Here is a 144,179-nt window from a genome sequence, read left to right on the forward strand (position 1 = left end):
CATGGAACAGGAAGGCTCACAACACCTAATTAATCCACTTGAATCAACCAAGAAGGTGCTGGGAGGAGTAGAGGAAGGAGAGGGAAGACCACATTACCCGATTCCCAAGTGCAAACATTCACAGGTTCTCTTTGCCAGTCAGCCTCACCTGTTCATGTGTGACCATGAGGACCAGAGCCGAGGTCTGAACAAGAGCATCCCCCACTGCAGGGACCCAGGCTCTGGACACACACTGGCCATAGCAATGTGTGCCTGGCCGCAGTGGAGCTGCCAGGCAGCTGCCCCACAGCCACAGGTGTTGCATGTTTCCTGGGCAGAGGACGCCTGGGGCCACAATGGGCACCATCAGTGGGTGGTGAGTGAAGACTTCCAGATGCTGCATGTTCGGTGCCTCTTGTGTATTGGGCACATCATAAACATTTAGTGCCCAGCAGTCTCATGTGCATGAAGTATCTCTTGGCTCTCTGTCTCTTCCTGCCCATATGTAACATGCATGTGCTCTATAACTACCTTTCTATCTGAATATATCTGAACAGATCCTGCCTGTGTTGGATAAACCACAAGCACACTCATATTCTCCAATGTAATTGAATGTTCTCTAAGCCAAGTCACATATCAGAGTCACACAGCACTAGAGTTAGAGGCGAGGATAATTTTGCTCTTTCTGACACCCCAGCACAATGTTCCTTCCATGGGCTCTTATGAGAGGAGGGAACTCAGAAGAGCAGTCCTGGGGTAGAGGGAGGTTCACCTTGAAAGATGACTTCAAAGAAAAGAACAAGTGATCCCATCGCAGGCTGGGCAAGGGACTTGAAGAGAAACTTCTCTGAAGAAGACAGGCACACGGCTTACAGACATATGAAAAAATGCTCATCATCCTTAATCATCAGAGAAATGCAAATCAAAACTACTTTGAGATATCATCTAACTCCAGTAAGATTGGCACATATCACAAAATCCCAAGACCAGAGATGTTGGCGTGGATGTGGAGAAAAGGGAACACTTCTACACTGCTGGTGGGAATGCAAATTAATACATTCCTTTTGGAAAGATGTTTGGAGAACACTTAGACATCTAAAAATAGATCTGCCATTCAATCCTATAATTTCTCTACTAGGTATATAAGACCAAAACTCACATTATAACAAAGATATTTGTACCAGAATGTTTATTGCAGCCCAATTCATAATTGCTAAGTCATGGAAAAAGCCCAAGTGCCCATCGATCCACGAATGGATTAATAAATTGTGGTATATGTACACCATGGAATATTATGCAGCCTTAAAGAAAGATGGAGACTTTACCTCTTTCACATTTACATGGATGGAGCTGGAACATATTCTTCTTAGTAAAGTATCTCAAGAATGGAAGAAAAAGTATCCAATGTACTCAGCCCAATTATGAAACTAATTTATGACTTTCATATGAAAGCCATAACTCAGTTATAACCTAAGAATATGGGGAAGGAGGAGAGGAAGGGGAGGGATGGGGAGGATGGGTGGAGGGAGGGTGACTGGTGGGATTACACCTATGGTGCATCTTACAAGGGTACATGTGAAACTTAGTAAATGTAGAATATAAATGTCTTAACACAATAACTAAGAAAATGCCAGGAAGGCTATGTTAACCAGTGTGATGAAAATATGTCAGATGGTCTATAAAACCAGTGTATGGTGCCCCAGGATCGCATTAATGTACACAGCTATGATTTAATAAAAAAGTGAAATTAAAAAAAAAGAAAGATGACTTCAATTTCCTCTGGAGAAGGTGTCAGGAAAGGAATGTGGGGCTGAGAGGACAGTGTGGGCCAAGGAAGGAAGGAAATTATAGTACTGGGAGAGACTGCTATGGGGGCACAAGGCAAGACCTCCAGCCCTGGGTGCTCACCTGAAGACCTGGGATTACCTTGTGCCAGGAATTACATGCCAGCTGCAGCAGCATGACCCCCCATAAGGCAGCTGCTGAGGAAAGCTGTGGCTTTGTAGACAGGACTGCAGGAAACAGGCAATGGATGAATCTGGAAATTCTGCAGACAGTGACTGTGGAGGATGCAAGTTCTTCCACAAAGCAGGCTGGGAAGGAGACTGCAGATATACAATAATGAGGATGAAGGGACACTGACCCAAGGATAGATTTGTGGAGCATATGGATCTAAGCAGAGTTCCTCAAACTTTTTAAACAGGGCCAGTTCACTGTCCCTCAGACTGTTGGAGGGCTGGACTATAGTTTTAAAAAAAAAAAACTATGGACAAATTCCTATGCACATTGCACATATCTTATTTTGAAGTAAAAAAACAAAATGGGAACAAATACAATCACACCACCTCATGTGGCCCGTGGGCCGTAGTTTGAGGACCCCTGAAAGGAATGGAGGCCAAAAGGTCTTCTTCCTGAAATCTAGCAGACTTTAGAAACTCTGAAATGCATGCAGAAGAAAAGGAGTCACTACCTCAAGACAGACCAGGTTCTTATCAGCAGTGAAGCCACAGTGAAGCTGCACTGCAGAGCTTTGCTCCCTCCTGCCTGTATCTGCGGTGGGGTTGATGTAATGGGTGAATGAATATGATACCAGTGATACCATGAATATGATTCCAAGCATTGTTAGAAAAAAATTTGGCAACTGGCTCAGGTATCTTTAATTTATAGATAGAGACCTTGACTTTCTTTGGAATCAACATGGCCAAGAACAAAGCAAAATGTTGGCAATAAAAACATGTTCAGTTTTCTGAATGCAGACTATTTTAAATGCTCCAAATTTTTCCTCAAGGATTGACATAATTTCAAATAACTTTTATAATAGCAAAAATGATAATTAAAACTTAAATTATAAATACTATATTTTTTTAGGCAAAGGAAAGAGAATTTTATTAATTTGCCTGCAAATGAGGAGGTTGGCAGACTCCCATCTTCAAGTACCAACGTTCTGCTTCTAAGCATAAATACAGAGCTTTTAAAGGATTCTGATTAATCCCATCTCTGGCTAATATTGTTTTATTTATGAAAACAAAATTAGCTTGAAATATTTTATTAATAGAATTTTAATTTTTGTCACATTTCCCAGCAAAATAAATGCATTTTTCTTCATTTCTATTCTGTCAGAAGAAAACTCTTGACTGACTTGGTCAAAATCATAAATTCTCTCCTGTGGGGTCTGTCTCCCAGCCACTTCAGCAGGGTCCACTTTCCCTTCTCTGGCTCTCAGCAAGTTTGGAAGCAGGGACTTAGAGTTTGTTGACAAATGTGTTTTTCTTCAGTACATTTTGTGAGGGTTTATAATCTTTTGTTGCAATTGATTTGTCTCATGTAAATTAATGAATTATGGTTAAATAATAGCCATCTTTTTAATATTCTGAACTTTACAGGAAATGGTAATTTTCCTTCCCAAAAAGTAGGAAGAATAGTGAGACTACGCTTTTTCTTATCCCGAGAAGTGCATAGTATCTTTGTAATGCCAGGGCAAGGCAAATCTCAGCCAATATGAAATGACAAAATTACCCATTTGAAATTCTTAATTATACCCATTTTGTATTTTCTTCACACTTCTCCAAAGAGGCTTAATAGGAATTGCTTTAGTCCAGGTTCTCCAGAGAAACAGAAGAGAAAGGGAGAGATTTTGAGGATCGGCTTGCGAGATTATGGAAGACGGCAAGTCTCAGGTCTATAGGGCAGGCCAGCTAACCAGGGACCCAGGGAAGAGTTGGTGGACCCAGCTCAGTCTCTAGCCATTGGCAGAATTCCCTCTTTTTTCTGAAGGTCTCCAATTAATTAGATGAGGCTCACCCACACTATGGAGAGTAATCTGCTTTACTCAAACTATGATGAGTAAATAATATAATTTAAATAATTATATTAAATAATAATATAATTTAAACGTTAATTACATCTCTGCCCCTGCCAAGCACAGGCCAGGAAGATGAGGGCACCTCTCTGTCACAGCCCCCACCAGCCTCTCCAATGACACAGGAGCATTCCACACTGCCCTCTTGTCCTTCTGGAAGGCAGGATGGACACTGCTGCTGGACACAGGCTCCTGATCCGCTCTTTCAGGATAGTCTGTGCATTAGCTTTACACAGGGTGCCAGGCAGAATGCGAAGCTGAGCAGTGACTCAGAGAAAGAACACTTCTGCTAAGTTTAGTGCTGCAGGGAGGACAGATAATTATCGCACAGACAGCGCAATCAATTTTCTGTGTGCGAAGTTTACAAACAAAATCCCTCTCTTTGTGAAGGCAGATTAGCATTGGAAACACCTTCTACATCACAGTCATTATAAATGGTTTGTCTCTGCAATCTATCTCTCTATTTAAAACAGCGTAATTGTTCCTTGTCTCAGAAATCTGAGAGGGATGTTGTCTTCAGGTAACTAGCCTGGGCTCCAGCTTGTGCCAGGAGAGGGAAAGTCACGATGAAAGAGCTGATTTCAGGGACCAACCGACAGGCAGCAATGGTGAGTGGAGCAACTGAGGGGCCTCCTCAGCGGCTTCAGGTCCTAGAGCTGCAGGCCCCTTTGTCAGAGGATTCAACTCCCTGAGGCTCTGCGAACCTCTCTACCATGTCCATGAAACCCCCTCAGCCTCTGTCTTGGGAACTCCGAATTCCCACCCTGACATGTTAATGAAATGAGCCAAGGATGGCAAAAATCAGTGAACAAACTGGCCTATGTTAGCTAAAGTAAGAAGGGGAAAGCTAATGCGATGGACTTCAAGCTGCGAGTCCTATAAAGCACATTAAAGAGAAAATACTGCCCTGCCAGGCTCTATTCCTCCCCCCCTCAGTACCCAGAGACAGAGAAACTGGGTGGGCACCTCAACTTTTACTTCCTTTATGGATCCGGGGTGAGTTTTGGAAGCAGGAGCTGTGGAGAAGCCAGTGAGAGGAGAGCTGCCTGCCTCAGATAGAAGTGGGCTGCCCTGGTGGGGAAAGATCGCTAGGGCCGGTCAGGCCACAGCAGGCCCTCAGCGGGGAGGCAGAGCCTGGGGATTCTGCAGGACTCTCCACAATTTCCCAAGGCCCAAGGTGCAGAAAAATGTCTCAGCCTCTAAGAGGAGAAAGTCCAGAAGTCTCCAGGCTAACCTAGAGCTGACAGACGCCTCAGGGCCTGAGAAATGCACACGCCGTCTGGAAGAGTTAGGGGGCCCTCTAGAAATAAAACCAGTCAAGGATCAGATCACCACTGCTTCACTCACACAGAAAAACAAGATATGAGCTTGAATTTCATAAAACAGAATCTAGCTTAAAGCTGCAAAGACAGATAGTGTCTGATAGCCTTAAGGAAGCAATGTGAGAACCAGCATTGTCCACAAAGATACCCTGGGCACTGGACTACTGAGCCATGCCCGCCCTTGGCCCGTGGGTAGGAGGTTCGGCATCAGATTCTATTCTCCTTCCCCAACCTACTTGCTACTGTTTATTACCGAGACCTCACATAGCTGCTCCCTGCAGCCTGCTCAGAGACAGTGTAGCACCTTTGCTCCATCTTGCTAGATATAAAACCCATCTCCAGGCTGGGCGCAGTGGCTCATGCCTGTAATCCTAGCACTCCAGGAGGCTGAGGTGGGTGGATTGCTGAAGCTCAGGAGTTCAAGCCCAGCTGCCTGAGCAAGAGTGAGACCTTGTCTCTAAAAAAAAAATTTCCAGGCATTTAGTGGATGCCTATAGTTCCCAGTTACTCAGGAGGCTGAGGCAAGAAGATCGTGTAAGCCCAAGAGTTTGAGGTTGCTGTGAGCTATGATGCCACATCGCTCTACCGAGGGTAACAAAGTGAGATTCTGCCTCCAAAATAAAAATAAATAAATAAATAAATAAATCCCCCTGCAGGGGCAGAGGGGAGAGGCTACCGTGTCACCCCCTCTTTGGGAGTGATCTGTTGGGTGTTCCTAGTCTGCCAAAAACTAGGATAAGGCAGAGGCCCTGTACCTTTCTGTCTGAATGTCTAAAGGCTTCGTGACCTCCTGCCCTCCTCACCCATGACCCATGACCCTGTCTACACTCTATCCTCATCTTAGGGCATAGAACATGCTCTTTTCACTATTGTCCCCCACATCCACACAGAGCAGATGACAGCTACTAAGGCAGAGGGAAAACTTCTGATTTTTGATGTCCCATAGGGGTTCTTTTTTTTTTTTTTTTGTAGAGACAGAGTCTCACTTTATGGCCCTCGGCAGAGTGCCGTGGCCTCACACAGCTCACAGCAACCTCCAACTCCTGGGCTTAAGCGATTCTCCTGCCTCAGCCTCCCGAGTAGCTGGGACTACAGGCGCCCACCACAACGCCCGGCTATTTTTTGGTTGCAGTTTGGCCGGGGCCGGGTTTGAACCCGCCACCCTCGGTATATGGGGCCGGCGCCCTACCGGCTGAGCCACAGGCGCCGCCCGATTCTTTTTTTTTTTTTTTTTTTTTTTGTAGAGACAGAGTCTCACTGTACCGCCCTCGGGTAGAGTGCCGTGGCGTCACACGGCTCACAGCAACCTCTAACTCTTGGGCTTACGCGATTCTCTTGCCTCAGCCTCCCAAGCAGCTGGGACTACAGGCGCCCGCCACAACGCCCGGCTATTTTTTTTTTTTTTGTTGCAGTTTGGCCGGGGCTGAGTTTGAACCCGCCACCCTCTGCATATGGGGCCGGCCCTCTACTCACTGAGCCACAGGAGCCGCCCCCCCATAGGGGTTCTTGCACACAAAATGTGCAGACACAAACTAATTGATGAGTAAAAACAGATGAAGGGTGGGATGTAACAGTGACCCAGACCTAACAAGTGAGTGAGGGTGCTGCTGGGTTAACTCTGCAGCCCACATGCAAGGTGGACATGGCAGATTTCTTCTCAGAAGCCCTGATTTTCTTTATTTTATTATTATTTTTTGAGAGAGTCTTAATATGTTGTCCTCAGTAGAGTGCTGTGTTGTCACAGCTCACAGCAACCTCCAATTCTTGTGCTTAAGCGATTCTCTTGCCTCAGCCTCCCGAGTAGCTGGGACTTCAGGCGCCCACCACAACGCCCGGCTATTTTTTTATTGCAGTTGTCCTTGTTTCTTGGCTGGCCTGGGCTGGGTTCGAACCCTTCGCCCTCGGTGTACGTGGCTGGTGCCGTAACTACTGTGCTACGGGCGCCGAGCTAGCCCTGCTTTTCTTGTCTCTGACACTAAGCCCACTGTATCCATGCTAGTATTTTGAAGAATGCTAATAATTGTTCTATTTAAAATTTTAAAAGAAATTGTAATCAGGAAAGCTCGGGAAACCCTGGGTAAAGAGGATTCATTACTGCTAAATGTTTCTGAGTCTTTCACATACAAATGTGCATGAATCTCCAAGGTGGAGTAGAGTAGAATGGCCGCCCCGTTCATTTGTCAGTTGAACTCTTGTTTGTGGAGCAGCCAGTGTTCTATGCAGTGCCCTCTGGGAAGGTAAAGTCCCGGGGTCCCTCCACAGCACACCCCCAAAGGCAGGCACAAGCACATCTCATCTTTATTCTGTGTTTCCAGCACCTGGGACAGGTCTGAGCCCTGCTTATTACCTGCGAGGTAGGAATGGGAGAAATGAATTCAGTTACACAAAGAGTTGGGTTCGGCACCTCCACGGACTCAGGCAAGGACTGGTAGAGAGGAGTAACTGGGGGATATTTCCTGGTCTTGAGACCTGGGCAGTAAAGAGCAGCCAGCTTGAGAGTCTGGGGGGGCCGGGGTGTCATTTGTCTCTCAAATTTGTCTGCACTGGGTGTTCCCGGGAGGTGTGTCCTGTGCATCCCAAACCAGGGCATGAAGGAATGGGCCATGAAGCTGACCAGCCCCCCCCTTGAGAAAGTCAGTGGAGACCTAAGGTTCGGAGGCTGTTTGTTGAGAATGTTGTCAGGGCAGAAGTGGTGGGATTTCCCCATAGGCATCACTTGAAGGTGTTCCTATCTGTATGAAGGCCTTCCCTAAAGAACCCTTAAGATGGAGCCAGACACCAGGAAGGGCAACCCAGGGTGGCAGGGCTGGCGTAGAGGGGTTGTCCCCAAACTGAAAGGACTATGATGGGGGATGCTCTTGGGAGATGTGGTCCGTCAGCCCCCTCACTTAGCTTGTCTGGATGGGGCCAGCTGCCTCCCAAGCACCAGCTTTGGGAGCCTCCACAGGGCCAGACTGTGGAGGGAAGATGCCTAGCAGAGCCCCCAGGCAGTAGTTGTCATCTGCTCTGTGTGGATGTGGGGGACAATAGTGTAAAGTAACCCACAGACCTGGGTTACTGTGGCTGAGACAAGTGCAGACTATTCATTAAACCCATGGACCTTCTGACAGGGTGCTATTCTGGGGGAAGTGAGGGACTTCCCTGAGCGTCCAGTGAGGAGAATGAGCCTTGTTGGGGTGAAATGCATAGTCATCTGTGCTGAGGTCTGCTGCTGTCAGCCCACACCCCTGGACAAGTTAAGCGCTGTCAGAGGGAAGGAGAATGCAAAGCGCACACTGAGTGCACTGGGATCCCTCAACCCTCACAGCCTGAGGCAGGCTTTGTTATTCCAGAGCTGTCCAGCAGGGGTCCCCTGACTGCTGAGGCACTGCCCTCGGCACTGCACTAAAAGCCACCCACTGTGGTCAGAGAGCTGCCCACAGGCCATCCTTAGCACCTAGGAGGGCCACCAGTGGTCCTGTGGCAGTTTCCCTGATATGGTAGGTCTCAAACTCCCTTGAAAGTTCCATGGCAAGAAGCTCTGGGCCTTTGCACAGACCATACTCTGGAGTGTTCAGACCGTCTGCCCAGCACGTACTCCTGAGGAGTCCAGACCCCTCACTAAATACCTGTGCTTTGCTGTATGGCTTGTGACCTCCTAGCATCTGTGACTCAGCCCAGCACTGCCTCTTCTAGGAAGCTCTCTTTACCTTCTCTGGTAGCATTCCCCTGTCTTCCCAGGGCAGAGATTGGGCCAGAGATCACAAGCCTCAGCAGGCGGGGTCTAAGCCTGCAGTAGGCCAGCTCCTGTGTCTAGGGCACCACCACTCACTCACTCCTCACGTACTCACTCTTTTATTCTTTTGACCTGTGTTAACTGAGAGCTCCCACATGCCAGGCCCTGGTTGAAGCGCTGGATAGGTAGAAGCAAACGATGCCAGTGCCAGTGGTGCTTAGCCTTAGCACGTATTAGCAACGTTCTAAGTCTAGGAGACTTCTCATCAGGGCACTCATGAGCATGCAGCTGAGCTCCTGCCATCCCACAGCAGCCCCACGGGTAGGCACGACACTTGAGGGTGACTTGCCTAAGGTCATTTGCTAATCAGTACCCGAAGAGCTGGGGTTTCTGTCCTCATGGTGCTCACATTCTACAGGGAAAATAAACAGAGCATGAGAAATAAAAAATGGAAATGAAGAAAATCAACTAGAACGGCAGGACATTCTGGGACTCCAAGAAGTTGCAGGTAGGAAGGTCTTGGTGGTGATAGGCCAACCAGGTGCACAGTCACGGAAACCCATGCTCCAGTCCTTTGGGACATGCAGCAGTGCCCGGGTCAGAGGGCGCCGGGCTGCATAGGTCGAAGGGGTCAGCTGTCAGCCCCACGGACGTGAGGAGCAGGGTAGGGAGTACCCTGCAAGAGGCAACGACTAAGAGCAGGAGGGGCCCACGCGTGGCCAGTGTCTCTGTCTGGACCACCCTCTGCTGCGTTTCCTTGACCACACCAAGTCCATGAGCCTTTCTGGTCAGAGCCATGTCCAGAAACCCCACAGGGCGCTAAACCCTTCACTCTGCTGTTCTAATTTAACAAACTGACCACAGGAGGGAGAAGTTTCATGGAGGGACACAGATGGCAGGAAGCCAGCCCCATGGAGAGAAGTTGTGTGAGAGAGGAAGTGGTCCCTGGCCGGTCCCTAGGACAGGTTCTGAGGTGAACAGGGAAGGTGCTCGGAGCAGGCCAGTGTGTACAAAGATGGCTGAAGGGTGTGGTCTGAAAGGGGAAAGCTTTGGATCTTGGTAATCTTCCCCTAGACCTCCATAGTTAAGGTTGACACGTGTTTTTCCTTTTGGCTGATACATCCCACCTATATTTCTTTCTTTCTTTTCCCTCTCTTTTCCTTTTTAGAGACAGAGTCTTACTCTGTCACCTGGGTAGAGTGTTGTGGTGTCATCATACCTCACAGCAACCTCAAACTCCTGAACTCAAGCAATCCTCTTGCCTTGGCTTCCCAGAGTGCTAGGATTATGGGCGTGCATGGCTGCACCAGGCCCCACCCGTATTTCTGATTTGAAAATATCTGACCCCTTCTGTGGCTGGAGTAGCAATTCTTATCACTGTCATCCAGAAAAAAATCAGATCTGATTTGTTTCCCCAGATGTTGTTACTGGGTCTCTTTGCCATAAAATCTGCACATATGGGGCTTGTGGCTACTTCAGTAGCAAGGCCCAGGGGCTGGAGTTTACTGTTTGCTGTGGTATCCATGTCCCAGGTCCTCACTAGAGACTAGTCTCCTGAGAGGTGGACAAGACCCAGCCTGGCCTCCGGGGCAAAGTAGGGCAGGAAGAAGAGAAGTCTCAGAAAATGACTTTCTATCCTAAGTGACCACACACTGCTTGTTGGCAGTGTATCAACACCTGTCTGAGTCTACAAAGGAGGGCTTCTGGTGGAAGACAGCATCCCAGCTATGCGTAAGGGACAATTATTATTACAAAAGTGGCCCTAAGGGATCGGGAGTAGGTCAGGGACAAAGGTGAGGGACCTGGGCGCTCCCGATCCCAGAATCTCTGTGACTGTGTGCAAGGCTGTGGGGGAACCTGGTGGATCTTCCTTCCAGCATGCAGGGCCTGCAGACCTAAGTGGTCTTTATAAACCATGAGTATGGTGGGAGGGAGGAGACTCTGGTCGCCTGGGGGCGACTGCCACACAGAAAAGCTATCATAGAGGCACCAAAACAAGCCTCCACCTCCACAGGCCTCAGTGTCTTCCTGAGTATGAGGGTTGGTGGTCCTGTAGCCTGCTAAAATCTGATGGAATGTTACATGCCCAGAGTAGGCTATTCATTTGCAGAATAAATAAAAAGAAATATGCTTTGTGCATATTTTATACAGAAGACAATAGCAATAATGCTTCAATTAGTGTGTTGGAGACGCCAGGTTGATTGTAAATGAAATCGAGCTTGTATCCAAGCTCTACACCATAATTGCACTAAGTCTTCTGAATAGAAATTACTTTATCAAAGTTGTGATTTAGAGAAAAGAAGTTGCTAATGTTTTCTGGAATGGAGATGGTCGCTTTATCACCTCTTCATAGACTTTGTTGCAAACATATGCCAGGTGACTGCCAAATCATAACACAGCATGACTCACTTCCCTGGTGAGGAGGAGTGTGGTTCTAAAGTTGCCTTCCCTGGTCCTGACAGGGTCACTTCTCTTTGAACAGGGTGACTGGGTCCAGATTGCTGACCCTGAGGGCTCCAGCAGCAGTGTGCCAGGCTGCACATGCAGTGGTGACAGCAGGTTCCTACCTCGGGGACTCAAGGGGCCCTGCCCCTCTGGAAGGACTCACGGCAGCTTTCCTTTTGCTCTGTCCAGAGCTGCTTTCTGGACAGTGTCATTGAAGGACCTATTGTTGGGCCAAAGCTGGCGAATCACCCACTGTCTTTCCGACCCCTTATCCATTTCCACGAAACACAAGAGATGGGAAGGGCTCTTTGTACAGATGGGGGAAACTGAGGTCCTGAGAGGGGAGGGGCCATACTGAGGCCCTCAGAGAGTTAAGTGGAAGGAGGACCAGAGCCTGGGTCTCTGGTCTCTGGTGCTCTCTGACCCTGCTTTAGGGGGCATAAGTTGGGGCCATCTTAACTCAGCACAGTCCGACCCTGTGGATGTATAGCCTGAGTGCAGGGCCTGTGAGGCAGAGGAGGTGATCCTGGATCCCTAGTCCCCTCTGGGCCAGTGTCCCCCAGCCCTGTGTGTAGGGCCAGTGGTGACTGCTGTCTCATGGCGCTTGGCATGCCCTCCTCAGTGAGCTGTCAGCTGTACGCCAGCTTCTCATGCTCACTGCCACAGCCCCGAGGAAGGGGGGATCCCTGTTGCTGTGAGTCCACCTTATTCCCTGCCAGAAATGACCCTGGGTCAGAGGGCGAGTCCAGGGATGCCTGGATGGGAACAGCTCCATGCAGACAGGCCATGGGAGTGGGTTCACTGCACAGGCCACTGCTCAGGCAACAATGTGGCTCCAGACTCCAAATACAGATTCCTATGGGAAGGCGCTTCCTGTAGGGGAAGATGGTGAGTCAAGCATGCCAGTGTGAGTGACTTTGGATAAGTGTGGGTGACTGTGGGGGTGTGTGTGATGCGAGTGTGTGAGTTTGTGAGTATGTGCAATTGTGAATCTGTGAGTCTGAGAGACTCTGGGGGTGTGTGAGAGTGTGTGCAAGTCTATGGGTGTATGTGTGACTGTGTGGGTGGGAGGGTGTATGTGTATAAGTGTGGGAGTTTGTGAGTGTGTGTACGTGTGAATGTGCGTGACTTAGTGTGAGTGTATGAGTCTATGAGTGTGTGTACGACTCTGTGACTGTGTGTATTGTGGGTAGGTGAGAGTGCGTATGCAGGATGTGTGAGTCTGAGTGTATGTGAGTGTGTGTTAGTGTGAATCTGTGTGTGAGTGGGAGTCTGTGTGAGTCTAAGTGTGAATGTGTGGCTAAGTGAGTGTGTATGTGCAAGTGTGAGTGTGACTGTGCAAGTGCGTGTCTGTGTGAGTCTGTGAGTGTCAGTCTGAGCATGTATAGCTATGAGCGTGGGGTGTGTGTGTGTTTATGTATAAGCAGAGTGTGTGTGAGCACGCGAGGCTGTGTGTGAGTCTGTGAGTGTATGTCTGAGGTGTGTGTGTATGAGAGAGTTGTGTGTGTCAAGTGGGGGGCCTTAGTGACCATGCAGGGGACCCCGGCAGCGTAGCATCTTCTGGGCTTTTCAGACATTTGGCTGTGGTGAGAATCCGGATCCGACTGTGAGAAGTACTGGAAATCATTGTGTAGATCCTAAGACACGTCCTAGTTGTCTTGACTAATTTTGAGAAGGGAAGCACAATGTTGGAGCTTGGTCAGATCAGCTGGCAGGGAAACCCTGCTGTCTAGTCTGCCTGGGTCCCTCTGTCCCCGATCAAGGTCTCCCTTGACACTTGTGCCCTACAAAGCCGCGCACAGCCTTCATCAGAGTCCACCCCTCCCTCTTCCCTTCTTTCTTCTCCCTCTTCTTTTTCTCTCCCTTCCTCCCTTCCTTCTTGCATTGACTTAAAAAAAAAATGACACAGGCTTACTATACAGAATTCTAACAAGAGAACATAAAAAGAATAGTAACCCTTCCAATTTTCCACACTACATTACATAAACCTCCTCTTGCCATCTCCTGTGCTTAGTCAGTGATGGAAGACTAGAAAGTTGGCAGATGACCATGAATTGGTAGCAGTGATACTCTGTTTTGCTATTTGGTTAGTTAGCTGTTTAGGTAGACAAATACATTTGTCTAGGAATACAGTACTATGATAGAGCTAATTTTTTTTTTTTTATTGAGACAGAGTCTCACTTTATTGCCCTTGGTAGAGTGCCAAGGTTGAGCTCACAGCAACCTCAAACTCTTGGGCTCAAACAATTCTCTTGCCTCAGCCTCCCAAATAGCTGGGACTGCAGGCGTTCGCCACAATGCCCAGCTATTTTTTGTTTGTTTGTTCGTTTTAGCAGGCTGGGGCTGGGTTCAAACCCACCAGCCCCGGCATCCCTGGAGCATGTGGCTGGCACCCTGTCCACTGAGCTATGGGCACTGCCCAGAGCTATTTTTTTTGTTAAGCATAAATTTTATTTCACTTGGACCTAGCAGAAGAAAAAGAAAGTGGAGTGTTCTTTTGCACTAGATATTGCTCTTGGGGTCTGAGACACCCTGCCTTCTGCCTGCCATGTGACTTTGCTCCTGCCCTGGCAGCAAACAGCATGTGCCTTCTCCTCTGTGGAGCCAGTGGCCAGGACAGGCTGGGGGAAGAGGGTCCCTGGGGGTTGGGTGCCAGGACTATGAATGCTCTTTCCATCTGGAGACCCAGCTGTTACGTTTCAAGGATGTTTCTACAGCTCCATCTTTGGGAAAACCTCTCTGTTTCATTTGCTGGTTCTCTACACACAGTTGTTTTTATACAGGTTGGCTTTGTTCTGCTGCATGTGAGCCTTTGCATGGGGACAACCATCTGCACCCACAGACACACACACACACAGGCCTGTACACACCCCAGACTAATGGTGATTTAATGAACTGGTGTCAATTTGGACCATGTTTTTGTCATTTACAGAAGCAATTCTCAGGAATGCATAGGGTGAAATGCAATTACTTTCATATTTCCTTCGATTTGTCATTTCTGGCAATTTTCTGAAAGACCATTTAAAGGCAGCAGCATGAGCAGAGGAGTTTCCTATCCGCTCTTTACCCTGCAGTGATTGGGAGGCATTTTGTAACCGTGCTCTTGTTCTACCATCAGCACCATCCCTAGCAAGTTCATGTATGATGTCCTGTTAAATCAGGTGGGACAAACATGCCCCAGAGATCACACACTTTCCAGCTTGGAAAAGGCATGAAGACAGACACGAGCTCGGGTGTCTCCAGGGGGAGGGTGTCAGGTCTAGGCTGTGCAGAGGAGCCTGCGGTCCAGCAGTCTCAGAGCATTTGAATTTGTCCAGAGAAGTCCTCTTTGCTGGCACACACCAAGGAGAGGCTTTGGAGGCGATGATGCCCCTGCCCTGCCCTCTCATTGCCCCATATTCCTTCTGAGGTATAGGAGGCATTGGCATCTGCCTTGGTCTGCTTGTAAAACACAGACTTCTGGTGGCACCCGTAGCTCAGTGGTTAGGGCACCGGCCACACACACCCAGGCTGGCAGGTTTGAACTCAGCCTGGGCCAGCTAAACGGCAATGATAACTGCAACCAAAAAATAGCCGGGCGTTGTGGTGGGCGCCTATAGTCCTAGCTACTTGGGAGGCTGAGGCAAGAGAATCACTTAAGCCCAAGTTCGAGAGTTTGAGGTTGCTGCAAGCTGTGATGCCATGACACTCTACCAAGGGCGACATAATGAGATAAAAAAAAAAACAAAACCAAAGAAACAAAAAACACAGACTTCCGTCCACCCTGGGAGAGTGACCTGTTAACCCCTTAATCCACTGGTTCTCAACCTTCCTAACACTGCAGCCCTTTAATACAGTTCCTGTGGGGTGCGACCCACAGGTTGAGAACCGTTGCCCTAATCAGTTCCTCAGGAAGGAGTTTCTCAGGTCTTCCTCTTCTTTTGTGAAGAAGGAATCTCATCTACTCCCTCAATAACAGAGAAAACAAAGATGAAGTGTCTTAGGCATCAAGGAAAAGTGGTCATTTGTGGCTGGTTCTGGCCCTTCAGGGATGGGGGCAAGAGGCAGCCAAATCACGGCAAGGACCATGACTGGGCGACCACGGGCTTCAGCTCCAGGTACTGGATGGACATCTCCACTCTGATCTTGGCAATTGGGGAAATTCTGAGAAGGGTTACAATTAAAATGCAAATAGAATAAGCTATAGTACTGTTCCGTGATTAAAGGCAAGTGGGCTGCTTAACACCCATTAACTCATTGAAGTCAAAGGTAATCAAGACCAAATTGAATCTCTATCCAATTAATGTAAATACCTTCATGTTTAAAAATCCATATAGAAAAAAAGAATAGAAATATATTGTTTTTCTTAAGAGAATGTATGTAAGTGGTATAAAACCGCTTTTAGTCATTAATGTGTGAGACGCACACTCGGCCTTGCCATGGGATGCAAGGTCTCCTTGGAGCTGCTGAGGGCTGGTGCCTGTGTCCCAGGCCACTTTCCAAAGGGAAGCTTCCCTCATTCCTTGCCCCTTTGCTTCCTTTTTGGTCCCACAGGGAAAACAAATCTGTGCTGCCAGGGTAGGCATAGGCTTCCCCAGGGGAGGTCCTGCAGGAGGACCACAGAGGCATTGGGGGCAGCTGTGCCCTGTTCTGGGGTCTCAGTCTGGCCAGAGGGTGCTTGGCTTGTCCCTCTGAGCCCTTTCCTGTAAGTACACAGTACTTCAGTGGAAAGTTCAATGAAATGCTCAGCAGAAGCCAAGTCCGGCTTGTTCGCACTGGGTTTCCAAGGTCTTCTTTATTCCTACCCTTTCCTTTCCCTGGATATTTCCTTCTCTTTTCTAACTGGAAAAAAAAAAAAAAAAAAAAAAAAAGAAAGAAAGAAAGCAAGCAAGCAAAAGAAAGAAGCAAACCTCTTCATGTTTGGAAGATTCTCAGGTTTTCAGGAAAAAGTGAGAATTTGAGCTTTAAGCATTGCCACCCCTGCAGTGGGTTGCACAGCCCCTGTCAGAGATGAGCTTTTTCTAGAGAAGTTAGGGGCATCCGGCGTCACCCTTGGGCTATTTCATGAGCTGACTCACAGGCAGAGGGTGACATGGAAGTCTGCTCATCATTGGTTCCCTGAGCCCTTAAGCAGCAGGTAAAAGGGAAAAAGTGCTGTGGGGTCCACGTTGGGGCTGTCCTCAGGTGGGAAGTCCCCACGTATACACAGCCCTCCCTGGGGCACCGAGCGATTCAGACTTCCTCGTCCCTGTGAGGTTGCTCCGCCAGGACTTTCCTGCCCAACTCACCCTCTCTCTATCCAAGACTCACACTGTGCCTTGCCTTGTGTCCCATCAGCCTGCTGTCTTCTGCCCCCAGCCTCAGCTGAGCCCCACCCGCCCCGCCCCGTCCTATCTGAAGACCTGCAGCACTGCCGCCCCCTGTGCCCAGGCTCCCCTCCACACGTCCTCCTGCTGGCCCTCCCCACTGCGAGACCTTGGAGGGCAGCCTGGATCTGTCTTCTTCTCATGTTTTTGGCATGAGTGCTGTGCAGGAGCTGGAGACTGAGTGCTGATCCTGGCCCCAGGGCTGACCTGCAGGGGCAGGGAGGACAGCCTGAAGTCTGGGCCCCAGAGCGAAGCCTGCTCCAGGGAGGGCTAGCTCTATGCAGCCAACAGAAAGTGCCCTGCCCCCTTCTCAGCTCAGCCTGCGAAGAGATCATCCGGAGCTGCAGTCTCAGGCTTCGGCCAGCATCGGGCTTCAGAAAGCCCTGCCCCCAACCCCTGTGCCCAGGGCAGCCTGGCCTGCTCTCCCACTGGCACTCTCCTCACGGACCGGTATCATGACCCTGCACTCTCACAGTGTTCACTTGTTCTCTGGTGTATTGTCTGCCTCTCCTGTATGAGGGTGAGCTCTTGAGGACAAGGGTTGTCTGTCTTCAGATGTTGTCCCCAGTGCCAAGAAGAGTGTCTGGCAGGGAGCAGGTGCTCAGCAAGTGGCCGATGCATGAGTGAACAAATGAGTCAGAGGCTGAGGGCAGCACCTATGTGGAGGCTTCCTGCCTGCTGCTTCTGGGTGTCACCAGCTCCGCGGCCAGTTGTCCCCTCTACTGAATTGGTGTCACCCAGCCAAGGTGTCCCTTTCCCTGTATGGCTGTCACCTAGCTCTGTGGCCAGGCATTCCCCTCTCTGTATTAGTGTCATCCAGTGTCCCCTCCCTTGTACTAATGTCACCCAGCCCCATGGCCAAGGTGTCCCTCCTCTGAAGGATGTGGAAACTCCTTTGAACACCCTGTGTTCGGTCACAGGATAAAGGACCCTGGCAGGACCTCAGAAGGGGTCATTTCTCAGCTGCCTCATTTCTCCTTGCAGACTGAGGATCCACCCCTGGGAGAAGGGCTTGGCTATGTGTGTGCAAAGCAACGGAGGACGTGTGAACAGACTGGAGAGTGCACTGCTGGGACAGTCTTCAACACCTCTGGCCCCCAGCGCTCTGAGTGCTGCCCCCAGGGCTGGACTGGACGCTGTGGGCCCCGTGACTGCCCTCCCCGGGCTCACAGCAGCAGCTGGATCTCACATACTGACTCAGTTCCTGGCTCCTCCTGGCATCATCTCTGAAATGATCAGTGCCAACGATTCATGACTACAGCTCTGTTTGGTGTAATCCCAAATAAATACATACGAGATTATTCTCCTCATTTTAACATGAGAGAACAAGCTCAGACAGGTAGAGTTACGTGCCCAAGACCACACAGCGAGCACAGGCAGGGTTGGTGGTTTTGCCCTGACAGTCTGACTCCAGAGCTGGGCCTTCAGGCATGCACACCCCATGCAGCACAGTAGCAACAAGGGACTCTCGTGTGCGGTGTGGGGATGGTGGTGAGCCCTGCCTGATGCAGAGGCCACTGGAGAGAGGCCCAAGGAGACTAGAAGCTGTGGTATCTCCAAGGAAGACCAGTGCTACACGCTCCATCCCTGTGCCTCCTGGCTGTCTCAGCCCTGAAGACAAGGCTCAGGAAGGGGAAGGCTGTGACCAAAAGCAGCAGCATGAGAGCCTGCCTGGCCCGGGGCAGAGGTGCAGGTTGATTGACCCTGCACCTCCACACACACCCAAAGGCAGGAGTGGTCTTGGAGGCCTCCACCCCAGCAACAGAGGGCTATGTGCCTCCCCACGCACCCATGCTTTCTGCTGGGACCCGAGGGGCTGGGCAGGCAGAGGAGGCTCTTACAGCCCTGGCTGGCTTTTCCTGGCGTTTCCCCAGTGCTGGGTATGCCCAAGCATCTCTGCTTGGAGGTAAGAAGGGAGCGCTGTGTTGCCACAGTCAGAGGCCTCTTTGCCAATGTCTCTCAAGACCTCTCGGCTCACCTTGGAGCGGGATAGTTTGTGTATACACGACCAGGCAGAGGCCAGATGACTGTGGATTTGAGAGCTGCCTCTAGGGAGGAATAAACCTCCAATGATTTCCCAATCATTTCTGAGCCAAGATGAGAATCCAAATGCTCATTTCATGTAACGAGTTTTCAGTTTAGTTTCTTATTAAATATAACTATGCATTACAGGCAGCCCCATTCCTCCTCAAAAGCTGAGAGCGTGCTGCAAGTACCAGTTTGTCTCTGGGTGGTCAAAGGGGTTTAGCAGAATTATTTCAGAAATGGAAGGAAAGTTTTCCCCATACCATCCCACAGGAAGCTTGGTTGAAGCCCAAATGCACTTCGTGGATATTTCACAGCCTCACAGCAGAAAGACGGGCTGGGAGCTGCAGCTTAGTCTGGGGTCTCTGCAGATAATTAAGAGGGCTCTCACGTTCATTTCCCCCCTGTCCACTTGCTTTGCAAGGATGGGCAGAGTATAGCAGCAACATGCATGAAAATAAGTTACGCACTGTGGCCAAGCCCTCCTCAGCTGGTGGGGGGGTGGGGTCCAGGGCCAGAGAATTTCATGCATCAACAGGAGACCTGAGGATGGACACTGAGCTAGGGTCCAGGGCAGCTATTTTGATGTCAGCTCTGCAAATTGCTTCTGCCCGGGCCAACTGTGAGCAATGTGCCTTTGGAGCATCTTTGCATTTGGGGGAGCCAGACATGAGCTGATCTGGATAGAGGCCAGCCTTTCTGTCTAGAGCAGTGATTTTCAACCAGTGTGCATGACACTGGTGTGCCACGAGAGGATCTTAGGTATCCTGTGAACATTTTGAAAGATCATTAATTAAATTATTTTTGAAAGAAGTTCAAACCACTGTTAAGTCTATTCTCTTTTTTTTTGATCCGCATAATTTAAGTGTGCTGTGAAAGTTTAACTACAGGTTCAAGTATGCCATGCGATTAAAAAAGTTGAAAAACACTGGTATAGAGCCTAGCCTGTGTACAAACAGATGCTTACCTACAAAGAGCCCACCTAGATCCACATCGAACAGTCTTCAAATGCAGCAGCTGTCCCCACATGGGTCACTACCTAGATGCAAGGTGTGATTTTGGAAGATGGTGTTACACTTAGAGATTTCAATCTCTGGCCAAGGGAATCCTACACATGGCCCTCTTCTCTGAGCTCCTGCAGTCTGTCCCTTGCCCATTTCCTTCCTGGGCTGTCCCTTGCTCATTTCTTCAGTTGCTTTATGAGCCCAGGGCTTCGGTACCTGTAAGGCATCTCCTGTGCCCTCCAGGCTTCCAGGGTGACAGGGCCTTGTGTTTTAAGGCTGTAAGATAAGATGACAAACACATAAACAACTGCCCTGAACGGAGAGCTTATTACTTACAGTTCCCGAGAGGAAGAGGCCTGCCATATCACGGAGCGCCACCTGGAGAAGCACTGGGTCTGTTAGAAGGCAGGAGTGAGGAGAAAGAAAGCATCTGAAAAACCTTTTCGTGTGGCTCTCGGAAGGAGCAGGTGAGGTGGGCAAGCAGCTGAGCAGACCTGGGGTGGGAAGTCTGAATTTTTTGGAGGATCTTTGGTTCTGGGGGTGCTCTCTGGCTGTCTGGATCCTAGTTCTGGGTGATTTAGGACAGGGGAAATGCTGGTCCTGCAGTGTGAGAGCCCAGGCAGGAGGCAGCGGCAGGTGGGGCTTGCGTTGGTCATTTTGCACATGAGAGGCAGACTCACTGGGAGGGGCTCGCTGTTCTTGGGAATTGGCTGGCCCTGGAAGGGGCAGTCTCTTCTTGGCTGTCGAAGCCCCAGTGTGTCAAAGCATTGTACAATATAGGAAAATTTAAAAAGCATGATTAATATAGCTTTGTGGAAGCTGTCGAGGCCTCTTACTGGTCCAGGCCTTCTGCTTCGAGCTGTGCCTACAGCCTCCCTTTGGGACTTGTGTCCATGTCCCCCCTAGGTGACCATGGGGCCACAGGGGATGCTTCTTTTGTCCCCAGAAGACATCATTTGCCATGTGATTCCTGAGAGGTGGAAGTCATGTTGTGGGTGGGGGCAGCTCTCTTCCCAGGCTCCTTCCACCGGGAGCCCTCAGGCTCAGAGGCTGTATCCCACCATCCTCCACCTCCTTACCTCCTCCTTTTCTCATTATTTAAATGAGAGTATTATGCAAATGCAATGCAAGAATCAAGTTCAACAAATCGTCTGTTCTCATCCACACAGGTGCAGCTAATTTATGGAGGTCAGACTCAATCTAGGTTCCTTCAGGCAATGCTAAGTGTTTTGGAATCCTAGCCAAAGGAATAGAGCAACTTTAAGATTTTTACAGCAGGTTCCTTTGATGACTCTAAGCTCCCCCAGGCCTGGGGAAGACCCAGACCCATTTGCTAAGGCTGCCAAGGAGTAGAAGCCACCAGAGCTCTCTTTGCTTCACAGGAGAGAATAGGGACCCATCCTGAGTCTTGGAGGGAGAATGGGCTGAACCAGGCCCTGACCTGTACCCAGGACCCTGTAGGAAGGGGACATCTGAGCAGGGATGGGGTCAGGAGGAGACACAGCAGAGAAGATGTTGATAATGGCCCTCAGAGAGGAAATTAGGGTCTATTACTTCATTTGGAATGGCCTGAGCTTGTGGGAGCAGGGAGCAGGGAAACATAATTTGAGCATGTTGCAATTAAGTTTTCATATTGAGACTGAAGCACAAAGTGGAACTGGGAAGCTAGCCACACCGTGGGAAGAGAAGGCTCCCTTCTTTGCGGATTTGCTTTGCTCAGCATGAGAGTCTGGTCAGGCCGCCAGCTCAGGGACCAGGGGTTGGTCCAACACAGCAGCCTATGGAGGGGTGAGCAAAAGATGTGGGCACCCCTCTGTCTCCACTGACCTCAAAGGCGTAATGTCCCAAGCAAGGAAACTTTTTAAGGAGGTTGTTGGCTTTAGGTTGGTTTGAATGGAACCATTAGTGAGTCACAACCCTGGGCCCTGCTGTTTGTCTGATGGGCTCGCTACATCCTCCTCAGCCACTTGGTGACTGGTGCTATTGCTCCTGCTCAGCCAGTGTCTAAACTGAGTCACAAGCCTCACTCTGGGGGTCGTCAGCACAGTCTGCACCTGGGGCTCGAAGGCCAAGTCACAGAGCAGGGTTCACAGGGCGTCCTCAGGAGAGATCATGAAGGTCAGTTCTCTCTCCTCACTGTGGGATGTCCCTCCACTCTCCTGACAGCACCTCTGTGTCCCACATCAGACCACTCATGTGACCCCTCATCCAGGGTCTGACCCACTGTCACGACTCTGACTCTATGTAAGAGAGTCTGGTTAGCACCAAATAAGTGACTGTGGCCTTGTGGGCTCAGAAAACTCCCTCATGGCTCCCCTGCTCCCTGGGGTGGGGAGGTTCCTCCTGTGGGTTGGCGCCACCTGCCTCCCACTCCCTCCCCATCAGTGCTGTGCCTCCCACTCCAGGCCCCAGGCCCTGACCCACGTCCACAGCAGGGGCCTCCTCACATGCCCAGCAGTGCCTGCCCTCTGTTGACCTGTATGACACTGGCCTGGGGCACAGGGGCTGTGTTTTGCTGCCATTTCTGAACATGGGGAGCCTAACATGATTGCTCCTCCTATTCTAGGTAGGCGAGCTCCTGTATATTTTAATGCCATTTTTTCAAGCTCTAATTATGGAATGGGGCTTTCAAAATGAAAAGGGCTTGGTGCTGGGGTGTAATTCTCTGAGCAGTCTGGGCCTAAGAACAACCTTACAATTACAGGCTTTTCTGACTCGGGGGTGCAGACCCTGAGTCCCTTCCACTGGTCTTATAAGGGAGGGGTCTGTGTCTCAGTGATGGAGGGCTGTGTTCATGGATAAAGGAGGCTCCTCTATGCAAAGGCTGGCCCAGCAGAGGCCACAGGGCCTGGGATCCGGCCAGCTCCACACGGCCTCATGCAGAGACATGCCAATCTTGGAGACTATCCCTCTCTGGGGTCAGAGGTGGGACCAGTGGGGATGCTATGGCCAGGAATAAAGCCTCTCAAAATTCTTTTGGGTAACTCCCCACCCAGGCCTGACGTTCTGCCTGTGGTCCCCTGAGAAGGCTCTGCTTGTACACCCTCAGGGCCGGGCATGGTTCCACATCTCCTTCCTGCCCAAGTCCCTCTGCTACCCTCACACAGCCTGACCACTCACTACAGCGTGGGGACCCAAGTGGCCTCTTCCCTGAGTGCAGGAGGGGGACTCCTCAGGGGAGGACCTGGTCCTTCTCATGGCTGTGCTGGGCCTGGGATCACCTCTTCTCCCCCTTCCTTTCTGAGCTCTCACTCAGAAGGCAGGGACCTTTCCCACTGTCCAGGTCTTCCTCCCAGCAACCTTAGAGGGTATCTCTGGAACCTCAGGAGCAGGTTGGGCCACTGCAGTCTCTGGACAGGCCCAGGCCTCCTCCTCAGAGCTCTCTTGTCATCTGCCCCCTCCCCACAGGATGTTCCCTCCTCCGTCCCCTCTGGGCCCCACAGCCTATTTCAGGATGCAGCACAAAGTAGATGCTCCTGAAATGAGCAGGTGAATAGGAGACGCTCCTGCCACACCTGTGAGGAACATGGAGCCACCCCCTTGTGACATGAAACATAAACTGGCAGTGATAATATCGTACCACTGGGGTCTTTGGGGAGGGAGCTCAGAGTGCTGAATTGTCCCAAACATGCATTAGTGAAGAAAGAATTTCTGGGACCTACTTCTCTTGGCCTAGATAAGCAGAGTACATGGTGTTTGGGGCTGTGTGCCAGGCCCACCTGCAGTCAGCCTGGGAGAAGGGGAAGGGCCCTGTCTCGCATGGACAGTGATTCATACACACTGGCTATTTCTGGAATGTCGGCAGAAACAAATTTGTTCTTTATGTAGTGTGGAGAGACATCTTCACTGCTTGACAGAGCAACTGTAGGTATTGGCAAGTGAGTGGCCAAGGACATGGGGTCAGGGCACAGCAGGTGCCCAGGCTCAGGCCACGCTGACCATGTGAGTGAGCCCTAGGAGACCCTGGCTCAGTGGCGAGGAGCCCCCCTGCAGGTAGGAACCCCACATGTACGGTGACTGTGTGTTCAGCTCTCTACTCTCAGGCCTCAGGGACGCTGCATCATATGACTCCTACTCGGGCCCTGCTTTCCACGACTGGGTCAGATGGTCACTGTTGTTAGGTACCCTGAAGGGGAGGGTCTGACCCAGGGGCACAGCCTTCCTGGCCTGTCCCATGTGACCCAGCTGTGCCCATCAGAGCCTCAGGGCCAGCAACATGGACTGGGGGGCTGTGATTTTGGCAGAGAGTGCCTCCGGGCACTCTCCGTGTGTGAATGGCCTTTGTCCATGTGAACAGAAGGGGATCGTGCCATGGAATGGTGGGGATCTGGGCTGCTTGGGGCCAGGTCAGTCCTCAGAGCCAGGCCCTGCCGGAGCCGGCAACCCAGTGTCAGCTGTCAGCATACTCTTCACTCTCCTGTCCCTTCCGTGATGTTTGGTAGGGGCCATGGGCTGGGTGGGGAATGAGAACACAGACCTTGCTGACCTGCACGTGGACGCCTCACACCAGGCATCCTGCTCACAGCCGTGGCAGGAGGGCAGAGTCTGGCCAGGGTGTGGGCATTTCAGGAGGGCTGGAGAAGACCTCGCCCTGGGGGCCGTCCACTCCTCCCAGCTGCTGTGGTCCCCCTGCTGGGCCAAGTACCCCCCACTCAGCTTGTGTACTGTCAGTGTCATAATCTCAGAGAGTCTATGTCGCAGAAAACAATCTACAGCAGAAGAAAGGGAAACAGGAAAAGGTGTAGCAGAGGCACCCGCAGGTGGTGGCCTGAGGGCTGTGTGAACCAGGCACCCGGGAGGTTCCAGATCCACCAGATGAGGCTTAGGTTTGCTCTCCTAGCACTTTCTCCCTTCCTCTGCTGCCCTGCACCTGCCGGGGCGAGGAGGGCGCTGATGTGCTGAGATGGGGCTTTCTCTCTGTCACAGTTTCTGAGAAGAACTACTTACCAGGTTTTGGCAAGTAAACAATATGTTTTACGGCATTAAATCGTATTTTTAGGATTCCAGAAAGCTATCAGCCCTGTGTATTTAGGGCAATGCTCAGGCCCCACCACAAAGAAATAAACCCCCAACTGGCCACAAGGTGGCAGGGTTGGTTCTTCTTTTCACCTCCAGAGGCAGCAACATCTCTCTGGCTGGTTAAAGCAGCCAGGTGCAGGGGAGGGGGGTGCTGTCCCAGGGAGATGATTGGGACAGGAGGAGAGATGAAGAGTGTATTTGTCCGGGGGTGGGGGGGTTGTCACCACTGGGACCCAACCCACTGATCACCGCTGGGGTTCCAGTGATAAGATTCACGAGCAGCAAGCCGGTGCTTGTCTGTTCACATGTATCTGTGTGTGCGTGTTCTGTGTGCATGTGAGGGCTGAGCCAGCCCCAAGCCTGCAGTTTTCTTTTTAACTTACCTTCAGAGGTGAGTGCTGAGATCTCTGAAAGGGCAGATCTGGGGCCCAGGCACCTCTGGGTGCAGAGCCCAAGCCAGCAGAAAGAATAACCAGGATGATCTCCCTATGTTAAGGCTGTTTGATTAGCAACCTTAATTCTATCTGCTGCCCTCATCCCTCTGTGCTGTGTAAAATGACACATCCACTGGTTTTGAGGAACAGGATGTGGATGTTCTGGGGACATATCACTTCCCTACTGGGCCTTTCAACAACGTCCATTCCACAGCCACCGGCTGAGCCCTTGCTATGTGTGAGATGCTCTGTGGGGAACTAGGCCACACACATCCCTGCCCTTACTGATCTCACTTTGGGATAATTCCCAAATAGAGGAGCAGTTACACTGGGGAAGGGCCAGGTGCCACAAGCAAGGATGGTCTAGACTGGAGGGAGGGCAGAGCCTTCCCTGGGGAGGTGAGATCTGCACGACCTCTGGAGGAGGAGCAGGAGGTGGGAGCTATGAGGCAGGCATGGTGGGCTGAGGGAATGGAGCCATCCTGAATCCCACTTCTTTGCACCGCATCTGGTCTCTCTGCCAAACCTCCATCCCAAAATGCCTCCCCTCTGCTCTACTCAGGTTCTGCTCTTCATTCAAACTTGGGGATGAGGATGGCATAGGGGTTTTGCTTGTAGTTGTACCTTCTGATGTGCAGGAAGATGGCAGAGGTGTGAGTTTCCTGTCCTGTCTGTTTCATGTCTGGCTGATGTGAGACTGGAGTTCTATTGTAGGGGCCGAGTCCTTCTGATCACCCAGGACAACCAGTAGCAGCAGCTGGTAGCAGCCCCCAGCACACGAGGCCCGGGTCTTCCTGGAGTCAGGTTTCTTGGGAAGACAGCCCAAAGCCCATGGTAATTCCATCTAAGGCTAAATACCAGCACAAGACCCATAGTCAATAATTTCTGGAAGTGAAGGTTGGAAAGAACTTTGAAGAGATTGTTCAAGAGAGGTAAATGGTGGGCAATCCCAGAGGACTCAGCCTGTGCCTCCCACCCTCCCACAGGGGAGGCACAACTCCCATCCTCTCCTCCATCTGCCATCATGCTGCTCCCTTATAGGTGCCACCCCCTCAGTCTCGTGTGCATTTGTCTACGTCACTGGTGCAGCCCCGATTCTGTCCCATGGTTACTGCTGTGTTCTTGTTCCAGCTCCCCCTTTCTTGAGAATTGCTGTCTTGAATTTTCATGGATTATGCATTTAATTTCATGATAATGAATTGATTTTTAAAATAGATATTGATTTTTAAAATAGATATTAATTTTTAAATTGTGCAAGTCTGCTGTAAACTTTAGTATGTCGTGTTCTGTCACTGAAAATTGGCTTTACCTCTTTGAGACAAGAGACACTTAGGGCAATCAATTAAATTTCTTGTCACTAAGATGTATTTGGTTATTTCATTTTAGCTTTGGTTGGGCAGCTGTTTTGCTCTGTATTTTATTGTTTTGTGGCTGGAGAACATTGCATGTGTGATTTCCATTTTGAAACTTCCTCCCTCCCTCCTTCCTTCCCTCCCTCCTCCCTTACTGTCCTCCATCCTTCTCTCTTTCCTTCCCCCTTCCTTCCTCCTTTTTTCTTCCTTTCCCCCATCTTCCCTCCCTTTCTTCCTTTTTGTCCCTTCCTCCCTTCCTCCTCCCTCCCTTCATTCCTTCTTTCCTTCCCCCTCCCTCCTTTCCTTCCTTCTTCCTTTTTTCCTTCCTTCCTTCCTGTCCTCCCTTCCTCCCCCTCCCTCTCTCCTTTCTTCCCTTCCTTTTTGGCCAGGAAGTTACACACCTGTTCCTAGCCAAGGACCTGTGCACAGTCTTATCTAAGTCACCATTTTCTGCTCTTCACACAGGTGGGCCCCACTCACTCTTCAATTCTCAGTTCAAAGCTGATCCCAAAGAAGCCTTCCCTGACTCTCCTCTGCATCTGGCCCTTCTCCCAGATCCTGTAAATCTAGTGTCTCAGGGCCCGGCTTCACCTCTCAGGGTGCTGCAGCCTGAGACAATCTGCTGGTGGCTGCCCCAGGGGGTCATCTCTCCTGTCAGGCTGGGGGTCACAGATCTGGGGTTCACAGATCTGCTCTTCACTCTGTCACCTCCTGATTTCTGCAGTGCTCTGCAAATATGGATTTACCTACAAACAAATGAATGAAAAATGAAAAAAGAAGCCAATTGGACCAAGTAGAAAGAAATGAACTTAGATTCAAGGTGAAAACATGGAGCCTCAGTGAAATGGGGTGACATTTATGTTGCAGCTGCTTGGGACATGCCCTGTGACAGCAGCTCGGAGAAGGCCAGCTCCATGCAGGTGGCAATAACAGGGAAATGTACAGCCTCATTAGAGATCATCCCTTGACCAAGAGACGTCTGTTTGACCCAAAAGATTAGCGAAGATCTATTTCTTTTCTTTTCTTTTTTTTTTTTTTAGCTTTCATAGCATTTTCTTAGTTATTTTGCTAAGACCTTTACATTCCACATTTACTAGGATTCACATATACCCTTGTAAGATGCACCTATTTCTAATGAGAGCCTATGACCCTGGTCTGAAACTCAGGAGCCCTGGTCCTCTTCTGACCCTAACCAGCCAAGGACAGGGATAGATCCCTTCCCTTCTCTAAGTCTCAGGGGCGAGGCATGAACGCTGAGGGCTTTTTCCAGCTCTAGTTGTCGGTCTGGTTGGTGGTGGGCTGTAAGCATGGAGGAGTCACAGGTGGGATCATCACTTCCTCCTCTGGCCTCTGGACAAGTGTGCAATGGTGACTTCCTCTCTACATAGTAAGAGGAAGTTTGGTAGGCAGGCCCCTCCCAGCCTCACCCCTGTGCACCTGCTCATTTTCACTTTGATAATCAGAAGTAGTGATATTGGGCCAGAGCAAGGCTCTTTCATGAAGCTATTCTAGCAAAATTAGAAAAAACTAAAAAAAAACACACAGTAGCTCTTTAGCTCAATAATTAGCTCCTAATGCTTAGAAGCAACATTAGCTCTCTACTCCAGAGCTAATAATGTTCAACCAAAGGTCAACAGGTTGGTGCAACGCTGGTGGCAGGAAAGCCATCAGTGGGTCAGGGTTCCAAATGGACGTGACCTCAGCCTTCTGTGCAAGAGCATAGCTCACCTCTCCTATGCCATGACTGTGACCATGTCCCCACAGAGAGCACAGCAGCCTTCTGGGAGGAGTATGAGCGCAGGAGCTCACTGGGGCCACCTCTCCTGAACCCATGGGTGGGCTGTCACATTGGGGGGATTTGGAGGTGGGACTATGGAGACACCACCATGAGATCCCCCACAAGGCAGAAGCACAGCAGCCACATAAGGGAATCTCTGCTAGGAATAAGGTTGTGGCTGCAGGTTTACCTGTAGGAAGTAGCTTCCCTGGGACACAAGGCTTTGGCTCCTGCAAGCATCTATCAGCTCACTGAGGACCTGTGTCAAGAGCTGGGCTCCTTTTGGACAAGCCCAGTGTACCGCTGACCTGTTTGTGGCTTTATTGCCACCAACATCATACAAACCAATTCATCAACATGTGGTTTCACATTATCAGCTCACAAGTGGAGAGCTGATATTGTTTTTAAGCTATTAATAGCTCATTATTGAGTTAATGAACTATTGTGCATATTTTCTAGTTTTTCTTAGTTTATCATTGACTAGAATGAAAAACTTTGCGTTGCCTCAGTATCGCAATTAATTATTAGTAGAAAAATGGCACTCCCTCCATCATTCTCCAGAATAACTCCTCTTATGCCTTTGGCACTGTTTTTGAAGAAATCATTATGTATCATTCATGTTGTTAAGACTGTGCAAATGCTGTTGCCCCTGAGTACCCTATAATTACATTCTTTTCAAAATAGATATTTTGTTTTCCACAGCTTTAAAAAGTGTCTTGATTTTCATTTGCTTCAACCAGGTATGGGGAACCTGTGACCTTAAGCCACTCATGGCCTTCTAGGTCCTTAAGCATGGCCTTTTGACTGAATCTGAATTTTATGGAACAAATATTTTTATTTTTATTAATACATTTTTATTTATCTTTTCTATTTTTATTTAATTTTTAAAATAAATGTATTTAAAACACCAAAGAATAAAATAATTTTTTTTTTTTGTATGAAAGGTTTTTATTGGCAAGCGAGGGATGCTGCAGAGCAGCACCATGAAGGGGAGGAAAGAGAGAGGGGGGGAGAGAGGAGATACCCAGAGAGAGAGAGAGAGAGAAGAGAAGAGAGAGGGGAGAGAGGAGGGGAGAGAGAATAAAATCATTTTCAACAGAATAATCTTCCCATGATGACCAGCACAATTAGAAAATCAAAGGGGGTGGTGCCTGTGGCTCAGTGAGTAGGGCGCTGGCCCCATATAACGAGGGTGGTGGGTTCGAACCCAGCCCCGGCCAAACTGCAACCAAAATAGCCGGGCATTGTGTGGGCGCCTGTAGTCCCAGCTACTCAGGAGGCTGAGGCAAGAGAATCGCTTAAGCCCAAGAGCTGGAGGTTGCTGTGAGCTGTGATGCCTCTACGGAGGGCGACAAAGTGAAACTCTGTCTCAAAAAAAAAAAAAAAAAGGAAAAAAGAAAATCAAAGGAAAGGACTAAACTGGAGCTGCTAAGCTCATGATTTAGTTCTAACTTCTCCCGCCTGACTGACACCGCTACTGCACAGGGCTGGTTGGCCAGAGTTTATGGGGGTGGAGTGTGCCAGTCTGTTACTAGTTTTTGACAGTGGTGTACTATGTTTCTGTTTGAGGTGGAATTTGCGAATAGTTACACAGCTTGAAAGTATTTTTTTTTTTTCTTTTTTTGAGACAGAGTCTCACTCTGTTGCCCTGGGTAGAGTGCCGTGGCGTCACAGTTCAAAACAAACTCAAACTTGGGCATAAGCGATTCTCTTGCCTCAGCCTCCTGAGTAGCTGGGACTACAGGCGCCCACACAATGCCTGGCTATGTTTTGGTTGCAGTTGTCATTGTTGTTTAGCAGGCCTGAGTCAGACTTGAACCCACCACCTTTGGTATATGTGGCCGGCGCTCTACTCACTGAGCTATGGGTGCTGAGCCAGCTTGAAAGTATTTTTTAATTCTATCTGCTTAAAAGCCCATGATGTCAAAGAAGACCAAGAGAATGCTGAAGGAAGAAAACAGACTTTTGACTGAAGACTGAGAATTGTAATATTATCTTGTATCTGCTAAAGATGATCTGCTTGCTTTGTGATACTGCAATATCAACATTAAAGAAATTCCACGCTCCTCAGTATTATAACAATCATAAGGACCACAAATATTTTATATTAGACAAGAAGTGCAAATGGTTGTATTGTAGAAATTAAAAGATGAAAAGCAAAAGCACAGACAATTCATTCAAGCAATAATGTTAGGTCTGGCAGAGGGTAAACAGGGGGCAGGGAAGTGACTAAGGGTGGACAGAGGGAACAAATTGCAGCTAGGAACCAAATTATCATCTAATCAGCATAGCATGTGTGGGGCTTTTGTGAAGGATTTTGGGGAAGACACATTGTAGAAAGCAAAACTGTTATATAAGCACTGTATTATGTAACCTACTATGTAATCTGTTATTTGACCCCAACCTGTCAATCATCCCCAAAGTCAGGAAACAACAACCAATCTCGCTGGGAGAAAGGCAGGACAAACTAGTGAGCATATAAAAAGCAGCGTGTGTGTGTGTGTGTGTGTGTTCTCAGACTTTTGGGTCTTTCTCCACTCCCGGAGACTGACCTCTTCTCTCTCTGGGACGTATTTTCACTTTGTGCACCTTTGTGTAGCTTTCTTTTTCACTTTCACTTCACATAGCTTCTTTCTTTTTCCCGTAATAAACTATTTGGGTGGGATTGCTCTGGATCTGTGATCACTCCAGCATGAGCTGGACTCAGCACCAGTACTCATTCTTGATACTGGGAACCAGGGGACCAGGGAACATCCAGACAGACCTAACAATAAGACCTGGGAATAATGCCACTGAAGCAACTTATAAAGTAGCTTCTATACCCAGGAAAAAGGGGGAACCATTCAGTGATGCAGAAATTGTGAAAGAGTATATTGTCGAAGTTGTAGGATGTTTAGGCCTCAATAACGTTTCAAAATAGAAACTGCCTCTTTCAAGGAGAGGCAGTTTAACTAATCAGCAGCATGAATCAGTCTTCAACTTAACAGAACTTCATGCAATACTTCAAAAGAAAAATACATCTTATTCAGATGCTTTGGATGAATCAGTTGATGCTACTGAGTCAGTGCAGCTTTAATACTTCATTCAGGTCATAACAGAAGATTTTCTTTGCTACAAAGGGTCACTTTCTTTGGGCACTCCTGCAAACAATGCAGGGAGTAGAGATCTTCAACAATTTTCAAGATAAATATCATCAAGTTGGACTGAATTTGGCAAATTTAGTGAGTGTTTGTACAGAGGGTGCACCTTCTATGACAGGAAAACATGAAAGATTTATTGCACAGATAAAAAAGTATTAACAAATCCAGATGCTCTTATTTCTTTTCATTGTATCTTGCATCAACAAGATCTCTATGCTACAGCTACTATTTTAAGTGACATTTTGCAACAAGTTATAAGAATTGTTTACTATATTTGTGCAAATGCAACTGGGCATGGCCAGTTTTATAACATGCTAAAGTTGAACAATGGATTTGCCATGTCATTCTAAAGCATGTTGCAGGGACAGGCATTAGCCAAATTTTTTTTGTTGTTGTTGTTGCGGTTTGGCTGGGGCTGGGTTTGAACCCACCACCCTCGGTATATGGGTCCGGCGCCCTACTCACTGAGCCATCTTTGCAAGAACAGACACTTAAATTTTATGAAGAGCAGAATCAGCAATGGCAATTATTGAAAGGAGATTTCCTTGGGGATGTAGCATTTCTGTGTGATATCACGTCAAATTAAAATGACTTGAATATTTCTTTGCAAGGCAAAACTAAGTCTATATATGATATGTGGTAAAAAAAAGAAAATCCAAGCATTTTGAAAAAGCTATCTTTTTTCAAAAGGAAATTTCAGTCAGGCATGGTGGCTCATACCTGTAATCCTAGCACTCTGGGAGGCTGAGGTGGGTGCATGGCTTGAAGTCAGGAGTTTAAGACCAGCCTGAGCAAGAGCAAGACCCTGTCTCTAAAAACAGCTGGGCACTGTGGTGGGCACCTATAGTCCCAGCTACTTGGGAGGCTGAGGCAAGAGGATCACTTAAGCCCAAGAGTTTGAGGTTGCTGTGAGCCATGACTCCACAGCATTCTACCGAGAGTGACAAAGTGAGACTCTGTCTCAAAAAAAAGGAAATTGCAAATGAACCTTTTTCCCAGTTTGCAAAGGTCATTGATGAGCAGAAATCAAAGAACATACATTGTTACAGGCCTATTAATTGGAGAATGTAGTGAAAGTTTCACTGACATTGAGACTCATGACTTCACTCTCAAATTAGCATTTCAGCCTCTTCTAATTCACATCACCAAGACACCTAAAGAAATATAGATTGATTGAACTCTCAATAGATGACATTTTAAAGTCATCCCTTTGGTGTTAAGAAAGATCCAATTGAAATATGGAAAAATGCAATAGAATACTCAGACCTTTGCCAAGATGCCTGAAAAATAAGTTTTTGCTTTTCAACCACTTATTGTTGCCAATCTACATTCTTTTTTTAGTAAATTATAAATGCATAGATCATGTATACATTAATGCATTTATGGGGTACAATGTGCTGCTTTCATATAGAATTAGGAGTGTTTACATCACACTGGTTAATATATACCTCATCTTGTTTACTTAATTATTGTGTTAAGACATTTATACTCTATACTTAATAGATCTGTCATGTACCCTTGCATTATGCATCGTAAGTGTGATCCATATTCTCCTACCTACCCCAAATCAAGGTGCCCTTAAGGCCACAAATGACTGATACCCATTTGAAAGATCACCTGAAACTGTGGACCTCCATGCTGCAAACAAATATTCAAATGCTTTCCCAAGAAAGCAGACACAGCAAAGTCATTAAAAGGTTAAATGGTAAATTTAAACAGGTGGTTAAATTTAAAACTTAACCTTTTACTAACATAATTTTTTTCATGTTTTGAAATTATTTAGTACATAGTTAGATTTTTACAAAATAATGTACATTTTTAAGTATTTTCACTGAATTTTGTTGAATGTGGCCTTCCAATATGGAAAGGTTCCCCATCCCTGGCTTAAATCTTTACTAATTCTTCCCATATCTCTCTTCACAGACTATCATTGTTCCCTGCTGGAAGCACAGATCCTGGGTGCCTCTTTCTGCTGCAGTCAGAACTTAATCACTCCAGCAATGTCCTTTGCTAGATCTGTCTCGTGTGTCTCTTTTTTTCTCTCTCTTTCTTGCTTTCCTTTTTTGTTGACTCCTCTGTTTAACAGAGGACACTCTCAAATGACTTCCTGCAGAAGAGTTCATGGACATGGTTAATTGCTTAATTCTGATATGTTTTCTGAAAGCACTTTACAAGTAATTATAATCCTGGAGTGTTGTGTCTCCAAGGAGGTAAACAGAAAAGTTGGAAAGGACCCTGACAAGAACTCTTGAATACAGATTTCTGTATACAGGATCATATCACTGGGCCTGGCTAAGAATTCTAAGGAAGAGACTGACTGGCTTATAAAACTACTAACCCAAGCAGAGCAAAAATTAATTGAATACCAAGGAAATGCTTTCCAAGATTCTTTTTTTTTTTTTTTTTTGTAGAGACAGAGTCTCACTGTACTGCCCTCAGGTAGAGTGCTGTGGCGTCACATGGCTCACAGCAACCTCTAACTCTTGGGCTTACGCGATTCTCTTGCCTCAGCCTCCCGAGCAGCTGGGACTACAGGCACCCGCCACAACGCCCGGCTATTTTTTTTTTGTTGTTGTTGTTGCAGTTTGGCTGGGGCTGGGTTTGAACCCACCACCCTCGGCATATGGGGCTGGCGCCCTACTCACTGAGCCACAGGCGCTGCCCCTTTCCAAGATTCTTATACTAAATCAGCCAGTACTTAACTGAAATAGTTTAGATATGTAATTTGTGCAAACTCCATGCTCAAGTCAAATTATCTGTGATAACCCGTTTAATAAACAGTGCTATGCACCTGCTTTGGAGAAGCAAAGTTGGCATTTAAGAGGCTGTAAATCTAGGGCGGCGCCTGTGGCTCAGTCAGTAAGGCGCTGGCCCCATATACCGAGGGTGGCTGGTTCAAACCCGGCCCCGGCTGAACTGCAAATCAAAAACTAGCTGGGCGTTGTGGCGGGCGCCTGTAGTCCCAGCTACTCGGGAGGCTGAGGCAAGAGAATCGCTGAAGCCCAGGAGTTGGAGGTTGCTGTGAGCCGTGTGACACCACGGCACTCTACCGAGGGCGATAAAGTGAGACTCTGTCTCTACAAAAAAAAAAAAAAAAAAAAAAAAAAGAGGCTGTAAATCTAATGTGAAGCATGGAGCATGGGCTCAAGGAGAACCTGGATGACCACCAGGTCCTTCCTGAGTCTTAAAACTTCTATTATTAAAAGCTCTGCACTCTGTGATTATCATGGAGGAGATAAAATGATCCAAATAAAAAATATATATGTTTTGGTGGTGACTGTTCTAGATTGCTGAAATGGTTTATGACCAATATTTGGATTTGTCAAACCCAAAATCCTGGGAAGGACCAAGACTTTAGGTACATTTCTGCTACCTCATGGGCCATTTGAACATTTACATAGTGCAGAAGGATTCTGTTCAATTGCCATTTTCAATGCATGCTTCCGCATGGTAGAAAAGGTTTCCAACACAGGAAAGCCAATGCTATAATTGTACCTAAAAGGGAAATGGGTTTCCCTCATGGGAATTTCTGGAGAAATCTCCAAGGATAGAGGTACTGGTTTCACCAGTCAAGTTGTAAAATAATTAGATAGGGTATTACAGATGCAATAGCATTGGTCAAAAGTAGATTCATGACAATCAGACCTACTTTCGGTGGAAAATATAAATTTACCCCTTCTGAAATAGTCACTGGAAAGTCTGTGCTAATAATAAAACCTCATATATTTCCCACACCTGAGCTCTGATAAGACTGAAGTCTGCTAGGCTTTAATGCATTAGGCCAAAGTGTATTTCATCAGGTAAGGGAAGATTTTTATGATCCACAGACTGAGGATAATCAAATTCTTCATCATCTAGAACCCACAGATTGGATCTTCGCAGAATGATGTAAGAAAAAGTCTGTGCTTGCCACTCACACTGCAGCAGAACTTTGGGACATTGAACCTTGGGTCTGTAATGCACAGTGCCGAAGGGCCCCCGCGGACTCTTGGAACTGAACACACACTAGAGAGCTTAACATAAATGTAACCAGGGAGTTTCTTCCAGAAGCAGGTGGCATCCTACACCTGGACAGATCAAGGCTTCTCTGTCATCATGAGACTCTGACCTCTCTTATTTTGTTTTTCCTTGCTTATGCCCCTATGAATAACAGAACTGGAAAAGGCGTCTTGTGTGTAACCATAGGTATGTTTTTGTTTGTGGAGAGTTTGCAGCCAATCTGTCAAGCTTCTGACTTGGACGATGAAGTGCCAATGTAGACTAGGGTAGCAGTTTTTGTTTGTTTTTGAGACAAGAGTTCACTCTGTTGCCCTGGATAGAGTGCCATGGTGTCACCCTAGCTCACAGCAACCTCAAACTCCTGGGCTCAAGTGAGAAGCCTCCTGCCTCAGTCTCCAACTGGGACTACAGGTGCTCCACTTGATACCTGGCTAATTTTTTCTATTTTTAGTAGAGATGGGGTCTCGCTCTTGGTCAGGCAGGTTTTGAACTCCTGAACTTAAGTGATCCTCCTGCCTCAGCCCCCCGAAGTGCTGGGATTACAGGTGTGAGCCACTGTGCCCAGCCTAGGGTAACATTTTAATGGTACATTTATTGCTCAAAACAGAACATTGGTCCACTCCTTTTAACCTACATCATGTGTTAAAGACAACATTGTCAGAAGGCCTTCACTCTTCTGGGTGGCTTTATTTGCTAGGTCTTTTTGTCTATGGTTTGAGAAAATGAGGCAATGGTTAGAATTGTAATCCTCAGATTCTCTAGCAGATTTACTGCAAAGGCAATGGTTGCCCAGCAAACTTCTTTAAATTCTCTTGCTAACATGCTAGATGATAAAATTGCTCTGTATCACCGGCTGAACAGGGAAGGATCTGCAGGTGCTGATGCTGTTGTTGCCTATGGATAAACACATTGGGTGTTACAGAGATTCAGTGGTGGGGGTCAATGTCCAGGCAGCTTGGTTAAAACAAGTTGACTGTTCATGTGCCTCTCAAAACTGAGAGCTTGACCAAAGGGGGTAATCGTTAAGTTAAAGCTGCTTCCTTTTGTGTTTTAAGTTTGGCCTAAAGATTTCTCTGTACATTGTGAACTTTAACCTAAGTGGATCTGTCAACAGACTGTTACTGTCCAACCAGGTTTGTTTGCCCACTGCCCAAGAGGAAGTCAATACCCAGAAGATTTTACAGCAGGAAAAGAGTTTATTCCGCATAGTACCAAGTGAGGAGATGGGAGGAATTTCTCAAAGCTGCCTCCCTGAGAATTGGGGAGATGGGGTTTTAAAGACAGTTTGGTGAGGAGAAGATTAAGCCATCACGGTCTGTAATGCAGTTTCTTGGTTGGGAAGATCTAAGACCAGTTGTGTCAGTCCCTTGGTCTGAATATAGGATCACAGGACCTGGAAGTGATCTCAAAAACTACCCCTAGGTTCCAAACAGGTCATGTTCTATACAGAGAAAGTTAACAATATTTATAACTGACAGCCCTGCAGGATTCCAAGGTAAGGAAGCCAAGGAGGGAATAATGATTGTTATCAAGCAAATGAGGTGGCTGATTACTGTCATTATTTAGCTAACTCTGCTCCTTTTTGCAGAGTTTGGGGGCCTTACTCCAGTCCTTGCCTTGCACCCCTTCATCAGTTTGTGAGGGTAGTTTCAGTGTTGTAACCTACTCTGTACCAGTCACAGAGCTGTGGAGAACCCCAGGCAACTAACTATTCAAACCATCTTCAAACGAGGCAAATGTCACTCTGTAGCCCATCCAGCTGTCTCTGTGTGCACCTCACTGCTTTTTCTGTCCATAAGTATTATCTGGCCACGTGTCAGACCCAGAGTCCCTCTGAATCTATTTTGGCTCTGAGGGCTGCCCAATTCATGAATCATTTTTTGCCCAATTAAACTGTTAATTTGTTTTAAGTTTTTCTTCTAACAGGTTTCATCTACATCACGAGACCACCTCTGCTGGCCAAGTCTCCTTTTCTCCTCCCCTACTTGTTTTGCCACGATCCAAGCCCCTATTCTTTCTGTCACCTCAAGATAGTACACAAGCTTCTGTACCCTACTGGAGGCCTGGGATAATCACTCTCTGTCCTCCCCCTCTGCTATGCACATTGAAAAAAGAAAAATATCTTAGCACAATCTGAGCCATGTGAGGTATGCAAAATTATTAGGTGCAGAGGGATGTGGGTATGAGACTTCAGCCATACGTCCCACACCCAATCCCAGGCACACTTGTTAGAGGCATTTTATTTCTAACTAGCTGCATCACCCATTGTCTTCACGTTCCTGAAATTTGTGATACAAAGAACAATGTATAGCCAATCAATAGCTTATATTATTGTAATGTATATTCTTGGTAAACAACTCAGGAACCACCTCTTCTTTTTTCCTTTAAGAATCCACTTACACCTGTTGGTAATCAGAGCATATGCAGGGTGACTTGAATCTGTGCTTCTGGGTTGCAGTCCTCAACTTTGTTCCCAAATAAACTCTCTACTTTTATTAATTTTGACTCAGTTTTTTTTTTTCATTTAGGTCAACAACAATAACTTTGTATGCTATTTTCTTATTAAGTTGTTAGTTGATTTTTCAGCAAAACTTCAATGAGGAAATGGGAAGTTTCCCCTTGTTTCCAATACCTCATAAACTGATAATGTATAGATAACAATTTTTGTGTGTGGGACCTTGAAATGCAAATAAAATCTCTATCTGTGCAAGGAGTTGACCTGTGTCAAGTTCTGGGTCTCACTGTGATAAGATGGGACAGTTTTGTTGGAGAGCTACAAGTGCCAAGGCCTGTGTGTGCGTCCGGTCAGTTTTCTAAGAGGGTGTCAATCTTAAGTAATGAGATTCAGAAAGTATGATTAAGTACAGAGTTCATTTGAGCACAAAGAAAGCTACAGAAACTCCATAAGGATGGATAGGCATTCCAAAGTAGGGAAGTTAAGCTTCACTTATATAGGCAGAATCAGAGAATTTTAATGGGGTTGCAACATTTTCCACACAAGGCCACCACTTATGTTGCAACAATTTGATTGGTCACACTTGCTACATTCCAAGAAAGATTGCTTTAACATTCTGTAAGCAGAGGGTAACGTTGCCAGAAGTCTTATCTCTGGCACCATTAAGTCTTTCCTAATCTTTTACGGGACAGGAAGGAGGAAGATAGTTCATCTATAATTGGAGAAGCAGAAGTTGCAGCGGCGTGCTACATGACTCAGGTCACATAGTCACATTCCTCTCCAGGCCTCAAAATTTAAAAATTCCAACAACTTTAAGCTTGAACTGTTTCATTTTACAAGGGATTTTCCATCTCTGACCCTTCGCACAGAGCCTAGCCTTCCACAGTCCTTGCACCTCACCTGCAGCCCACAAGTTTCCCTTAATCTGCTGGTTCTGAGTCAGGCGCATTCTGGCTGTCCCCGGCTATGCCTGGGGGGCCCTGGGCCCAAACTATCTTTGACTCTACATGATCTTAGGTAGTAAGTGAGAGGTTTAGGGGTAGAGTTGTGAGGGTCCGTAAGAAGGAAAGGTGGCCAATCCAGGGATGGAAGAGAGGCTTTATTGAGAAGAAGAGAAAAAGAGCAGAGTGGAGTCCGATCATAAGTCAGCCCTTTTTCACATAGTTTCAAGAGGATTTTGTTATTATCCCTTATCAGTATAATTGGAATGCGGGAGGGGAGTGGAAGGGGTGAGGGGAGTCATTTTCTTTGCAGAGTGACTGACCTTTACGTCAGTCATCACCTGTGATGACTCTCTACAGAGCAAACTTTACTAGACCACCCTCACACATTTCCTACTCACCTTTCCATGATTCCCCCCCACACTGAAAAGTTCAAGACACCTCTCTTCTCTCTTCACATTTTTTTTAATTGTTTGGGATTCATGGACACCCTAATTCAAGGAATTAGGTTACACTGATTGCATTTGTTAGATATAGTCCCTCTTATACTTGTGTCTCACCCCCAAGAGGTGTGCTTACACCGTGACCCCCATGTGTGACCTCCATCCCCTTCCTTCCCCCTCTCCACACTAGCTCATCCTCCCTCCCCTCTTGTATCAGCTCATCTACTGCCTTCATATTAGAATTGAATACATTGGATTCTTGCTTCTCCATTTTGTGATGCTTTACTAAGAAGAATGTGTTCCACCTCCATCCAGGTTAATATAAAAGATGTAAAGTTTCCATCTTTTAAAGTGGCTGAACAGTATTCTATGGTGTACATAGACCACAGCTTGTTATCCATTTCTGGGTTGGTGGTGGATAATCCAGTTCTCCCAATATCCTTTAATGAATAGAGATTCTTTTCTCTGGTGTATAGTCTTGTTTGCTTTATCAAAGATCAGGTGGCTGTAGATGTTAGTTTCATCTCCTGGTTTTCTATTCAGTTCTGAATGTCAGTGTTCTTTTTTTGTTGTTGTTGCAGTTTGGCCGGGGCCAGGTTTGAACCTGCCACCCTTGGTATATGGCACTGGTGCCCTACTCACTGAACCACAGGCATTGCCCCCAGTGTTCTATTTTTTGCCAATACCATGCTGTTTTGATCACTATGGCCTTGTAGTATAGGTGAAATTCTGGTAGGGTGATACCCCTAGCTTTGTTTTTATTACTAAGAATTGCCTTGGCTATGTGGGATTTTTTTCTGGTTCCATACAAAATGAAGAATTATTTTTTCCAAATCTTGAAAGTATGATGATGGTATTTTAATGGGGATTGCACTGAATTGGTAGATTGCTTTGTGTAGTATAGACATTTTAACAATGTTGTTGATTCTTCACAGCCATGAGCATGGTATATTCTTCCATTTGTTAATATCTTCTGCTATTTCTTTTCTTAGAGTTTCCTGATTTTCTTTGTAGAGGTCTTTTGCCTCTTTTGTTATGTATATACCTAGATATTATGTGTTTTTTTTTTTTTTTTTTTGAAGCTACTGTGAAGGGAATTGTCCTTGATTAGCTTCTTATTTTGGCTATTATTGGCATATACAATGGCTACTGATTTGTGAACATTGATTTTATATCCTGAGACATTGCTGTATTTTTTGATCACTTCCAGGAGTTTGTGGTTGAGTCTTTGGGGTTCTCTAAGTCTAAGATCATATCGTCGGCAAGGAGTGAGTGTTTTGACTTCTTCTGCTCCCATTCGGATGCCCTTTATTTCCTTGTCTTGCCTAATTGTATTGGCTAGAACTTCCAGCACTATGTTAAATAGTAGTGGTGACAGAGGACAACCATATCTGGTTCCAGTTCAAAGTGGAAAACCTTTCAGTTTTACTACATTCAGTATAATATTAGCTGTGGCTTTGTTGTAGATGGCTTTGATCAGATTCAGAAATGTGCTACCTATGCCTATATTCTTAAGTGTTCTACTTAGAAAAAGATGCTGAATTTTATCAATTTTTTTCCTGCATCTATTGAGAGGATCATATGATCTTTGTTTTTGCTTCTGTTGATATGGTGAATTACATTTATGGACTTGTATATGTTAAATCAGCATTGCATCCCTGGGATGAAAACTACTTGATTGTGATGAATTATTTTTTTCATGTGCAGCTGTAATCTATTGGTTGCAATTTTATTGAGAATTTTTGCATCTATATTCATTAGTGAAATTGGTCTGAAGTTCTCATTTTTAGTTGGGTCTTTTCCTGGTTTTGGTTTCAGGGTGATGTTTGCTTCATAGAATGTGTTTGGGAAGATTCCTTCCTTCTCAAGTTTTTGGAATAATTTCTGCAGTATGGGTATTAGCTCTTCTTTGAAGGTTTGATAGAATTCTGATGTGAAGCCATCTGGACCTGGGCATATTTTTGTTGGAAGATTTTTTATTGTTTCTTCAATCTCATTTCTTGAAATAGTTCTGTTCAAGACATCTATTTCTTCTTGGTTAAGTCTAAGGAGAGGATTTGATTCCAGGTATTGATCCATTTCCTCCAGATTGTCAAATTTCTGGGCATAGAGTTTCTTTTTTTTAAATTTTTTTTTTATTAAATCATAGCTGTGTACATTGATATGATCATGGGGCATCATACACTAGCTTCACAGTGTATGATGTGACACACTTTCATCACACTGGTTGACATAGCCTTCCTGGCATTCTCTCAGTTACTGTCCCAAGACACTTACATTCCACATTTACCAAGTTTCACATATACCCTTGTAAGATGCACTGCAGGTGTAATCCCACCAATACCCCTCCCTCTACCCCCCTCCCCCTCCCTCCCCTCCCTTTTCCCCTTCCCCCTATTCTTAGGTTGTAACTGGGTAGAGTTTCTTGTAGTACTCAGAGATGATCTCTTGTATTTCTGTGGCATCTGTTGTTATTTCCCCTTGTCGCTTCTGATTGAGGTTATTCGAGATTTTACTTTTCTGTTTCTAGTTAATCTGGCCAAAGGTTTATTGATTTTATTTATTTTTTTCAAAAAAACCAACTTTTTGTTTTGTTAAGTTTTTGAATGATTCTTTTGTTTTCAATTTAATAAACCTCCGATTTAATTTTGGTTATTTCTTTTCTTCTGCTGGGGTTGGGATTAGATTGTTCTTCTTTTTTCCAATTCCATAAGATGGTTCATGAGTTTGTTGATGTGCTCTCTTTCCATTTTTCAAATGCAGGCATCTAATGTGATAAATTTCCTCTTTAAGATGCTTTTGCTGTATCCCACAGGTTTTGGTAACTTGTGTCTTCATTGTTGTTATGTTTTAGGAATTTAGTGATTTCCTCTTGCATCTCTTCCTGAACCCAACTATCATTCAAATAAGGTTGTTTCATTTCCAAGTCTTTGTGTGGGGATGAATATTTTTGCTGAAGTTGAGTTTCACCTTTATTGCCTTGTGGTCTGCAAAGATACAAGGTGTAATTTCTATTCTTTAAATTTTGCTGAAGTTTAATTTGTATCCTAGGGTATGGTCTATTTTGGAATACGTACCACAGTCTGACAAGAAAAATGGTGTGTTCTGTGTATGTTTATTAATCCCATTTGTTCTAAGGTCACATTTATGTCCTTTGTGTCTTTGTTTAGTTTTTGTTTAGAGGATCTGTCCAACTCTGTCAGAGGGGTATCAAAGTCCCTGGCTATTATGGTGTTATGGAATATCATATTACTCAGACCCATCAAGGTCTGTTTCATAAATCTGGGAGCATTTAAGTCGAGTGCATATTTAAAATTGAAATGTCTTCTTGTTGTATTGTTCCTTTGGCCAGTATAAAGTGTCCATCTTTGTCTTTTTTAATTTAGTTGCTTTAAATCTGCTTGTATATGAAAATAAGATCAAGCTCCTCCTTTCTTCTAATTTCCATTTGCTTGAATTACTGTTTTCCATCCCTTAACCCTGAGTCTTGATTTGTCCTTCAAGGCTAGGTGTGTTTCTTGGAGACAGCATATGGATGACTTGTGCTTTTTATCTAATCAACCAGCCTGTGCCTCTTCAGTGGTGAATTCAGTCCATTGACATTTATTGAACAAATTGTTAAGTGTGGTGGAGTTCTATTCATCTTATTTTGTGAAAGTTTGTTGTGTAGTTTTATCCTTTGTGCCATTGTGAAAACTAAGTTTTGACCTTTAGCTTCTGGGTGTTTACTTTGCTGGTGGTCCATTGAGGGGGTCAGTGTTGAGAACAGGTCTAAGTAATTCCTGTAGAGCTGGTCTTGTTGTGGTGAACTTCCTCATTTCTTGCATATTCACAAAAGATTTGATTTCTCCATCAATTTCGAAGCTTAGTTTAGCAGGATACAGAATTCTGGGCTGAAAATTGTTTTGTGTAAGAATGTTGAAGATGGATGACCATGTTCTTCCAGCTTGGAAAGTTTCAGTTGAAAAGTTTGCTGTCAACCTAATGGCTTTGCCTTTGTAGGTCAGTTGGCACTTATTCTTGGTTTCTTGCAGAATTTTTTTTTCATCTTGACTTTGGGCAAGTTCATTACAATGTGTCTTGGAGAGGCTCTGTTTGAGTTGAGATTGTCTGGCATTCGATCTCCATTTGAAAGGGATGTGTCAGGGTCTTTAGTAAAACTTGGAAAGTTTTCATTTTCTTCCCCTTCAGGAATCCCTATTATTCATATGTTTGAATGTGTCATGGAGTCTCAAAGTTCTCTAAGCGCCTGTTCTGCATTCTCTCTTTTCTTTTCTGCCTCTTTAATTACCCGAGTTAACTTGAAAACTTTATCCTCTAGCTCTTAGATTCTTTCTTCTCCATGGTCTAGCCTATTTTTGATATATTCTACCGCATCTTTACATTCCCTGATTGTTTCATTTCTTTAAGCCCCACCATATCCTTTCTATATTATACATATCTCTCATCTGACATTGGTTCTCTCTTTCCATTTTCTCATCCATTCCTTTTATTGTTTTTATTATCCGTATTTTAAATTCCCTTTCTGTCAAATCTATTAATTCTTTATAGATAGAGTCTTGTGCAGTAGCTGCCTCATGGTTCCTTGGGGGAGTTGCTCTGCTTTGGTTGTTCATGTTGCCTGAATTTTTCTGTTGGTTCCTCCTCATGTATTCTTTCTTCTTGTTCACCTCTTTGTCATCCTTTTTCCTTCTCACTGCCTCCTTTGCTTCAAATTACTTTGTCTCAGAGCTTAGGTCTTGAAGTGGACTCAGCCTGAGCAAAGCCAAACTTCCTTGTGGTCAAATAAACAGAAGCGATGACAATATGTTGCTGGGACACCAGATGGCACTGTGTGTTTTTTTTTTAGAAGACAGCACAGCCAGAAACCTCTATGGTCCTTATTCCAAACTTAGTTGCCTTTGGTGATCTCATGATTGTTTCCTCAGCATTCAAACTCTGCTGGGTTGGAATCTTAAAGCTCACAAGAATATTTCAGGGGTAGGTCTCACAGTTCCCCCTGACTCTAGTTCTTGTTAGGTGTGGGAGGCTCTAAGCCTGTCCCAAGAGGAGTTCTGATCCTGGCAGGCATAATTAAGGCTCCTATGCTTTAGGGCCCTGCTAAGACCTTCATGCAATCTTCCCACAATGGCATCCCCCTGGCCTCTGAGACCTTCTCAGTATGGCTACCTCACCAGCCACTAAACCTATGGCAAATCCACTCCAACTGGCCTTCAAATCTGGTTGTTTTATACTGTTTGAGTCCTCCCCCTCTTTCAAGCTTTCCACTCAATGTGCAGCTCCCCCAACAACTGAAAAGTCCAGGAAGGCTTCCTCCTATCCTGGACCTCCATGGGGGCCAGTCAATCCCAGCAGGTGGCAATCACTTGCCTAATTCATCAGATCTGCACTGCTCCAGATCATATACTATATCCAGCTCACCATGTCCTTGCTGTGCTCACTAAGCTATGACTCTGGGTAAGGTCTCTGCACCAGTAAGGCTGGGTTCTCTCTTTTTCTCATTCTAGAAGAGCTCAGCTAAACCATCCTTCTGGTGTGCCATCTTGCTCCACCCCTCCTTTCTTCACATTTTGTCAACCTTTAGGATTGAAGATAGAAAAGCAGCCTTTAGGAGGGTGTCTGAGAAGTTAAGCTGAAGCAGCACAGCTGAACCAGTCTGTTTAGCTCACATTCTTTCCCCTACCCTCTGTGATTACCTAGTTAAGGTTTCACCATGATTGTGAGGATGTTTGTGTCAAGAGACTTTGAGGAAGTAGTCACACATAAACAATAGGTGTCACAATATTGGTAGAATAAAGGTTACTTTGATAACATGATGTTTTGTTTGATGATTCTCTTAGATAGTTTGTTAAAGTGAAAATTACCTTTATGTTGTTTAAACATTTTGCATTGTTAGAGCAAACACTACTTTAGTGTTGTTTTCCGTCAGATAAAGTTTAAATTTTCTAGGTTTCCTGGTATTCCCATTATAAAAATTACTAGAATTGTAACTGAGGCAGAACAAAATTGAGAGGCTACTCTCATTGTTCTCTAGAATTGCTAGCCTTCTGATAATAAAGCTAGTGAACCTACCCTGCCATCTCTGCATATTGGCTGCCCAGTGACAAATGGTTACCCTCTTCATCTGGTAACAGGATAATATTTATAAGCTCCCAATTCTAGCTACCTACATGAGTCACATTTCTTTGTGAACTTTTGAGCTTACTTACATAAATTTTTTTCTCTTGTTACTCTGTCTTTTATCAATTTAATTCACAGGGCCTCTAAACTTAGGACAGTAGAGGGGAAAAGTGTCCCTGCCCCCAGTTTTGGCAACCATGAAGGGTCACCTCACTCTTGGGATGTCTGGCAAAGCCAACAAATAAAAAGCTAAACTTCTTAGAGTCAGCCTCTCAGATTTCTGCTGGCAGGGTCCTAAATGAATGAGAGCAGCAAGAGTCTCTTTGTACTTTTATTTACAAATTTGTATTAACAGGAGAAAAATATCTGTAAGAATTAGTTCTTTAGATTGTGTCTTTTGTGAATCCAGTTTTGGTACCCCTTGGTTATGATTCTTTCCCCCCCCAGTGACAGACATGGCTTTTTTGTGTGTTCCTCTTGTGTCCTGAGAGCTTGGCTTGGCTTTCTGCCTGCTAGGGCACTGGAAGTCAGGCCCGCACCTGCAGGTGCCCAGCCATCAGGCTGGGGATCCTGAGAATTTGGAGATAGCTGGGCAGAAATGTGGGTTGCACCCTAATTCTCTGACATCTAAATGAAGAAGCTCAGGGTATTTTACCCCAAACATGATGCAATGGTATAAAGAGTATTTGAATTAAAGGCCCTTAGATATCAACAGGCCTTGGAAGGGGCTTTCCGTCTGCATAAAACAAAACAGACTCATCAAGAATTGTTTTACCTTCTCTTCTCAGTTATCTCCTAATCTACTGAGGAAAAGAGGATAAAGAATGCAACCTGGCCCAACTCATTTGAAAATAATGCCTACCTCTTAGGCTTATTTAACTTCCAAAGAGAATCATTTACAAGTTAATCTATTCCCCTCAGTCCATTCATTCTCTTGAGTATCTATTCATCCTTCCTAGTAATTATTTATTGTCCCTCAACAGAATTACCTATATTCTTCTCCTCCCTCCTTTCTAAAGTGACAGTATATAAGCTTCTGGAACTTGCTGGGATATTGGACAGTCACTTTGTGATTTGGTTACCAGACAATGAAGAGTTGCCCAGCCACCTGAAATCTGTCAGCCAATAGGCAGAGATGGGACAGGTCCACCAAAGTTTGTCAGAAGGCTGGTGATTCTGGAGAACAGTGACAGTAGTCTCTCCAAGACTGTTCTGTTCTTCCATTCCCAGAATCATAATTTTATACATAAAAGTTCAAAGCAAAGACCACATTAACCCTTATTTTAAATAATAATCAGCATAACTCAGTAACTTATTATAACACTCCAATTCAAAAGTCAATCTTCTAAATTAATCTACCTAAACTACTTGAGATAGGCATCTTTAGGGTGGGAGCTAATTTTACAAAACAATAAGAATGGGAGACAGGAGGTAAAGGTCACTTAGGACCTAAACTGACCAGACCAGCTGTGTCATGTTAGCCCTAGTCTGGCGGACTCTATCTTATTCTCACTTTAGGTGCTTTTGATTTTCCCCATGCTCCTGTTAAATATATTTGTAATTTCTTTCTCTTATTAATCTGTCTTATCGTGAGTTGAGCTTTCAGGGAAACTCCCAAGGTGAAGGGGAAGCTTTCTCTTCTTCCCCAAACTGCCAATCATTTCCAGCCCTCTGGGGTTTCACTAAGTTTCTTTCTTTTGGCTATCTTTGGGAATGACTCTGGATCATTAAGCTGCATCTTTTGCCCCTTCTTTGGGGATGCCTCTTATGTCTGTGATTAAACTATAAGAAGACTTATTTATTTTGATCTTGAGTTAACATTAGAATAGGAATACAGTTTTATTTTTTGGTTGTTGTTGCAGTTTGGCTGGGGCTGGGTTTGAACCGGCCACCCTCGGCATATGGGGCCAGTGCCCTACTCACTGAGCCACAGGTGCCACCCAGGAATACAGTTTTGAAGAAAAGAAAAAATGGACAAGGCAAGAAAAAGAAGAAAAGGCTTCAATACTTCCAGGAAAATGTACAACAATATAGCCTCCATAGTTGACCAGCTCCCTACACTGACCACCTCCTTAAGCTGACCTAACTTTAATAGATTAGACGTGCACCATGTGTACCTGTCAGTACAGTGGATCTAGCTCCTTATGTCGACTATTAGATGTTGAAAGGTGATGAAAGGTGCCACGAGAACCAGACCAAGTAGAGTTAATAGCAGAGATGTATTAAAAGCATCTGCAAGTGATGGGCTGCCAAAAATGCCAACAGCACTGAGTTAGGGTGAGGGGCCTCTTTTAAAGCAGTTCAGGGTGTGGTGCAGGTGCAGTTCAGGAGATGGTGGACATGCTAAGATCAAAGGTCATCTGCTGGAGGCCCTGTAGAGATAGGAGGGTTATCTGCTATGAATCTTCTACAAACTTGAAGGAAGTTTAACAGAACCAGAAAAGCCAAGAGAGTTCTATATATATATATTTTTTAAGAGACAGAGTCTCTCTTTGTTGCCCTTGGTAGAGTGCTGTGGTGTCACAGCTCACAGCAACCTCCAAGAGTTCTATTCTTTGTTTAATCAATGTCCAGATGCACTTGGAGCCAGAGAAAGACTAACAAGTCCTATTCTTTACTTAATGTTTAAAACCCTGAGAGGCAGAGACTTTACAGTGTTTATGACCTCCCGCAGCAGGGAGAGACTAACATTGATGGTCTCCATATGTTAACCAGTTCATCACTATTCCTTGGGTGGTCAACTAACAGAGGTTTTACTGTATTTGTCCTAGCCAAAAATCTGATAATAAGATTTTTGAAAGGATTTTTTTAAATAAAAGAGCTCTATGGTTAAAGGTTAGCCCCATTGGAGGCTGATATTCAGGGCCTGATAGGATTTATTTTTAATGCCTTCCTTCCTAGGAAAAAATAGATTTGGAAACAAACCAGATATTTTATTCACTCAGATGGGCTTTAAAAATAGCTGCTTGGTATTTCCAAATGTTCCCTCACCCCAAATTTAGTCTACTACCTCCATAGTAAGAGAGGACACCCAGAAAAAATAAAGTCTAAAAAAACAAAAGGCTTCTCACAAAAGTCCCAAGGACACACCTACAAAGTCCTCCCTATAGTGACTCAGCTCTTAAGAATTTGTAGAAACTTAATTTCCTGAGACCTTGAAACTAATGCTTGCTTCTGCTTATGTAAAAGTCTGGGCTTCTGTAAAAACCTGTAGCCACCTTCTCCAGCTTGATTAAAACTGACCAATGAGAAGGGTCCCCATGGACAAAGAACCCTTGCCTGGAGATAAAGGGAAAGGACAGAGCCTGTCAGGGAGCGCGGCCATTTTTGGAATTTAGCCTGCTGTGGCTCTGCCAGTTGAAATAAAGCCCTTCCTCTTTTAAACACAAATGTTTGGGTGTTCTTTCTCTCCATCAGTGCTTGTTTTCCCGCAACACATAGGATTGCATATCAGGGCAGAAACATAATCTCAAAAATCTCCACCAATGTTGGTTAAAATCTTGAGTGGGTAGACTTACTTTTCCCATATGCCAGAAATACAATTCAGATTCAACTTTTTCATATAAACTAGTAGGTTTTGTTTGGCTGATTCATGGCTTAAAGTTTAGATCGAAAGTGTGAACTAAAATAAAATCTTTTTATTTTATTATTTTATTTTTTTGCAGTTTTGGCTGGGGCTGGGCTTGAACCCACCACTCCCGGTACATGGGGCCAGCACCCTACTCCTTGAGCCACAGGCACTGCCATTTTTTTTTTTATTTTTGAGACAGACTCTCAAGTTGTCACCTGGGTAGAGTGCTATGCCGTCATAGCTCACAACAACCTCCAACTTGGCTCAAGCAATCCTCTTGTCTCAGTATTTCTATTTTTAGTAGAGATGGGGTCTCGCTTTTACTCAGGCTGGTCTCGAACTCGTGAGTTCAAGCAATCCACCTGCCTTGGCGTCCCAGAGTGCTAGGATTACAGGCGAGAGCCACCATGCCCAGCCTAAAATAAAATCTTTTTTTTTTTTTTTTTGTAGAGACAGAGTCTCACTCTCGCCCTGGGTAGAGTGCCGTGGTGTCACACAGCTCACAGCAACCTCCAAATCCTTGGGCTTAGGCAATTCTCTAGACTCAGCCTCCCAAGTAGCTGGGACTACAGGCGCCCGCCACAATGCCCGGCTATTTTTTTTGTTGTTGCAGTTTGGCAGGGGCTGGGTTTGAACCTGCCACCCTTGGCATATGGGGCCGGCGCCCTACCCGCTGAGCCACAATCTTAAGGCTTTCTGCCAGCAGCTGTCTGGACCTGCTCTGGATCAAGAGGATCCCCTAAAACTGAGTTGCTAGACATGGGAAAGATCAGACATATCTCATCATGTCTTCTGCCTTCTTACAGGTGTCCTTTGTGACTCATTAACAGGCCTAATATTATCCAAGACATACTTGAACGTCCCAATGTACATAACAAATCACTTGAGTCTGGGCACACATCCGGCGTCTGGTAAATTGTCTGTGATTAACAGACCCTTTATGTTGACTCAAGAATTCCTTTTTTGCTGACTCCTGGCCTGTTAGACAAAGTTTAACTCTTTCAGCCAACTGTCAGCTAAAGAATCTTTAAACCCATCTATAACCTGTAAGCCTTTGCTTTGAGATGTCCCAGCTTTTTGGTCCAAACCAATGTATGTCTTCTACATATTGATTTATGACTTTACCTGCAATTCCTGTCTCTCTGAAATATATAATAAAACCCAACCATAACCCACCACAGGGAGTCCACTTGCTCAAGACTTGTTTAGTGTAGCTCTGGGCCATGGTCCTCAAATTTGGCTCAGGATAAATCTCTTTACATTATTTACAGAGTATGGCTTTTTTTCTGTCAACAAAAGCTATAAGATCTCTGTCTATATGTTTATGTATGTCTCTGTATGTATGTTATATACGTGGGGTATTTTCTGCCTCTGGATGGTATTACCAAGTTTATTTATAAAATCCCTCAAAGGAGTTTCATTTTAACTGACTTAAAAACAAGCACTTGTGTGAATTAAAAACTTCTAAAATTCTCAGAAATGTAGAGTATCTTTAAAGTCCACATCATCTGGGATAGTCCTTGGTAAATATGGCAGGTTTAATTTTGTTGGTTTATTAAAAGTAAGTATGTCTTCAGACTTTTCACTACCAAATATAGTTCAGATGTGCAATTTTTATTCTACCTGGTTCCCAGTTAAATAAGCATATGTTATCTCTCCTAGATATTTGAACTTATAAAAGTGTAAATTTAACCTAAGAAAAAAGTGTACAATAAAAATAAATTGCTTGATGTATGTTGAGTGCGGAAGTAAAAAAAAAAAGGGGCCACATGTTTAACTTTTCAGGTTTCTTGCTTCTGTGAGTTTTGATACTTGATTAACACGCTTATCCTGTAAAATTGGTCAAGAAGAAAACAGCTTACGACAATGGCTTGCTTTGCTAAATGTTTCATGAAACGTTCATGAGCAATCCAAGCATGATTATTAAAAATACATGAGTTAAATAGATGAGATAAGTTTTATAAATAAACTTTAAAAAACATTGTGTTTCATAACATGTCTGCTTTACAATGTTTTTGGCAACCTGGAGCCTGTATTAATTAAATAATACTTGTTGAATATCTAGATTGTCTCCAAGTATGACAAAATACTGAAATATTGATTGCTGAACATAAGTTTGTATACATTTGGGTTATAGAGGGATCAAATACAAGACATTTGGGTCTAATAGTAAACATATTCTTTTGCCACATTGGAAAATTGTACTGTAAGGAATCAGATGCCTTTAGAAATTATAAAATGATGTAATCACAAGTTTTCTAATCTACTACAGAATGCTGATAAATGACAGACAGTTCATAATAGTTGACTACTACTTACTCATTTTTGTGGGCAATTAAGTTTACTAAAGGGTAAGAATTCTAATCAACATATGTAAATGAACTACTAGGAATAATAAGAGTGAAAGAAACCTCTTTGTGCAAATTATGCGAGGAAAATAAGATGTGTTTTTGGTAAGGAAAAGTTTACAAGGTATACATGAAATATGTATTTTTGTGAAAGATAAAGTAGTTTATCTTTATCCTAAAATAATATAAAGATTATTTAATAGGACAGAGAAAAATGAAGGAAACCAAGCCAGAATGAAAATGGGAAGTTACAAAGGATCTATAGAAAGGGAGAGAGAGAAAAAAATTTTATTTCATGTAGTCAAACTGGCAAAGATTAAATGAATTTTATTTTATTTTTATTTTTTAAAAATGGATTTTATTAAAAGATTTAAAAATGAGCTTTAATGTAATAGCATACCAATGTGAGAATAAAATTTTATTTTCTTTCTCTACTAAGAAGACAAAATTTTCTTAGATTATTAGTCTGTTTTATTTTTATTTATTTATTTTTTTTTAGAGACAGAGTCTCACTTTATTGCCCTTGGTAGAGTGCCATGATATAATAGCTCACAGCAACTTCCAACACCTTGGCTTAGGCTGAGGCTTGCCTCAGTCTCCCAAGTAGCTGGGACTACAGGCACCTGCCAGAAAACCCAGATTTTTTTTGTTGCAGTTTGGCTGGGGCCGGGTTTGAACCCACCACCCTTGGTATATGGGTCCGCGCGCTACCCATTGAGCCACAGGCGCTGCCCCATAGGTCTGTTTTAATAAGAGATTGCAAAAGGGTTTTCTTTAGCTGTTTGGTAATCTGCCTAGAAGACAAGAATTCTATATTTAATTTCTTGTGTTTCATATTATTTTTATCATGTCATTGCTTATTTATTTTGAGACAGAGTCTCATTGTGTCACCCTCAGTTGAGTGCCCTACTTCATAGCTCACAGCAACCTCAAACTCTTGAGCTCAAGCAATTCTCTTGCCTCAACTTCCTGAGCTGGGACTACCGGCATCTGCCATGATGCCTGGCTAATTTTTCTATTTTTAGTAGAGATGGGGTCTCCCTCTTGCTCAGACTGGTCTTGAACTCATGAGCTCAAGTGATCCACCAGCTTTGGCCTCCCAGAGTGCTGGGATTACAGGCATGAGCTACCATGCCCCATATGTCATTTTTTATGAAGGAAACCAAGTCAATATTAAAATAGGTAAGGTTTGAAACTTCTGTACAATGATGTTACTGAAACCATCCTTAATATCAATAAAGGAGTACAAGGCAAAAACTGTGGTAAGGGCCTAAAGCTCTGTGAAGGCACAGGCCTAGCTAAAAATATTGATAATAATCAGCCACTGTCCCCTTGTTTGCTTGATAATAACCAGCCACTTTTCCTCCTTTGCTTCTCTGTAATTGCTACTCTGGAGTCATATAGCTGGTGTCATAAGGATCCTTAACTTTCTTTACAGATAACATTACCTTTTTAGAAACCTAAAGGTAGTTTTTGAGGTGTCTTCCAGGCCTTGCATTCCAGTGGAACAGCTGACCCACCCAGACCAGTGGCCCATACCAAGAAACTGACTCAACTGGTCTTGTGTCCCCCACCTAAGAACCAACTCAGCAAACAAGACAAATTCTACATCTCTTATGGTAATGCACCCAACCCAGTCAATTAGCAGACCCAATCACCTAGCCTTAGCCTGCCAAACTATCTTTAAAAACACTCTTTCCCCAAATTTTCAAGAAAATGGATTTGAGAAATTCCTCCCATCTCCTTACATAGCCCTAGCAATATTAAACCCTTTCTCTGCTGTAGCCCCAGTGCTGTCTCTAAAGCTTTGGCCTCCTCTCAGGCGGCAGGTGAGGGACCTGGTTGGGTAGAGTAACCTTATTTTCTATATTTGCTTTAGAATCTTTTTTTTTTTTGTCACTTTGCTTAAACAGATAACTAAATATCATTTCACAATAACCTGTGATTTTATTTAATCAAATGTTCAAATCTTTTGATATTTTTGATAATGTCTCAAAATCAAATTATAAATTAAAGTCTTTTTGACTTTAGATTGATTTTGTGATTTCCCAGAGAGTCCCTGAAAAATTTCAAAGGCTTTGTTCTCTCATCTTATAAAAAGGGAGATGTTAGGCTGGGTGAGGTGGCTCACACCTCTAATCCTAGCACTTGGGAGTCTTAGATGAGGATTGCCTGAGTGCACAGGTTCAAGACCAGCCTGAGCCAGAGCGAGATTCCCCCAATCTCTAAAAATAGCTGGGTGTTGTGATGGGCACCTGTAATCCCAGCTACTTGGGAGGCTGAGGCAAGAGAATCATTTGAGCCCAAGAGTTTGAGTTTGCTGTGAACTATGATACCATGGCACTCTACCGAGGGTGAAAAAGTGAGACTTTGTCTCAAAAAAAAAAAAAAGGAGATTTTAAGCTCATTAAATTTATTTGATATGTGAATTTACATGGGAAACATTATTAAATAAGAAATGCTGCTAAACCTTCTTTATATTTGTATAAGCACATATTATTAGCATGAGTTTATTGTAGAAATGGGGCCTCACTAAGCTGCCCAGGCTAGGCGTGCTCTCCTGGCCTCAGGTAATCCTTCTGCCTTGGTCTTCCAAAGTGCTGGGATTACAGGCATGAGCCATCACTCCCGGTCTAATTATGATTTCTTTTATGATCTTTTTGTTTACAATTTTGCTGTTTTTTAATGTTCTGTTTTCAGGACATTAAACTATATGTAACTTAAACTATACGTAATTTGCACTCTTAAACTGTAGGTAATTTAAATCAGTTTGGTAAATTACACTTTTGTAAATAAAAATTGAAACATTTATCTTTTTCTCTCTACCTAATCTTTCCAAAATTAAGACATTCTTAGCGAATGTTTTTATTTTCATGGCAATATGCTTATTTGTATTAATTCAATACAAAACAACCTGTTTTCTTTGTAAAAGAATACAATAGAAAGCATTGTTTATATTATCAAGGCTTCAACAGTTGTATGGTTTCAACGTGTGTCCCAAACTTCATGTGCTGGAAACTTAATCCTCAATGCAATAGAGTAGAGAAGTAGGACATTAAGATGTGATCGGGTCGTGAGGGCTCAGCCCTAATGGATGGATTAATGCCATTATCTTAGGAGTGGATTAATTGGGGTCATGGGCGTGGATGCCAGAGTCCAGGCCTCTTCCCTCTCTCTCTCCCTCATGTGCTCTCTCACCCCCCATCCTCAGCATGGGAAGACAGAGCAAGAAAAGGCTCCTCAACCTTGGACTTCCAAGGTTCAGAACTATAAGAAGTAAATTTCTGTTCTTTATAAATCACCCAGGGTGTGGTATTCTGTTATAGCAAGACAAAATATAGTGATACCTTGGAATCTGAACTTAATCCATTCCAGAATCCCTTTTGAGTTCCAAATCATTCCAGTTCCAAGACAATTTTTCCCCTTTAAAATAATACAAACTGGATGAATTCATTCCTGGGTCCCACAAACTCAAATTTTCAAAATGATTTTAATGATAAATACACTGGATTTTAAGGTAAAATATTAACAAATAAAATATTTGAATAAAAATGTAAACTAATAAAATTAAAACATAAAACCCTAAAAATATAAAGGCCTATTTTGTTGCAATTGAACACTCCATTCGAAATATACCCCTCACTGTTCACAAATTCCTTAAACTCCTTTACAAACATTTCTGCTGCTTCCAAATTAGAACTGGCAGCCTCTCTGTGAACACCACCACTATGGATCCCAGTTGTTTTCTTAAAGTTCTCCAACCACCCACTACTGGCTTTAGACTCCCCCTTTTGAGCACTAGTATCAGGCATGCCTCTCACTAAATCATTGTTGAGGACCTTGGCTTTCTCACAAATTATCATCTCAGAAATCACATCACCAACCAGCTGTTTTTCATTAATTCAAACTAGGAGGAGTTCTTCCATCTCTTCGATACTTTTCAGTCTCCTAAAGGTCAACATTGTAACCCCTTTTGCCACATTAGCTGCTTTGATAGCTTCTTTATTTTTCAAAATTGTACAGTTGATTTAGGCATCCCCAACATAGTAGCGAGGTCGCCCACACGTGCACCATGTTTGTGCTTAGCAAGGAGAGCTTTCTTAACTTCAACTGTAGCTCTAACAGCTTTCCTCTTACTCTTATTTTCCTCACTACACTTTTTAGGACCCAGGGCGAATACAGTTAGTTATTACTTTATAGAGAAAATAAAAACACAAAACACGCACAAAAGCATAAAATTAGCACTGAAAATCATGAGATGCGTTTGGTAGAGCTTCCAACAACAAACTGAATGAAAAGTGTACGGGTGGCCTGAGTGCTGGGGAAACGTAGGCACAAAAACATTCCAAAGCAAAAAAAAATTCCAAAGCAGCATTGGGTTTCGTGCAAAACTTGCTTAAATTTTTTGTTTGAATTCCAAGTTGTTTGAGTTCTGGGGCGTTCTAATTCCGGGGACAATACTGTATACGAAAACTGATGGGGATGTCATATTTGAGAAGGAAGTGCATAGAATCAGATGCGACTATACAGTTTTAAGGGACTAAGGTTGGCTTCACAGAGCCAATGCTCACAAAGGCTCTTGAGGGGAAAATCTGGCCTGGTGCTTGACTTATAGGGTCCCCAGCCTTATAGGGAATGAAGGTCACTTCTTGGTAGGTATAAGAAACTCTGAGTATTCTGGGGACCTTACAAAGAAAGGGATTCACCCTAATATTTAGATATTGTAAGTAAAGTCTAATGGCAAGTTATTGGCTTTGCTTCCTGGCTTTGAGCAGCTTTTAAAAGTCTAATTTGAGATTCTTTATTAACAGTTCCAGCAAGACAGATTTTAAAAGAGCCTGTATGATCAGTTACTATTCTCGATTTACTTATATTAATAATCAGGCTGAGTTAATGAGACTAGATTTGTATTTCAAATAAAAATAGTCTTATTATTTTTGATGGAAATGGGAGTGCCTACATAGAGGAAATAAATGTTTCAGTGCAAAACTATAAACCATTCTTGTGAGTATTCATCATTTTTGAGCTATTTTCACCTCTGTGCAGACTGAATCTGGCATTCTGTACATTCTGTCTGCAATTAATGTTTCCAATTTTTCTCTCATCCTTCTGACTTGGTGCCACTGAGAGCTAAAACCTGAGTGCCCAGATACTTATTAGGACCATCTAAAAATTCCTGCAAAGAAGCTGAATACTTTCATGCTCTTTTCTGAAAAAATAGCTACAATGTGACACTGATGTGTATGCCATCACTAAACTGCACATAGGAAATTCATCAGATTGCCACTGTCCTCACTGAACTATCTAAATCTGCTTTGAGCTCAACATCTAGAAATCTTCTCAATTGACTGCCCTTTGGACCGAAAAACTGGGTTTATACCAGTCTTTGCATTTTTCTTCCCCCTTTATAAATCTCTTATCTCACAATGTCTAACCCCAAACTGTCCCTATATACAGCTAAAAAGTTTCAAAAGGGGAATGAAGGGGAACAAAATATGCTACCCTAAAATATGCCACTTTGGTATAAGGGTTATTTTGAGCTGAAGGCAATTGAGGAACAGCAGATACAGGAAAATCTCTGAAACCAGAGCATACATTTCCCTTTTTGTAATGGAAATTTCCATTTGTAGAAGTGTCTTCTCCCATATTAGAAAAAGGCAAATGACTTCAGAGTCTACTCTTATCACCTGATGTCTTAATCCACTTGTGTTGCCATAAAGGAATAACTGAGGTTGGGTAACTTCTAAAGGAAGGAGTTTTGGTGGGGCAGAGACAAGATGGCTGACTGAAGCCAGCTTTCCACAGAGGCTCCCGTCCAGAAGGAGAGTTAAAGGACAGAAATTTAGCAAGTAACCTGGTGGATTAGAGCTGCATCAAGAGAGAAGGTTGAAGAACGCACATCAACCCTGCTGAGGTGAGCTGCGACCCCAAGGATACAAACAAAAGGTACAAAATCCATCACCAAGTGGATGGGAGTCCCCTCCCCCATGAGAATGGCTCAGAGTGCCCCACAAACAACTGGGCAGAGTTCAAAGGTCCTCCCACTACACAACTCGGGAGAGACCCTCTAAAAACTGGACCTACCTTCCCTACTAGGGTGCCACGGCATTCTCCTGCCAGGCATAAAACTGTATATATTCTCTACCTGCAACTCTGAGCTCCCAGCAGTCCCCTCCACTCTCACTCTGAGGTCTGGAGGCCTGTCCCCCAGGAGTCCAGATTCTTAGGTGATTTCTTGAGGGGTATGGACAGGGCCTAAATTGCAGCTGGTCAGTGCTAACTCTACAGCACGGGAGTGAGGAGAGGACAGTTGGCTGAGAGGGAACCACACTGGAGCAGCAGTGCCCTGAGGTGCAGGGCAGCAGCCATATTTTAGCAACAATAGGGCTCACTCCCGGATATTCCAAAGCCACACCCCCTGTCTCCCTGGGCAACCAGAGGAGGCCAGGCATCTACTCAGGTGGCAACCACCATGGAACAGATCTGGGACAGAAATGCAGGCCCTGTGAGTAAAGGGTTTGCCTGAGGCTTTACTGGCCTGGGTTGAGCACGGGGACTAGAAACACACGTGCAGAGCTGGGAAGTTCCCAGGGCAGGGCTGACCCAGAGGACTGCTTTACTGAGCCTAAGATGCACCTGGCCTGCAGGGATTGTCAGCATACAGACAAAGGAAGACAGAAGGCTAGAACTGACAGCTAACCAAATACAAACCTGCAGAAGCAAAGACAGGGCCTGAGACACAGGCTCCGGGAACTCAAAACAGCTTCTCTTCTGCAGGGGAATTCAGCAGGGATATAAACAAATTCCCACAAAGTTGTTCTGTTCTGTTCTGTCAGTAACATCAATCAGGGGTGGGGCTGGAACTGAGTGAACACCCCCCAGCCTCCATCAAGGGCCCGAGGTTGTCAGGCCTCACCTCCCCCTGCTAGATAGAGGCAGAGCAGTGGCCTGGCTGAGCAGAAATAGATTTCCTTGTGATTCAGGCAGGTGCAACCCCTTGGAGTATCTGTTCACTACAGGCAACTGGGTCACAGCCATGCGGGGCTATCAGTGACTGGGTGTGACAGAGATGCAAGGTGGGGAAGGAGGCAGCAACCTTCCCAGACTGATCTATTTGCTGGGTGGGTCCTCCTGACTCCACGAAGCACCAGAGCAAGCCATATCTGAGTAGTCACCAGACTCCTGTGATCCAGTTGCCAGAGACCTTTTAAATTCCCACCTGAGAAAGGTGCTGACAGAGACAATTGATTTGGACTTTTTGAACTAAGCCATCGCCCGAGGACTATTCAGGTGGTGCCCTGGGTGTGTGGTTGTAGGAAGGTTTGATTTTTCTTTTCCCATTGTTGCCTATGGGGGGCGGGGTGACTTAATTGCTGGTATTTCTCCACAGCTGAGACTTCAACCCAGAGTAACTGTTTCACTAGGGTCAAACAGAGATCAGCTAAAAACAAGACAGAACCACTTAGCCCCACCATACCAAACAGGTCCCCAGTTTCTCAGGCCAAAGCATCATACGGGTCCTTGACAAAGCTCCAGGGGAAAATCAAATGGTGTAAAACAATCATGGGGTGGAATCAGCAGAAAAACTCTGGTAACATGAATAACCAGAATAGATCAACCCCCCCCCAAGGAAAGATATGGCAGATGTAACTGAAGATCTCATTCATAAACAGCTGGCTGAGATGTCAGAAATCGAATTCAGAATTTGGATTGCAAACAAGATTAATAGAATGGAGGAAAATTTGGAATTAGAAATTCAAGGAGCAATTCAAAAGCTGGAATTAGAAATTCGAGGAGAAATTCAAAAGTTGTCTCAAGAATTTAACGAATTTAAAGACAAAACCACCAAAGATTTTGACGCACTGAAGCAAGAAATTGCAGCCCTCAAAGATCTGAAGAATACAGTAGAAGCCCTCAGTAACAGAGTGGAGCAAGCAGAAGAAAGGATTTCTGACATTGAAGACAAAGCCTTTGAACGCTCCAAAACTCTCAAAGAGGAAGAGAAATGGAGAGCAAAAATGAATCATTCTCTCAGAGAGCTCTGGGATAATTCGAAGAAGGCTAATATCCACCTCACTAGAATCCCTGATAGTGATGAAGTGGCCTCGCAAGGTACAGAGGCCCTTCTCCACGAAATTATGAAAGAGAATTCTCCAGACATGCCAAGAGATTCTGAAATTCAGATAGCAGACAGTTTCAGAACCCCAGCATGACTCAATCCAAATAAGACATCCCACAGGCCTATCATAATTAACTTCACTAAAGTTAATATGAAGGAGAAAATTTTGAAAGCAGACAGACGTAAGAAATCCATTACCTACAAAGGGAAGAATATTAGAATGACTGCAGATCTCTCTGCTGAAACTTTTCAAGCCAGAAGAGGGGGGTCATTGACTTTTAATCTCCTAAAGCAAAATAACTTTCAACCCCGGATCCTGTATCCAGCTAAAATGAGTTTCATTTATGATGGAGAAATTAAATACTTTAATGACATTCATATGTTCAAGAAAATTGCCATAACCAAACCAGCTCTTCAGGATATTCTCAGACCTATCCTCCATAATGACAAGCCCAATCCTCTACCACAAAAGGAAACTCACTCAGAAACTTTTGATCAAACTCTGACTTCCACAGTGGCGAAAGGATTAAAAATGTCCACTGGACTTTCGAAAAACTCTATACCCCAAAATTTTACCAGACTTATCAATATTCTCCATTAATGTGAACAGCTTAACCTGTCCTCTAAAGAGGCACAGGTTAGCTGACTGGGTACAAAAAATCAGGCCAGATATTTGCTGCACACAAGAGTCACATCTCACCTTAAAAGATAAATATAGACTCGGGGTGAAAGGATGGCCATCCACATTTCAGGCAAATGGTAAACAGAAAAAAGCAGGTGTTGCAATTCTATTTGTGATCAATAGGCTTTAAACCAACAAAAGTAAGGAAGGATAAGAACGGTTACTTCATATTTGTTAAGGGAATACTAGATATGATGAGATTTCAATTATTAATATCTGTGCACCCAACCAGAATGCACCTCAATTTATAATAAAAACTCTAACAGACATGAGCAACTTGATTTCCTTCAGCTCCATAATAGTCAGAGATTTCAACACTCCCTTGGCAGTGTTGGATCATCCTCCAATAAGAAGCTGAGCAAAGAAATTTTAGATTTAAACCTAACCATCCAACATTTGGATTTAGAAGACATCTACAGAACATTTCATCCCAACAAAACTGAATACACATACTTCTCATAAGCCCACGGAACATACTCCAAAATCGATCACATCTTAGGTAACAAGTCTAACCTCAGTAAATTTAAAGGAATAGAAATTATTCCTTGCATCTTCTCGGACCATCATGGAATAAAAGTTGAACTCAGTAACAACCGGAATCTGCATACTCATACAAAAACATGGAAGTTAAATAACCTTATGCTGAATGATAGCCAGGTCAGAGATGAGATTAAGAAGGAAATTGCCAAATTTTTGGAACAAAATGACAATGAAGACACAAATTATCAGAACCTCTGGGATACCGCAAAGGCAGTCCTAAGAGGGAAATTTATAGCACTGCAAGCCTTCCTCAAGAGAATGAAAAGAGAGGAAGTTAACAACTTAATGGGACATCTCAAGCAACTGGAAAAGGAAAAACATTCCAACCCCAAACCCAGTAGAAGAAAAGAAATAACCAAAATTAGAACAGAATTAAATGAAATTGAAAGCAAAAGAATTATACAACAGATCAATAAATCAAAAAGTTGGTTTTTGAAAAGGTCAATAAAATAGATAAACCTTTGGCTAACCTAACCAGGAAAAAAAGAGTAAAATCTCTAATCTCATCAATCATAAACGACAAAGACAAAATAACAACAGATTCCTCAGAAATTAAAAAAATCCTTAATGAATATTACAAGAAACTTTATTCTCAGAAATATGAAAATCTGAAGGAAATTGACCAATACTTGGAAGTACATCACCTTCCAAGACTTAGCCAGAATCAAGTGGAAATGTTAAACAGGCCCATATCAAGTTCTGAAATAGCATCAACCATACAAAATCTCCCTAAAAAGAAAAGCCCAGGACCAGATGGCTTCATGTCAGAATTCTACCAAACCTTTAAAGAGGAATTGGTACCTATATTACTCAACCTGTTCCAAAATGTAGAAAAAGAAGGAAAACTAACCAACATGTTCTATGAAGCAAACATCACCCTGATCCCCAAACCAGGAAAAGACTCAACAAGAAAAGAAAATTATAGACCAATATCACTAATGAATATAGATGCAAAAATATTCAACAAGATCCTAACAAACAGAATCCAGCAACACAACGAACAAATTATACATCATGACCAAGTCGGTTTTATCCCAGGGTCTCAAGGCTGGTTCAATATACGTAAATCTATAAGTATAATTCAGCACATAAACAAATTAAAAAACAAAGACCATATGATTCTTTCAATTGATGCAGAAAAAGCTTTTGATAATATCCAGCATCCCTTCATGATCAGAACCCCAAGGAAACCTTAAGAAAATTGGTATACAAGGGACATTTCTTAAACTGATAGAGGCCATCTACAGCAAACCCACAGCCAATATCGTATTGAATGGAATTAAATTGAAATCATTTTCACTCAGATCAGGAACCAGACAAGGCTGCCCATTGTACCCACTGCTCTTTAACATTGTAATGGAAGTTTTAGCCACTGCAATTAGGGAAGAAAAGGCGATCAAGGGTATCCATATAGGGTCAGAAGAGATCAAACTTTTGCTCTTCACGGATGATATGATTGTATATCTGGAAAACACCAGAGATTCTACTACAAAACTCTTAGAAGTGATCAAGGAATACAGCAGCGTCTCAGGTTACAAAATCAACATTCATAAATCGGTAGCCTTTATATATACCAACAATAGTCAAGCTGAAAAAACAGTTAAGGACTCTATTCCAGTCACAGTAGTGCCGAAGAAGATGAAATATTTGGGAGTTTATCTAACAAAGGACACGAAAGGTCTCTATAAAGAGAACTATGAAATTCTAAGAAAATAAATAGCTGAAAATGTTAACAAATGGAAAAACATACCATGCTCATGGCTGGGAAGAATCAACATTGTTAAAATGTCCATACTACCCAAAGCAATATACAATTTTAGTGCAATCCCTATTAAAGCTCCACTGTCATACTTTAAAGATCTTGAAAAAATAATACTTCGTTTTATATGGAATCAGAAAAAACCTCGAATAGCCAAGACATTACTCATAAATAAAAACAAAGCAGGAGGAATCACGCTACCAGACCTCAAACTATACTATAAATTGATAGTGATCAAAATAGCATGGTACTGGCACAAAAACAGAGAAGTAGATGTCTGGAACAGACTAGAGAACCAAGAGATGAATCCAGCTACTTACCGTTATTTGATCTTTGACAAGCCAATTAAAAACATTCAGTGGGGAAAAGATTCCCTATTTAACAAATGGTGCTGGGTGAACTGGCTGGCAACCTGTAGAAGACTGGAACTGGATCCACACCTTTCACCATTAACTAAGATAGACTCTCACTGAATTAAAGATTTAAACTTAAGACATGAAACTATAAAAATACTAGAAGAGAGTGCAGGGAAAACCCTTGAAGAAATCAGTCTGGGTGAGTATTTTATGAGGAGGACCCCCCAGGTAATTGAAGCAGCTTCAAAAATACACTACTGGGACTTGATCAAACTAAAAAGCTTCTGCACAGCCAAGAACACAGTAAGTAAAGCAAGCAAACAGCCCTCAGAATGGGAGAAGATATTTGCAGGTTATGTCTCCGACAAATGTTTAATAACCAGAATCCACAGATAACTCAAACGTACAAGCAAGAAAAGAACAAGTGATCCCATCGCAGGCTGGGCAAGGCACTTGAAGAGAAAATTCGCTGAAGAAGACAGGTGCAAGGCCTACAGACATTTGAAAAAATGCTCATCATCTTTAATCATCAGAGAAATGCAAATCAAAACTACTTTGATATATTATCTAACTCCAGTAAGATTAGCCTATATCACAAAATCCCAAGACCAGAGATGTTGGCATGGATGTGGAGAAAAGGGATCACTTCTACACTGCTGGTGGGAATGCAAATTAATACATTCCTTTTGGAAAGATGTTTGGAGAACACTTAGACATCTAAAAATAGATCTGCCATTCAATCCTATAATTCCTCTACTAGGTATATACCCAGAAGACCAAAAATCACATCATAACAAAGATATTTGTACCAGAATATTTATTGCAGCCCAATTAATAATTGCTAAGTCATGGAAAAAGCCCAAGTGCCCATCGATCCACAAATGGATTAATAAATTGTGGTATATGTACACCGTGGAATATTATGCAGCCTTAAAGAAAGATGGAGACTTTACCTCTTTCATGTTTACATGGATGGAGCTGGAACATATTCTTCTTAGCAAAGTATCTCAGGAATGGAAGAAAAAGTATCCAATGTACTCAGCCCTACTATGAAACTAATTTATGGCTTCCGTATGAAAGCTATAACCCAGTTACAACCTAAGAATAGGGGGAAGGGGGAAAGGGAGGGGAGGAAATGGGGAGGTGGGCGGAGGGAGGGTGATTTACACCTGCGGTGCATCTTACAAGGGTATATGTGAAACTTAGTAAATGTAGAATATAAATGTCTTAACACAATAACTAAGAAAATGCCAGGAAGGCTATGTTAACCAGTGTGATGAAATGTGTCAAACGGTCTATAAAACCAGTGTATGGTGCCCCATGATCGCATTAATGTACAGAGCTATGATTTAATAAAAAAAAAAAAAAAGGAAGGAGTTTTATTTGGCTCATGGGCCTGCAGCATGTTCAAGGACCACAGCACCAGTATCTGTTTCTGGTGAGGGTCTCAGGAGTCTTCCCCTCATGGCAGAGGTGATAGGATGGCAGAGGTGATAGGATAAGGAAGGAAGTAACAGAGAAGGGAGGTGCCAGGCTCTCTTTGACAAGTAATTCTTACAGGACTAAGAGTGCCACAAGAATGGTACTAGAAATTTATAAGGATTCACTCCTATGACCTAAACACCTCTCACCAGGCCCTACATTCAACATTAAGGAATTAATTTCAATATGTGATTGTAGAGAGCAAATGTCCAAACTACATCACCTGTGTTGACTCTTTGTACAAAACAAACCTTACTAGACCACCCTTATGAGTCACCTAGGGCCTAGTCATCTATCTCCTTTAGGATGGTATTTATAAGCTCCAAATTGTAACCACCTCCATTATTTCTTTGTGAACTCCTGAGCTTATGTACATAATTAAATGTTTTTTTTCTCCTGTTACTCTGTCTTTTGTCAACTTAATTCCAGGGCCCCTCTTCACTAAACCTGGGAGGGTAGAAGGAAAAAGTATTTCCTCCTCTGCAGTCTCATCTCCCTTTTGTCAAACACATGATTGGCAGCAGCAGCAGCAGGGATCAATGGCTCCTCTCTGGCTGCACTGTAGTATTCTTGTAAGTCATGTTTTCTTGGCCCAGGAACCTTCTGCTATCTGCAGTGTCTGTCTCTGGTGAACTCTCATTTATCGTACAACTTTATGTTCTTCACCAACATCTCTATCAATAGGGGAATGAGCCATATGCTGAGGTGCATATTATGCCTTTATTGAGAGTGGGGTCCAGGAAAAGTTTGTAATAGTGAGGGAAGATACTTATATTAACTTAAAATACAAAGGTTTATCTAAAGCAAGATTAATGAAGTATAAATACATGCATAGAGGCTGAGGGGAGGGAAAGTCAGAGATATTATTAGAAAGACACCTTAGAGTGATTGGAAGACAGGTGCTATTTTGCAGACAGCATGTTAGTTGGGTTGTGGGGACTGGAGTCCTGCTGCCCGAACTGAAATCCTGGTTCCTACTTGCCTGCCTGTGCAACGTGAGCGGGCAGCTGACCTGTGGTGTGTGCCTTCAGGGGTGAATGGAATGATAATAGCCCCCGGGAGTGGGTGGGAGAATTAAAGGGTTCAGTAAATACATAGTGCAGGGAACACACTGAACTGTCCATCACTGCTGCTGTTGTGCCCCCCCAACTCTCTATCCTTCTTCTTGTTCCTATACTTCTTACATTTTCTATGTTATAATTTTTCTATTAAGAGTAGGAAAAATGACCTTTGCATCTCTAGATAGAGTGAGCTGCACTTACTGAGAAATATCCGCCAATCCACAAGAGCGGCCATGACATTGTACATGTTTTTAATCCCTTCTTAAACTCTGGACCCAGGTGATGGCTCTCATCTCCCATTCCTGAGAACACACCGTATGCACCCCTCCCTCCCCTCAGCCCCTCCTTCCCTCTCATCCTTGCTGTTGCCTCCTGTGTTTCAGCTTGGAGGAGTCCTACCACCTCGAGTCCTGGGATGCTGCTAAGGCTGGGAAGTCAGCTCTGGAGAGACAAAAAGGGAGGGCCAGGAGCTCTCCTCTGTGGTCTGCTCTGAGGGTCTCCTCGCCACTTCCTGTGAGATCTCACACTCAAGGGAGCACAGTGACTGCCTGCCTTGCCTGGCTCATTCAGAAGTCATGGCTGGCTCCACAACACGTCCCGTTGTATGGAGACCTCCCTCTCTCCCTCTCTCCCTCGCTGCTCCGAGCTGACATGTTCTCCGTGGTGTGTGAGCTGCTCCATCTCACCTGGGCCCCGATTTCCAGAAAGCCCAGGTGTAGACAGTCCACAAGGAGTTCTTGTTGCCCAGAGGGGTGGAGTCCTTTAATCATTTGATCTGGGTTCCTGCTGCCCAGCCCTGACAGAGATTGGGACACATGTTCCCCACTGTGGCCAACTGCAGCTGCCGGGCACTGGGCGATGGCCTGGCCAGGTCTGTTTGCTCGTGTGCTGATCCTCATGCTGTCTCATACAGAGATGCTCCCTAGGCCCAAATGGGCCATGGCCAAGGCTACACTTTAATTTGTTTATATTGAAGCAGAATAATTGAAAATTATTCGATTTCTTTCTTTATTTTTTTCTTTTTTTTTGTAGAGACAGAGTCTCACTGTATCGCCCTTGGTAGAGTGCTGTGGCATCACACGGCTCACAGCAACCTCTAACTCCTGGGCTTATGCGATTCTTTTGCCTCAGCCTCCTGAGCAGCTGGGACTACAGGCGCCCGCCACAACGCCCGGCTATTTTTTTGTTGTTGTTGTTGCAGTTTGGCCGGGGCTGGGTTTGAACCCCCCACCCTCGGCATATGGGGCCGGCGCCCTACTCACTGAGCCACAGGCGCCGCCCTATTCGATTTCTTTCTAATATGTAGAAGACACTTCTACAAATGGAAAAATTGAATGTGATACATGATTTTAAAAATCAAAGCAGCGGCTCGGCGCCTATAGCACAGTGGTTACAATGCCAGCCACATACACCAGAGCTGGCTGGTTTGGACCAGGCCCGGGCCAGCTGAACAACAATGACAACTGCAACAAAAAATAGCCAGGAGTTGTGGCAGGTGCCTATAGTCCCAGCTACCTGGGAGCCGAGGCAGGAGAATTGCTTAAGCCCAAGAATTTGAGGTTGCTGTGTCGCCACAGCATTCTACCAAGGGCCAAGTAGTGAGATTCTGTCTCAAAACAAACAACAAGAACAACAACAAACAAACAAACAAACAAAAAAGCAGCAAAGAACAGAGCAAAGGGACACATCCCGAGGCCCAATCTGCACACTTCCCGGTCAGTTAATTATGGGAAAGGAGATGTAAGGGTGGGCATTAAACTACCATATCTTTTAGTTGAGATTTGGAGTTTCTCTCTGTAATATGAATGGGCTTAGTAAACATCCCCAGTCCTCAGGCAGGGGCCAATCCCATGCTTGCAGGTGAGGTTTTCCTATCATGAGGCTGAGCCCTGGGAGGCAACCTAATGAAAGCCCCAGTTAACCCACATCCTGGTGGGTGGCCGCTAAACACGCAGCATGGCCTTTCAGCTCCGGGGGTCTGAGTGTCAGTGTTGCAGAGCCTCAGCGACCCGCTGACATGCCCGCATTGAGTGCATCGACCAGGATGGACTGGGGGTGATTTATGTGGGAACTGCTCTGGGACTCTAGAGATGGGGAGACTGAGGTCGCTGTCCACAGCTGATGGGACCAGGTTCCTGAGTCAGTTGCTGCTTCAGTATTTAATGAGTTTCAATTTCTAAGCACAGAGAGGACTTCAGTGCATTGTGGGGGAATCATCAGCATCTTTCTAAAAGATGCTCCATTAGTGCCCTCTGGCTGCTGGGGGCAGTGTTGGTGGTCAGATGAAGAGACAGCCTTCTAAGGGTCTGGTAGTGACCCCAGGAGATCCAGCAGCCCAGACAGAGCCTGCTCCCAGCCAAGGACTATCGGGCTGCAGCCCTTCGTGCTCCCCTCCTGGACAAATTGCATCTAAAAGCAAGAGACATCAATTTGAGACCACACCAAATGAGAAAATACCATTCCATTTCATTCTGAAATGCCCCTAGAGAAAGGAGGTGGAAGTAAATGGCCCAAGTGGAAGTCCATTTCCTTCTTACTGGGTCATTGCGGTGCACGGCCCTGCTCCTTGTGACGTGAGGCAAACCAGCCCACACTGCCCTCTCGCCACAGCAGGCACACCACCCCACCCTCCTGTCACCTCTCTGAGGTCTTTCCAGGCAGAATAGGTATAATGCAAAATCTCTTAGCACACAGTTCATCTTCTCTCCAAGGTGCTCTCTAACATCAGTGCACAACCCGGTCAAACTGAGAATAAACAGCGTCAACAAGTTGAAAATAAATTTATGTCACTTGACACAGTAGCACCCTTCCTCATGGTGGTTTGTGCTGGGATGGAACATTCTGACGGTTAGCGCAGCTCAGAGTGGAGGCGGCCAGCAGCACCGGCTCCTTTCCTGCTTGTCCAGTCTGGGAATCTCTGAGCACCTAGCCTGGGCACAGAAGGCACCATCCTTGGCACCTCCTCCATGTGGTGGAGAGAGTGATCTCCTGGGACAGACATTTCTCATTTTCTAGGAGATGATGGATGGAGCATGAACTTTGCTCAGCAGTGAGGGACTGGTGGGGACAAAGCCTTGCCCTTGTCAACAAAAATATCCCAAGGTTTTATAAATTTGGAGAGGAGACTATTTCTCAAGAAGGGGAATCCCGAGCTGCAGGCTGGGAAATGGGCCGGGGGCTGAACGGGAGGCACTGGAAGAAGGGGGCGGAGCAGAGCAGGAGCTTTGGGCTGAGTGGGTGGCCGGACAGGTTACAGGAAGAGCGGTGAATATTCATGAAGGGGCACACCTGCGTAGTGAATGAATTCGTGGGTTACGCGTGTCCCATGTTCATTTTGGGTGGGGACTTAACATTGAAATGTATTACAATTGGTCCTTATACCTCAAAAGGTCTTTTCAGGACACAAAGGCACTCAGTGTGTGTCCTCTGTTGTTACCCAGTCAAAGCTGTAGTTACAGCTGGTGGAAAACGGGGAGCTGCAGCTGGAGCTTATCTGGAGGCCAGTGCTTGTTTAGCTAGAAAAATCTGTGGCAATTGGAATATGGTTTACTCTTAAGTGTAGGGGGTAGGTTTTGCCCCGGAGTCTGTTCTATTAGTCTTATGCTCTCTATTTTAACATTGATTCTGGTCCGTTGTGTCTAAACTGCAGAAGGGAGGGAGGTAGCAGGCTGACCTGTCCCCATTATGGTTGGGAACTCCTCAGTCTTTTGGCAGTGTTTCCTTTTTTTTGGCTGGGGCTGTGTTTGAACCTGCCACCTCTGGCATAGGGGGCCCGCACCCTACTCCTTTGAGCCACAGGTGCCGCCCAGGAATTCCTCAGTTTTTAAGGTTTCTCTGGCATGCCCTTGGCCAGGAGGGTTCCATTCTGTTGGGGGACTTAGGATTTTACTTTCAGTTCTCACTCGTGATTTCACAATCATTTCTTCCAAGACCTTCCTTCCTTCCTTCCTTCCTTCCTTCCTTCCTTCCTTCCTTCCTTCCTTCCTTCCTTCCTTCCTTCCTTCCTTCCTCCCTCCCTCCCTCCCTCCCTCCCTCCCTCCCTCCCTCCCTTCCTTCCTTCCACAGAGTCTCACTTAGTTGCCTTTGGCAGAGTGCCGTAGCGTCACAGCTCACAGCAATCTCAAACTTGGGCTTAAGCAATTCTCTTGCTTCAGCCTCCCAAGTGGCTGGGACTACAGTCGCCCACCACAACGCCCGGCTATTTTGTTGTTATCGTTGCAGTTGTCATTGTTGTTTTAGCGGCCCCGGGCTGGGTTTGAACCTGCCAGCTTTGGTGTATGTGGCCGGCCCCCTACCCACTGAGCTATGGGTGCTGCCTCTTCCAAGATTTCTTTTTTTTTTGCAGTTTTCAGCCAGGGCCGGGTTTGAACCTGCCACCTCTGGTATATGGGGCTGGCGCCCTCCTCCTTTGAGCCACAGGCACCGCACTCATCCAAGATTTTCAAAGTGCTCCTCTTCTATCCCTGTCTGTTTTCAATGATAGGCCAGGCAATTGGAGGGGGTTCTGGCGAGCGCCTGCTGTGAGAGTCCCATATTATGCGCATACCTAGTGGACAGCGCCCTGGCCCTGGGCCGTTTTGGCTGCCAGCAGAGTAATGGCACGGGACAGTTCTGGTATCCAGAGTCCATTTGTGTTATAGTCTTGGTTCTTCCTAAAAGGAGGCCTCAAGGCTACTTTGGGGTGCCAGTATATGGGAGGTGGAAGTTCTGTGAGTGAGCGGGTACACGTGAGAGGGGAGGGCGGAGGGCCAGTTGCAGGGCACTGAGAAGCGGACCTCTGCTGAGGGCAGCTGGGCTTCACCCGTGGGGGCTCCCTGAGGAGCCCTGGGGGTCACGTCTCAGAGCTCTGCCAAAGAGGCCAAGGCAGTGAGCAGGGAGGAAGCTGAGGAGTTGTCTACTGGTCCCATCCTGCACTGCCTGAGGGTTCCTCCTGGAATGGACTCCTTATGTCCAGCATGGTCAGCCTGTCCCACCAAGAGCCCAGGCGAGCGCCTTCCTGCAGACGTAGGATGCAGGGGCCGTGTCTGAGCAGGAAGGGGGACAGGGCACTAAGCAGCATCTACCGGCAGATGTGTTTGTCACACAGCACAGGCCCTAGACCAGCTAATCACTTCTCTGATGCTCAGCCAAAGAGACCAAGTCAGTGCCCCTGGACAGCTGGCTCCCCACAACCAGGCAGGTCACTTAGGGGACATCTAGGGCAGTAATGACTGAGTGAGCTCTGCATTTCCTGTCCGCTTTGAAGCCTCGCCCCCACATGAAAAACAATCCACCACCTTCACCTTCCCAACCTGTCCTAGGGGAGATGCAACTTCAGGACCACCTCCCAGAGAGTGGGGCACATGGACTTCCCGTTGCTGGGATCTTCCTCCTTGCCTCCCCCTCTCCCCGCCATTAGGCAGATGGATTCGTCAGGGAGGAGCTCTGGGAACTTGGTCCCTGGGCATCCATTGGGTGTGTGATGATGTCAGCACAGGGACTGGTCCTTGGCCCTCCTCTTCAGTGGGTGAAACCAGTGCGGTTGTAAGCAGCTCCATGAACAAATTTCAGTGACCCCTATATGTTCTGTAGAATCCTCCCCTTAACTAACTACTTGATCTTTTTAGTTGCCATCCCGCCACCTGCCCCAATACCTTGTTAGTCAGTTGGATCAGGACCTGTCCCAGTGCATGTGGCCCCTCATCACAAAGCCGGTGACCTCCATTAGTCCAGGAGATGGATTTGAGATCTGGTGTCCCATTCTCTAGGCAACTGTCTTTCCTAATGAAAAGTTTCTTTCTTCCTTGACAATCCTCGTCTCAATAATTGGATCGTTATGCACTGAACAACTGTATCTAAGCCAGACTGCCCTTGCAGTTTCAACAACGGGGCGGACTGGGGCTGCCATAGTGGAAGCCTCCTGCTGTGTCATCATGCCAGAAATCCACACCCACTTGTCGCTCAACAGCGGGGGTGGATGGAGGCCTGAGAATTGCTCAGTATCAGGAGTTACTGGAGTTCCCCGCAGAGGAGGGAAGCATGAGTAATTACAGAACACCCACTGAATCCTAGTTCTACTGTGCTAGACCCCACATTTCAGAGAATGTATCTGATCTGATGACCATCTGGTTGTAATTTGAGGCATCCTCAAAGTTCTTTCAGATGGGTTACTTAAGGTGCAAACTGGCTAGGAAGGCCTGAAGTCATATTAGAACTTTGTTTTAATTTTGCTTTTTTTTTGGGGGGGGAGTAACACACATTTTATACATTTATTTTTTCAACAAAAGTATGCAATGGGCATCTATCCTTCAGCTTGCCTAGGGCCTGCCTTGCCCACATGAGAGCCAGCAACACCTTTCTTTTTTTGGGAAATATCCTCCAAGCCCCACTCTGACTTCAACCGGTCAAGTATTCTTCCTCCTTCTCCAAGGACAGCTGGTCCAGGGGCAGGCTTTTCCCTACACTGGGCCAGTCACTGACCGTGTTTGGGAATTTTTGGACTAGCTCAAGGGTCAAGGTTCATCTCTTCCTGAGAGTGACTGATACCTGTCAGGTGCCAGAGGACCTGCTGATTTGTGGCGGCAACAAAAATTTGTGGACAGGAGCTGCACCTGGACGCACCACCTGGGTAACTTTGTGATCACCCACCGCAGTTCTCCAGGAGCTGTCTCTCTGCCACAGGCCACAGAGGTGAGTTGAATGAGGATGCAGTGGGGATCCCGCCCTTGCATCCTCCCAGTCCTCCTTGGTGGTTCTAGTCTCTGTGGTCCCTCCAGGAGTGGGTGCCATACTTAATCTGCTGTCTTCCTGGGAAGGCAGTTGTGGCACTTCCACTTGGCCTTTCCTACCATAACAGCCCTCACTCTGTAGGGCTGAGGATTCTGCTCTTTGCTGAATATGAATTTGGGAACCAGGAAAATGACCACAGGAGAAATCGAAGACCCACTGGGTTCTCTGCAAGGTGAGCCTGACTTAAACTGCATAATCACCTGACTCCCCCAAAGCCCTTATTATGACTTGTGGGCCACAGAGACATTTCGGATTTCCAGGACTTAGTGTCAGTTCATAGCCGGTGTCTAGTAATCCCTGAAAAGTCTGATTAGTTCCCTTGCATGATGGACAGAGTGGCCACCGTCCCTTTGGGGAAAGATGGGAGGAAGACAAAGCATCTATACTTTTGGCAAGTAGCAGTGCAATGACATCCCTCCAGGGATTCTGGGTCGAGAACTGGCAATAGTCTGGGAGCTCAGGGCCTGTGGCTCTTGGTAATTCAAGTCAGATTTCTGTTCATTAGACCTAGAGAATGGCTTGGGGTGCCAATAAGTTGACCAAAATTATCTTGCTAAAGCACATTAGGGGATGTCAGCCATCTGCTCCAAACACCCATGAATTCTTTGCACATCTCCAACTGCCCTGCTCCCTCCCTCCCGCAACGTCCCCAGCTCCCTGGCAGGCAGCTCTGTGGCCTCCCTGGCTCCTGGGATGATCCAGGGTGCTCCGCCTCAGGCTTCCCTGGCCAGCTCCTGCTCCAGGCCCAAGGTGCTGGACCCATCCTGCCTCGGTCTTTGCTCAGATGACAGCTTCTCAGGAAGGCCTTCCCTGACCACTGGTGGGAACTCGCTTCCTGTCTTCTGTGATCGCTATCCTCCTTTCTGTTTTACTTTTCTTCAAAACCCTTAACATTCCCTCACATACCGCATGTATTAATTATTTAGTTGTTTATTGCCTGTCTGCTCTAAAATGCTCCTCTCCGGATGTGGACAGCTCCCAGCACACACTCATTATTACTGCTTCATGACTGGATGAATATCATCACAAGTGCTGTTCTTTCCCTCAATTGCTTGTGCCAATCTACAGAACTCACTTAATCAGCCCTACAATCCTGATTTGGAGAAACAGGAGTGAGGATAAGGAAAGATGGCCATGTTAATATATGGCTAAGTTTCAGCACTGCCTCCCTCTCCCCGGGTTACTTATAAGTCAGAGGAAGCTGCTGTTCATCAACCCGCTTCTTCTTGGGAAGTTTGAGAAATTATTCTCCCTGACTCCGCCCTGGGTGCCACTATACCCATGCACCCAGATGTTCTGCTGCATCGCCTCTGTCTGGGGTCATCACTCAGGGTTGGATCCACATGAGGAACTCTGTGAGGCACTGGTGCTCGGGCCAGGATGTGCATAGTGGGCACTGGGAGGCTGGGTTGCTCTGCCTCGGGTCTAGGGGCTGAGCAGCTGGCTGGGTAGGCTCTTTGGTGTTCAACAGTCTCCCTTCCCTCTCAAGGACCTCTTCTCAACATCATCATTTTTCCATCACAGCTGCAGGATTCTGACATAAATCTGTTGTCCAAGAATTGTTTGCTCCAGCTTAACCAGCTGAGACTTCTCTTAGTAATGACATCCTCTGGAAGAAAGTTTAACAAGCTCCAGTTTAAACTGGAAATTATTGACTCTATAGTGAGTCAAGAAAAGCCAGGTTCAGTCAGGACATATTCACAATATTTAAAAGCATTGTTGGGCCTTCGCTGCTCCACAAGAGCAGGGATTAGAGAGTGAGAGGGTTTAAAGATTCTTCTTAGGGGACATAGGGGGTCTGAGGTTTCTGAAGGGTGTCCCTCTGCCCCAACCATCACCTTTAAGTGAGAGAATAGCAATCTAGGAAGGCTTCCCAAACAGAGGAGAAATACTCAAAACCATCCTACGTTGCCGCGTCTCCTCTGGATCTGCTTTTGTGATTACTTCTTTCCCCTAGAAAACATCCTCAAACACACTCCTTTGTCTGTCCCTCATGACTGGATAGCTAGCAGGAAAAAAACAAGTGCCTGGGATATGCCCTGGCTTGTAATATACAGGCTTTCAGTTTTCAATCCAGATTTTCATGGTTCCCTAAAGAAACTCAAAATTACATTCCTGGAATGACCTCATCTACTAATACTCAGCCAGATTCTTTTATGTTTGGAGCTGATGTGGCAACACAGCCACTTGGGAAGGGGTGAAAATCACAGCCCATAATCCTGAAGGTCATGTTAGGGTTTATCTTAGGACCTAGTGCAACTTTTAGCAGAGGCCTTTTTCTTTTGTAGCACTTGCTACTAACTCCATTATGTAATTACCTGTGTGAGTCTGTTTCCTGTCTGCTAGTGGGGTGGCAAATCGTTGCCCTCCTTAGCTCTCCCTTCCCAAGTCCTAGCTCATTGCCTGGTATGATGGTTAATTTTATGTGTCAACTGAACTGGGCTATGGGATACCCAGATAGCTGATAAAACGTTGTTCTAAGTGTGTCTGTGAGGGTGTTTCCAGAAGAGATTAGTGTTTGAATCAGTGACTGAGTGAAGAAGACCCACTCTCCCCAGTGTGGACAGGCATCTTCTAATCTACTGAGGGTCTAGAGCGGTGGTTCTCAATCTTCCTAATGCTGCAACCCTTTAATACAGTTCCTGTGGGTCATGACCCACAGGCTGAGAAACCCTGGTCTAGAGAGAACAAAAGGGTAAAGGAAGATGATTCTCTCTCTTCTGGACCTAGGACATCCAACTTCTCCTCTCCTCAAACATCAGAACCCCAGGATCTTGGGTCTTTGGGCTCTGGGTCTTACACCAGTGCTCCCAGGTTCTCGGTTTTTGGCCTTGGACTGAAAGCCACACCATGGGCTCTGCTGGTCTCTAGGACTTCTCACCCTCCCTGCTCACAGCTGATTCTCACAATAAGTTCCCTCTCAACTCTCTCTCTCTGTGTATCCTATAGGCTCTGTTTCACTAGACAACTCTAATACAACTGGCACAGAATAGAAACTCATCTACTATTTGATTTCTGAATGACTGAGAAGTTTGAGTAGCATCCCAGCATTTACACAGCCTGGGGCTGGGTCTACTGCAGCTGCTGTTTGGGAGGTGGATGGCAATAAAAGCTTGCAGCATGGAAATCAAGGGTTATTGATTTCAGTTATGCCATGATGTATTTGAATTTGTACTATGATAGAGGTTCATTGCCAACAGTTAGAAATTTCAGCCCCTAAAAGCTGAGAAAACGTATTGTTAGGGAGGGGACAAGGTATGGGAGGCCTTGGGGCCCTACCTCACACACAGGAGGAAAGACACAACTGGAAACCATCATGATGGAAGAAGTGTGTTTCTAGCCAGACAAAGGCCCAGAGCTTGTGTGTGCATGATCTCATCTTATCTAATGGCAGCCCAGGAGGTAGGAATCATTGTTAACTTCATTCTTTTACACAAAGAAGCTGAGGTTTGGAAAGTTAAAAGGATGCAGCTATTCAATGACCTTGCTGGCTTTGGGACTCTTTCGATGATATCCCCTGAGTTAAAAGGGGAAATAAGGGTACATCCTGCAGGTCAAAAGAGATAATGGACCAGAACATGGTTAGACACAGCCCTTGAGGTGAGACTGCTGCAGAGGCCAGGCCACGATCACACAGACCCAGCTGGTGTCTCTCGGACCCTGTTCTGAAAGAGGGAAGTGGGTCTGGACACTGGCCATGTGGAGCTCCACACCAGGGCCCTGGCCTGCCTACCACAGGTGTCACACGAATGGGGAAAAGAAACTCAGCCCTCCCTCCACCGCCCCACAGGGTGGCTGCTTAGCTGTGGTGAAACTCAGGACACAAGATCTTAGAAAGAGCCTGAAGGGAACATCTACCACAGAGAGAACTGGGAGAATATTTAGAAAATTCTGATAGGAAATCCAAGGAAAAACAGGTCCTACCCAGCTGCTGTGGACAGGGCGCAGGTCAGGTGAGCACATTGGACAACCATAGGAGAAGAGAGGTCCAGTTCTAGTTGAGGGGCTGAATGAAGAAAGCCACAGAGGATGGTGGGTTGGGGCTAGGTGGGAGAATCTGGTGTTGGTGGAAAGAACACCAACCTGAGAGCCAGAGAGATGATTCAGGTTCAGCCCTGTAGCTCCTCCAGTTTCTGTGCCTGTGAAAGGAGTGCAGGGATTCCTGCCTCACAGGGTCAGGCTGACACTGGAAAACACTTGGATCTGTGTCCACCATCCTGGTAGCTGATGGCCGCCCAGCCCGACAAGGTGTCTGTCCTTAGAGTCTGCAGTGACAGCTCATAGGCTGGTTCATGTGCTCCCTTCTTTCCATCTCTCCTCACATTCATCCTCAAAAAGACTACTGCATTTATTGAACACTTGCCAGGCAACACAGTTCTTAACACTTCACCTGGAAATCTCAGTTAAGCCTTACAACAACCCTATGACGAGGCTTGTTCCAATCACCAATGATGCTCTGGCCATGGTCAGTGAAGAGCAAGGGGGATTTGCTTTGTTGACCCCAAAGCAAAACTGTGCAAGGAGCGTCACATGTGAGAAACAACGTTGTCTACAAAGATCCCTTGAGGTGGGAAGTCTTCTGTTCATGCCAATGAGAAGGCCCAGGTCCAGAGGAGTGAGCAGGCTGGGGTCTGCATGTGGCTGGTTCTTTCTGTAGCACACAGAAAGGTCTCCATGTCTTTCCAGGATTCACATGTGTACCCCGGTTTGTGTTTTGAGTCCTAGTTCAGACTTGACCTAATGGACTGCCATCAAGGATAGGGTTAGTCGTTAGAGACTTCAGCTGTGTCACTCAAACAGCACAGGGAGACAGACAAGGTCTCCTTTATCCGGAACAGCTCGGGCTGTGTTCAGAGGCCCAGAAGCCGCCCCACTGTGCTTACGCAGCTTGGCCTAAACCCTGAGCACCATATTTGCCCTTTGTCCTTTCGCATTCATGCATCTTAACACAGAAGAGTGAATGGGTTAGTTTCTAGCTTCCAAAATTATTTCATTTTCTGAGCCTTTGGTCTTCCAATCTGGCAGAAAATCAACAAACTTGGCCTGAGATGAAATGGCTTTGAGGCTTCCAGAAACGCCTCAGAAAGCTGCCCGCACTGGGCTAGCCATACATTGAGCGTGATGACTCTTCTCTGTTCGTTGCAGGTTTTATCAAGTAGAGCTCTAAATTGGTTGATTCAAAGAAATGGAGTGGTTCTGTCTTACCTCCCCTCTGTCCGGTGTGTGGTAAGAGTGGTGGGGGTGAGACATGAGGGGTGCGGGTGGGGGAATGTGGCATGCTTGTCTGTCTGCCTGCTCCATTCAGGGCCTGCTGCTGGCTGGGCTCAATCTCCCATGTGCAGCGTGGGTCTGCAGATGAAGCATGGACTTGGATCCAGCCACCTTCGCAGCGCTCCTCTGCCTCAGAGCCCCACCAGCTGCTTCCGCAGCACATGCAGGTTCCAGACAGGAGGAGACACAGCAAAGAGGCTGTGTGGTCAGGCTGGCATCCCGGCCTCCTGACCCTTCTTCGTCTTGTGGACATGGTACCTTCTCATGACTGAGATACTGAAGCAGGGGTCACCTAGTCTCAGTGGTCACAAAGTGGGAAGGAAGGGGGTGGGGGATCAAAACCATTGCCACACATTCTTGGCAACCTGTAGAGCTGACAGAAGCAGGACACTTGCTTGGACACTGGCCCTGAGGATGCTGCTTCCTTCTCCAGCTGAAAGTGGCTGGACAGAGACCATGGGGCCCAGGAATGTCCCTGCATCTCTCAGTTGTAGGCATCCATGAGCTAATTGTTCTTGAGGGCTGGAAGTCATTGAGGACCCACTTCTAACGGTCTTTAGAAGTGTCAATTTCGGATAAGAACAGATGTTTGCTCTCCCAAGCAGCTAGCACCATTAAAACAGACTTTTGAAAATATTTTTTCTGCAGCCAATATTATAATGAATGGTGAAGACTAAGTAACTTCCCACTAAGGTGGAAAGAAAGGGAAGGATTTTTGTTTTTGTTTCCATCTCTTCTGTTCAACAATGCACAGGATGTTGGCTCTAGCCAGTGCAAATAGATGAAGAGAAAAAATAGAAGAGCAAATTTTGTAGAGGAAGAAGCAAAACCGTCTGTATTTGTAGGTGATAGGAAATAGAAAATCCTTAACAATCTACTAGAAAACAACTAGAATTGATAAGTGGTTTTTGTAACATCATGGGATACCACGTCAGTACACAATCAGTTGTATTTCTATACTGCTGAATAATTTTAAATGAAATTAAAAATACCACAATAGGGGTGGCGCCTGTGGCTCAAGGAGTAGGGCGCCGTCCCCATATACTGGAGGTGGCAGATTCAAACCCGGCCCTAGCCAAAAACTGCAAAAAACAAACAAAAAAAAATAGTGTCAAAAACATCAAATATTTAGGGATAAATTGAACAATATCTGTACAACACTTCTACACTAAACATTATAAAACATTGCTGAGAGAAATACCATATCTTTGATTGGAAGACTCATATTAGTAGGATATCAATTCTTCACAAATTGATCTAGGCAGTCAATGAAATCTTAATTGAAATTCCAGAAGACTATTTTTTTTTTTTTCCTATAAGTTGACCAGATAATTTAATGTTCACGTGCAGGGTAAAGGTCTGAGGGTAGCCAAAGATACCTTGAAGAAAGAGCGGTCAAAGGCCTTGCCAGAGCTATCCGGCCTCTGTGTTCTTCCTCCCAAAAGCTCACAGCCCCAATTTCATCATGCCAAAGACATCGCATGAACCCCAACAGGGGGACATTCTCCAAAACAGCTAAGCATAACTCCTCAACACTATCAAGATGACAGAAAACAAGGGGAGTCTGAGAAACGGTCACGACCAACGGGAGCCTGAAGAGACCCAATGACTAAGTGTCCCCCGGGCTCTTGGTTGGGATCCTGGGATAGAAAAAGACCATTAGATAGAAACTGAGGGGCTATGAATAAACTGTGGGCTTCCGTTAATGATTCTATGCCAATGTTAGTTCATTCTAACAAACCTGCCCCACTAACATAAGACATTAATAACGGGGAACCTGGGGATGAAGTCTATGGAAACTCTGTACTATCTTTAAAACAATTCTGTAAACCTGAAGCTTTTCTAAAATACAAAGTTTATTTAAAAAAAATAGCCATAAGGAGGGAAGGAGATTGATACATTGGACTTTATCAAAGTTTAAAATGACTCATCAAAAAACATCCTCAAGAAAATGAAAAGTCAAGCTACAGATTGGGTGAAAATATGCACAGCAGACAACCCAGGGAAAGGCTTGTACTAAGAATCTGTGAGCAACTCTGAAACGCAACAACAAAGACAACCTAGTTTGAAAAAATGGTCAGAAGACTTGAGCAAGCACTTCAGGGGATGCTCAAATAGTTGAGAAAAGGGGCTCAACCTCTTAGTTCTCTGGAAATGCAGCAGAAAATCTCACAGGGAAGCTCTCCATGCCCCCCAGTTTGGCTAAGATGGAAAAGGCCCAAAGCACCAAGGAGGGGGACTGCGTGGTGCATCTGGAATGCTGGAGCCTGGCACATCACGGCTGAGAAAGTGGAGTGTTGCAGCCACCCAGGACAAGAGTATAGAAATTCTCTAGATCCACTGTATTTCAATATCCCTGGAATGCCCTGGGGAGAGGAAGCCCTCAGGGACTGAGGAAGCTGCAGGGTCCTTGGGTTCTTCCCACTCCACAGGCAGCACACTGAGGTCCAGAGGAAGGTGTACAGCCATGCCTGCCCCGGGTCCACTGCCTCCTCCTCCCCTCCCCCTTCTCTTTTTACTTCTCTCCTCGCGTTCGTCCCCATCCCTATACTCCCTCCCCTCCCCCTCTTTCTTTCACTTCTTCCCCCCCTTGTCCCTTCCCTTCCTCTTGTCCTTCCTTCCCCCTTCCTCTTCCCTCCTTCCTCCTCTTCGTTTTCCTCCTCCTTCCCCTGCTCTCCTCCCCCCTCCTCCCTCTCTTCCCCTTCTCCTCCTCCCCCTTCTCCTCTTCCCCTGTCCCAGAACTTTCAAACTCAGGCTCCCCAGAGCCTCCTAATGATACAGAGGAATTAAAAGGAGGACCACAGACTCAGCCAAGCCCTGGAGACTCCTGCTTGTTAGGGGCAGTTTAAAACTACTTTCCCTTTCCATTTTTCTGAAAAGAGTGACAACTCTTTTCATGAAGAATCAAAAAGACTCTCATTAAGTCTTGCTGTTCAGAAGTGTCAGCCGGGGTTGCTAACATGAGATTCAGCAAGGCAAATGCCAGGAGCCATCTGCGAGGGGTAATATCTCATTCTGCTTTTGCATAAATGATGTTACACCCTTTATCTCTGGGCTGCCTGCCTTTGGTGCTGACAGCCTGTCCTGCCCAATGACTAGTACAGTCAGCCAGGGAAGGGCTTCATCACGGCTCTGTTGCATTTAACAGGGGTAACTTCAAAGTCCCAGCATCCCATTGGAGAAGTGCAAAGCTAGCTCTTTCCAAAGTCAGGCACTGATATGGGCAGGGTGCTGTAAAGTTACATGCTGACTCCAAACCTTCTTGATTGGCCTTGGTAGGGAAGGCTGTGAACAAGGCCTTGGGGGAGTTTCTAGACTAAGCCTCTCACTTCATGATTTCTTGGAGAAAGGAAAAGGCTGCACCACAGTGACTGGACATTGGCCAAATATACTCATCGGAAGGCTCTTCTTAAGAGCTGGAGCCACACCCAGGCTGAGGAACCGACCTTGAGTCAGCAGGGCCCAGCTTACCTGTTCCTCTCTGACTGCTCCTGCCACCATGGGAACCATCACTGATTCTTTTCCTGGGAAGAGATGAGGGAGAGGGAGGGATGCTAGAAATTGCCAAGGTAAGAGTTCAGACCCCTGCGTGGTTTTGAGCATTTCCAGCCTACTGGCAACAATCATAAGCATCCAGACCTTCTGAAAAAGGTCCTTTCACAAGGTTAGGCTTGGTGGGATCTGACCCATGTAGTCTTTGAATCAGTCAACAGAAATTATTAAGCACATGCCAGGCCCAGATGAGTGGGACTCGGGAGAAGCACAGGGCACACCTGGCCAGGTGCAATGCCAGGGGCCCCGTGTCTGTCTTGCCCTTGCTCATGTCCTCTCTGACAAGCCTTTGTCTTGGTGCTTTATCTCTGTGCACCCTCAGCTTGTGGGTGTAGGTTGCAGTAGGTGGACACTGGAGGTTTCCATCCTAGGAGATACATTGCTCTCCCACGGGTCTCAGGGAGCAGAACTGAGCCTGCTAGGAGTTTTGTAGCTGGAGGAAACTGGACTCTCAGCCTCATGATGCAGAGACTAATCCTCACCTCAGCTCAATTGAGGAAGCCTCTGGGTGGCTCTGGGGTTGGAGGAGCCTACGGTGGCTTCTCCTGGGCAGCCCCTGGCCAGCTGCAGGCTCTCAGGACACAGTATAGTTCTGTGGCCCTACTCAGAGCCCATCAGGAAAACCTCAAAGGCAGGATCTCACAGCTGGTTCCCTCGAGGCAGCTGCTGCTCCAGCAGGAGCTCAAGAGAGGAGGGAAGGAAGGGCACCAGTTGTGGGAGAGGCCGAGGCAGGTTTCTGCCAACTGCCCAGAGGTGCAGCCCTCTACTGGGCTTTAGTGGGGCAAGGTTTAATTTCAAGGCCCTGTCCTGACAGTCCGGCCTCTCCTCCTCTGTGCGAGGTGACCAGCAGGTCTACTCTGAGCTCAGCCCTGAGGATGTTCTTCAGCAAGGCTGGCTGCTGCCCTCCTGGCTTCTGGTCACATAGGGCTTTGCTCCCAGGCCAGTCTCTTTAGGGGAAGAGGGAAGGCAGGGCTCTGATCCAGGATCTGTAAAGGTGAGGTCCCATCAGATGTGGGTATGGTCACCCTAACAAGGGTCCCCAAAGGGTCTAGATCCTAATCCCAAGAACCCATAAACTATTACCTTACATGCAAAAGGTATTTTGTAGACGTTGTTAAGATAAATATCTTGAAATGGGGAGATTATTCTGGGTTGTCTGGGTGGGTCCTTATAGTGGAGGCTGCAAGCTCAAAGAGAAGGTGATATGACAAGAGACAGAGACAGAAGATGCCACACAGCTGGCTTCGGAGGTGAGGGAGGCACAGGGCAGAGCTTAACTGCAGGTCTCGTGAACTTAGCCCAGTAAAACTCATCTCAGACTTCTGGCCGCCAGCACCGTAAGAGGATAAATCCGTGTTGTTTGGTGTCGCTGAGCTGTGGTGATTTGCTCCAATAGCCATGGGAAGGGCAGAATGTTCTCTGTCCAGCTTGAAGGAGGTGGGAGTTAGTTATTAATCTACCCCACAGGCTGTGATTAGCAGGTGGGACAAATGGATACACAACCAAACTGCATCTGACAGGTAGAGTGTTCAGAACAAACACGTGTGACGGCTTCCGAGCTCTGGGGAACACTACCTGATGCAGTGGCCTGAGGGCTCCTCTCAAAGGTCCCTGGGGGAGTCTGTGTGGCAGCCACATGGTGAGGTGAAGTTGGTGACGGCAGCTGAGCGTCACTGACAGTGATAACTCCTTCTCAAGACTTCCAGTGATCTAGAACTTATCTGCATTCACATTAATTGTTCCACTAAGGACTGTTTGGGTAGTAGGAATCAGAAAATTAAATTCGTGTATTAGTTATGTCTTTGCATCTGCTACAGCCACTAGCTGCAGGTCCTGTGATGCAGGGATAGTTCCTAGTAACACTCCAAATGTGAGCACAAGTCATTTTCTGAACAAACCACACACAGCTGCAGTGTGATTCACCTAGAGCAAGGGTGGGGAACCTGCGGTTTAAGGCCACATGTGGTTGTCTAGGCCCTTAGGTGCGGCCTTTGGATGGAATCCTAATTTCACAGAATGAATCCTTTTATTTTTATTAATACATTTTTGTTCACCTTTTTTTTGAGACAGATTCTCACTGTTGCCCTGGGTAGAGTGCTATGGTGTCATTGTAGCTCATAGCAACCTCAAACTTCTAGGTTCAAGTGATCCTCGTGCATCAGTCTCTCAAATAGCTGGGATTACAGACATACATCACCATGCCTAGCTAGGTTTTACTATTTTTAGTAGATATCGGGTCTCAGTCTGGCTCAGGCTGGTCTCGAACCAATCCACCTGCCTCAGCCTCTCAGAGTGCTAGGATTACAGGCATGAGTCACTGCACTCAGCCTTGTCTTTTACATTTTTATTATATTTTTAAATGAGTATTTAAAATATGAAAGAATAAAATAAATTTTAACAAAACAATCCTCCCAGATTGACCAGCATAATTAGAACATTAGTAAACCCATAAGAGCTAAATTGACAGCTGCTCCACTCAAGATTTAGTCCTAACTTCCCCCACATGACTAGTGCCACTGGCACAAAGCTGGGTGGCTCGAGTGTACCAGTGTGTTGTCAGCTTTGAAAATGGGGTACCAGGTTTCTGTTTGAAGTGGAGTTTGTGAATAGTTGCACCATTCAACAATATTTGTAAATTCTGTCTACTTAACAGCCCATCATGTCAAAGGAGACCAACAGAATACTGAGGGAAGAAAACAGATTTTTTCCTGAGGATTGGGAATGGCAGTATTATCTTGTTTCTGCTAACGAAAGGATGCTTTGCTTGCTTTGTAATCCTGCAATATCAAATTAAAGAAATTCAGTGCTCATCAGCATCATAACACTCCTAAGCACCACAAATATTTTATTTTATTTTATTTTATTTTATTATTGCTGGAGATTTATTGAGGGCACAAAGAACCAGGTTACACCAATTGCAGGACCACAATTTTTTTTTTTTTTTTTGAGACAGAGTCTCACTGTATCACCCTTGGTAGAGTGCCGTGGCATCACAGCTCACAGCAACCTCAAACTCTTGAGCTTAAGTGATTCTCTTGCCTCAGCCTCCCAAGTAGCTGGGACTACAGGTGCCTCCCACAACACCTGGATTTTTTTTTTTTTTTTTTGTAGTTGTCATTGTTGTTTAGTGGGCCTAGGCTGGGTTCAAACTTACCAGCCCAGGTGTATGTGGCCGGTGCCCTAGCCACTGAGCTATGGGCACTGAGCCAGGGCCACAAATATTTTAAATTAGAGGAAGAGAGAAGAAAGGTTGTATTGCAGAAAATTAACTATAAGATGAAAAGCAAAAGCAAAGACAATTCTTTCAAGCAGCAATAAGACATGGAAATAATGCATTGAAGCAACTTATAAAAGAGCTTATATACTTGGGGGAAAAAAGGGAAGCCCTTCGGTTATGTAAAAATTGTGAAAGAATATATTGTCAAAGTTGTAGGATGTGTAAACCTCAATAACATTTCAAAGTACAAACAACTGCCTCTTTCAAGGAGAACCATAACTGATCAACGGCCTGAATTAGCCTTCAACTTAACAGAACTTCATGCAATACTTCAAAAGGAAAATATTTATTATTCAATTGCTCTGGATGAACCAACTGATATTACCAACTTGGCACAGGTTTTATACTTTATCTGGGTCATAACAGAAGATTTTCTTTGCTACGAAGAGTTACTTTGGCCCTCTTGTAAACAGAACATGAGGAATAGATATCTTCAACAGCTTTCAATATAAATGCCATAAAGTTGGACTGAATTCGGTAAACTTAGTGAGTGTCTTCCATGACAGGAAAACATGAAGGGTTTACTGCATAGCTACAAAAGGTATTAACAGATCCAGACACTCTCATTTCTTTTTATTGTATCTTGCATCTGGCTGAAGCAGAAATCTCTGGGCTAAAGCTACTATTTTAAGTGATATTTTGCAACAAGTTATAAGTATTCTTTCTTTTTTTTGAGATAGAGTCTCACTTTGTCACACCCAGTGGAGTGCTGTGGCGTCATAGCTCAGGACAACTTCAAACTCCTGGGCTTAAGTGATTCTTTGCCTTAGCCTCCCAAGTACCTGGGACTACAGGCGCCTGCCACAACACCCAGCTATTTTTATTTTTTAGAGATGCGGTCTTGCTCTGGCTCAGACTGGTCTCAAACCTGTGAGCTTAGGCAATATACCTGCCTCGGCCTCCCAGAGTGCTAGGATTACATGCATGAGCCACTGTGCCTGGCCCTAAGTTATAAGTATTCTTTACCATGTTTGTAAATGTAACACTGCATGGCCAATTTTGTAACATGCTAAATTTGAATGATGAGGTATTCAGTGTGGATTTGCCATGCATTCTAAGTGCATTGACTATTGCAGGGACAAGTATTAGCCAAAATTTTATGTCTGCAAGAAGAGATAGTTAAATTTTATAAAGGATAGAATCAGCAATGGGAATTATTGAAAGATTTCTATAGGAATGTGGTATCATGGCAAATCCCTCGGTAGATTGCTGTGGCATCACAGCTCACAGCAACCTCCAGCTCTTGGGCTTAGGCGATTCTCTTGCTTCAGCCTCCCGAGTAGCTGGGACTACAGGCACCCGCCACAGCACCCAGCTATTTTTTTTGTTGCAGTTTGGCTGGGGCTGTGTTTGAACCCACCACCCTCAGTATATGGGGCCGGCACCCTACTCACTGAGCCACAGGCACTGCCCCAACTTGAATATTTCTTTGTGAGCTAAAACCAGGTCTATTTCAAGAAAAGCTATCTTTTGTCAAAACACTACTTCAAAAGGAAATTTTGGATGAACTTCGAGAGGAAATTTTGGATGAACATTTTCCCCAGTTAGCAAAGGTCATTGATGGCAGGATGATACATGCAAATCATCTGAAGAATACACAGCTGTTACAGACTTATTAAATGGAGAATACAATGAAAGGAGCACTGACTTTGAAAATCATAACATCACACTCAAATTAGCAGTTCAGCCTCATCTAGTTGGTATCACCAAAGCACCTAAAGAAATACAGATGGAATTGATTAAGCTCTCAGTAGATGACAGTTTAAAATCATTGTTTGAGGCTAGTCATGTTGGCTCATACCTGTAATCCTAGCACTCTGGGAGGTCCAGCAAGCTGATTGCCTGAGCTTAGGAGTCAGAGACCAGTAGAGCCCATCTCTACTAAAAATGGAAAAAGTAGCCAGGCGTTGTGGCACGTGCCTCTAGTCCCATCTACCTGGGAGGCTGAGGCAAGAGAATAGCTTGAGCCCAAGAATTTGAGGTTGCTGTGAGCTGTGATGATGCCACAGCACTACCCAAGGTGACAAAGTGAGACTCTGTCTCAAAAAAAAAAAAAGTCATTGTTTGATGCTAAGAAAGATCCAATTGAAATATGGAAGAATGCAGTACAGAAATCTCCCTGTTACCTGCCACCCATGGGGTAGTTTCTGGTTGCTTGAGATTTACTATTAAAAATAGGCCTATACCCCTAATTCTATACCCCATGCTGTACTATACCATTCGATCAACTCTGTCTTGACTTGCTATTAGTATTAAAATACAATAATTAAAAGCAAATTAAGACAAAGACAAACTTCACTTACTGTAACACAATTTTACTCTATTGTTAAACAGCTTTGTAAATGCAGTGTACAATTTTAGTTAAATGGCAGGCAATACACTTTTCAACTTCACTACCATATGTTTTTAACTTCAAGTAACACACATTAACACTTAAGACTGTTCCAGGAAACACATGGGACTTGCGGGAGTGATGCACAAAGCTTCAGCTTACTGATGGCACCATGCATCAAGTTTAAACTCTGATTTCTGTGTTGGATGAGAAATGCTTTCTTGGTTTTCAACCACTTATTGCTGCCAATCTACATTCTCCTACTGAACCCAAATCAGGACGCTCTTAAGCCAACAAATGACTGATACTCATTTATAGGATCAACTGAAACTGCAGACCTCCATCCTGCTACCAAACATTCAAATGCTTTCCAGCAAAAAGCAGATACAACAAAATCATTAAAAGGTTAGTTAACTTTAAAATTAATAAATATTTTTCAATTTTTTAAATTATTAAGTACATAGTAGTTAAAATTTTACAAAATATTGTACATGTTTAAATAGATCTAACTGGAGTTTCTTGAATGTAGCCTTATTTGATTACAGCTAAATTAGTGTGACTTCCAACACAGAAAGGTCTCCCCTGGCCTGGAGCCCACTCAGGATGTGGGCAAGACCATGCCCTCCAGGGCTCTGAGCACATTCAAATTCTCCTGTGCCCTCTACTCACAGGTAAAGTTTTCTGTACATTTATGTGGGTTGACTACATGATGGTGAGAAGCTATTTTTATCCAGGAAGGGACATGTGTGGCTAAACCATCTTTAAGCACTGCGGTTCTGAATGTAACTGTGTAGAGGTCAACCACCCCCTGCAGCAGGCTCTGTTTCACTGAAATGAATTTTGAGTCTGAGCTCTGTAATTTGTAGAAAGAAATGCCCATAACAACATAGCTGTTTTAAGGGATGCATTCATTAGTTTGCTTAACATTGGAGTTCAATTAAGAGCTAATAAAATTCTAATAAACCTAGCATCCTTAGGAAAAGAGGAGATGGTGGAATGTTTTTCCTCATCAGAAGAGACATAGGCTTTTCTGGAGAGCGTTGAGGGTGGGCTCTGCCTCTGCCCGACCTACATCTCTGAGTTAGAGGACAGCTGTGCAGGGGATGATTGTGTAAACAATGCACCCAAGAGAGAGTTCTGTGACTCCAAAAGGCACCCAGGCAGGGACTGTCACTCCCAGCACGTTGTTGAGTTGTGGGGACAGTGCAGGGTGGGACTCACCTGTCCAGGCCAGGGAAAGGTCTTCTGGAACAAGATTATGGTCATGATTTTAGAAAAAATAACGGTTTGTTTGTTCACTTAATTCATGTAGCACATGTCTACTGAATACCTGCCACCTGTTCAGGTGTCCTAGCACCAGACACCCAGCTATGGCCTTTCTGCAATTTACATTCTAATGGGGAGCAGACAGTGAGTTAATCTCACGACTTAAGATGATCATATACATAGTCATAAGGTCATAAAGCAGATGAGGTGAGTGACAGGTCCTGAAGGGGCAGGAGGGGTCTAGCCCTCTGGAGGGCTGGTTGGGGCCAAGTTCTGGGAGGAGGAGCCACTGGCTCAGAGACACAAAGTACAGAAAGGGGGCAGCTGAGTGCAGATGCGGGGGAAGAGCAAGCCAGCTGGGGACAGCACATACAAAGGCCCTGAGGTGGGAACTTTGTGGTAAGCATGAGGAGCATGCCCTGACCACAACCTCTGACTTTGCCCAAGAAATCAAATTGATGACATTTATTCAGTACCATTTCTTGAGCACTCATTATGAGCTAATCGTTTCATACGCAGAGCTTTCTATCAATTAATTTAATATAATCCTCCTTTCCTCAACCCTTGTACAGACAGCTAGTACTGTCAGCCTCTGGTGCAGAAGAGAAGCCCTGAGTGTGGTGAGCAGATGGGACTTGTCCAGGTGCAACCCACCTCCTGTGCCTCCAGACTCACTGTGGGCTGCACCCTGCATTTGACTCAGGTGGTACTAGTGGGAGCTAGACGACACCATCCCTGGAAGGACCGCACAGCTGAATGCAACAGTCACCGAGTACAACACAGGGGTTTGGTGACGGTGCAAGTGAGGGAGGCTGGGTCCCTGCCCTTGGGGGCCTTAAAATGAGGCCTTAGGGAAGAGTCATAAAAAGCAGAGTCAGCAAAGAAACACAAGAAAAGAGAGTGCCCACGCTGGGAGCACCTGCGGCGGAAGGGACTCTGCCTGAACCATACAGCAGAGCCTGGGGAAGCCTGGTGTGCTTTCTAGTGGACAAAGACATGTCAGAGAGGGGGTTTCCTTCCAGCCTGGTTCCTGGGACAGTGCGTGCTGGCTGGAACCAGTTTCGCCTCTGTGTGAGGCATTAACCACCTGAGCTGGTGTTCTATCTGAAAAATACTCTTCCTTCCTTGTATCACAGTAGTGGTGAGAATGCACAATTTCTCAGGATGCCTTTGGGAAGGAGAAGGAGGTAGCAGCTTCCGTCAGGCCAGGACTGGATGGCATTGACGTGACAGCAGGTAGATGCTGAGAGCAGGGAAGCCTCAGTGAGGCACTGGACACAAGCTTATCTGAGCGGCCTGGTGGTCCCCGAGTCAGGGAGGGTGTCAGGGCCCACACTGTGAGAGGGGATCCAGTGCCTGCAGGGTCATCAGCCTGCATTCCCTGAGTCAGCCCCAGGGCTTCACGGGCTCTGCCCTGTCCACGTGCCACAGCAGTGTGCAAATTTCCCCAGAAATTGTCACAGGATCCCACGGCAGCTCCACCAGACAGGTTCAGAAAGGATGGGATTTCGTGTTCTTTTCTCTTGTTTCAGGTCTACATCTGAGGCTCCAACACCAAAAGACTGTGCCAGGCACAGTGTCCCCAGAGACAGGGAGCCTGGGCAAGGGCACCTATAGCCTTGGAGACAGAACTGGTGTCTACTGAGAAGATTCAGCACCGAGAGTGCTGTCAGGCCTGACACTGACACAGACAGGTCTGGAAAGAGATTTCCATGGGATGCCAGAACTTCCCAAGAGGCCAGCTTCCCTCTGATCAGTCCTTCTCCCCAGCTGGATGCATTATTGACAAGGAGGCCCTCCCCATCTAACCCCCGTGAGAGCGTCTCATTTCTCTCCATGATAATTTATACTTGTAATTTTGGCCTGGGTCAATAAAGGCAACAGAGATTTACCCGTTCAATTTCAGCAGGAGGGGCAGAGAGTCGCAGGCAGGCATCCATGCCGAGCTTGCTTTGGACTCCTCTAAAGGGAAGCAGAGCCATCAGAGGAAATATTTGCACACTGAAATAGGTCAGCAATTTCCTTGTCCCTGTGGGATTGTGTTAGCAAGTTTGCAAGTGGAAAATGCATTTGGAACTGCCAGTCCTTTACAACCCTCAAATGGGAAGTGGGATGTTAATCCTGCCGCTATTTTAAAACTTGTCTCGGGGTTGGGAATAATTGAAATCGTTTTGGGCTTAATTTTGCATGAGGATGAGGCAAAGTATGGCAGGACAGGAAGAGGAATCACTGGCAAAGGACAAGTGGCCCAAGAGGGTAGCGGAGCCCCAGGCTGGTCAGGGCATCAAGCAGATGTGGGATCCAGGGGCTGGAGGGGACACTCAAGTGTAGGAGCAGCAGCTTGGGACAGCTCTCCAGAGCTAAGTGCTAAGTGTGGGGAGGATGGCTGTAGACAGGCTGACCCGGGAGACAGAGGAGTGAGAGGGATCACTGGCTGCCATCGCCGCTGCTCCTGGGGTCTGACTAGGAAGGGGGTCCCAAGGAGGCAAAACTTTGCTGGGTGAGTGCCATCCAGAGTGTGACCTATGGCCTTGGTGCTCGCTATGTGAGCTCTGCATGTGGCCAGCTACCCTCCCCGTCTTCCCTTCTCCTCAGGACCTGGGAGAGTGGAGACCACAGGGCAGAGGAGGAACTAGGGGCTTGATGGCATGTGGTCAGAGGCACGTGGCCAGCCCCACTCACACCCACCCTCACACGTGCTCATGCGGGGCTGTGTCTGTCCCCTGCGGGCACTGGCACAGCCTGTGCCAGCCTCACTGGCTCACATGGATTCTTGCTGTGGGGGCGGGCTGAGGTGGGCACCCGGGCCACCTGGGGTCTCCTGGCACAGCCCAGGCCTGGCTTCCAGGAAGGCCACAGCTCTGCCCAGAGAAATGCCTCCTCCCCAGTGTGGCCTCTTTCCCAGCAAGAGCTCGTTAACTTGTTTTTCCACAGTATTCTCTGTCCCAGTCACCAGTCCTGGGGCTGGACACTGCCCAGTGGCAAAATATGCCATGAAAAAGAGGCAGAGGGAGGGCAGTGGCAGCACAGTCACCAGGCAGTGCCTGTGTGGGGACACAGTTCCTGCTCTTGTCACCAGCTATCACTTCCTGTCACCTCAGAGTGTCCTGTGAGCTGCTTTGGGTACAGCCCATGTCCAGCTTGCTTGGAACCCAGTAGTGTCTAGATGAGACCCCGGCTGGGCCAGGGCATCCTCAATTTCACACTCACTGGGAGAGGCTGCACAGGGTGCCCCCACTGGACCAGCTAAGAGCCCTTCAGGGTCCCAACACCACCAACACTTCAAATTACAGCTGCTGAGATCCCGCGGAAGGGCATTTTTATTGCGCTAGTTCTATAAAATGGAGCAAATTAGAGTTGACTTTCAGCTGTGAAAGAGAGCTGTCTAGTTCCTTAGCAACAGCTGCCACTGCGCCTCCTGATAGGGGCACTGCTGGTCCCTCGGTGCTGCCGGGCTGTCCTCTAGGTGGATCAGGGGCCAGTTAGCTGTCCTAGATTGCAAGTTCCCACTGGCATCATGACCCACGACTTCTTCCTTTCCCTAAGGCTCAGAACATGGAGAAAGGTTAATTTCCAACTCTGTATTCGGTTGGGTTTGGGGTTTATGGGGGGAGGCATGTGGTGGGGTAGAAAGTGTCTCTGTTCCTTTTTCTTCCTTCTTACATGGGTATTTATGTTCATTCAATCACTCAGCATGATTCACTGAGCCTCTACTACGCACAAAAGCTGTGCGAGGTGCTGGGATTCGAGGTAGACGTGGAGCCTGCAGATCAGAAGTCTTAATGAGTTGCTTGCAGGAATTGATCTGTTTCACTACAGAGAGTTATGGGGGATACTTTACACAGTGGCAAGGGTCCCAGTCTAGAATGGGGAGCCTCTGGCAGAAGCCCCACCTTCTCCTGCGTTCTCGAGGTTCTTTCCCAGCAAAGTTGGCACAGCTGTGTTTCCAAGATGCCCCCAGAGCCCTATGCCTGGGAGTGGCTCTCAAACTTACCTGCTTGCTTTGGGCCTTAGCCAAGGACAGTGTCAGGGCTCTGCCCCTGCTGGTCACAGCAGCAGCTGCTGGCACATGGCTCCTGTCCATACAGAGCTGGACTCAGCCTGGAGCCAGGCCAAGCATCCCTGGGAGGGAACCATGTTCACCTAGTGGGACACTAGCACTAGCTTGTCTAGCAAAGACTTTAATACCAACTCCTGGAATGTTCATCCAAATTCAAGGAGCTGATGCATGTTTAGAGTCTGCATAGAGCAAGAGGTCAATACATGTCTTCCTGTATTCTTAGTTTACATCATTATCAATCCCGGCTCTCAGAAGAACAGGATGGCGGTGTAGGAGGTGAGCTCCTCCTTGGGATTGGGTCTCCAGGTGTGAGTGGGGGTCCTAGCTGACCCTATGGGGTCCCGAGGTCACCGTGTGCATCTCTGCCCCCATGTGCACTGGGGAGAATTGTCATTGGCTCTATAAACAAGAAAAAAAATATAGTGTTTTTGTAGTTCTCTAATTATATTTCAAGTTCTCAGGTCAGTAAGATTTGCTGACCAGAACTTTGTAACTTTCTGTTGCACTGATGCATTCCCTTTTGAGTTTTTTTTTTCCAGACATGATAGAGCCCCCTTGTAGCCACAAGATAACTACAGAGCCTTACATCACCTGTTTGTCCAGAGAAGACAAAATAAGCAATGGCCCATCACAGATGGTGCCCAAGGTCCACCTGAGCAGCCTACTACCGGCATCCTGCCTGCACACTGAAAGAATGGCCAGTATTAATCCCTAGCTCCTTATACTAATAAAATCCCCTGGGAGACCATTTTTTGATCATGGGATGTATGTACTAGTATGATTTCCCAGTGTGCTTATGTGCCCTGCACTCCCCTCAACATGTAAAGATGCTCACTCCCCATGCATTATTCCTTTCACCCCCAGAAAAACCCTTGACCCCACTGGTTTCAGATTTTAGGCCGTCCACTCCTCCCACCTCCCAGTTAATGTGGCCTTTGCAATAAATCCTTTCTTCCCTGACAGTCTTCCTTGTCTCAGTAACTGGCTTTCTGTGGGACTTGAGAGTTCAGTAACAAGAGTCAAGGGCATCCCCCGCAGAGTGAGACAGAAGTGGAGGCTCCTTGCACTTGGCCAGGAGGGTTGAGTTGGAAGCTCAGGTCTTTCTTTTTCCAGCCTCTGCCAAATCCCTCCCCTCCTTGACAGTGAGGCGGGCATGTGTGGTGTGGGCAGGATGCAGAGCCCTGAGCGGAAATGCTTCCTAGCACGGACCCTTCCCCAGTTCTATAGCCAGGAGAGCTGGATCAGAGGGGCTGGATTAGAGAAGGTCTGCCCCAGGCACACATGGATGGGAAGACAGATGTGTGTGTTGTGGCCCAGGGGATCAGAAAGGTATGTGCCCCCTCTAAATGCAAAGCCAGTGAGGGCAGAGCCTAGCCTTGGTTCCCACAGAAACAGGCCACCTCCTGTGCTCACGGATGGGTCATATGTTCACTTGACAGACACATATATTTACATGAAACTAAACTCACGAGGGCTCAAGAACAGCCCTAGTCAAGAAAACCCCCAGGGTTCATCAGTAGAGCCCCCAGCTCTGGATCTTTACTGGGAAGAGCTCCTTCCTCTTCAAGGGCTGGGTGCAAAGTGCTTCACTCAGCATGAAGAGCTCCCTCGCTAGCACGGGCTACACTCCGAGACCCCCGCGGATGCCTGGAACTGCAGAGGGGACCAAACCCGCCATGTACTGTGTCTTTTCCTATACCTACGTACCCACCTATGACAAAGCTTAGTAAGTTAGGCACGGTAAGAAAGAGATTAACAATAATAACTAATAACAAAATAGACAATTACAACCAAGTACTGTAATAAAAGTTATGTGAATGTGCTCTGACTCTCTCTCAAAATATCCTGCTGTTGTGATATTTTGGCCACAGTTGACTACAGGTAAGTGAAACCACAGAGAGCAAAACCTAGGTAAGGAGGCCCCGCTGTGACCTCAGCCACTCCTCACAGCACGTGTGGCGTGTGGTACGGGTTGAGCACCAGTGGCACAGGAGTAAGATGGAGAATCACGTGCCTACCGTTCAGGGGCCTGAGCATGGGGAGACCACCTCTAGGTCTGTCTGACCCCCTCTGGACACCTGAGGCCTGGTGTGACTGTGACGCTGGCATGGCAGGGGAATGATGTCTTCCCCAAGAGCCCTGTAAGTGATCCTCATCAGAAGAGGGGCTCCATTACCCCTGGGAGCCCTGGCAGCCCTGCCAGCTGAGTGGCTCTTCATGGCAGCCTTACAGGAGAGGGGTGCCTCTGGTCTTGGGGACACCAGGTTCGGTTATCTCTGTCCAGCTCAGTGTCCTGAGAGCCCAGCCTCACTCCCCCCCTCACAGGCTGGCTGCATCCTGCACCATCCCAGTAGGGCGGGAAAGGTTTGCCATCCCTCTGCCAGGCCTGCAAGACTCACCCAGGAGTGTGAGTGTCTGTGTCCGTGTGTCTGCAGACATGTGTCAGTGTGTGTGTGTGCAAATATGTGTCCGTGTGTGTCTCCATGTGTCAGTGTGTGTCTGTAGATGTGTGTCAGTGTGTGTGTGTCTGTCTGCAGATGTATATCAGGGCATGTGTCTGTGTCTGCAAATGTATGTTGGTGTGAGTGTGTGTCCGTAGATGTGAGTCAGTTTCTGTCTCTGTGTGTCTGTGTACATCAGTGTGGCATGTGTGTGTGTCTGTGGGTGTGTGAATGTGTGTAGGTGTAGGGTCCTTGAATGTGTGTGTGAGTGTGTAAATGTTTGGATGTGTTTCTGTGAGTGTGAACCTAGGTCCGTGAGAGTGAGTGAATGTGAACATATGTGAGTGTGTGAATGTGTGTCTCTCTGTATGTAACTGTGTGAATGTGTGTGTGTTGTGATATGAATGTGAGGTGTGTCTGCGAGGATGTGAACGTGTGTGTCCCCCTGAGCTCAGGCCACCCACCACAGCATGTCCTCACAAGGCTGTGGTGGCTGGTCGGGCCGGACCCTTCTTAGGCTCAGGGCAAGCCTGGGCTCCTCCTGACGCCGGAGCCCTCGGACAGCCCTTCTCGGTGAGCTCGGAGCTGAGCCTCTGGCTCTGATCCTGAAACATGGAGCTGTGGCCTAGGGAAAGCCTGAGGCCTTGGGCCCACTGTGCTCAGGGTTGGACCTCCTGCGCCAGTCCTGAGCCCAGACTCGAGGCACTCAGGGACATGTGCTGTCCACGGCTTCCTGCCAGCAAGAGCAGGCCGTGTGTGTCTCCATGTGTGTCCGTGTGTCTCCTGCGTGACAAATACGTGTCCGTGTGTGTCTCCTGGGTGACAAATGTGTAGCTGTGTGTGTCTCCATGTGTGTCCGTGTGTCTCCTGGGTGACAAATACGTGTCCGTGTGTGTCTCCATGCGTGTCCGTGTGTCTCCTGGGTGACAAATACGTGTCCGTGTGTGTCTCCATGTGTGTCTGTGTGTCTCCTGGGTGACAAATATGTGTCTGTGTGTGTCTCCATGTGTCTCTGCCTGGTGCCATGGGGACCAGCTTTGTCCTGCAGAGCCCCTCCCTTCCCACTTCTCCGTGAGCCTGCAGCATCCAAGGTGACCAAGTGAAGCCCTGGCTTGGACTGACAGCCTCAGGTGGAGGACACGGCCGTCAGACTGTAGCCCTTGCCTCATGCTCTGACCAAGGGTGTGCATCTGTCTGTGCCCGTCAAGTGTGTCTGCATATGCACATCTCCCTGCGAGGGTGTGTGTCTGTGCCTGTCTGTGTCCATGTGTGTGTCCGTATATGTCTTTGTGTCTGTGTGTAACTGTGTGTCTTTATCTGTCTGTGTCTGTGTGTAACTCTGCGTCTCTGTCTCCACGTGTGACTCTGTGTGTGTGTATGTCTGTGTGTGTCTATTGGCTCACAGCACACTTAGAAGCCATAGTCCTACACCTTTTCCTGTCTGGCCTTCTGTTGGGGCCACGGGGAGGTCAGTGTCCTGGAGGACATGTCCCTTGGCACCTCTGAGTCACTGAGCCACTTCCTCCTTCCCCGCTGCACAGTGGGAAGCCCAGGCGCCCACAGCTCCAGCCCACAGGGTGACTCACCCACCTGCCACCTCCAGTTGCTCTGCTTCCTGGGAAGGGCAGCTGGGGACAGAGGGGCCACAAAGAGGCGGGATCTGGGGCCTCTGCGGACCTTGCACGCAGCCTGCTGAGTAGCCTGGGCAGCCCCTTCCCTCACTGGACTGAGGCCTCCAAATCCTTTCTGCCTGAGGCTGAGACTTCTGGGAAGGACCTGTGAGGCTGGGAGATCCTGACCCCAGCCAGGGCTGTCGGTATGTGAGCACTGACCGCATTTCACTGTGGTCTTGGTCTTGGTCTGCATTTCCCAAGTTTGCAAACATTAGTTTATATCTGCTTCTCCTTAGGCAAAATGCCTCTTCCAGTCTTCTGCCCAGTTTTCTATCAGGGTCTTTTCCCCGTTCTCACTGATTTATAGAAATTCTTTACATATTCCTGTGGCTGACTCTTTGTTAGTTATATACTTAGTGAGTATCTTCCCATTTCTAGCCTCTCTTTCACTTTCTTTAAGGTGACTTTTGATTAAGTTTTTTGAAACATTCAAATTTTATCCCTCCTAAAAGTAGAGCTTCTTAAGAAATGCCTCCTACTCCAAGGCCTTAAATTGTTCACCTACATTTCCTAGGCAAAGTTTTAAAGAAAAACTCTCCCACGAGGCCTTGATCCATTTGTCACTGATTTTGTATATGTTGGGAAATAGGGATCTTATTTCTTTTCTCCATACGAAAAACCATTTCCCACACCCAGTGATTACTCTGTGTGTGGGGGAGGGAAACCCCACAGGAGAGCAGGGCAGCAGGGCCTCAGAGAAGGGCAAATGAGCACCCAGCCAGATGCCCACCCTGGGCAGGGCCGAGCCTGGAAGGTGTGAAATTTTCCAGAACGAATTCAACGTGGGATTGATTCCAATCCACACTAATCTGAAGCATAAATGCTGAGAAGCCCTCCCTTCCGGGGTGAGTGTGCAGTCTGCAGAATCAGCTAAATGCCATGGACACCAGACTTGGGGGAGTTTCTGTTATCCTTTCACTGAAAAGCCCAGGGCAGGCAGCTGTGGGCACCAAGTGGAACAGGGATGTGAATGTGTGTGCAAGAACGCGTGTGTACTTCTCTATGTTTGTACGCGTGTGTACAAACATATGTGTGTCTGGGCATATGTTTGTCTATGTGGGCATTTGAGCATGTGTGTATGTGTGTGCACACACGTGCAATGCATGTGTGCATGTGTCTTTAGTGCACATGTGTACACGTGCACACACGTGTGCCTGTGTGTCTTTGTGTGCACGCGTGTACATACCCGTGCATGAGCATGCATGTGTGCGTGCAGTGCTTATTTGCATGTATGTGCTATGTGTGTGAGCACATGTGTGTATGTGTGCCTGCATGTCCACGTGTATACATGTGTGCATGTGTGTGCATGTATGCGTACAAGTGTGCCATGCTTACCTGCACATGTGTATGTGTGCAGGAGTCTGTGGGAGGGGCTTAGCTCATAATGAGGATAAACCTGTGCTGCTCCAGGAGCCCAGGAGACCCCTCCCATGGGTGTAGGGAGACCTGCCCCACACTTTGCGTGGAGGGGAGTGGGTGAGGGTGGGATGTGGGGTGCAGATGGCAGGGGCAGCCTTGGTTTGTGATATCTGCTGAGGGGACAGGGGCGTCTGCTGTCAAGGCCATGCTATTTTCCCTTTGGAGACAGATTCTCTATCATAAGCCAGAGTTCAGTTCTGAGGAAGCTCATCCTGGGCTTTGGGCTCAAAACCATCTGTTTTAGGGCAGGGTCAAGAGCTCACTTCGTCCTTTCCCAGCCTCCTGCAGGTCCAGGGGCACATTGGTGACTGTGGTTCCCACCTGCTGGCTCCCATTAGGAGTCTAGGGCCACCACTTCCAGCTAGGGGTTCTCTGCCATGTTCCTGGATCTCCCCAGCCTCCCATCTCTCCTTTCTCTAGTGGACAATAGCACCTGCTACATGGCGTGGCTTGGGGGCATGTGGTGGGTCCTGAGCATCTTGCTTCTATGCCTGTCAGAAACCCCAGGACGAATCAAAGGCGAGAAGGCAGGTCTGAGGCAGTGGTCTCGGGCCCACAGTCATTCACTTGCTCTTAATTAAATCAAACCCCCTCCCACAGAAAGTCCCTCTCCACACTCAGGGGAGGCAGAGAGGCTGGAAGAGCCTCTTAATGCACTATTTACTATGAAAGGCCTTTCTCCTTCTAAGCTGCAGTCTTGGAATTAAACCTGGCGTTTGAATGCAGTAATGAAGAGAGGGGAGCTCCTCTGTCAGCCAGCAGGACACTATGAAAATCCAATTAAGTTGTGCATTTTAATTCCCTTGCCTGCCTGGGCTCAGTGCTGGATGAAGGCATGGAACGTGCCCTTCTTTGCAGTTTATCTGCGCAGCCAGAGGCAGGTGTTTTACCCACTGATGATAAAACCCCACAAAGCTGTGACCAAACAGGAGCAAAATGGCAAGTCATTAAAAACGAACATCCTTAATGCTGATCTTTCAGTAATTTAGACAGAAAGTGCTGGAACAAAGAGATTAGTGTGCATGAAAAGGGAAGCAGTTGTATTTTAGGATCCTCTCCAGCCACCTGGCAGGATGGTACAAAGGAATTATTTGGTCCCCAAGAGAAGGAACTTGGCTGGACATCTGTGTCGGGAACTCGGGAATGAACGAGCAAATGAACGAGCCTGGATCTTTGGAATCTGAAAACACCAAGAGCCTCAAGTCCTGAGACCAGAGTGTTCACAGTGAGGCCTGTGTAGACCTGGGCACAGATGTAAACCGATCCGTTAATAACGCAGGGGATCTGAAAATGAATGATACCAGAACTTTGCACTTCTTTGGACTCAACTGCCCTGTGAAATAGGCTGTGCTCTCACTGGTGAGGGAGGTGTCGCTGAGACGGGCACTTCAGTTTCCACGAGGACTCCTCTTCTTTTGGAGGAGACAGGGTGCTCAGGTGCCCCCAGCCTGGGGTCTCTTCCCAAGAGAAACCAACTTCCAGAAAGCATATTCTGTGGAGGGGCCTTTAAACTATGCTTTTTGGCATCAATACATTCTCACTACTTTTATTTCTGAAATCATTTGAAACTTCTAGTCTCCTTATGTCTCTGCTGTCCTGTCCTCTCTGATACTGCAGGATTATTTCTTTACATACCTCGATAACTGCATTTCAGCTGAGTGTAGAAATGCTGGAAGCGAACACGGCTCTGCAGTCTTCCATCAGGAACAGCAGATATCAATGTGCAATTAATCGTCACTGACACTTCCTTGCTTTGCAACCCAATGTGCACAACCAATGTTTTGGACCAGTTCTCCTGGAGACAGAAAGACAAACGTCAAAATATTGTCAGTGACCTCGGGGCAGCGGCTCTTTGCATAATTTGATGCTGATGTTTGTGACTATATTCTAAGTTTTCTGCATTGAACATAGACAGTTTTTCAGTTTGAAAGAAAGTTACAGAAGGAAAGAGGATGAAAGGGAGAAAAAAAGGAAGGGGAGGAAGAAGAGAGGGGAGTGAAGCCTTTCCTCTGCCACCTAGATGTTGGCGTTCCCAGGGGAACAGGCAAATCCACATCAGAACTTGGTGAGCCAAAAGAGGTACTGCCCTCACTTGAATTAATTTTCAGATTTAACATCTGAGAGCAAAATGAAAAGAGTATGTTATAACTGCAAGATAATATATTTAGTAACCGTAGATCTTATCACCTAATACCATGGAACTTTAAGGGCAAAACATGTCCTAAGTTACCAGTTTATTATGAGCATTCTTTCTGAGAGAGCTGTCCCCAGAAGGATGTGCCTGCCGTAGGCATAGCTGGAATCACTGGGGACCGCAGGGTCCTGTGGCTTGACTCATCCTTCCCTGGGATTGCCAGGACTCTTACTGCCCTGGGCCAAGTTCTGACCTGACACCTCATTAAAGCAACACTGTGGATGTTTTTCCTCAAACCTTGCTAGAAATACCCACAACAGATTTGAGAATTCTGATCCCTGCCCAGAGGAGATGGGATTGTCTCCGGGCAAGTTCCTAGGTCTCTGGGTAGTTTGGTATGAACACACACTGGTAGAGTTCTCTGGGACTAGATTGGGTAGGTACTTTAAAACTCAAAATTAAGTTATATTAAAGGAGCAACATATGCTGAAATTTACACACAGGAGTGGAACCACAGTTTTCTCTTTGCTCTATAAGAAGCAAGCAGGGTTTCCTAAATTCGATGCAATTCTTATTCAGTTCAGTGGCTATTTCTCCTCTCAATTTCAGGAAGAAGCCATAGACTCTAAGTTTCTGATACTCACCACTTGACAGTGGGGAGTCTGACCGTCTAGGACCTTTATTCTGGTTTGTCTTTCATTTACTATGTGATCTGGAGTAGGGTCCTTTTCCTCCCTATGCTGAGGTTATCTCATTATGTGAAAGTAACATTTCACATAGCAAATATAACTGACTGTAACAAAAATAAAACTCTGACATCAGTGTGGATTAATTCACAGAGTAGATACCTAAATAATAGTACATTTTCTAATTCTATAAAATATTAAAATGAATTAGCTAGTATTTATGAATCAACATAGCTTTTCTATGGATTCTTTTTTTTTTTTCTTTTTGTTGCAGTTTTTGGCTGGGGTTGGGTTTGAACCCACCACCTCTGGTATATGGGGCCGGCGCCCTACTCCTTGAGTCACAGGTGCCATCCTAACATAGCTTTTCTAAAAACACAAATAAATAGAGAGACATCACCAGATTCTGAAGTGGGGAGCCTTCGTTTCCACGTAAACACTGGTTTAACAGCAATATACAGACTAAATAGCCTTTGTGAGAACTCGGGAATTCAATTAAGAAGTGATAGCTCTCTGTGTGAGTGTAAATCTCAGAAGAGCTGCATCTAAGCAGGTAGGAAAATTCATCGCATCCTGTGTTCTCAAGCCTCCTCCTCCTCGGCACAGCACAGAAGCTTCCAACTCCTAGGTTATCTCTGAAGAGGGTATAGATCTCAAACCCACCTCTGCTAGTTTCAAACTTTTCTTTGGCAGCTTCCTGACTTCTCTCAGCTTCGTAGAATTGAAGAGAGTTAGGATCTTGATCTGAATTAGGCTTTGCCTTATAGGAATGTTGTGATTGGTTTCATCTTCTATCTATACTACCTCCGTATCGGCAATAAGACTATTTTGGTTTCTTATCATTTGTGTGTTCACTAAAGTAGCACTTTTAGTTTCCATCAAGAACTTTTCCCTGTGTTCACAACGTAGCTGTTTGATAAAGAGGTCTATCTTTCAGTCTTTCTTCACCGTCAATATGTTTTTCTTACTAAACTTACTCATGTCTAGTTTTTGAGATATGCAACTCTTCCTCTCATTTGATCATTTCAAGCCCATGGTAAGGTTATTAATTGCCCTAAATTCAATATTATTGTGTTTTAGAAAAGAGAGAGGCCCAAGGAGAGGGAAAGAGATGTGAGAATGGTCAGCTGGTGGAGCAGTCAGAACACATACAACATTTACCAATTAGGTTTGTTATAATATGAGCATGATTTATGGCATCCCCAGATAATTACAGTAGTAACATCAAAGATCACTGATCACAGATAGCCACAACATGTATAATAATGATGAAAACATTTGAAAAATTGTGCGTATTTCCAAAATGTGACACAGAGACACACTATTAGAAGAATAGCACAAATGGACTTGCCTGATGCAGGTTTCCACAAACCTTCAATTGGAAACCCCCCCACAATATCTATAAAATGCAATAAATAAAAGCATAGGCTCAGCTCCCATAGCTCAGTGGTTAGGGCACCAGCCACATATACTGGGGCTGGCAGGTTCAAACCCAGCCTGGCCTGCTAAACAACAATGACAACTACAACAAAAAATAGTTGGGCATTATGGCAGGCACTTGAGTCCCAGCTACTGGGAGGTTGAGGCAAGAGAATCACTTAAAGCCCAAGAATTTGAGGTTGCTGTCAGCTGTGACATCACAGCACTCTACCAAGGGTGACATAGCAAGAGTCTGTAACAAAAAAATAAATAATAAATAAATAAATAAATAAAAGCACAATAAAACAAAGTGCAATAATATAAGTTATGCCTATATATACATTAAAGGAGTTTCAGAATAGAGAAAGTGGAAGAAAACCTATTTGAAGAAATAATGGTAGAAAACTTCCCAAATTTGAGCAAAGAAATAAACATACAAGTTTAAGAAGTTCAACTAGGGTAAGTGCAAAGAGGCCACATTGAGGCATATTGTAGTCAAACTGCCAAATGTCAGAAACAAAGGGAAAATCTTGACAGCAGCCAGAGAAAAGCAACTCATCAGGAACAAGGGAGTTTCCATAACGTTTTGAGTAGATTTCTCAGCAGAAACTTTGTAGTCCAGAATGGAGTAGAAAGATTAGAGTGCCAAAAGATTAAAACTGTCAACCAGGAACACTATATGCAGCAAAACTGTCCTTCAAAACTGACGGAGAAATTAAGACTTTCCCAAATAACAAAGGCTGAGAGAGTTTATCACCACAAGATCTTCCCTATAAGGAATGCTGAAAGGATTCCTTCAAGTTAAATAAAAGGACAATGGACAGGAACCCCAAATGTTACAAAAATGTGAAGCTCTCTGTTACAGGTAAATATATAAATGAACATAGAATCATGTATTATTGCAATAAATCACTTTTAATTCTAAGGTACAATTTAAAAGACAAAAAGCATAAAAATAACTAAAAATCTTCAATAATGGATACACAATACACTTAATCTTAGCCATAAGGCTGAGAAGTAATATTAATGAATACACAATATAAAGGATTTAATTTGTGACATCAGTAACAAAGTGTGGGAGAGTGAAAATGTGAAAGAAAACAGTTTTTGTGTGGGAATGAAGTTAAATTGCTATCAGCTTAAAATAGATTATAACTTTCAGATGTTTTATGTGATCCCTTAGTAAACACAAAGAAAATACTTATAGAAGTTACACTAAAGGGAAAAAAGTAAATGAAAGCATATCACTATGAACTATCAACAAAATATAAGGAAAAGGTGTAAGAGAGAAAAAGAATGGCAAAAATAGTTATAAAACATGCAGAAAATAGTTAATGAAATGGCAATAGGAAGTCCTTCTTATCAGTAATTATTTTAAACGTAACAGAATTAAACTTTCCAATCAAGTTATTCAGATTGACTTAATAGATATCAAAAATAAGACCCAACTATATGCTGTCTACAGGAGACTTACTTTAGATCTAAGGACACACATAGGCTGAAAGTAAAATGATGGAAAAAGTTACTCCATTCAAATGTGACCAAAAGATAGCAAGTGTAGCTAAATTTATAGCAGACAAAATAGACATTAAGTTTAAAACTATCACACAAGGAAAAGAATGACAGGATATAATGACAAGACAGTTAATTCACCAGGAATATTTAACAGGTATAAATTTATATTAAAGTAACATTATACCTCCCAAATAGATGAAGTAAAAATTGACAGAATTGAAGGGAGAACTAGATAGGAACATGATAATGGTAAGAGACTTCTTCAATACCCCAATTTCAATAACAGAGGGGGGAACCAAACAGAAGATCAACAAGGAAACAGAGGACTTAAACTGCACTTATGGACCAATTGGACCGAATATATGTACTAGGACCTTCTATCCAACAATAGCAGAACGCACATTCTTCTCAAGGGCACATGGAACATTCTCCAGAATAGATCAGATGTTGGGCCACAAAACAAGTCCTAATAGATTTAAAAGGACTGAAATTATACAGAGTAGGTTCCATAACCATGTTGGAATTAAATTATAAATTATTAACAGAAAGAAATTTGAGATGTTTACATTAATGTGAAAACTAAACAACATATTCTTTTTTTTTATTGCACAGTTGTCACTTTATTGAATGTGTACAACAGTCCCATGAAGTTTATAAAGCATACCCTTGTATAGGTGCTAGAATTAAAATTGATCTGTTATCACAAAATGATGCTCCATTACTCACTTTGTTTTAATGATTTGTAGAGGGAACAAATGTTAGATAAAACCGATTTTGCAGCTTTATGCCTTCTTTCCACAGTGCTTTAGGGTTTGAATCTAAAAGTCCACATTGATCATTCAGCAGGTGAAGCTGATGTGAAACAATTTGGCATTCTTAGTGATATCTTGAGTGTTTCTTTAAGTTGGCATTTCTTAAACTTTTTTCTGTGAAGTCCTCCTAGTAAAGAGCCTAATTATAGGGGAAGGTGAAACACAAAACCCCTCTGAGGATGAAGCCCAAAACAGCTGAGGCAAACCACACAGTACATTTATTTGAAAGCTAATAAAAATAATAGAATTTTACACTCTACTTCATAAGTACATGGATATAGAAGTACCTTTCCTTTCAAGTATTCTGCCTAGGAAGATACCACCTTTATCCTGTGGCTTTTAATACCATGGTATTAACATATTCTTGGGGTAATACCTTTGTGTGGGAAAATGTTTTGTCACAGGTAACTGTGGACAATAAGAATGTTGCTTATATAATATTGAGATTTAATGGAAAGCCCTTGAAAGTTTGTCTCAATTTACTTTTTTTGAGATAATTTGCCTTACTTTGAATTTTTTTACAATTTGCTTTACTTTGAATTATTTTTGTTGGTACATCTTAAAGTTCCATACCCTTTTCTTTTGCAGTTATTTAATCTATTTTTTTCTTATTTATTTATTTTTTTATTGTTAAATCATAGCTGTGTACATTTGTGCAATCAAGGGGTACAATGTGCTGGTTTCATATACAATCTGAAATATTCTCATCAAACTGTTCAACGTAGCTTTCATGGCATTTTCTTAGTCATTGTATGTAGACATTTGTATTCTGCATTTAGTAGGTTTTGCCTGTACCCATTCTAAGATGCACCGTAGGTGTGGCCCCACCCATTACCCTTCCTCCACCCTAACCTCCTCCCTCCCTTCCCCTTCCTTGGCCCTTTCCTCATAGTCTTTTGCTGTAGTTGGGTTATAGCCTTCATGTGAAAGCTATAATTTAGCTTCATAGTAGGGCTGAGTACATTGGATACTTTTTCTTCCATTCCTGAGATACTTTGCTAAGAAGAATATGTTCCAGCTCCATCTATGTAAACATGAAAGAGGTAAAGTCTCCATCTTTCTTTAAGGCTGCATAATATTCCATGGTATATTGGTACCACAATTTGCTAGTCCATTCGTGGGTTGATGGGCACCTGGGCTTCTTCCATGACTTAGCAATTATGAATTGGGCTGCAATAAACATTCTGCTACAGATGTCTTTGTTATATTGTGATTTTTGGTCTTCTGGGTATATACCTAGTAAAGGAATTAAAGGATCGAATGGTAGGTCTATTTTTAGATCTCTAAGTATTCTCCAAACATCCTTCCAAAAGGAACGTATTAGTGTGCATTCCCACCAGCAGTGTAGAAGTGTGCCCTTTACTCCGCATCCATGACAACATCTCTGGTTTTGGGATTTTGTTACGTGGGCTACTCTTACTGGGGTTAGGTGATATCTCAAAGTAGTTTTGATTTGCATTTCTCTGATGATTAAGGATGATGACCTTTTTTTCATGTGTCTGTAGATCGTGCATCTGTCTTCTTTAGAGAAGTTTCTCTTCAAGTCCTTTGCCCACCCTGAGATGGGAATCACTTGTTCTTTTCTTGCTAATACGTTTGAGTTCTCTGTGGATTCTGGTTATTAAACCTTTATTGGAGGTATAACCTGCGAATATTTTCTCCCATTCTGAGGGCTGTCTGCTTGCTTTACTTACTATGTTCTTGGCTGTGCAGAAGCTTTTTAGTTCGATCAGGTCCCAGTAGTGTATTTTTGATACTGCTTCAATTGCTTGGGGAGTCCTCCTCATAAAGTATTCACCCAGGCCGATTCCTTCAAGAGTTTTCCCTGCACTTTCTTCAAGTATTTTTATAGTTTCATGTCTTAAGTTTAAATCTTTTATCCAGTGAGAGTCTATCTTAGTTAATGGTGAAAGGTGTGGGTCCAGTTTCAATCTTCTACAGGTTGCCAGCCAGTTCATCCAGCACCATTTGTTAAATAGGGAATCTTTTCCCCACTGAATGTTTTTAATTGGCTTGTCAAAGATCAAATAACAGTAAGTAGCTGGATTCATCTCTTGGTTCTCTATTCTGTTCCAGACATCTACTTCTCTGTTTTTGTGCCAGTACCATGCTATTTTGATCACTATCGATTTATAGTACAGTCTCAGGTCTGGTAGTGTGATTCCTCCTGTTTTGGTTTTATTTATGAGTAATGTTTTGGCTATTCGAGGTTTTTTCTGATTCCATATAAAACAAAGTATTATTTTTTCAAGATCTTTAAAATACGACAATGGAGCTTTGATAGGAATTGCATTAAAATTATATATTGCTTTGGGTAGTATAGACATTTTAACAATGTTGATTCTTCCCAGCCATGAGCATGGTATGTTTTTCCATTTGTTAACATCTTCAGCTATTTCTTGTCTTAAAGTTTCATAGTTCTCTTTATAGAGATCTTTCACATCCTTTGTTAGATAAACTCCCCAATAAACTCATCTTCTTTGGCACTACTGTGAAAGGAATAGAGCCCTTGACTGTTTTTTGGCTTGGCTATTGTTGGTATATATAGAGGCTACAGATTTATGGGTGTTGATTTTGTAGCCTGAGACATTGCTGTATTCCTTGATCACTTCTAAAAGTTTTGTAGTAGAATCCCTAGTATTTTCCAGATATACGATCATGTCATCTGCGAAGAGTGAAAGTTTGATCTCTTCTGACCCTATTGGGGATACCCTTGATTGCCTTTTCTTCCCTAATTGCAATGGCTAAAATTTCCATTACAATGTTAAAGAGCAATGGAGACAATGGGCAACCTTGCCTGATTCCTGATCTGAGTGGAAATGATTTCAATTTAACTCCATTCAATACGATATTGGCTGTGGGTTTGCTGTAGATGGCCTCTATTAGTTTAAGAAATGTCCCTTCTATACCAATTTTCTTAAGTGTTCTGATCATGAAGGGATGCTGGATATTATCAAAAGCTTTTTCTGCATCAATTGAGAGAATCATATGGTCTTTATTTTTTAGTTTGTTTGTGTGCTGAATTACATTTATAGATTTATGTATATTGAACCAGCCTTGAGACCCTGGGATAAATCTCACTTGGTCATGGTGTATAATTTTTTTGATGTGTTGTTGGATTCTGTTTGTTAGGATCTTATTGAGTATTTGTGCATCAATATTCATTAGTGATATTGGTCTATAATTTTCTTTTCTTGTTGGGTCTTTCCCTGGTTTAGGGATCAAGGTGATGTTTGCTTCGTAGAATGTGTTGGGTAGTATTCCTTCTTTTTCTATATTTTGGAAGAGGTTTAGTAATATAGGTACTAGTTCTTCTTTAAAGGTTTGGTAGAATTCTGACGTAAAACCATCTGGTCCTGGGCTTTTCTTTTTAGGGAGATTTTGTATAGTTGATGCTATTTCAGAACTTGATATAGGCCTGTTCAACATTTCCACTTCATTCTGGCTAAGTCTTGGTAGGTGGTGTACTTCCAAGTATTGGTCAATTTCATTCAGATTTTCATATTTCTGAGAGTAAAGTTTCTTGTAATATTCGTTAAGGATTTTTTGAATTTCTGAGGGGTCTGTCATTATTTCATCATTACCATTTCTGACTAATGAAATTAGAGATTTTACTCTTTTTTTCCTAGTTAGGTTGGCCAAAGATTTATCTATTTTATTGACCTTTTCAAAAAACCAACTTTTGGATTTATTGATCTGTTGTATAATTCTTTTGTTTTCAAGTTCATTTAATTCTGCTCTGATTTTGGTTATTTCTTTTCTTCTGCTGGGTTTGCAGTTGGAATATTCTTACTTCTCCAGTTGCTTGAGATGTCCCATTAAGTTATTAACTTCCTCTCTTTCCATTTTCTTGAGGAAGGCTTGCAGTGCTATAAATTTCCCTCTTAGGACTGCCTTTGCATTGTTGTTTTGTTCCAAAAACTTGGTTATTTCCTTCTGAATCTCGTCTATAACCCATCTATCCTTCAGCATAAGGTTATTTAGCTTCCATGTTCTTGTATGGGTATGCAGATTCCTGTTATTGAGTTCAACTTTTATTCCATGATGATCTGAGAAGATGGAAGGGACAATTTCTATTTGTTTTTTAATTTGCTGAGGTTAGATTTGTGGCCTAAGATGTGGTCGATTTTGGAGTTAGTTCCGTGGGCTGATGAGAAGAATGTGTATTCCGTTTCGTTGGGATGAAATGTTCTGTAGATGTCTGTTAAGTCCAGATGTTGAATGGTTAAGTTCAAATCTAAAATTTCTTTGCTTAGCTTCTTTTTGGAGGATCTATTCCACACTGCTAAAGGGGTGTTAAAATCTCCAACTACTATGGAACTGGAGGAATTTGAGGAAATCAAGTTGCTCACGTCTGTTAGAGTTTCTCTTATAAATTGAGGTGTGTTCTGGTTGGGTGCATAAATATTAATAATTGAAATCTCATATTGAGTATTACCTTTAACAAATATGAAGTGTCCATCCTTATCCTTCCTTATTTTGGTTGGTTTAAAGCCTATTGCATCTGTGAATAGTATTGCAACACCTGCTTTTTTCTGCTTTCCATTTGCCTGGAGTAGATGACCATCCCTTCACCTTAAGCCTATATTTGTCTTTTAATGTAAGATGCAATTCTTGTATGCAGCAGATATCTGGCTTGAGTTTTTGTATCAAGTCAGCCAAGCTGTGCCTCTTTAGAGGACAATTTAAACCATTCACATTAATTGAGAATATTGATAAGCCTTTCGAGAGTCCGGTGGACATTTTTAATCCTTTTGTGACTGTGGAAATGGGAATTTGATCAAAATTTTCTGGGTGGGTTTACTTTTGTGGTGGAGGATTATGCTGGTCTTTAGGGGGATAGGTCTGAATATATCCTGGAGAGCTGGTTTAGTTGTGGCAAATTTCTTCAACATGTGAATGTCATTAAAATATTTAATTTCTCCATCATAAATGAAACTCAGTTTAGCTGGGCACAGGATCCTGTGTTGAAAGTTATTTTGTTTCAGGAGATTAAAAGTCAACGACCATCCTCTTCTAGCTTGAAAGGTTTCAGCAGAGAGATCTGCAGTTATTCTAATATTCTTCCCCTTGTAGGTGATGGTTTTCTTTCATCTGGCTGCTTTCAGAATTTTCTCCTTCATATTAACTTTAGTGAAATTGATTATGATGTGTCTGGGAGATGTCTTATTCAGGTTGAGTCGTGCTGGAGTTCTGAAACTGTCTGCTATCTGAATTTCAGAATCTCTTGGCATGTCTGGAAAGTTCTCATTCATAATATCATGGAGAAGAGACTCTGTGCCTTGTGAAGCCACTTCATCACTTTCAGGGATCCCTATAAGACGAATATTGGTTTTCTTCGAATTATTCCCAGAGCTCTGTAAGAGAGTGATCTGTTTTTGCTCTCCATTTCTCTTCCTCTCTGAGAGTTTGGGAGCGTTTGAAAGCTTTGTCTTCAATGTCAGAAATCCTTTCTTCTGTTTGCTCTATTCTGTTACTGAGGGATTCTACTGTGTTTCTCAGATCTTTGAGGGCTGCAACTTCTTGTCTTAATATGTCAAAATCTTTAGTCATTTGGTCTTTGAATTTGTTGAATTCTTGAGACATCTTTTGGATTACTGCTTGGAATTCTAATTCGATCTTATTTGCTATCCAGATTCTGAATTCATTTTCTGACATCTCAGCTATTTGTTTGTGCATGGGATCTTGTGCTGTGTCTGCCCCATTGATCCTTGGGGGAGTTGATCTACTCTGATTATTCATATTGCCAGAGTATTTCCTTTGATTTCGTCCGATGATTGTTTTTCACCATTGCCTCTGGCCATCCTCAGAGTTGGGGCGGTATCTTTCTGAGATTTGACCCGGGGTAATCACTCTATTGTTGCTGGATCTTTGTAGGGAGTGACCCTGTGTAGCTTTTCTGGGGCTGCCACAGCCAGGGAGTTCTGGTTGTGGGAGCAGCTCCAGAGTGTGATGCCCCCGTATCCACCAACAGGGCGGGGGTTGGTGCACACGGTTCTGAGAGTGACTGGAGCCCAGTGACTTTGGCACAGAGGGCCCAAGGCTCCAGCAGTCTCTGGCCAGGAGAAGGGAGGGCTCCAGAGGGCACGGGGCTACCAGAGTCCCTGGCCATAGAAGCAGGCGGTGTGGAGGCTGGGAGGGTATAGGAGGGAGGACACGGTGTTGCAGGGCTCCCGGAGTTCCTGGTCAGGTTGTGGGGAGGCCCGGCGGGTGTGGTAGCAGGTCCCTGCACAGCTCTTATCAGGGTCAGGAGGGCCCAGCTCTTCCAGAGGTCTGGGAGGGTCCTGGCACAGCTCTTACCGGGGTCCAGGAGTGTGCTGATCACGGGTCCCGGTGCAGCTCTTCCAGAGGTCTTGGAGGGTGCAAATCATGGGTCCTGGTGCAGCTCTTCTGGAGGTCAAGGAGGGTGCTGATCACAGGTCCCAACGCAGCTCTTCCGGAGGTCTGGGAGGGTGCTGATCATGTGTCCTGGTGCAGCTCTTCTGGAGATCCAGGAAGGTGCTGATCACAGGTCCCAACGCAGCTCTTCCAGAGGTCTGGGAGGGTGCTGATCATGGGTCCTGGCACAGCTCTTCTGGAGATCCAGGAGGGTGCTGATCGCAGGTCCTGATGCAGCTCTTCCGGAGGTGGGAGGGTGCCGATTGAGGGTCCTAAACAACATATTCTCATATCACCAATGGATCAAAGAAGAAATCAGAAATTAGAAAATACTTTCAGGTGAAAGATATAAGAAAACTATAGACCCATATCCCTTAAGACTATATAGATCAATATCCCCTAAAAATATAGCTACAAAAATCGTCCACAAAATACAAGCAAACCCAATCTAGCAATGTATAAAAAGAATCACATACAATTCAGTTTATCTCAGGAATGCAAGGTTGATTCAATATTCAAAAGCAAATCAATGTATTACACCATATTAATAGGCTTTCTTTCTGACAAGTAAGCATAGGAGGAAATCTTCATGGCCTTGATTTAAGCAATGGTTTCTTAGACATGACACCAAAGGACAAGTGATATAAGAAAAAAATAGATAAATTACACTTCATCAGAATGAAGAACTTATATGCTGCAACAAATACCACCAAGAAAACAGAAAGACAACCCATATAAAGGGAGAAAATATTACCAACTCACATGTAGTAGCTCCCTCTTATCTGCAGGGGATACATTCCAAGACTCCTCAGGTAGTACCAAACCCTGTATATACTATGTTTTTTCCTATATATACATGCCCATAATAAAGTTGAATTTATAAATTAGATACAGCAAGAGATTAACAACTAATAATAAAATAGAACAGTTACAACAATATAGTGTAATAAAAATTACGTGAATGTTTTCTCTCTCTTTCAAGCTATCTTATTGTACTGTACTCATCTTTCTTCTTGGGATGATGTGAGACGGTGAGATGAGGTGAGTGACACAGGTGTTGTGATGCAGCGTTTGACTACTGTTAGCTTTTGGATGTATCATCAGAAAGTGACCATGTGCTTGGGGGTGATCCTGGATTGTTGATTGGCTGTCAGTATCAGACAATGTCAATGACTAACAGGTGGGCAGTGTATACAGTGTGGATATGCTGGACCAATGGGTGATTCACACCCTGAGTAGGGTGATGAAGGATGGCACAGATTTCAACATGCTACTCAGAACTGTGTGCGATTCTACTTAGCATTTTTCGGCCGTGGTTGACCATGGGAAACTGCAAAAAGCAAAACCACAGGTGACTGAAATCCTCCATATCGGATAAAGGATTTGTATCTAGACTGTGTAAAGAACACTTAAAATCCAATAATAAAGACAAATAACCCAATTTAAAAATGGGCTAGGCTGGGTCAGTGCCCTTAGCTCAGTGAGTGGGGTGCCGGCCACATACACCAAAGCTGGCGGGTTCAAGCCTGGCCTGGGCCTGCTAAACAACAATGACAACTGCAACCAAAGAATAGCCAAGTATTGTGGCGGGTGCCTGTAGTCCCAGTTACTTGGGAGGCTGAGGCAAGAGAATTACTTAAGCCCAAGAGTTTGAGGTTGATGTGAGCTGTGACACCATGGCTGTCATGAGGGTGACATAGTGAGACTCTGTCTCAAAAAAAAATAAAAATGGACTAGGAATTTGAATAGGCATCTTTTAAAAGAAAATACATGAATGGGTGATGAACACACGAAAGAATGTTCAACATTATCAGTTATTAGGGAAATGCAAATCAAAAACACAGTGAGATAAACTACTTCATGATTTTTATCCTTAAAAAGATAAAAAGTAGTGTTCACAGGATTTGAGAAACTGGAATCTTCTTATACTGCTAATGGGAAAGAAAAACAGTGCAGACACCTTAAAAAATAATTGGCAGTTGCCCGAAATGCTAAACACAAATTCACCCAGCAACTTCGCTCTAGGTACATACTCCAGAGAATTAAAACCAAATATCCAAATAAAAACTTGTACACAAATGTTTGTAGTAGTACAACTCATACAGCCAAAACATGGAAACAATTGTAATATATATCACTGATGAATGGATAAACAAACTATGGTACGTCCATACAGTAGAATGTTATTTGGCCATGAAAAGGAAGTGGCTATAAAGAGGAGAAAGAAAGAAAAGAGACCTATGAGGTGAATGAACCTTGAAACATTACACTAAGTGAAAGAAGCCAGTTGCAAAGGACAACATTTCATATGTTTACATTCATATGAAATGTTCAGAATAGGCAAATTCATAGATATAGAAAGTGGATTATGGTTGCTTAAGACTGAATGGTAGAGTTGTGCTGGGGGCACTAACAGGCACAGAGTTTCTCTTGGAGATGGTGAAATGTTCTAAAATGAACTATAGTGATTGTTGTGCAACTCTGTGAATATACTAAAAACTATTACACTGCATATTTTTAAATGGATGAATTATATGGTATATAAATTATATCCCGATTATGGGGGCAAGACATGATTGCAAGAGGGACTTTACCTAACAATTGCAATCAGTGTAACCTGGCTTATTGTACCCTCAATGAATCCCCAACAATAAAAAAAAAAAAAATAGTGCAAGACTGAAGAGAAGTTGGTTAATGGGTTCAAACACACAGTTAGATAGAAGGAGTAAGTTCTAGTGTTCAATAGCTCTGTAGTTTGGTGTGGTGGCTCGTGCCTGCAATCCCAGCACTCTGGGAGGCCAAGGTAGGTAAATTACTTGAGCTCAGAAATTGGAGACCAGCCTGAGCAAGAGCGAGACATCGTCTCCACTAAAAATAGAAAAACTATAGATGTGGCCCCACCCATTACCCAGGCGATTGCACTAATGTACACAGCTATGATTTAACAATAAAAAAAAGAAAAGAAAAAAAATAGAAAAACTAGCTGGGCATTGTAGCGGACACCTGTAGTCCCAGCTACTTGGGAGGCCTAGGCAAGAGGATCACTTGAGCCCAGGAGCTTGAGGTTGCTGTGAGCTATGATGCCATGGCACTCTATGCAGGGCAACAGAGTGAGACTCTGTCTTAAAAAAAAAAAAGGCACATATTTCAGAATAGCTGGAAAAGAAGATGCAAAATGACAAATGTTCATGGTAAGATATCCCGAATACCCCGATCTGATCGTTACACATGATATGCACGTATCAAAAAAATCACAGGTATTCCATAAATATATACAATTATCATACATCAATAAAACTATAAAATAATCAAGGCATTGCATAGGATCTTCCTTCCAAAGAGTAACTTTATAGTGGAGAGAATTGGTGAGCTCTCCCTTAGCCAAGTGGCTGACATGTGGACCACATGGGCCCTTTACACATGGGTCTTTTTCCCAACCCATAACCCCAGCCTCATCATGAGAAAAACATCAGACAGATCCCCCAAATGAGGGGTGTTGTACACAACCTTTGGCTAGTCCTTCTCAAAACTGCCAAGATCACCAAAAATAAGGAAAGTCTGAGAATCTGGACACCACTATGAGGATCCCAGGAGACATGAGGACTAAATATCACGTCCTACTCTGATGGGGTTCTGAGACTCAAAGGGATGTTCAGAAAAACAAAGGAAAGCGCAATGAAGTGTGGCCTTTGTTACTACTATAGAATCAATATTGGCTCATTAATGGTGACAAATGTACCATAGAATGTCAGATGTTAAGAATAGGGAAAACTCCTATCTATCCTGACCATTTTTCTGTAAATCTAAAAATATTTTCTTTTTCTTTTTTTAATTTCAGATTAATATGAGGGTACAAATGTTTAGGTTACATTGTTTTATTTTTTGTTATTTTTCCTTCAGCCTGTTTCACGCGAGATACACCACACTACAATGATGTGAGGCCAGCTTCAGTATTACTTTTCCTCCTTTTACGACCACCAAGACACACTGTTTTATTTCTAAGGTGAAGTTCAATTTGTAGTTGAGCCCTTCACCCAGGGGGCCTGCTGTATAACCCTATATTATGCACAATAGGTGGGAACCCACCAGTTACACTCCCTCCTAAAATAAGGTTTATTTTTAAAAAATAAAGTCAGGCTCGACACCTGTAGCTCACTGGATAGGGCAACAGCCACATGCACCGAGGCTGGCAGGTACAAACCCGGCTGGCCAGCTAAACAACAATGACAACTACAACAAAAAACTAGGTGGGCATTGTGGCGGGCACCTGTAGTCCCAGCTACTCCGGAGGCTGAGGCAAGAGAGTCGCTTCAGCCCAGGAATTGGAGGTTGCTTTGAGCTGTGACGACACAGCACTTTACCCAGGGTGACGCAGTGAGACTCTGTCTCCAAAAAAAGAAAAAAAAGGAAAGAAAAAAAACATCAGGGTCCCCTGATATCAATAAACCCTGTGAAAATACACTTCTTAATGATTAGGGGAAGGACTCCCCAACACATGTATGCACACGTGCACAAATGCATACATGCACACACACATTAACCCAAGCACAGTTCACCCCAAAAGAGAAGCCCAGGAGTCTCTGGCGTCATAATAAACAGAATCCAAAAGCAATTACACTGCCAGGTATTATGCTAATACAATTATTGAAATTTCAAGTCAAAAACAGTTAATGGAATAATTAAGATAGATTGACCTAAAAGCTGATGTTAAATTAACCTGACATGTGAATCCTATCTAAATAATTACTCTCTCCTATGATTTAGTCTCTCATTAAAATCAAATTTCATTGGGAAGAATGGTACATTTTGTACCATGATTGGGAAGAACAAGCCCTGCTGATCACCCACTTATCAGAAGGGGTCGAAGTGGAAGGAATTTTCTGCCTTCCCAGGTGCAGTGTGATCTGTCACCGTGATAAACCACACTCTGTCCTAGCCTGCCACTTAGGAACAACTGAAATCTGTTTAAAATTCGTCAGCTAAGGACCCCAAACTGACGCCCATGTGGGTGTCTGTGATGTTCCCCCCAGGGAAGCCGGGCGGGTCAGGGAGGAGATGTGAACCCATCTGAGACACCAGGTAGGCAACCAGTCACATCTCACAGTGAGGACCCCTGAGACCTGGGAAGGGAGGGGCTGCCTTGAGGTGAACACCACGCCTGCCATAGGCCGTTGTTAATTGCTTTCTGCGGAAGCCTCTTCCCGGCCCAGCACCTCCTCCTTTCAGGACATGATTTCCTGCCCTGGCCCAGATGAAATGACCACCTGGGAGGATTCCTGTCCACGTGCATATGGTTGGATTTTACCAAGGTTGTCCTACCTTGTGGGCAGACTGTCCCTGTGTCCCTGCAAAGAACTCTGTGGTGCCATGTGTGCACAGACTGGGAGGACCTCAGAAGGCCCTCAGCTCCCTCTGCCAGAGGCAGGTCCTGGCCACCCCGCTCTCTGAAACCAGGTGCTTGATCGCAGCTGGATTTGGGAAAAAGGGCCAGAGTCAGTACAGCTAAGGGCTCCCTGCTTTTTCTTTCTAAACACTTGAGTTACCCTGATAAAATTTTAGAAATGGATATTTATTTGGCATTTTTATAAGATAAAGAATTTTTCCCCATCAAAATTATTTAGATTCCATAAAAACATACAATTAAGATGAGCAGAAATGATCTATTACTTGGAGGGTATTTTTTTTGAAGGTTTTAAAATCCTAAATGAGGAAAATTTTATCACCTGCTCATTCTCTTTTAGTCTGAGGAGAAGCCCAAAGTGGGAAGATGGGTCACATCTTTATTTATCCCTCTAACTTCTCCAGAACTTCTTCCCCAAAGAAGAAAAATCTCTGTGCTCTGCAGAGACGGGAATTGGTGGCCGCCAGGTAACTGTGAGATTGTGAAAGCGGGAGAGAAAGAGAGGAGGAAGAGGAGAGCATGGAGATGAGGAAAGCCCAGGCTGTTAATCTGGGCTGACGCCGCCCCCTTGTCTCTTGGGGAAAGGGAACAAAGGATAGCAAATTGCCAGGGCCCCTGTCACGCAGTGGATGAATGCAGTTCTAGGGGTTGACAGGAAATAGCAGGAGGTGGAGGCCCCACTCTCAGTCCACTGGAAAGGATCCCGCAGTGAGATGAGGAGACAGAACGCTTCCCAGAAAAAGGAAGACCATTCCCTTGGTTCTCAGAGACTTGGGAATACTGTGTGTTCCTCAGGCAGGTTCTGAGCCGTCAGCCTTTGAGGTGAAGACGGAGAGAACCAGTCTCTGACAATGTTGAGATGACCACTGTCTGATGCTCTGGGGCTCTGGGCGCCAAGTCCCCTCCTCACCATGGCACTGGAGGGCAGCACAGGCCGGGTGCTACAGTCGCACTCAGCGGCAAAGCTCTAGCATGGTGGCTGGAAGGCGAAACTGCTACCTCAGACATGTCCTTTCTCTTTGGTTTCCCATTTTTGTACAAGAAGATTTAAGCCAAGTTCCTACTGTCAGATCAATAATAAGCAGGTGCTATTTATTAACCACTTGCTGTATTCCAGTTCTGCTCTCAGGGCCATATGTATAGTCTCTTGCATAATTCTCTCAATCGCCCCCAAAGGTAAAAAGGTAACTACTTCTATTAGCCATCTTTTCATAAAGAACAGACTAGGCACAGAGATGTTAGGTAGCTTTCTGAAGGTCACACAGCTAATGTAAGTTAGAACCAGACCATGTACCAAGGCAGTTTGTCTCCCACTGGGCTTTACACACCATGGCATGTAGACACAGTCCATTAAGACTCTTCTGTGTGTGGGGCCCCATCCCTGACCCTCCTCTCCCTGGAAGTAAAGTAGTTCCCGGGAGACACTCACAGGGTTCCTGCCTCCCTTGGCTGTCCCCACACAGCCCTAAGGTAAAAGTCCTTATGAGTCCCTTGGTGAACTTTTTTTTTTTTGAGACAGAGTCTCACTATGTCGCCCTCAGTAGAGTGCTCTGATGACATAGCTCATGGCAACCTCAAACTCTTGGGCTTAAGCGATTCTCTTGCTTCAGCCTCCCAGTAGCTGGGACTACAGGTCCCCACCACAACGCCGGGCTGTTTTTGTTGTTGTTGTTGTTGTTGCTGCTGCCCTAACCACTGAGCATGGGCGCTGAGCCCCTTGGTGAGCTTCTTGAGGGCTGCCTTAAAAACCCTAAGGCACCCACGGGGGACACCTGGGTTTGTTGCTTGGGTCATACAGCTCTGGGGCCTCCTCCACCTACCTGCTGATGCAGGGTTCAGCCAGCCTGTACTTTTTCTGTTTAGTTCTCTATCTTTATTTTAATTCACATACTATAAAATTCACGACTGGTGAGCAATTTGCCAATTATATACAGTCAAGTAACAATCATTTTGCTTGAGATACAGAACATTTCATTACCCTAAAAATCTTCTCCTACCTCTTCATATATTCCTTCTTCCAGTCTCTAGTCCCAGACAGGCAATGGTATGGTTTGTGTCATTGGAGCTTTGCCTTTCCCAAAAGTTCTCAGAAATGGTTTTGTAGAGTATTCTGTTTCTTCTGTATTTAGTTTCTTTCACTTAACACATGATTTCAAGATTCACCCTTGCTGAGGTGCCATTAACATTTTGTTCTTTTTTATTAATGAGTATTATTATCTCATGAATGTATCACAGTCTGTTTATCAGTTTTCCTCTTGGTGGATGTTTGAGTTGTTTGCAGTTTAGATTTATCATGAATAACTTCAGTGTCAGCATTTGTGTATAGTTTTTGTGTGGACGTACGTTTTCATTTTTTTTTTTTGAGATAGAGTCTTACTATGTTACCCTCGGTAGAGTGCCGTTGTGTCACAGCTCACAGCAATCCCAAACTCTTGGGCTTAAGCAATTCTCTTGCCTCAGCCTCCCAAGTAGGTGGGACTATAAGTGCCACCACCATGCCTGGCTATTTTTTGGGTTGTAGTTGGCCCGGGCTGGATTCAAAACCTCCAGCTCTGGTGTATGTGACTGGCACCCTCACCACTGAGCTACAGGCTCTGAGCCATGTTTTAATTTTTTGAGGGTAAATATTTAGGATTGGATTGCTGAATCACATGATAAGTGGATGTTTTATTTTAGCATATAGTGTCATTCTATTTCCAAAGTATTATATTTCTATTTTAAATTTGCAGACAGGAATGTATGTAAATTCCTGCTGTTCTATTTCCTTGCCAACACTTAGTATTGTCCATCTTTTGAACTTTAAACATTCAAAAGCGGTGTGTAATAAGACTGGTTTTAAAATGCACAGTTCTGATGAGTTGGGATGTTCATCGTTTTTTATGTGCTTATTTGTCATTTATATATCTTTTTTTTTGCAATTTACATGTTCAAGTCCTTTGGTCATTTTTAATTACATTTTTAGATTATTGATTTAGAAGAGATCTTTATATATTCAGGGTATAAGCCCTTTGTCAGATGTATATTTTGCAGAATTATTCTGCCAATCTGTACTTTATTTTTGCATTAAACAGCAGCTTTCAAACCAGGGACATCAGGCATCACAATACAGTGATCACTGAGACAGGTGAGAGTGACAAAGTGGCCCTCCTGTAGGGAGAGAGTTCCAGGTCCAGCACAGGGAAGGGTGCTAGTGGACGGCAGTGGTCTCCCTGAGTCCCAGAGGTGGCATCAAGAGCCCTAGGAGGCTGACGTCACCAGAGCTGATGGAAGACCACCAGAGAAGGGAGAACTGCAGCAAGAGAGAGCATCACAGACTCTCCAGAGTGCCAGTGAGTCTTCAACTGAGCATTAGTGGGTGCACAAATGTGAAGACATCCCCCAAGGCAGGAGGATAAAATACCTAAAAGAATTAGAGGAAATAATCATTGGGGCTCACACAAAACAAGGAATAGTTTGTGTTCTAATCAGTTCACACGTGCTTCCAGAAAGCAACGGACCTCCCTGGAGACTGTGTACAGTATTTGAAATGGTAGCAACTCAGGAGCGGAGCATAATCATCCCTAGACTAAGGCAGACCCCACTTCAGGAAGCTTAAAATCAAATCTCAACTGTAAAGCTACTCCATGCCAGAAGGAGTTTAAGACTATTTTTAGTACAAAACTATCCAGGAGCCAACAAGGAGAAGCGCGTGATGTCTGCATCCAGCAAAAAGTAGTGAGGTGTGCAAAGCTGCAGGAAAACACATCATGTAATGAGGAGAAAAATGGATCAATTGATACCCACGAATGGCATAGACAGAGGAATTCATAGACAAAGAGGAAGAGCAGTTATTATCACTGTATTCAATATGATAATATTAAGAAACGATATGGAAGATATTAAAAGTCCCAAATCAGGGCAGCGCCTGTGGCTCAGCGGGTAGGGTGCCAGCCCCATATGCCGAGAGTGGTGGGTTCAAGCCCAGGCCCGGCCAAACTGCAACAACAACAAAAAAAATAGCCAGGCGTTGTGGCGGGCGCCTGTAGTCCCAGCTACTTGGGAGGCTGAGTCAAGAGAATTGCCTAAGCCCAGGAGTTGGAGGTTGCTGTGAGCTGTGTGACGCCACGGCACTCTACCGAGGGTGATAAAGTGAGACTCTGTCTCTGCAAAAAAAAAAAAGTCCCAAATCAAACTTTTAGAGAAGAAATAATGTTTGAGATTAGAAAAAAGGCACTGAGTGAAATTAATAGCAGATTAGACAGACACTACAAAAGCAAAGAATAATGAGCTTGAAGACACATAGTAGAAACCACCCAAAGAAAGACACAGAGAGAAAATGGACCAAGAAATGAGAAGGAAGTTAACTAGGGGGTCAACTTCAACCAGCCTGAAATGTACACATTTAGAATCCCAGAAAGAGAGAACAAAGAAGAGGAAACAAAAATGATATTTGATGATAGAGTAACTGAAACATTTCTAAATTTGTGTTATGTTCTTCCAAGTCCAAGAAGTATGAAGTATGAAGAAGGCACGTTGTAATTAAATTGCTTAAACTGGGTGAGGAGGAGATAAGCAGGAACAAAAGATATGCTAGGTACAGAGGAACAAAGATGAGGATGACAGCAGATTTCTTGTTGAAAATGAGGCAAACCAGAGGAGAATGGAAAAGTCTGTGAAGTATTGGAAGAGAGAGGGGAAAAAGAAAACCTGTTAAAGCGTGATTCTATACCTGACAATCAAGGGCATAAACAGACTAAAATATCAACTTTCTTGGAGGTACAAAAGCTAAAATATTAATCACACCAGTAGGTAAGCACTAAGAGATGTTAAAATTCTTCTGACAGAAAGAAGGTAATATATGGAAACCTGATATAAGCAAAGGAATGAAGAGCATGTTTTGCTGAGTGTGTAACATACACCAAAGTCAAATGTTCATCAGCAGCAACGCAAAGGCTGGGGGAGTGGAGTGGAAGCTATTGTCATGTTACTTAACTGTCATGAAGAGGTATAATATATTTGAAGATAGACTGTGGTAAGTTACAGATGTATGCCATAATCTCTAAAATATATGCACGTGCGCACACACACACGTACACAGACACACACATACAACAGAGTTATTGGGACTTAGCCAAGAAGGGTGATTAAATGGAATCATAAAAAATACCAAAATAATCCAAAAGAAGGTAGATTAAGAGGAACAGAAAAACAAAAGAATAGATGGTACAAATAAAAACTAAATAGCAAGATGGCAGATTTAGACCCAGCCATTATCAACAGTAATATAAGATGAAAATGATCTAATTAGAGGCTGTTTGTCAGACTGAATAAGAGCAAGACCCCACTACTTGCTTCCTAAATATAAATTCGCAAATAAAAGTAAAGGAATTTTAAAAGACATACCATGCTAACATGTCCAAAAACCTGGAGTGGTGGCTCAGCACCCGTAGCTCAGTGGTTAAGGTGCTGGCCACATACACCGAGGCTGGCGGGTGCCTGTAGTCCCAGCTACTGGGAGGCCAAGGGATGAGAATCACTTAAGCCCAAGAGTTGGGGTTGCTGTGAGCTGTGATGCCACAGCACTCTACCAAGGGTGACATAGTGAGACTCTGTCTCAAAAAACCCCAAAAACTTGGAGGGGCGGTATTAATACCAAATGAAGTAGATTTCAGAGCAATGCGTGTAACCAGGGTTACGGGAAGGTCATTGTGTAATTCCAAACGTGTCAATTAATCAGGAGGACATAATATTATGTATTTATGGCCCTATTAACCAAGCTTCAAGGTACGTGAAGTAAAATCTTCACCTAATAATTGCAACATCTGGGTCATCTTGGTATAAATCTCAGTTGACACTCTTTTTTTCTCTCTCTACTTTTAAATTTCAGATTAATATAAGAATATATATGATGGGGCCGCGCCTGTGGCTCAAAGAAGTAGGGTGCCAGCCCCGTATGCCAGAGGTGGCGGGTTCAAGCCCAGCCCTGGCCAAAAACTGAAAAAAAAAAAAGGAGTACATACGATTAGGTCACATACCCACATTTGTTAAGTAAAGTCCAAATTGTAGTTGAGCCCTTCACCGGGGAGGTGTGCCATAGACTTCTCACTGTGCCTGTTAGCTGCTGTTAGGTGTTTCTCTCTTTTTTGTTGTTTGCGTTTTTGGTCTGTTGAGTAATTTTGAATTGGTCCTGGGAATTAAGAATGTGGGCTGTGGTGTGTGGAAATTCTAGATACAGTCATTTTACGCAAGACTGGGGTTTCTTTTGGCTTAGCAAGCGGTGACCTTCTTTGGGCTTGAACTGCGTCCTTGGCTCCTGTTGCTGCTGTAGCCTGACTTCAGACTTGCCTCTGGCTGGGCTGCTTTCACCTGCTCCTTGGGTGTATGGTTCAGGGTCAGCCTAAGAGATGGGTGCAGAGTTGGAGGTTCCCCTTTGCAGTCCTCTGCCTTGTGCACGCTCCCACCCGTCAGTGCCTGCAGCTTCCTGTCTCCTGTGGATGCTTCTCAGGCCACGAAGACCCCACCTCCTCGTGCACTGCAGCCATGTGCTGCAAGTGGCCCAGGTGAACAGTTACAAAAAAAAGACAGAATTCATTTCATGCAGCTCCCTTCTCCAAGGTGTGTGCCCTGAGTCTGTCTGCTGCTATTTATTTTCTTCCATGCCACCAAGCAGCTCCTTTCTTTTGCACTGTGTACAGATTTTGTAGCTGTTTTCTATGAGGGAGTGAGTTTGATGTGATCTTACAAAATCATTACAGGAAATGGAACCAGCAATTACCCATCCACTTTTAGAACTGCTTTGTGCATGACCCTTACTTTCTTTGAGTCACACTTGGAATAAGTGTATGTTTTGCCTTTACAAAGGTCATGGTGGCTTCACTGCAAAGAAACTTGAAAAACAGATTGTTGTCTTAAATAGAGCTTGACTGCAGGGTAGTGAAGGACCCCAGAATAGCCATGGGGTTTGCTAGAGGAAGAATGAGAAGCGGCTACTACCCAAAGAGAGAGGGAGAAAAAGAGAGATAGAGGGAGATTCAGAGAAAGGGAGAGACACAGAGAAAGAGAGAGTCAGAGATACAGACACAGAGAAAGACAGGGAGAGAGGGGGGAGAGACAGAGCCAGACAGAGAGAAAGACGATGAGAGATAGGGAGAGACGAGACCCACATGCTCCCCCAGTGGACAAGTGCCCAGCGGCACCTTCATCCCTGCAGCCTGTGCCACCTGCCCCCACACCCTGTGCTCTGCGGGGCTCACAGCTCCGTTTCCTGAGCTCTCTTGTGCTCCTGCTGTTACCTGCCCCTGCCCGGCCCCACCTCATTGGTGCGGACCACTCCTTCCTCTCGGCCCCAGTTTGCATCAGGAACGCTTCTCTCTATTCTCACACTGGCAGATACCCGCTTTCCTCAGGTTCTCCTGCCTCACTGGTGGTTGGTAGTTTCTGCCTGTCTCTTCTGTGGTTTGCTGTCCTGTGAGGGCAGGGCCCTGTTGTGCCCTCTTAGTGCCCTGAGCATTGGGCTTTGGGGACAGCGTGCAGGAAAGCACTAGAGAGTTATCTTTGCACAACAGGCTCTCGGTCAGACAGACCTGCCGTTGGACCCCGGCCCTAGCCTTCATCTGCTCTGTGACGAGCAGGTCCTCTGAGCCTGTTTACTCCCCTGTGCCCTGAAGATGCCAGCGCCTTCCTCACGGAGCTGTGAGGACACACTGCACACAGACGTCACATGTTCGCCCTGGAGTGGAGGGTAGTCAGTGTTCCCATAGGTGACGGTTCCCAAATTCACCTTCACATGGGCAGTGTCCACAGCCACACATGCAAATGTGTGTCATATGCAGGGCAACTGCCCACCAGGCTCTCCTGCGTAGCCAGAGCAGGGTGAGATGCCAACGGTGGTGGTTGGAAGAGGCCACATGGCCCTAAAAGCCAGTGTGTCTAGAGCACAGCTCTGCCCTTCAGGTGATGGAAAGCCAATGAAAGTCTAGCATCAAGAAGGAGGGAGCCCAGCTGTCTGCACCCAGGTCCCTGGCTGGGAGCACAGAGTGGCTGCCGTGGCCCTCACAGAGCCCACAATAACAGGCTCTGTCCTAGCAAGGACATGGAACCCTGGGGAGGAAATCCCAGCACTGAGGACGCTGCTTCTGCTCTCCCAGGCATCTGTGCAGCCACTGTCCAAACAGGTGGAGGAAGGAACCCCCTGGCCATGATTCACTGATTCATTCATTCACTGCGCATCCTTTGTGAGCACCAGTCTTAGTGCCAGGAGGGCCACAAATGGGCCACGGGGTCCGGCCGTTCCTTACTCAGAATTCCAGAAGGAGGTCCAGTGCCCTCTTGTGATGCCCTTTGTGTCCTGGGTAGGACTCAGAATGGGGGTGCTTGTCCCAGCGTCTCACTCCCCCAGTCTGTGAGCCACATGGGGCTGGCCTGCCCGCTGTCATGTAAGCATGTGGGAGGTGCCCCCCAATCCAATGCCTGTTGAACACATGATGTGAATGAGTGAAGAAAGGAAAGAAAAAGTGGGATGGGTGGGTGGGGCTGTCCCACATTGTCTCTTCTGAGCAGCTACCTGTCACCAGCAAGACCCGAGAAGCTGTCACTTCAGGAGCAAATGTAGTGCGGGCGTGCGTGCCAGCTCAGGCTTGCCAGTGACTAGAGAGAAAGGACATTCAGCAGGAGCCTGGAAATTACTGGTTCCTTCAGAACGTGCCAATTCTCCCCAGCTTCCATAACCTTACATGACCTCTGGGAGAGGCTCAGAACAAAACTATCTCATACACACCCCCATCACAAGTATCGCTGATCCCCTTCAGCCCTTCCTGCAAAAGTGCCGCCTCTGCTACTCTCCCACCCTGGCCACCACTGGTTCCTGCTCTCACTGCTCCCTGGCTTGGGGGTCTCTTCTATGCCCAGGGACAGAGCTTTGAGGACACTGATCTCATTACTTCGTGCTTCTGCTCCCAGTGCTCGGAATGCAGGTCGGCTGGACTTTGCCAGACACTGGCTGTGCCACTGGCCAATTCCCTCTTGTGCCCTGCTCTGTCCCTCCCAGCACTGCGGTGTCCGTGCCTGCACACAGCTGGCTCCCACGGGCTCCACACAGCCACCAGGCAGAGCTTACACTTGCCCTGAATCACACCTGGGCCTGGCAGCTTTTGCTCAGAGGCTCTGTTTTCCACACCTTGGAGACTTGTTCACTCTGTGAAATAGGAGGGAAGTTAATCCTCTTCTGGATTAACAGCTTCTGGAACAAAGAGGCCCTGGGGTCTCCTGGTCAGCACAGCACAGTCCCCTGCTGTGAAGTGTGACAGAGCACCTCCGTCCTGCAAAACAGTTAACACTTCATTCCAACTCTCTGCCCCTCTGGCCTCCCTCACAGCAGCTGCGACCTGACCAGGGCTTCCCAGCCATGGCTTTGACTCCTGGGGTCTTTCCTGGCTCATCCCGGCCCAGTTTCTTCTTCCTGGTGTCACCTACTTTGCACATCTTTTCTATGAATGTTGTTTTGAGAAGAGCAGCAGTGTTTTAAAAACATAACTCATTGTTCATTTTAGCCAAATGCAGACATTTCTCCCACTTTGAGAAAAAAAGTCATGTTTCCATGGAAGCAGGACTGAGGCAAAGCCAAGCCCCAATTGGCGTGAACCCACCAGAAACAGGTGCACGTCCAGCCAGTGTCCAGACAGCTGCCCGGAGCAGGACTTGCAGCTTCACTCCTAGGTGCCAGGACTGGATGGCAGGGACTTAGAAAGGAAAGAAAGACAAAGCTCAATAAGAAGAACAAGGCTTAGCCCAGGAAATTCAGGCAGGTGACTGCCAAGCCAGGGAGGGGGAGGGGAAAAAGTGTCAGGGTAGTGGTACCATTCCGGGCCACTGGGGAGCAGCCACTCCCTAGGAGACTGGCTTGCACTGGGAGTGGGAGATCACCACACCAACCATTGCTCCTGCCACCGAGGCTTGGCCAGCAGGAATATTAGTGTGAGAACTGAAGCCGGAGGCACCACACCAGGTCTCTATCCCCGGCCAGAAAGCAGACTTAGCCCAGGGCCACTGACCCAGGTGTGCACATCTGTAGGGCGCCTGCACAGTCCTATTAATATATGTGATAATGCAAAGATGTGATAAAAATCATCTGTCACTCATGACATGTGATGTCGCCTTTCTGCAGAGTCATAAGCCACACTGGGGCTCAGCTGAGAACTGGCCATAAAATTCTGCATAATGACCTCAATGCAGACTTTCCAATATAAAGAATCTTCTAGGCAGCTGTTCCAAGATTATTTATGTGCAATGATCTTGCCCCCGCCGTCTGGCAGCCTCACCCATCACCAGCACTGAGGTGTCTGTAGTGAATTCTCATTATGTCACAAGGCCTCTATGCCCATTTTGAGTCTAAGTTGGACTTCCCCACACCAGAAGTGGGACCCCGCAGCCCTGGACACAGTTCATTATTCTTTACCTCTTCCCAGCACCTCTGGAGGTGCATCCAGATCTGCTGCCTATGGGACAGCTTAAGTGACCTCCCTGGTGACCCCATACCCCACAAAGAATGTGCAGAACTAGCACAGTGACCCTTAGTCTCATGATGGCTGGCTCCTTGAGAATGAAACCTACCATGAGAACTCCTCATGGGAAACCTGCTGACCCCAGGATTCACCCCAACGACCTTCCCTCCCTCCCTCCCTCCCTTCCTTCCTTCCTTCCTCCCTCTCTCTCTCTTTCTTTCCTTCCCTCCCTCCCTCTCTGTCCAGAATCTCATTCTGTTACCCAGGGTAGAGGGCCCTGGCACCATCATAGCTCACAGCAACCTCAAACTCCAGGGCTTGAGCAATTCTCTTGCCATAGCCTCCTGAGTTGCTGGGACTACAGGAGCCTGCCACAATGCTGGGCCACTATTTTTAGTAGAGACAGGATCTCACTCTTGCTGAGGATGGTCTCACACTCCTAAGCTCAAGTGGCCTTCCTGACCCAGCCTCCCAGGATGCTAGGGTCACAGGCGTGAGCCATCGCACAGGGCCCCTCTCCCTCCTCCTCCCTTCTTTATCTCCCTTCTGCCCTCCCTTCCTCTCCCCCCTCTCCCCTCCATCTCTTTCTCCCCCCTTCTCTTGCTCTCTCCTTCTCCCCCCACTCTCTCCTTTTCTCTCTCCCTCCCTCCTTCTTGCTTCCCACCTGCTGGTTGAGCGTGTGTCCCTGAGGCTCTCCTCCCTACAGCCCAGCCATGACTTCTCCCAGGATCTCTAGGGCGTCTGTTGCTTCAGTGTTTCCGTGTTCTGTTGGGTTGTGACCTCTGTTGCTCACTAGATTGACATGTCTGAACCTAACTGTCCTCCAGTCAGCAAACCACAGGTGGGACACTGAGGTGTTAGGCTGCCCACCAGGTCGAAAAGAGCCTGAGCCTGAGCCTGAGCTCTGATTGCCACCCCAGCCCACACCTGCCCAGGGCAGGGATGCTTCAGAGGTACCAGAGATGACAGAGTTAGGGTCTCTACCACAGAGGACATTTGGCAACTGTTGCTATTTCCATGATCGCATCATTAAGGAATTACTACGCGTTTCCAGGAACCACAGTGACAATGAGCTTAGTATTATAGAAGGTCAGCAGAAGTCAGGGAGGGGAGCAGAGCAGAAACTGGGCGAGCTCAAAGGAATGTGGGAGCTGTGGGCATAGATGTCCTCCGCCTGGCCCCTGGTGGTCCAATGAGGGGCAGGGGTCAGCTCAGAGGGCTGGCAGATGCCCTCACTCCGCACAAGCTGCCACCACTGCCCAGTAGGCTGCGGAGACCCACCGACACTCCCTTCCCCCAAGTGAGAACACTGAGATCAGCCCGAGACCCTTGCCGGGTCTGGACAGAGGGAAGGAAGCAGAATCTCCACAAGAGTCACCAAACATTTTTCAACTCTGCGCTGTGGGCCGGACACCCACCTCGTCCCACCGTCTGGCCCTGCAGACACAGGCAGTGCCCTGCAAACCCAAACTTCTCTGCTCCATGTGTGGGTTTTATTTCCTCAACTCGCAGTGCCTCTGACTTCAGAGCACTTGTGGGAAGGAAGCTGCAGCGAGACAGAAGTTCTTAATGCAGGCGGGAGATGCCTGGGGGTGGGGGGAGCTTGGCTCTGTGGGTAGTGTGTCCCTGGGAGCATGTCCCAGAGTCTGTGCCCACATGGTCGAGCACCAGGGTGAAGCTGCCACCTTTACAGGCTGGTCTTCACTTTGCCCCGTCCTTTGGTCACCTGGGGACACACCCAGAATTGAGTCTTGAGTTTAACAAACCTCAGGGAGGCCAGCGCACACCTAGGTCCCACCTCTGCCTGGTCACTCCCAACTGACCCCGTGCAGGGAGAAGGAGTAAGGTGCAGAGCTGCCCGGGACCAGCACAGCTACAGTGCTGTGAGCAGAAGAAGTCTGGGCACAGAGAAGGGACTGAGCGGCACAGGGCTGTTACTTTTACCTGGCCAAGCCTCGACAGAGATAGACACCAGCGCACCCGCTCCCCATCCAGCTCTGGGCCATGCAGAGGCCTCTGGCCCAGCCGGTCATCTCTGTGCCCCTCTAGCGGGCTGCTTGTCCACACGTGGCTCGGCCACTCCAGGGAGAGCTGCTCGCTGTCCCATGAGGAAGCCCATTCTTTCCCCAAGTTATTTCTCAAGGAGGTAAAAATATTTTTTCCAGGAATTTTCTAGCAGCAACAATGCACCCACTTTTAAGTGCAAACTAAATTCAACGCTTGGGGGAGCCTGATTTTTTCTGGCACAGGCCTGGTTCACTCCAGTATGTGTGAATCAAGGTGGAAATTCAATATTTGTTGAGGAAATTGGCAAAAAGATGAATGAAAAAAGAAAACCTGGCACAGCATGTCCATCCTGTTCTTACCTACATCCCACCGTGAATTCAAGAACACATTCCACAGGCCGCTTGTGAGCAGAGGCGGATGGCACCCACTGAGCCACCCCCTCTGCAGAGCATGGCCATGTGGGGCTGGCAGGGCTGACTGCGGGTGGTGCACCCACACAGGCATTTGGAGCAGCCCCTTCCTGGGTCTCTGCTGGGTGGTGGATGCCTGCACCTCAGCAGCCGGCCACCCTGGGGCACGGCTGCCACCAAAGACCCAAAGTAAAGTTATAAATTCAGGGTATCATAAGGGGTATACTCAGGGCCAAGGAGCAGACAAGGACTTTTTAAAAATAAAATGTCAACAGTTCAAATCTGAGACAAAGGAGAAGTCTATTTTTAAAAAGATGAATGTGATAACGTCAACATTAAGGGTTTCTGTTCAGGCAGGGACTCTAGGAGAAAGCATTATTTTTGCAATTTTTGGCCGGGGCTGGGTTTGAACCCACCACCTCTGGCATATGGGGCCTGCGCCCTCCTCCTTTGACTCACAGGTGCTGCCCTGAAGAAAGCATTTTTCAGTGGCACCTTGAGTGCCTGTGAAGTGAGTGGATGGAGCGCTGAAGTCTCTCTCCGTGGAAGGACAGCCACACCAGAGAAGCAGGTGCCACGTGGGGGCTCTTCCCACGCGGTGCTGGATGGGAGACCCAGGGAGCAGCACTTTGTGTCACCTTCAGCTTAGCATGTCCAGTACCCCGACAGTTGTACTAACTCTTCAAGAAAACATACACACTAAGAGATGTATCAGATGCTGTAGAACAGCCCCCCCAGGGAAGATGCAGGCATAAGGGACCAATCAGCAAGTGGACAGGACCTGGGGTCTGCTGGGCCCAAGGAAGAGGGCAGAAGGGAAAGACAGTGAATGCAGGTGCCTGGCATAGCCAGACCAGGGTGTCTTGTATGTACTCAGGTCCTCGGACGATGACTCCTCCCCAACAGCAAAAACAAAAAAGGAAAAGCAATGACAATATTTTAGGAATGGAGGAAGGGTGGTGAGCAGGGACTTTTGAAGTTATTTAAAAATGACCAGAGAGCCTGAGCATCCCTCCAAGTGAGCCTAGGATAGAGTCAGACCTGCTACAAATCCTTGAGGACACCTTGGATGGGCACTGTCCCTCTTTTCCAGGAACCGTGAAACCTAATTTTTAAATTGAACATATGTCGAATCACAGGAAAAACCTCACTAAACTCCAAAATGAGGAAATACATGTATCATATTCTTGCGCCAAAAATCAACAAAATTAAAAAAAAAAGCAGATATAGAAGCAGAAAATCTAACACGCTGAAAGACAAACAAGCAAACAATTAAAAATACCTCTTGAACAGTTCTTGGATCAAATAAGACAGCAGAGTCCAAGGAACAAAAAATAGCAATTATGGAAATATGATCTATCAGAACCTGAATTATATGCCTAAAACAGGGCTTGGAAGATAATTCATAGTGGTAAGAATCGCATGAGTAACAATCAAGTACAACAAACTACTCATTCAGCCAAAGAAATTAGATTCAAAAAAAATAAAAGGAACAGGATAAATGTAAGAATGAGGAAGAAAATGGCAACAGTAAAAGCATATGCTTCAAAACTAGAAGAAATAACCGCCTCCAAGTGGTGGTTCCTTGAGCAAGTGACCACGTGAATAGGCCTCTGTCCACCCCAGTTAGGAAATCTCACACACAGACACAAGTTAACAGATGTGGCAGATAATTACAACACAGAAGCAACTTCATTATAAGAAACTATTTTCCAAATTCTGTGTAAATACTTTAAATGCTAAATAAGATAGACAGTTATTCCACAGAAATGTAAATCACCCAAACTTACCAGAACGAGATAGAAACTTAAGCAGAGTATTAAGTAAAGAAGAATTTCAGAAATCTATTAAAAAATACCCCACCTACCTCCCAAATGCCATGCCCAAATGAATCACAAACTCACTAATTCAAAATAGCATATTAATCTTTTTGATATGATTAAAATTTCCTATTTCTGAGAACAACAAAGGAAAACCCCAAATTCTTTTTTATAATTCCAGGATAATATTTCTATCAAAACATTGACAAGTTACATACATGCAAAAATGAAACATCTTAATGAAAGACATTATAATAGTTATTATATATCACTTTATGTCTTACATTAAAATACATACATACTTACAAAGCTGAGTCCCTACATCAGCTGAGTTTTTCCAAGTACTTAAAAAAATGTAAATATTAGGAAATCTGTCCATATAATTTAGCAAAATAATAAAACTATGAGGCTGGGCATGGTGGCTCATGCCTGTAATCCCAACACTTGGGAGGCTGAGGTGGGTGGATTGCCTGAGCTCACAGGTTCAAGACTAGCCTGAGCCAGAGCGAGACCCCATCTCTAAAAATAAATAGCCAGGTGTTGTGGTGGGCTCTATAGTCCCCGCTACTTGGGAAGCTGGAGCAAGAGGATCACTTGAGCCCAAGAGTTTGAGGTTGCTGTGAGCTATGATGCCATGGCACTCTACCAAGGGTGACCGAGTGAGACTCTGTCTAAATAAATAAATAAATAAATAAAACCATAAAAATAATCACTTCAATAGGGCAGGAAGGTGGGCAGTCAGCCTCAGGAGCAAATAGTAGCAAACGGAACTATGGTGCCCTCGTGTCTTCTGGTCCCCGGAGCTCTGAGAGCTGGTCCTAAATGGCTCCTGAACTTTGTGCTGCCACTCATGGTGGGAGCATGGGCTGGGCCCAGGCTGCTGGCCTGTACATGCGGGTAGGGTCATGGAGGGGACTGCTAGCCCCTTGGCTCCTGGGTGGGGTGTTCCCTCAAACAGGAGGAAAGATGCAGGGAGGGCAGCTGGAATGGTGGTGAACATTCCTGCCAGGAGACACCCCTGATACCTGGCAGCGTTCAGCCCCTGGCCCCACTGTTAATCACTGGCCAGCATAGTCACACCTGCCCAAGCATCTTGTGCCGTGAAGGGGGAACAGTCCACTTCTAACATCCCCAGCTTCTAACCTTGTCCACAGTTCTTTCCATTACTTGACCCTACACAAAAAGAAAATAAGAAGTAGGTCATTGTAAATAATGCCCCACAGACACATAGCTTGGTTTATCCCAAAATTGGAGGAGTCAAGGTTATTATTTTCTTAAGGCTATCTCATTAATGTCCCTTTAGAAAAGTGCCTCTTTTGTAAGGTACTTAGTTCGCCATTCCTGTCGTTGCCTGGTCTGCAAACCTTTGCAGGGGTCTATCTCCTCCTGAAGATCCGAGTGGCCTTGCGACTACCAGGACAAGCAGAAGCCAGTGGCAGTGAGACCGCTGACTCTGAGGCTGGAAGGGAACCCAGGGCATCCCCTGATTTCTCCCCTGGGCACTTGCTCTGGGAGAAGCCCCACATAGAAAGTCCAGCTGCCAGGTGGCGCCTGTGGCTCAGTGAGTAGGGCACCAGCCCCATATCCCGAGGGTGGCAGGTTCAAACCCCGCCCTGGCCAAACTGCAACAAAAAAATAGCCGGGTGCTGTGGTGGGCGTCTGTAGTTCCTGTTACTCAGGATGCTGAGGCAAGAGAATCACCTAAGCTCAAGAGGTTAGGTGTGAGCTGCGACGCCACAGCACTCTACTGAGAGTGATAAAGAGAGACTCTGTCTCTACACCAAAAAATAAAGAAGAAGAAGAAGAAGAAAGTCCAGCTGCCTGAGGCTGCCTTGCTGCGAGACCACAGGAAGTCCCCTGTGTCTTCCCAGCCCTGGCACCAGGCATGGGAAGGAGGAGGTTTCAGAGGACCTGCTCGGGCCACCATCTGATCACACCACCTGACAGCCCTGAGTGAGACCTGCCTACTAAGCCTCACCAACCCCCAGTGGCAAAGAAAGCATCATTCCTGTGCCAGGCCACTGTCTCAGGATGTCTGGACACCAGCAGATAACTAGCACCTATCTCTGAGACGTGCAAGAAGTTCAGCCTCTGCCTTTGAACCATCAGCTTTCAGAGCCAGGCCATGGCCACTCATCCCAGCAACACCCAGGGAGGATGGACCAAGTGTGCGATAACACCACCACCCACAACCACTATCCAAGTAGAGCCATACCCCTGCTTTGGATGGTCTGGGGTCAGCTCCTTTGGGTGGCAGGGCCCTTGGCCTTGAGCAGGTCTCCTGCTGTGTTCCTTGTGCCAACCAGCCTTTGCTCTCTGCATAGCAAGTGCCAAGGTGGGGGGAGGACAGAAGTGGGGCGGTCAGCATCTGCCCCAAGGATGCCCCAGCCTGGCTGCTGGGGGTGAGCCTGCTTCTCGAAGGGTCTGTTCTTTTCCCTAGAAGACCAAAAAATAATAAAATAAGCTATGAATTTCATTTTCAGGAAAGAAGGCAAAATTGCCATATTTTGCAGATGGTTTGAGAGTTGATCTGGGAAACACAAGAGGATCAACTTTAGGACTGTTAGAAGACAGGAGCATTGAGCACAGCAAAATACACACAGATCAATAGTCAGCAACAGCCACTTAGAGCACAGGACAGTAAAATGGGGAAAATTGCATTTGCAATTGCAGAGAAACAAAATCCCAAGAGGGTGGGGGAATTCAGTGAGTCAAGTGCAGTCTTATGAAGGAAACGGCAAAGCTCTCCTGAGGGATAGTCTTTTTTAAAAGAGATAACATTGTAGAGTTGTGAAGACTCCTTTTTTATTGAACATATATATTTCAATACATAAAGTTATTTTCAATGAATTATTACTATCACCAGCATTATTACTATTGTGAGAGGCAAAATCTTATACCAAATAGTTTCAGCAGACTAGGTTCAGCCAAAGGACAGGAATCTATGTTTTGCCACCTCACAGCAGTGCGGTCCTCACCCTTTCCACATCTCTGAGCCTTAGTTTCTTGCCTGTGAAATTGACACAATGATGACAACCCCCTCATTCCCAGGTGAGAGGTGCACGGGCCATGAAGAGCTGCACCTGGCTGGCTTTAGGGGTGCCCCCCCCCCCGGCTCCTACCACACTGCCGTGTGTGTGCTGGGAAGGAGATGGCGGGGCAGGCACAACCTTGCACTGCTGGGGTTCAGCTGGGTCGTGCTGCACAGGGAAGGGGGCTCCAGGCTCAGGGGCCAGTGTTCTGGATCCTGTGTGGGCTTTATCATGTGCCTTGGGGGAGCCAGACTCACGAGACAAGGGGTGCCATGATGGCCAGAGGGTGCAGAGCACGAGAGGGTGGGTCTGACAGTGTGGCCCAGGGGACAGTAGGGCTGATCAGTGTGCCTAGGCCATTCTTGGGTGTATGATCTGCCTCTGCCCAGGCCAGAGGGAGACCTCAGAACAGTGGCTTAGGTGGCCGGGGCTGGCCCAGACCAGACTGTGACCTCAGCCCTTGGGCTGGGCCTCCCTCTCAGACTGAAGGATGACTGTCCCCCCCCTCCCCCTCCCCCTCGTCCCTAAGGCCAGCCTGTAAGCTCAGGCTTCAGTGGTGCACCTTCCTCCCCAACCCACCAGCAGCTCCCTTCTCTCAGCAGAGCATGCTGATTAGATCCAGTAACAGGCTCACCACGAGAGGATGGGTGCCTGGGGTGGCATGCAGGTCAGACATTCGGGCATTCCTGTCTTCCCAGCCTGCCCTGCAGGCCTGCAGATGCTGACCCAGGGCTGGCTCACTGTTGTCCTCTGGCCGGTGCATAGCTCCATCCCAGAGTTCCGTATATGGCCCGATATGGAGTGACTCAGGTGAAGAGTCCTCCCATGAGGCCACCTGAGGGGCTGCCAGGCCTGGTGGCTGGTGGGGACAGTTAATTTTGACTATTTTCTTCTGGGCACCTCTGAAAGCAGAGGGGCTTTGGGGTGGAGATATCCTTTGCTGACCAGGATGGGATTCATGGTCATAAGGTGGAGGAGAGGCCTTCACGGGTCCAAACCGGACTCTAGGAAAGCAGAAGTAGGTCCAGTCCAGCCGTGTGCTCATCTCAACAAATTCCTGCTGGTGATGTGCACTCTGCCCTCACCCTCCTTCCTTTCCAGGGCAGGATTTGCACAGGATGGTGAATACCTTTCCTGAGGTGCACACCCCAAAGGGCCCAACTTTACCATAAGTGAGATTTGACCAGTTTAGGTGCATTGATGACTCAGGCCTGACCTGCAGGGACAACACCTGACCCACAGTGGACAGAGGAGAGGCCACCTCTGGCCATAGCTTCAACTCTGAAGCTAGAATGTTCATGGGCATGTCGGGAAAAGGATCCCCCAGGCGAGGCCTCTCTGCCAAAGGATCTGGGGTCCCCTTCTCCACTGTAGCCATTGCTAGAAGCTAGGAGCACAGCAAGGAGAGCCACAAGTTCCCACACTGCCATCATGCAGGGAAACAGGAATGCCAGGGAAGGCTTCCATCCCCCCCAAACCCTGGGGTGCCCACCAGGCCTGGGTGGGTCCATCTCAGCCCTGGGCCTCAGCAGTGTCCTGTCCATACAGCAGCCCAAGCTCAGAGCCCACTCCCCTTCTGAAGACAAGTAGTGGGATGCTACTTGGGCTAAGGTCACAGTCTGGTCTGGGCTAACTTTTAATTTAGGCACCAATCCCATCACCTTTCCTAGGCCGTGTTCCCTGGAGCACCGAGAGTGGGACTGCACTGCAGGACACCCCGTGCAGCAGGTGCGGAACACACACAACCTGCTTCCTCCCTGCTCACCGTGAGGGGCAGCATTGGGGGAAGCCCCCGGGGGTGTGCTGGGGACTCCGTTCCTGGATCAGGGGCAGGGCCAGGTCAGGCCTGAGGCAAGCAGAGCCCTCACTCTCAGATGCTAGGTCATATGCTATCTCTAACGAAGAGCTGAATATTTTATTTATTGCATTAATTTAACTTTCAAAAATATTACATTAAAATACTTCATCTTGATGACTGAGATTTTGGTGCCAAATTAAATTTTGTCATTTTTCCTGTGGTGAGTGCTTTGAGGGCCTCCTCCCAACCTGGACCCGCTTGATGGACGTGGCAGGGTCCTTCACTAGGCAGGCCCTGGAGACTCCAGGTTGGCAATCAATCATTTACCGACTCCTTCACTCAGAAAGCATCCAACTAGTGGTCGCTGAGCCCTCACTATTTGCCTGTGTGTTAGAGAAAAGTCAGTGAACAAACAGACCAAATCTTGACCTTGTGGGCTCGCATTCCAGTACATGGCGTCAGACACAACACAAGAAGCGGTGGTGAGGACCACCAGTGGGGAGGGCGTGCAGGGCTGGTGTGGAAGGCCTCCTGGGCAGGCAATATTTGGGTAACAACTCAAAAGGAACAGGAAAAGACCATTCCTGGAAGAAAGGGGACCAGGCAGGGCAGGCAGGGTGGGCTGATCACACACAAGACCTCGGGCTGCCCTGGAGGGGACTCCAAGGGCCCCAGTCAGCATATCTTCAAGGTCTCCTTGCTGGGAGGTTGGAAATGGGCTGGAGGCAGGAAAGGTCGAGGAGGGAGGACAGTGGAGACCCCAGCAATGTTCAGGTGGGACCAGGGAGTGCAAGTGGTGAGGATGGGGTGGAGCCCCATTTCTACCCTGCAAGTCTGGGCTGCATATTAGTTTCCCATGGCTACTGTAATAAAATTCCACAAACTTAGTGGTTTAAAACCAAATTTATTACCTTTTAATTTTGTAGCTTAGAGGCCTGAAATGGGCAAATCCAAGGGATCAGAGGGCTGGTGCCTCCTGGGGTTCCAGGGGAGAATCTGCTGCCCACCTTTTCCTGCTCCTAGGGGTGCCACCTCCTGGGCTGAGGCCCCTCCTCACCCTCGCAGCAGCAGCATCTGCACCCAGAGCAGACTCTTCTCCAGTTCCCTGACTCTCAGGGCCCTTGAAGTCACACTGGGCTTGCCTGTATAAGATCATCACCCGGTGCTGCAGTCAGATGATACTTGCCCCTAGCCCCCCCTTGCTGTGTAACCTGCGGATTCACAGCTTCTGGGGCTGGAACATGCACAGCTTTGGGGGTCTTTGCTCTGCTGACTTCGGGGTGTGTGTAGCAGCATTTCCCAGTGGGCATTGCATTTGGAGAACCACACAGATACCCTGTGCCTGGTCGTGTGCAATCCCACTTCTGGGGATTTGCCCTCAGAAAAGGTAGCAACAAATCAGCAAGCTCTCTTTCAAAACCTGTTCCTTGGGGCATTACAAAAATAGCCGCCAAAAGATACATTTTAATTTAATGCTTTGGAAATTGTAAATGTGTAAGTACAAGGGCAAATAAGTCATGATGATACTAGAAGATACAAACTGATAACAATAAAAACACCCGTGTGCTGGGGCTGAAGGCATTGGATGACATCGCTTGGGAGAGCCAGCCAGGGCCTCATCATGTCCTGAAGCCAGGAGGCCACTGGGATCAAAACCAAAGCCAACACACGGCAGGGAAACTAACATTTATGGGAGGGAGGTCGTCACAGGGCTGTTATATTTTTCTGCTTTCAAAGTTTGCCTTGAAGGTTTACATCCTTCCTGCAGTACTTGTGGCTGCCAACACTTTCTTAGGGATCTTCTTTCCCCTGTAAGAGATGCCACCCACAGACACACCCTTCACCCACCATGGAGTTGTCCAGCCATATGCAGCAGGTAGAGGCCCCAGGAGCTCTGCGGCAGACTGGGAGACTGGGCTCTGGGTTGTTGACTGTGCTATGGGCTCAGTGGGGTGTGCAGGAGGCGGGCAGAATGCCAGCATGAGAAGCCCACAGCCCCAGATGAGCAAAAGGATCTAAACCCCACAGCCTCCATGTCCTGGGAGCTAAAGGTGGGTCACACCTGCTACCGTCTACACGTGCCTTCTTGCTCCGGGGAGTAGGGCAAACAATGTGACAGCTGGAGGAAGATGGATGAGGACTGTCCTGGGGAGTTTCTGGACTTCCTGCCCCAAGAGAGGCAGGCAGCCCACTGTCCCCAAAGCTGGGGGGGAGGGGATGCCTGCTTCTATCATCAGAACAAAGGCCTGTCTTTTCAATCAGCTGACAGTTTTTTTTATTCTTTTTTTTTTTTTGTAGAGACAGAGTCTCACTGTACCGCCCTCGGGTAGAGTGCCGTGGCGTCACACGGCTCACAGCAACCTCTAACTCTTGGGCTTACGCGATTCTCTTGCCTCAGCCTCCCGAGCAGCTGGGACTACAGGCGCCCGCCACAACGCCGGGCCATTTTTTGGTTGCAGTTTGGCCGGGGCTGGGTTTGAACCCGCCACCCTCGGCATATGGGGCTGGCGCCCTACTCACTGAGCCACAGGCGCCGCCCTCAGCTGACAGTTTTGAGACATTCCTGCCAGAACACTTCTAGGTGTTTCTATATGGTTGATTTGCTAATGTCTCATAATAGGTCTGTGACCACTGTTATGTCCATTTTAGAGATGGGCACACTGAGGCATGGAGGGAAAGTGACTTCCCCGTCTTAAAACTAGCAGCCTGACCTCAGGCCTTCAGAACAGGGCCTCACAGCTTGGTGAGATCACTGATCCTGACCCAGGACCCTCTGTCTGGTGCCCTCCCAACCCCCACCATGCCCAGAGCCTCCAAAGAGGCAGCCTGGCCCCTGGGGAACGAGTCGGGTCCTGGTAAATTAGGTTTCAGTTGCGACCTTGTGTTAGGACACAGTGAAGGTTGACAACCACCTTCTCATTAGTGTCTCCATGTTTCCAGTTCCTACAAGTGACAGGCTGGGCAGGCAGGGCCGATGACACAAACACTAATCGGAGTGGATGCAGGCCCCGGGCTGCAGCCAGTGACAGGAACTATCCCCGTGCCTGTCAGTGTTGTCCAGCACTGGCCACTGTGCTGGGCCTGACTCAACTGATGTCCTCCCAGACAGAGCAGCTGTGCCCAGCGAGGCTGTCCTTCTGCAAGGCCATCCTTCCATGGGGTGCCAGGTCCACTCTGGAGCCTAAGGGGCTCACTTCAGCCCCTTAGGGGCAACTGCCTGGGAAAGTGCAGGTGTCAAGTGACCTGCCAGGGGAACAGCTAACCAGCCACCTGCGGGGGGCTGCCAGGAGCCACATGGGAGTCACACCCAGGATACTCAAGTCTGCTCTTGTCCTTGAAAACTGTCAAGATTCAGCAGCCACAGGAGTCTGTGAGGTGCTGACTTGAGCTAGTCCCTGGGCTGAGCTCCTAAGGGAAGGCCCACACTCGGAAGTAATGGCAGAAAATGTTGCAAAGGGCCCGTGAGGGTTCCTTGTCCATCTTCCTTCCTGTGTCCTCCTTCCCAAATATTGTATAGGCTCTCCCTCTTCCCTTTCTTCTTCTCTCTCTCTGCCTGTCTTACCTTTTACAAAATCTGCCTGCTCTCCTAAACCTCCCTGTCTTCTATACTTTTCTGTGTATTTTTAAAAGCTGGGACATTTTTGCATGTACTATTTTGTTAACATGTCTCTGTGAACATTGTACTTGGGCGTATTTATCATCACTGGACATTCTTCACAAGTGTGATTCTTAATGACAAAATGATCTTCCACCATATGACAGCATTGTGATTATTTTCTTATTATCAGGTGCTTATGCTGTTTCTAATGCTTTCCTATAATGAATTAAACATCTTTCTGCATAAAGCCTGGGCAGAGACTCTAGTTATTTTCTTAGGATAGATGGCTACAATGGAATTGCTGGGCTGCAGGCTATGTGTGTAGTGTGTGCGCTGTGAAATAAATATAATTTAAAAGCTGTTGGGGCCCCCAAAATACTCAGCCTCGAGAGAGATGTGACTGTGATTTGAATCACATATGGTTACAACTTCTGTTCTCAGATTATAGATTAACTCCCTTTCTTATTTTTCTCATTCTGTACAATGACTAGAATTCAATGACATCAAGGACAGAAACCTCCTGTCTTCTTAATTAATGACCCTTGTTACAAATTAAAGTCCCCTCCATTGTCTTGGTTTGCTTAGACCAGATGACAGAAAACCTATGACTATTACACTTCCTGCAAAATAATGCCAGGTGTACCTTTCCCAAATGAAACACTGCCTATAACTGCAAATTGTTGTAACTATGCACCGACCCTGTATGAATAATGTAATCTTGCTAAAAACTCCTCTGGCTCTGCCTATTTATAGGAAAACTTCGGAATGCTGACTGCCTACCTTGGAGTTGGTACTTCCAGATGGCTATCCTCAAACTTTGCACTTGAATAAATTCTCTTTAATTTAGATTCTGGCTCTTTTGATTATTATAGGTTGACAGTACTGGACGTGTGTGTGTGTACACGTGTGTATCGAGGGTGTGTGTACATGTGTGCACTGAGTCTGTGCATGTGTGTACTGAGTGGATGCCTGTGTACTGGTGTGTATGGCGCATATGTGCACATGTGTGTGTTGAGTATGTGTGTTGTATGTATGTGTGTGCACATGTGTATCAAGCATGTTTATGTGTTTATTGTCTATGAGGACTTACAATTAAGTTCGTGAATGCATCCTAGAAAAAGTGCTACATACCTCACTGCTGAATATCACTACAGTCACCTTTGACGTCCTCCCCTTGGGAAGCTCTGCACTAACACCAGCACCTAGTCCATGCTTCAGAGCAATTTTGGAAGTCTTTCTAGAATAATCATCAGAGCTCTCATCATACGGCATAAAAAATACACAAAGACAACAGTGAACACCACTCAGCAAGACACAATCACACATCAACACAAACACAGCTGTGAGATACTGACAAATCAAGGTTATTAACCTTACTGAGTTGTTTGTACAGCACTATCAACATATAAGCACGTGGTGTCAAGTTTGCAAACGTAATTGTTGGACCTTGTAGAATGACAGTGTGCATCACGTGCGTAGATGTGTATATGCCTGTGCGGCCATCTCAAACCTATAGAGAAGTCAGAAGAGCTATGCAAGGGTTTTCTTTCTCACAGCTCTTGAAAAACTGCAGGCCCCGTACCCCCAAATGCTTCAGCGTGTATTTCCTGCAAACAAGGACACCGTGTGATATAAGGACAGTGCAACTGTCAGAATCAAATCAGGACACTGACACTGGTGCTCTGCTGACCTGGTTGCACTGTTGTGTTCATCCAATCTCAAGTCCACTCATGTTTTGCCATCTGTCCCAGTATTGCCCTTGGTAGCAGCACAGTGAAGTTCGCAGTAAGGAGCTACCGAGGGGTCCAGCTCTTCTGTCTCCCATGCCTTAGTCAGGAGGGCTTCTTAGTCTTGTCTTGACTCTCGTGATCTTGGTACATGTGAAGGGCAATGCTGAGTTGTTTTGTAGAATTTCTCTTGATGAGTTTGTTGAACGGTTCCTCGCAATTTGGCCCAGGTGTTTAGTCTTTGGCAGGAATATTGCAGAAGGGACTCTGTGTCCTGGTTCCACCTTCAGGTGGCACCTGGCAATTTATCCCATTATTGGTGCTGTGCCTTTTGGCCACTTCATTAAGGTGGTGTCCACCAGACTTCTCCACTTTTTTCCTTTACAATTTCAGAAGAAGTACTTGGAGAGTATTGAAATGCTATATTCCTCATCAAACTTTGAATGTATTCACATGTTGTATGTTCGTGTGAATGCACAGCTTCTGCTAATTTAATCTGTTCCTATTATTATTTTGACCCTTACATTGTCCTAGATGGCAGATGGGGTCCCTTCTGTGTCATTTGAAGTGTCTCAATGTCTTTCTCTGTTGGAGTCCACATCTGACTGCCAGAAGCTGTTTCCTGGAGATCTGGATCTGTCCTCAGACCTGGAAGTAAATGCAGGGACCTGGTGACATCTGCATGTGTCTTTTCCTCCAAGGACGTTTTAAAAATGCATATGGGAAAAAGTCAGAGTTTCAAAAACGGTTAATGTTATGGAATAAATGCACATGTCCTCTTTCTGTATAAAATAGAAAACACATGGTTATTTTTAGCTCCTGGAGCTCCACTGGGAATGGTGTGCTGGAGTGTGCCAATGTGTACACAGAAGGCGTCTTTTCTCATCCATGCTCAAGTCCCCCGAGGATGAGTGCCATTTTAGAGGATGTATTTAGCCAAACACGAGTCACGTGGGAGTGAGGGGATCCGGCAAACAGTGACTGGAGATGGGGCCCTCTTCTCCAGCCACCCCACTGCACTCCCAGACTCAGCACCCTCACTGTTAAATTAAGATAGTTATACTTAAGACCTTAATAATGAGACTTAATAAGAAGATGCGGCCAAAGTGCTTAGCACCTTGCCTTTTATACTCAATAAACAGTCGTTGTTACCGATATTGTGATTTCAGGGCTGGTGCCATAAGCCCCCTCCAGGGACCAACATTCTGGATGAGTTCCTCTTCCTGCCACACTCCTGCCTTGCTCAGGATGTCAGGGTGGGACGATGGCTTTGGGGATTTCAGGGAGGATCGGGAGGTCTGCCAGAGCTCCCAAAGGCCAAAGCTTGAATAATTCTAGGGACAAAACAAGTAATCATAACACATATGCTCCTCACTTATAATAGGTCTACATCTCCATAAGCCCATCGTAAGTAGAAAATATTCTAAGTCAAAGTGCATTTAATGTACTCAGTCTCCTGACCATTACAGCTTAGCCTGGGGAATTCACCTTAGCCCATAGCTGGGCAAAATGTCCTCATAGTCCAGGGACGATAGGAGCTGCTCTTGCTACCGTCACCCAGCATCTCACTAGTCTAGGAAACGGTCAAAACTCAAAATGCAAAGTGTTCTACTGAGTGTGTTCTGCTTTTGCACTATCGTAAAGTAAAAAAATCTTAAACCAAACCATTGTAAGTTGGGGACTGTTATGTATTGGATAATCCTCCATAGACCAAAATGTCTGTAAGTCCATATATGATATAAATAAGTATTCAAAGAAATAAATAACTCCAGGAGAAGAAAGAATGTTTTCTCATGGAAAAATGCCCCTTAATAAGTGTAGAAGGTTAGGGAAATAGAAAATCACCATAAGATAAACAACACAGTAATAATTGTTTTTTTTAGAGACAGTGTCTTACTTTATCGCCCTCGGTAGAGTGCTGTGGTGTCACAGCTCACAGCAACCTCCAACTCCAGGGCTTAGGCAATTTTCTTGCCTCAGCCTCCTGAGTAGCTGGGACTACAGGTGACCGCCACAATGTCCAGCTATTTTTTTGTTGCAGTTTGGCCAGAGCTGGGTTCAAACCCGCCACCCTAGGTATATGGGGCCAGCACCCTACCCACTGAGCCACAGGTGCCGCCCGGTAATAATTGCTTTAAGAAACCGGGAAAAAGGCTCGGCGCCTATAGCACAGTGGTTATGGCATCAGCCACATACACTGAGGCTGGCGGGTTTGAACCTAGCCTGGGCCTGCTAAACAACAATGACAACTGCAACAACCAAAAAAATAGCAGGATGTTGTGGTGGGTGCCTGTAGTCTCAGCCACTTGGGAGGCTGAAGGAAAAGAATCGCTTAAGCCCAAGAGTTTGAGGTGTGAGCTGTGATATCATGGCACTCTACCAACAGTGACATAGTGAGACTCTGTCTCAAAAAAAAAAAAGTGGCAAAAAATTTGAGGAGAAACATGAAATTTGCATAATTTCAAAGCATCTCCCTCAAGATACATATTAATTACAAAGGGAAAAAATAAGCTGACAGTAGACATAGCCCCTCAGTGAGATCAGGGTAACGTCATGGCACAAGCCCTGCACGCTGCATCAACAAGGGCATGGCTTAGGCCTCAAGCATCTCTGCACAGAGCTAAGATTGGAAAGGCCTGTGCTCCCATGCCTAGGGCTCTAGGGCAAGATGGGCGGGTTGGTGCCCAAATCCCACATGGCCTGGTCGTGGCTGGCTGGAGGATTACTGAGACTTTAAGCACACTTGAGGGCAGCAGGGAGCCTTCCTGGGCCTAGAGGCCATACCCTAGATCTGTCTCTGAAGCCTCACAACCACCCCGGGCTGCTCCCAGCCCCTTCCCAGTGGCAGCAAAGGGTATCAGGCAGAGCTGGACCCAGAGGCGAGTCACATAGTCACATGTGGAAATGTGCATATTGGGCCCACCCCTCAGAGGTGTCTATGACCTGCTCACAGTAGCTCAGGAGGATACCTCACTCTGTGTTGTAGGGAAGGGACAAGCTCAGAGACCTTGAATTCCTCATGTCCACAGCTGCTGGTGGAGCTGGGATGCCCATCTAGAGGCAAGTGCTGGGCTCCTGTGCACATGTCCAGACACACAGGCACCCACCCCACTCACTCTCACTTGCGCATTCACACTCACACTCCTCACACTCACACGCTCAGTCAGATACAATCACAAATGTCAAAAGACAAAATCACATTTATTTTAAAGATCTGTTGGTTTGCCTTCTGGCCGGAGACGCCATCTTCCAGTAATTCACCGAAATGGCGAACACAAAGGGAAAGAGGAGAGGCACCCGAACTTGTTCTCTAGGCCTTGTAGAAAACAACATGGAGTTGTTCCTTTGGCCACATGCGTGCGAATCTACAAGCAAGGTGATACCGAAGACATCAAAAAGGCATGCCGCACAAATGTTACCATGGCAAAACTGGAGGAGTGTACTGTGTCACCCAGCATGCTGTTGGCATTGTTGTAAACAAACACGTAAAGGGCGAGATTCTTGCTGAGATTAATGTTCCTATTGAGCATATTAAGCACTCTAAGAGCCGAGATAGCTTCCTGAAATGCGTGAAGGGAAATGATCAGAAAAAGAAGGAAGTCAAAGAGAAGGT

This window comes from Nycticebus coucang, chromosome 12 (genome assembly GCF_027406575.1).
Source record: "Nycticebus coucang isolate mNycCou1 chromosome 12, mNycCou1.pri, whole genome shotgun sequence".
Classification (NCBI taxonomy): domain Eukaryota; kingdom Metazoa; phylum Chordata; class Mammalia; order Primates; family Lorisidae; genus Nycticebus; species Nycticebus coucang.